At 40.7% G+C, this 138387-nt stretch overlaps 3 long non-coding RNA genes across 5 annotated transcripts, besides 4 other annotated features; 1 reads left to right on the plus strand and 2 right to left on the minus strand.

Annotated features, from left to right (window-relative positions):
• The first annotated feature begins 24217 nt into the window (after positions 1-24217).
• On the plus strand, positions 24218-30669 carry LOC105372560 (uncharacterized). The gene is made up of 3 exons (XR_937331.3): positions 24218-24470; positions 27624-27691; positions 30074-30669. It is a non-coding gene; the product is annotated as an uncharacterized LOC105372560 (long non-coding RNA).
• Positions 45833-46333: an enhancer, noted in NCBI's record as "H3K27ac hESC enhancer chr20:22219376-22219876 (GRCh37/hg19 assembly coordinates)". NCBI's record gives its function as "activates a minimal SCP1, AML or CMV promoter by ChIP-STARR-seq in primed H9 embryonic stem cells {active_cell/tissue: H9 hESC(primed)}" and the evidence as "EXISTENCE:reporter gene assay evidence [ECO:0000049][PMID:30033119]".
• Positions 46334-46834: an enhancer, noted in NCBI's record as "H3K27ac hESC enhancer chr20:22219877-22220377 (GRCh37/hg19 assembly coordinates)". NCBI's record gives its function as "activates a minimal SCP1, AML or CMV promoter by ChIP-STARR-seq in primed H9 embryonic stem cells {active_cell/tissue: H9 hESC(primed)}" and the evidence as "EXISTENCE:reporter gene assay evidence [ECO:0000049][PMID:30033119]".
• Positions 52326-52620: an enhancer, noted in NCBI's record as "tiled region #10919; HepG2 Activating DNase matched - State 8:EnhW". NCBI's record gives its function as "activates a minimal TATA promoter and a strong SV40 promoter by Sharpr-MPRA in HepG2 cells {active_cell/tissue: HepG2}" and the evidence as "EXISTENCE:reporter gene assay evidence [ECO:0000049][PMID:27701403]".
• Positions 67681-81643, minus strand: LOC105372561 (uncharacterized). 3 transcript variants are annotated; one of them, XR_937333.2, is made up of 4 exons: positions 72012-72265; positions 70867-71265; positions 69633-70429; positions 67681-67943 (listed from the first exon to the last, which is right to left on the minus strand). It is a non-coding gene; the product is annotated as an uncharacterized LOC105372561 (long non-coding RNA). The 3 variants fall into 3 exon arrangements; XR_937335.2 differs by lacking the exons at positions 70867-71265; positions 72012-72265 and adding an exon at positions 81503-81643 and having other exon boundaries at positions 69633-70329; XR_001754534.1 differs by lacking the exon at positions 70867-71265 and having other exon boundaries at positions 69633-70329.
• Positions 71537-72736: an enhancer, noted in NCBI's record as "CDK7 strongly-dependent group 2 enhancer chr20:22245080-22246279 (GRCh37/hg19 assembly coordinates)". NCBI's record gives its function as "activates an origin of replication core promoter dependent on BRD2, BRD4, P300/CBP, MED14 and CDK7 cofactors, with strong dependence on CDK7, by STARR-seq in HCT116 cells {active_cell/tissue: HCT116}" and the evidence as "EXISTENCE:reporter gene assay evidence [ECO:0000049][PMID:35650434]".
• Positions 81644-87322: 5679 nt separating the features above from the next.
• Positions 87323-89896, minus strand: LINC01427 (long intergenic non-protein coding RNA 1427). Its single transcript, NR_110615.1, has 4 exons — positions 89889-89896; positions 89639-89767; positions 89449-89510; positions 87323-87635 (listed from the first exon to the last, which is right to left on the minus strand). It is a non-coding gene; the product is annotated as a long intergenic non-protein coding RNA 1427 (long non-coding RNA).
• Positions 89897-138387: the final 48491 nt, after the last annotated feature.

A 138387-nucleotide genomic window follows, 5' to 3' on the forward strand; every position in this document is an offset into this window, starting at 1 on the left:
GACCAGTGACACTGTAAAGCAACCATACAAACAAGTCAGACTAATAACCAGCTGATACCATGATGACAGGATCAAATTCACACATATCAATACTAACCTTGAATGTAAATGAGCTAAATATCCCAATTAAAAGGCACAGAATGGCAAGCTGGGTAAAGAACCAAGACCCATTGGTACACTTACTTCAAGGGACCCATTTCACAAGTGATGACACACATAGTCTCATAATAAAGAAATGGAGAAAAATCTACCGTTCAAATGGAAAACAGAAGAAAGCAGGGGTTGCAATCCTAGTTTCAGACAAAACAGACTTTAAACCAACAATGATCACAAAAGACAAAGAAGGGCATTACATAATGGTGAAGGGTTCAATTCAACAAGAAGACCTAACTATCCTAGATATATATGCACCCAACACAGGAACACCTAGTTCTTAGAGACCTTCAAAGAGACTTAGACTCCCATAAAATAATAGTAGGAGACTTCAACACTCCACTGACAGTATTAGACAGATTATTGAGGCAGAAAATTAACAAAGATGTCTAGGACCTGAACTCAGCATTGCATCAAATAGACCTGATAGACATCTACAGAACTCTTCACCCAAAACCGCAGAATATACATTCTTCTCATTGCCACATGGCACATTCTCTAAAGTCAACCACATAATCTGAGACAAAACACTTCTCAGCAAATTCAAAAGAACTGAAATTATAACAACCACTCTCTTGGACCACAGTGCATTAAAATTAGAGACCAAGACTAAGAAAATCACCCAAAACCATACAATTAGATGGAAATTGAATAACCTACACCTGAATGACTTTTGGGTAATAATGAAATAATGAAATTAAGGCAGAAGTCAAGAAGTTCTTTGAAACTAATGAGAACAAAGATACAACATACCAGAATCTCTGGGACACAGTTAAGGCAGTGTTAAGAGGGAAATTTATAGTACCAAATGCCCACATGAAAAAGCTAGAAAGATCTCAATTTAACAACTTAACATCACAACTAAAAGAACTAGAGAACTAAAAGCAAACCAAACCCAAAGCTAGTAGAAGACAAGAAATAACCAAAATTAGATCTGAACTGAAGGATAATGAGACACGAAAAGCCACTCTAAAGATAAACTAATCTAGAAGTTTGTTTTTTAAGAAAACTAATAAAATAGACTACTAGCTAGACTAATCAAAAAGAAAAGATAGAAAATCCAAATAGGGCGGTCCATTCCAAGATGGCCAACTAGGAACAGCTCCGGTTTGCAGCTCCCAGCGTGATTGACGCAGAAGACAAGTGATTTCTGCATTTCCAACTGAGGTACCTGGTTCATCTCATTGGGACTGGTTGGAAAGTGGGTGCAGCCCATGGAGGGCAAGCCGAAGCAGGGTGGGGCACCATCTCACCCGGGAGGTGCAAGGGGTCAGGGGATTTCCCTTTCCTGGCCAAGGGAAGCCGTGACAGACTATAGAGGGAAAATCAGGACACTGCCACCTAAACACTGCGCTTTTCCAACGGTCTTAGCAAATGACACACCAGGAGATTATATCACGCACCTGGTTCAGTGGGTCCCTACACCCACAGAGCCTTGCTCACTGCTAGTCCGAGATTTAACTGTGAGGCTTCAAGCCTGGCTGGGGGAGGGGCGTCCACCATTGCTGAGGATTGAGTAGGTAAATAAAGCAGCCTGGAAGCTCAAACTGGGTGGAGCCCATTGCAGCTCACGGAGTCCTGCCTGCCTGTGTAGACTCCATCTGTGAGGGCAGGGCATAGCTGAACAAAAGGCAGCAGAAACTTATGCAGACTTAAACCTCCCTGTCTGACAGCACTGAAGAGAGCAGTGGTTCTCCCAGCACAGTGTTTGAGCACTGAGAACGGATGGACTGCCCCCTCAAGTGGGTCCCTGACCCCCATGTAGCCTAAATTGGAGAAACCTCCCAGTGGGGGCCAACTGACACCTCATACAGCCAGGTGCCCCTCTGAGATGAAGCTTCCAGAGGAAGGATCAGGCAGCAATATTTGCTGTTTTGCAGCCTCCACGGGTGAAACCCAGGCAAAAAGGGTCTGGAGTGGACCTCCAGCAAACTCCAACAGACCTGCAGCTGAGGGAACTGACTGTGAGAAGGAAAACTAACAAACAGAAAGGAATAGCATCAACATCAACAAAAAGGACATCCACACCAAAACCCCATCTATAGGTCACCAACATCAAAGACCAAAGGTAGATAAAACCACAAAGATGGGGAGAAACAGGAGTAGAAAAGCTGAAAATACTAAAAACCAGAGTGCCCCTTCTTCTCCAAAGGATTACGGCTCCTCTCCAGCAATGGAACAAAGCAGGAAAGAGAATGACCTTGATGAGTTTACAGAAGTAGGCTTCAGAAAGTAGGTAATAACAAACTTCTCTGAGCTAAAGGAGGATGTTCAAACTCATTGCAAGGAAGCTAAAAACCTTGAAAAAAGATTGGACGAATGGCTAACTAGAATAAACAGTGTAGAGAAGACCTTAAGTGACCTGATGGAGCTGAAAACCATGGCACGAGAACTAAATGATACACGCACAAGCTTCGGTAGCCAATTTGATCAAGTGGAAGAAACGGTATCAGTGATTGAAGATCAAATGAATGAAATGAAGTGAGAAGAGAAGTTTAGAGAAAAAAAGAGTGAAAAGAAATGAACAAAGCCTACAAGAAATATGGGAGTACATGAAAAGACCAAATCTATGTCTGATTGGTGTACCTGAAAGTGACGAGGAAAATGGAACCAAGCTGGAAAACACTCTTCAGGATATTATCCAGGAGAACTTCCCCAACCTAGCAAGGCAGGTCAACATTCAAATTCAGGAAATACAGAGAACACCACAAAGATGCTCCTTGAGAAAAGCAACCCCAAGACATATAATTGTCAGATTCACCAAGGTTGAAATGAAGGAAAAAATGCTAAGGGCAGCCAGAGAGAAAGGTTGGGTTACCCACAAAGGGAACCCCATCGGACTAACAGCAGCTCTCTTGGCAGAAACCCTACAAGTCAGAAGAGAGTGGGGGCCAATATTCAACATTCTTACAGAAAAGAAATTTCAACCGAGAATTTCATATCCAGCCAAACTAAGCTTCATAAGCGAAGGAGAAATAAAATCCTTTACAGACAAGCAAATGCTGAGAGATTTTGTCACCACCAGGCCTGCCTTACAAGAGCTCCTGAAGGAAGCACTAAACATGGAAAGGAAAAACTGGTACCAGCCACTGCAAAAACATGCTAAATTGTAAAGACCATCAATGCTAAGAAGAAGCTGCATCAACTAATGGGCAAAATAACCAGCTAACATCATAATGACAGGATCAAATTCACACATAACAATATTAACCTTAAATGTAAATGGCCTAAATGCCCCAATTAAAAGACATAGACTGGCAAATTAGATAACGAGTCAAGACCCATCAGTGTGCTGTATTCAGGAGACCCATCTCACATGAAGAGACACACATAGGCTCAAAATAAAGGGATGGAGGAAGATCTACCAAGCAAATGGAAAGCAAAAAAAAAGCAGGGTTTGCAATCCTAGTCTCTGATAAAACAGACTTTAAACCAACAAAGATCAAAAGAGACAAAGAAGGCCATTACATAATGGTAAAGGGATCAATTCAACAAGAAGAGCTAACTATCCTAAATATATGTGCACCCAATACAGGAGCACCCAGATTCATAGAGCAAGTCCTGAGAGACCTACAAAGAGACTTAGACTCCCACACAATAATAATGGGAGACTTTAACACCCCACTGTCAACATTAGACAGATCATCGAGACAGAAAGTTAACAAGGATATCCAGGACGTTATCTCAGCTCTGCATGAAGCAGGCCTAATAGACATCTACAGAACTCTCCACCCCAAATCAACAGAATATACATTCTTCTCAGCACCACATCACACTTATTACAAAATTGACCACATAGTTGGAAGTAAAGCACTCCTTAGCAAATGTAAAAGAACAGAAATCACAACAAACTGTCTCTCAGACGACAGAGCAATCAAATTAGAACTCAGGATTAAGAAACTCACTCAAAACTACACAACTACATGGAAACTGAACAACCTGCTCCTAAGTGACTACTGGGTAAACAACGAAATGAAGGCAGAAATAAAGATGTTCTTTGAAACCAATGAGAACAAAGACACAATGTACCAGAATCTCTGGGACACATTCAAAGCAGTGTGTAGAGGGAAATTTATAGCAGTAAATGCCTACAAGAGAAAGCAGGAAAGATCTAAAATCCACACCCTAACATCACAACTAAAAGAACCAGAGAAGCAAGAGCAAACACATTCAAAAGCTAGCAGAAGGCAAGAAATAACTAAGATTAGAGCAGAACTGAAGGAGATAGACACACAAAAAACCCTTCAAAAAATCAGTGTATCCAGGAGCTGGTTTTCTGAAAGGATCAACAAAATTGATAGACTGATAGCAAGACTAATGAAGAAGAAAAGAGAGAAGAATCAAATAGATGCAATAAAAAATGATAAAGGGGATATCACTATTGATCCCACAGAAATGCAAACTACCATCAGAGAATACTATAAAAACCTCTACGCAAATAAACTTGAAAATCTAGAAGAAATGGATAAATTCTTGGACACATATATCCTCCCAAGACTAAACCAGGAAGAAGTTGAATTGCCAAATAGACCAATAACAGGCTCTGAAAATGAGGCAATAATTAATAGCCTACCAACAAAAAAAGTCCAGGACCAGATGAGTTCACAGCCAAATTCTACCAGAGGTACAAAGAGGAGCTGGTACCATTCCTTCTGAAACTATTCCAATCAATAGAAAAAGAGGGAATCCTCCCTAACTCATTTTATGAGGCCAACATCATCCTGATACCAAAGCCTGGCAGAGACATAACAAGAAAAGGGAATTTTAGACCAATATCCCTGATGAACATCGATGGGAAAATCCTCAATAAAATACTAGCAAACCGAATCCAGCAGCACATCAAAAAGCTTATCCACTAAGATCAAGTTGGCTTCATCCCTGGGATGCAAGGCTGTTTGAATATACACAAATCAATAATGTAATCCATCATATAAACAGAACCAAAGACAAAAACCACATGATTATCTCAATAGATGCAGAAAAGGCCTTCAACAAAATTCAACAACCCTTCATGCTAAAAACTCTCAATAAACTAGGTATTGATGGAATGTATCTCAAAATAATAAGAGATATTTATGACAAACCCACAGCCAGTATCATACGGAATGGGCAAAAACTGGAAGCATTCCCATTGAAAACTGGCACAAGACAGAGATGCCCTCTCTCACCACTCCTATGCCACATAGTGTTGGAAGTTCTGGCCAGGGCAATCAGGCAAGAGAAAGAAAGAGAGGACACTCAATTAGGAAAAGAGGAAGTCAAATTGTTACTGTTTGCAGAAGACATGATTGTGTATTTAGAAAACCCCATCGTCTCAGCCCAAAATCTCCTTAAGCTGATAAACAACTTCAGCAAAGTCTCAGGATACAAAATCAATGTGCAAAAATCACAAGCATTCTTACACACCAATAACAGACAAACAGAGAGCCAAATCATGAGTGAATGCCCACTAACAATTGCTTCAAAGAGAATAAAATACCTAGGAATCCAACTTACAAGGGATGTGAAGGACCTCTTCAAGGAGAACTACAAACCACTGCTTAACAAAATAAAAGAGGACACAAAACAAATGGAAGAACATTCCACGCTCATGTTTAGGAAGAAACAATATTGTGAAAATGACCATACTGCCCAAGGTAATTTATAGATTCAATGCCATCCCCATCAAGCTACCATTGACTTTCTTCACAGAATTGGAAAAAAAAACTACTTTAAACTTCATATGGAACCAAGAAAGAGCCCGCATTGCCAAGACAATCCTAAGCAAAAAGAACAAAGCTGGAGGTATCACGCTACCTGACTTCAAACTATACTACAAGGCTACAGTAACCAAAACAGCACGGTACTGGAAACAAAACAGATATATAGACCAATGGAACAGAACAGAGTCCTCAGAAATAATACAATACATCTACAACCATCTGATCTTTGACAAACCTGACAAAAACAAGCAATAGGGAAAGGATTCCCTAATTAATAAATGGTGCTGAGAAAACTGGCTAGCCATATGAAGAAAGCTGAAACTGGATCCCTTCCTTACACCTTATACAAAAAGTGATTCGAGGTGGATTAAAGACTTAAATGTCAGACCTAAAACTATAAAAGCCCTAGAAGAAAACCTAGGAAATACCATTCAGGACATAGGCATGGGCAAGGACTTCATGACTAAAACACCAAAAGCAATGGCAACAAAAACTAAAATAGAAAAATGAGATCTAATTAAATTAAAGAGTTTCTGCAGAGCAAAAGAAACTACCATCAGAGTGAACAGGCAACCTACAGAATGGTAGAAAATTTTTGCAATCTCTTCATCTGACAAAGGGCTAATATCCAGAATCTACAATGAACTCAAACAAATTTACAAGAAAAAATCAAGTAGCCCCATCAAAAAGTGGGGAAAGGATATGAACAGACACTTCTCAAAAGAAGACATTTATGCAGCCAAAAAACACATGAAAAAATGCTCATCAACACTGGCCATCAGAGAAATGCAAATCAAAACCACAATGAGATACCATCTCACACCATTTAGAATGGCAATCATTCAAAAGTCAGGAAACAACAGGTGCTGGAGATGATGTGGAGAAATAGGAACACTTTTACACTGGGTGGGAGTGTAAACTAGTTCAACCATTGTGGAAGACAGTGTGGCGATTCCTCAAGGATCTAGAACTAGAAATACCATTTGACCCAGTGATCCCGTTACTTGGTATATACCCAAAGGATTATAAATCATGCTACGATAAAGACACATGCACACCTATGTTTATTGTGGCACTATTCCCAATAGCAAAGACTTGGAACCAACCCAAATGTCCAACAATGATAGACTGGATTAAGAAAATGTGGCACATATACACCATGGAATACTATGCAGCCATAAAAAAGGATGAGTTCATGTCCTTTGCAGGGACATGGATGAGACTGGAAACCATCATTGTGAGCAAACTATCGCAAGGACAGAAAACCAAACACTGCATGTTCTCACTCATAGGTGGGAATTGAACAATCGGAACACTTGGACACAGGGCAGGGAACATCACACAGCGGGGCCTGTTGTGGGGTGGGGGGATGGGGGAGGGATAGCATTAGGAGAAATACCTAATGTAAATGATGAGTTAATGGGTGCAGCAAACCAACACGGCATATGTAACAAACCTGCACATTGTGCACATGTACCCTAGAACTTAAAGTATAATAGTTAAAAAAAAAAAAGAAAATCCATATAAACGCAAGTAGAAATGACAAAGAGGATGTTACCACTGACCCCACAGATATACATATAGCCATCAGAGAATATTATGAACACCTCTATGCACACAAACTAGAAAATTTAGAAGAAATGAATAAATTTCTGGATATATACACACTCCCAAGACTGAATCAGGAAGAAACTGAATCCCTGAATAGATCAATAACAAGCTTTCAAATTGAATCAGTAATAAATAGCCTATCAACCAAAAAGAAGTCTGTGACCAAATGGATTCACAGCCAAATTCTACTAGGTGTAAAAGAACAGCTGATACCATTCCTACTGAAACTATTCCAAAAAATTGACGAGGGACTCCTACATAACTCTTTCTACAAGGCCAGCATCATCCTGACACAAAAACTTGGCAGAGGAATAACAAAAAAGGAAACTTCAGGCACATATCCTTGATAAACATTGATGCAAAAATCCTCAACAAAATACTGGCAAACCGAATCCAGCAGCACATCATAAAGCTTATCCACCATGATCAAGTAGGCTTTATCCCTGGGATGCAAGGGTGGCTCAACACACACAAATCAATAAGTGTGATTCATCACATAAACCGAACTAAAGACAAAAACCACACCATTATCTCAATAGATTCAGAAAAGGCTTTCGATAAAATTCAACACCCTTTTATGTTAAAAACTCCAAATTAACTAGGCATTAAAGAAACATACCTCAAAATAATAAGAGCCATCTATGACAAACCCACAGACAACATCATACTGAGTGTGCAAAGCTGGAAGTATTTCCCTCAAAAACTGGAACAAGATAAGGATGCCCTCTCTCACCACTCCTATTCGACATACTATTGGAAGTTCTGGCCACAGCGATCAGGCAAGAGAAAAATAATAAAGGGCATCCAAATAGGAAAAGAGAAAGTCAAACTATTCCTGTTTTCAGATGACATGATCTTATATCTAGAAAACCCCATAGTCTAAGCCCAAAAGCTCCTTAAGCTGATAAACAACTACAGCGAAATCTCAGCATACAAAATCAATGTTCAAAAATCACTAGCAGTCCTATACCCCAACAACAGTCAAGCCAAGAGCTAAGCCAGGAACACAATACCATTCACAACTGCCACTAAAAGAATAAAATACTTAGAAATACAGCTAACCAGGGAGATGAAAGGTCTCTACAAGGAGAACTACAAAACACTGCTCAAAGAAATCAGAGATGATGCAAACAAATAGATAAACATTACATGCTCATGAATAGGAAGAATTGATATCATTAAAATGGCCAAAGCAATTTATATATTCAGTGCTGTTCCTATCAATCTACTGAGGACATTCTTCACAGAACTAGACAAAAAATCTATTTTAAAATTCCTATGGAACCAAAAAAGAGCCCACAAAGCCAAGGCAATCCTAAGCAAAAAGAGCAAAGCTGGAGGCATCACACTATCCAACTTCAAACTATACTATAGGGCTGCAGTAGCCAAAACAGCATGACACTGGTGCAAAAACAGACACATAGACCAATGGAACAGAATAGAGAGCTAGAAATAAGGCTGCACACCTACAACTACCTAATCTTTGACAAACCTGACAAAAACAAGCAATGGGGAAGGATTCTCTATTCAATAAATGGTGCTGAGATAACTGGCTAGCCATATGCAGAGGATTGAAACTGGACCCCTTCTTTATACCACATAAAAAATTAAGGCAAAATGGATTAAAGGCTTAAATGTAAAACCCAAAACTATAAAAACCCTGGAAAACAAACTAGGCAGTACCCTTCTAGATGCAGGAACAGACAAAGATTTCATGATGAAGATGCCAAGAGCAATTGCAACAAAAGCAAAAATTGACAAATGAGATCTAATTAAAGAGCTTCTGCACAGAAAAATAAACTATCAACAGAATAAACAGACAACCTACAGAATGGGAGGAAATTTTTGCAAACTATATAGTTGATGAAGGTCTAATATCCAGCATCTATAAGGAACTTAAGCAAATTTACAAGAAGAAACAACCAACCAACCCTATTAAAAAGTGAGAAAAGGACATGAACAAACATTTTTCTAAAGAAGACATACATATGACCAACAATCATATGAGAAAAAGCTCAACATCACTGATTTAGAGAAATACAAATAGAAACCATGATGAGATACCATCTCACACCAGTCAGAATAGTTATTATTAAAAGCCAAAAAATAGAAGGTGCTGGCAATGTTGTGGAGAAAAGGGAATGCTTATACACTGTTAGAGGGAGTGTAAATTAGCTCACTCATTGTGGAAGACAGTGTGACGATTCCTCAAAGACCTAAAAACAGAACTACCATTCAATGCAGCAATCCCATTACTGGGTATATACCCAAGGAATATACCCATGCATGTGTGTATGTTCCTTGCAGCACCATTCACAATAGCAAAGACATGGAATCAAGCTAAATGCTCATCAGTTGTAGACTGGATAAAGAAGTATAGTACATATACACCATGGAGTACTATGCAGCCATAAAAAGGAACAAGATCATGTCCTTTTCAGGAACATGGATGGAGCTGGAGACCATTGTCCTTAGTAAACTAAAGCAGGAACAGAAAGCCAAATACCGCATGTTCTCACTTATAAGTTAGGAAAAATAACTAATGGCTACTAGGCTTAATACCTGGTTGATGAAATAATCTATATAACAAATCCCCAAGACATAAGTTTACTTATATAACAAACCTGCACAGCTACCGCTGAACTTAAAATAAAAGTTTTTAAAAATGTAATACATATACACCATGGAATACCGTGAAGTCATAAAAAGAGTAAAATTATGTCCTTTGCAGCATTATGGATGCAGCTGGAGGCTATTATTTAAAGCAAAGTAATGCAGACACCAAAAATCAAATCAAATATCATTCTCACTTATAAGTGGGAGCTAAACATTGGGTACACATAGTCATAAAGATGGGAATAACAGTCACTGGGGACTACTAGAAAGGGGAAAGAAGGAGGAGAGCAAGTGCTGAAAAACTACCTATTGGGTACTATGCTCACTGCCTGGGTGACAGTTTCAATCATACCCCACACCTCAGTATCATGCAATAGACCCATGCAACAAACTTGCACATGTACACCTGGATTCTAAAATAAAAGTTGAAAAGGAAAAAAAATGATTCTTTATCTTTGATTATGATGTGTCTAAGTGTACTTCTCTTTGAGTTTATTCTGCTTGGAATCTATTGAGGTTCTTGGATTAATCAAATTTGAGATTATTTTAGCCACTATTTCTTCTCACAATCTTTCTGTTCCTTTCTCTCTCTCTTCACCTAATGGGTTCCCATAACACATAGGTTGGTACTCTTAATGGTGCTCAATGTGTCCCTTAGACGGTCTTCACTGTTTTTCCCTCTTTTTTCTTTCTGATCCTCAGGCAATAATAGTTTCAATTTTTCAATATTCAAGTTTGCGTTCTTTCTTCTGCATACTTAAATCTGCTGTTCAGTGCCAGTAGTAAATTTTTCATTTCTATTATTATACTTTTCAGCTCTAGAATTTCTATTTTGTTTCTTCCCATAATTTCTATCTTTTATTAATATTTTCATGTTATTCATACATTGTTTTCCTGGTCTCTTTTAGTTCTTTGGTTATATTATGGTAGCTGATTTTAAAACTTTGCCTTGCAAGTTCAATCATTGGGCTTCCTCAGGGATAGTTTCAGTCAATGAATTTGTCCTGCGAATGGGCCATACTTTTCTTTTGTTTGAATGCCTTGTAATATTATATTGTGGTAACTCCAAAAATCAGATTTTGCCCTTTCCCCAAATTTTGCTGTTGTTTGTTTCTGAGGGGTGCCGTAATTTATTTGTTTAGTTTCTTTTGGAATGTTTTTTTGCTAAGGCTATATTTCTGGTTGTGTGTGCTCTCTGAAGTCTTCATTTCATTGTCTCAGTGGTCAGCCAGTGACCTGACAGAGGTTTCCTTAAATGTCTGTAGCCAAAAAGAGAGAAAAAAAATTTTCTCTCAGTCTTTGAAGTTTGGCTTTAAGCCGGGGCATTCATTCAGTGCTACGCCAGCTTACCTCCATCTCTGCCTTAGCCTTCAGCACCTGATTTTGCAAAGTCTACTGATCCACAGTGTGAGAAGTGTGAATTCTCCAACGTTGAACAGCTTCGTTCTTCTTAATTATTATGTTGGCTAATCTTTCTTTTTCAGAGGTCAAAATATAGTTTTAATGTGTATTTGGGACTCTGAGTTACAGCAGCCTTTTTCCTACTCCACCCTCTACTTATTTGGTCAGTTGTTTCTCACAGGCTTTGTACAGCGAATTCACCCTAGTAAGTACAGCAGGCTGATACTTAATTTTACTCTGAATGCTGGTAGATGAAAACAACAGTGTCATTGCCTAGTAAATGGAACTAATTCTCAGACTTAGTGTCAAGGAGCCAGAAAGGGCAGTGATTTCATGACCTAGTTAAAGGCACAGTCATTACTCAGCTCCCACTAATTTTGGTCATGTAAAAACACAGGCCCAATGATACTAGATATTATACTTTCTGCAGATAACCACGGCAACATTTCCCATTCATATGCTTTTCTAGAACCTTGCCTCTCACCATTAAGAAAGGAAGCGTGTGGCCCATCTCCTTGAAATCTGAGAAGAGGGGTCATAGAACTAGACCGCTGTGGAAGTTATGCCATAATGACGTCCAAGGAGAGCTCCTAAAGACAATACAATTTTTGTTTGGCTCTCCCTTAGGACACTCATCCTTGGATCCCAGTGCCCTGGTGTGTAAGTAAGCCCAGGACAGCAGGGGAGGCCCACATGGAGAGTGACTGAGGCCCCAGGCCCTCAGCCCTGAAAGAATTCCCAGCCCACAGCCAGAACCAACTTGCCAGCCCACAGCCAGAACCAACTTGCCAGCAGTGTGAGAGCCATTTTAGGAGTGGATCTTCCAGCCCCAGTGACACTCCAGCTGATAACCCATGAGCGAGTAAGTCTTCTACACCAAGCTATGCCCAAATTGCACATTTGCAAGCAAAATATGATTGTGTTTTTGAGTCACTTTGTTTTATAGTGGCTTGTTATACAGCAGCAGATAATTCAGCCACCGAGTCTTCCAAATTCTCAAGAAAAGCAAAATATTTAAATTTTCAAGTGAAATCTCTGATTTTTAAATACTAACTAGTTCCAAATTGAAAACTATCTTCTATAAGGTTTTGAATGGTTCCAAACACATAGAACAGATAAATACTCAAAGTGATGGATACCTCAAATACCCTGACTTTATCATTACACATTCTATGTGTATAACAAAATATCACATGTACCCATAAAAATGAATCACATATATGTAAAATGTTATGATTTAATACAAAGTAAAGAAATAAAATACCTGCTATAAGTTGTGTAAAAACATCTTCATGTTATTTTCAGCCTTCTACCCACAGTCTACATGGGGTATCTCAATTAATTGTCACAATAATGCTGCCAGGTAGTTGCTGTGTCTTCGTTTTTTTCAGATAACCCCCAAATCAGTGAATAAACTAGTTCAGAGTCACACGGCCAGTAAGAAATAGGGTCAAGATCTGAGCTCAGCAAAGTCTGTCTGCTTTTTTCTACATCATACCATGCTTTTAAGCTTAATACATAAGACAGATTATTTCCTGCTTCATTTAGTCGTCCTATTTCTGCCTTATTTAGAAATAGTTCCAAGGCGATTTAGTTTCTTGCACTTTTCTACCCTGTTGCTGCTGTTTTATTTTTCTTATACTTCATTTCACTTGAACTCCTCACCTCCAGCTTCATTTATTCTCTTGGGGTCCAAAAAGAAAATGATTATAAACCAAGGAAGGTTGCAATGATCCTTTCCCCCAGGGAATTTTCCCAGGGCTGTAGCCAAGTGCCAGTTTGGTTTAGAAGGGACGTATAACCATCGGAGGCCAAGCTAGATTGGCATGTGTCCCTAGCAAATTCACACAGCATGAAGTTGCTATTCATGCCTTCAGTACTGCCATTTTGTGAGGCGTTTTGATTTTCCCTATACATTCTTTGTAACCAATTATTATTGCCCCTGATCCTCTTTGCTACAAAAGTTCAATAGAGATGGGACCTGCAGAGTCAGTATTTGGATGTCTGTGTTTGTGTATCTATTTGGCTGTAAATGCAAGAGACAAGAAGCAGTGTTTTTCTATCACATTTGGAAAAGGAAAGAGGAAAGATATGTTGAGAGTCACCATTATTTCCTAGGTGATTATAAAACCAGAAAAGAAAAGAAAAGAAAAGAAAAGAAAAGAAAAGAAAAGAAAAGAAAAGAAAAGAAAAGAAAAGCCTACTGTTATTTTTTGGATAACAATCTTATCCTTGGAACAAATCCAGCTGAATCAAGAAAGCACTTTATGCTTCAAATCTCGTATAATAAATAGGTTTTCAGGTGAATGGTCTTAATTTTTATGGTAACAACTGTTTAGATAACTGTGTTTTTTTCCTTAGTGAGTTCTATTCCTGGTTAGTATAGGTCTGAAACATGTTTAAAATACATTCACGTAAAGCCTGATTTGTAACTTTTAAACCTACTAAGTGTAGCTTATATCATTATGCTGCAATTGTATGCACATGACCATGAGGCATGATTTCCTGAACTGGGTGGGAGATAGGGGCACAGAATTTTTGACTCAGTTCCATTGCTTTAACCTGGAAAAAAAATTCCAACATCCTTGGAACTCTGATTTTCTGCTTGTAATACATGGAGTGTAACAGCTGAGCCACAGGCTGTTTTGAGAACAGAACAAAAAGCTATAAATATGTCAGTCAATAAAACTCTACCAAGCAAAGAGCCTTTATAAATTCAAAACACTATTGATGGTTTTAAATTATTTTCTCTGAAAAAAACATAACATCAGAGGTTATTTAACTTTTCTATTATTTATAATACAGTCACCAATTTAGAGATAGGAGACTTAATTTTCTCTTTTGTCCAAAATCAACTCAAATTATGCTCAGAGAACCATAGTATCTTAAGCAGTAAGAGATTTGGGGAAAACAACATTTAAAAAAAAAAAGGGTTATTGTGTGGCCAGGTAAGTTTGTGAAGTGCCTGAGCATACACTATTGTTGTAAAATGTATTAATGCCCAGTAAATGTCCATTCTCTTCCATCTCTATTCTGTAAGAGGAGCTGTTTCCCCACCTATTGTTATGGGGTTTGGTCATGTGACTTGCTTTGACCAATGGGATGTGAGTGGACATAATATATACCAGTCCAAGTAGAGAATTTAACCCAAGTCAAACATGTGTTTGGCTCAGTCTCCTCACTTCTGCCCACTGTCCTAAGAGGAGTTTTCTCCAGGTAAACACTACTGCTTCAACCTGGGTCCCAGAAAGACAAACACATGCTCTAGATCTGTGTCACCTACCATTGCCAGCTGACCCAACACAGAGGACTTATGAAAAATACATAATAGTTGTAAGCTACTGAGATTTGGAGTTTTTTATTATAGAGCATTTTCATAGCCAAAGTTGATTAATTCATACATTAAACATCTTCTTAACCACAAGACTTCCAGGGCATTCAGTTTGCTGATGTCCTCTGTAGATCTCAAAATTAATTGGCCCTAGACTTATGTGTTCTACAGAAACACTGACTTAAAAATAAAATTTTTAGAGCAGCATTTTTTAAGACCACATGATGTCTTTTCAAAGGCAGAGGGTTAAGTTTACAAGCATCCTATCTTCATAGCACTCAATAATAGATATGGCTTTATTGTGTGGTCACATCCATTCATCTAGGCTGGTGATATAAATTAGTGGTCAAAGCATTCGCTTTGGAATCATACAAGCCTTAATTTAAATTATAGCCCCACCACTTAAGAGATAGGAGACCTTGGGAATTCATGTATGTTCTCCGAGACTTAATTTCCTTACCTGCAAAATTAGGATAATAATATTAATAGTTACATTATAAAATTGTGAAGATTAACTGATATATATAATAAGCTTAGCACAATGTCTGACACAGAGCATAAGCTCAAGAAATGATAGCTGATGTTACTACTTTTAGAGGTCCATGTCCATAAAACCCTTTATAGAGAAATTGGAAGTAGGAAAATTAGAGTAAAGTTAACACAGGACACATTGATTTTAATCAAAGAACAGATTACTTAGGAGGAAATGACCTTCTTTTTTTTATTATTATACTTTAAGTTCTGGGGTATGTGTGCTGAACATGCAGGTTGGTTACATAGGTATACATGTGCCATGGTGATTTGCTGCACCCATCAACCTGTCATCTACATTAGGTATTTCTCCTAATGCTATCCCTCCCCCAGCTCCCCACCCCCTGACAGGCTACCAGTGTGTGATGCCCCCAACCCTGCTGTGTCCATGTGTTCTCATTCTTCAACTGCCGCTTATGAATGAGAACATGCGATGTTTGGTTTTCTCTTCCTGTGTTAGTCTGCTGAGAATGATGGTTTCCAGCTTCATCCATGTCCCTGCAAAGGACATGAACTCATCCTTTTTATGGCTTCATAGTATTCCATGGTATGTATGTGCCACATTTTCTTTATTCAGTCTATCATTGATGAGCATTTGGGTTGGTTCCAAGTCTTTGCTATTGTGAACAGTGCCGCAATAAACATACGTGTGCATGTGTCTTTATAGTAGAGTGATTTATAATCTTTTGGGTATATATCCAGTAATGGGATTGCTAGGTCAAATGCTATTTCTAGTTCTAGATCCTTGAGGAATTGCCACACTGTCTTACACAATGGTTGAACTAATTGACACTCCCACCAACAGTGTAAAAACTTTCCTATTTCTCCACATCCTCTGCAACATCTGTTGTTTCCTGACTTTTTAATGATTGCCATTCTAACTGGTATGGATTTTGGTATCTCATTGTGCTTTTGATTTGCATTTCTCTAATGACCAGTGATGATGAGCTTTTTTTCATATGTTTGTTGGCTGCATAAATGTCTTCTTTTGAAAAGTGTCTGTTCATATCCTTCACCCACTTTTTGACGAGGGTGTTTGTTTTTCTCTTGTAAATTTGTTTAAGTTCTTTGTAGATTCTGGATATTAGCCCTTTGTCAGATGAAGAGATTGCAAACATTTTCTCCCATTCTGTAGGTTGCCTGTTCACTCTGATGATCTTGAAAATGGTCATATTGCCCAAAGTAATTTATAGATTCAGTGCTATCCCCATCAAGCTACCATTGACTTTCTTTACATAATTGGAATTTCATATGGAACCAAAAAAAAGTCTGCATAGCCAAGACAATCCTAAGCAAAAAGAACAAACCAGGAGGCATCATGTTACCTGACTTCAAACTATACTACAAGGCTACAGTAACCAAAACAGCATGGTACCGGTACTAAAACAGATATGTAGACCAATGGAACAGAACAGAGGCCTCAGAAATAATACACCTACAACCATCTGATCTTTGTCAAACCTGACAAAAACAAGCAATGGGGAAAGGATTCCCTATTTAATAAATGGTGTTGGGAAAACTGGCTAGCCATACGCAGAAAACTGAAACTGGATCCCTTCCCTACACCTTATAGAAAAATTAACTCAAGATGGATTAAAGGCTTAAACGTTTACACTGTTGGTGGGATTGTAAACTAGTTCAACCATTGTGGAAGTCAGTGTGGTGATTCCTCAGGGATCTAGAACTAGAAATACCATTTGACCCAGCCATCCCTTTACTGGGTATATACCCAAAGGACTATAAATCATGCTGCTATAAAGACACATGCACACGTATGTTTATTGCGGCATTATTCACAATAGCAAAGACTTGGAACCAACCCAAATGTCCAACAATGATAGACTGGATTAAGAAAATGTGGCACATATACACCATGGAATACTATGCAGCCATAAAAAATGATGAGTTCACGTCCTTTGTAGGTACATGGATGAAATTGGAAATCATCATTCTCAGTAAACTATTGCAAGAACAAAAAACCAAACACCGCATGTTCTCACTCATAGGTGGGAATTGAACAATGAGAACACATGGACACAGGAAGGGGAACATCACACTCTGGGGACAGTTGTGGGGTGGGGGAAGGGGGGAGGGATAGCATTGGGAGATATACCTAATGCTAGATGACGAGTTAGTGGGTGCAGTGCACCAGCATGGCACATGTATACATATGTAACTAACCTGCACATTGTGCACATGTACCCTAAAACTTAAAGTATAATAATAATAAATTTAAAAAAAAAAGACTTAAACATTAGACCTAAAACCATAAAAACCCTAGAAGAAAACCTAGGCAATACCATTCAGGACATAGACATGGGCAAAAACTTCATGACTAAAACACAAAAAGCAATGGCAACAAAAGCCAAAATTGACAGACGGGATCTAATTAAACTAAAGAGCTTCTGCAAAGCAAAAGAAAATATCCTTCTGTATCATTTTTTTCTGTTTTGGCTCAATTCATCTATCTATTTTCCAAATAACATTTTTATATTACTGAATTAAAATTTTCCCAATCTCCACCCTTCTACACGAACCTTCTCCACCCCTTCACCCCAAAGTAGAAATGTGGAAAGACAGAAACAGTTGATGTTCTGTCTGCATTTTGTTTACATGGGTAGGGGAAGCCACCCTGTACCTGATGTCTCTGGAGGCTTCCAGAGCTTCACATTTCCACAAAGCACCTGCTCAACTCAAGTTAGCAGTTTCTGTTCCTATTAAAAATCCAAAAATCAGAGTTGGAATTTTGAATCACATGGGAAGTTTCAGTGTTTCAAAGCATGAAGTAGAGCTTCCCTAACCCCTGCTATGACTACTCTGCTTTCAGTGTTGGAAAGGAAATGATCTTTTAAAAGGTGGAATATGCAAAAGGGGAAAACAGTTCTCCTCTGTCTTTTCCTGGGGTCGGGAGGGGGATTGAGGCATTTCCCCAAAGAGCCCTGCTAACTCTGTGACCTTCCAAGATTCGTTAACTGTGCCAGAGAAGGAAATGTACCTGCAATTGCTCATTGGGGTAATATTTAAGTCAAGGCTGGATTTCAAGCTCAATTTAAGTGCTACATTTTGATTTTTTTTAAGAAGAAAGATTTGCCTGTAAAAATGCTACTTTTCTTATACAAGATCTATAAACATGCTTTGACAACCTTTGAAATTGATTAAAAGTGGGCTTATATTTCTAAATGGAGATGCCTTGAGTCAGGATGAGTAAGCTAAGAAAATCTATTCATTTTAGATATATTTTAACTCTCCTTACTGTGCATTGAAATTATCAATAATTTCCAGTTATTCTTTGTTTATATTTTGGCACCATTTTATTCCCCTCCCCTCAAAAAAAAACTCCAAACACTAAGGTGAAATGTAAGCAAATAGTACTGGAAATTTTATAAATTTTATACATAGCAATCAGAAGTTTATAAAGTAGATCATTCTGAAGGCAGATTATGTTAATCAGTCAAACTATTTAAAAGCAGGAGTGCCAATGTGGGGGTAAACTCAACTCTTTCGAAGAGCTCATTTGTTAACACATTTATCGATATCCCCAGTTGCCATCTCCTTAATCTTTTGCTCACTCGGAGGAAAATTCCTAATAGCAAGATACACATGAAGACAGCAGAACATTTACAAGAAAGTCAGCCAGACATGTGGCAGCCAAGGTCTGTCAAAGTGTAGAGAATTTTTTGTATGTGGCAAAATACACATAACATAAAATTGACCATTTTAACCATTCTTAAATGTACAGTTAAGTGGCATTAAGCACATTCACATTGTTCTGCAACCATCCTTACCATCCATCTCCAGAACTTTTTCATCTTTTAAAACTGAAGCTCCATACCCATTAAACAGTATCTCCTTATTCTCCCTTTCCTAGCCTCTGGCAACCACCATTCTACTTTCTGTTTCTACAAATCTGAGTGCTCCAGGTACCTCTTATAAGAGGAATCATACAGTATTTGTCCAGTTTGTGCCTGGCTTATTTCACTTAGCATAATGCTCTCAAGGTTCTTCCATGTTATTGTATGCATCCAATTTTCCTTCTTTTTAATTCTGAATAATATTCCATTGTATAGACATATTGCACTTTATTATTTACTCATCTGTTGATAAACCTTTCAGTGGCTTCTTCCTTTTGGTTATTACGAATAATGCTGCTATGAACATGGGAGTGCAAATGTCTGTTCAAGTTCCCGTTTTTAATTATTTCAGGTATATGCCAAGAAGTGGAGATGCTGGATCATCTGGTAATTTAACATTTAATTTTTGAAGACCCACTATACTGTTTTCCGCAGCGACCGTACCATATTACGTTTCCTACCAGTAATATGAGAAGGTTCTACTTTCTCCACATCCTCACCACTATTTGTCTTTTTATGCTTTTGTTTTAATACTAGACATCCTAATGGGTTTGAGGTGGTATCTTGTGATTTTAATTTGCATTTCCCTAATGATTAGTGACACTGAGCATCTTTTCATGTGCTTATTGGCCATTTGTATATCTGCTTTGGGGATATGTCTAAGTCTTTTACCCATTTTCAAAATTGATACGCAGCAGATGTACATATTTTCGGAATTCACATGACAATTTGATACACTTATATAATCAAATCAGATTAATTGGAATATTCGTTATCTTAAATACTTTTCTTTATACTAGGAACATTCACAAAATTATCTTTTAGCTATTTTGAAATATACAATGAATTAATATCTGCAGTCATACCACCTGAATGCATCTCATCTCATCTGCCCATTTTTTAATTGGGCTACTTATATTTTTGTTGTTGAATTAGGAAAAATTAGATTCATAGCTTAATTATGATGAATGTATTTATCATCTCAAAAATTATAAAAAAAGAGAAATATTATGAGGTCATATTTTACTTCATTGTTGAAATAATTGTTGAATAAATAGAATACATTTTTATTCAGCAAAGGGAGATTTTTTTGTGTGTAGCTTATTCTATATAAATTATATACTTCCATATTTAGTGGAATTCTCTTCTTTCACAGATATTTCTTTTAGACTCCCACTTTTAGCAAATAAAGTCAAGAAAAGTGTTTTCCCAGTATTTCTCCTCTCATCTTCTTCCTGCCTTCTGTTTGCTCATTTCTTCTTGCTGTGAAACGTCCGTGTTCCTGGCAGCAGGCTGTTTTCTGTTTGTTTTGGAGATGTACCCGCTGGCCTAGCGTGGGTAACATGAAAAATCTTACAGGCTCCTCTTAGCCCTGAAATGTCATCACCATGTCCTGTCCCCAAGCCATACAGCATCCAGCAGCCTCACTGGAAGTTGTAAAACAGCACTTACTTGGCACTGACCCTGTGCCAGGCATTAGCCTAAGTATTTTACAGACATTGATGCCTTTAATTCTTGTGATAACCCTATGTATGCTATTATTGTCCCCATTTTACAAATGTGGACACTGAGGCACAGAAAAAATAAGTAATTTTCCTGGTGTCATGCAGACAGTAAATGTGGAAGCTAGGGAGCCCGGCTGCCACTGCTTCTCAGCACAGCACCGGGCTGCCTTTGGGATAATTGTCATATTCCCTTTCTTGGCCTCAAGGGCTTCCATATCCAGTCTTCCCCACGAACCCCCAACAGCTTCAACACATGTCAACCACCCCCAGTTTAAAGCAAGTTGCCCAGAGGAATTTTTTGCGACTTTTGAGTCTTTTCATTTAAGAATATACTTTTATGCTCAAACATAAAATCTGGTAATAAGGTTATTATTATATCTATATCTCAGCTTCATCCAATTTGCTGTCGTCTCTCTTTATTATATACTTGATTGATGGACTGATGCACCATGGAGGCATTGCTGAATTGAAGAGAAGAGACATCGGGGTGGAATTAATCATGCAGCAGATTGCTACATAACTCTTATTTCCCATGAGATGAGAATCACAGTGATAAACCATGAAGACAGCTGTATGTGGCCTAAAACTAAGACCAGAATGCTCAAATAAGTTCCAATTTATCTTGTTTCCAGAGATAAATTAGTAGGAAGGGGTGAAAAGGAGAAATATTTGTGAATCATACAGTAGTCACAGCTATTGGTTGATGTCTAGGATATTAAAATGTGAAAGTATTACGACTAAAAATCCTCTGCTGTCTAATCTCTCACAGCTTATATTTGATGTTCCCTAAAATCACGGTGTCCAAAGACAGACCATGTTTTTCTAGAATTCCTGTAATGAAGATCTTTGCAAGATGCCGCAATTTTGAATGTCCCAAACCACAAAGAGGTTTCAGTTCTTCCTTTCAATCCCCAACCTTGAACTGAAGCCTCTGCAGAAAGCTCCCAGCTCACTAGTGTGGACAGGCAACTACTTGTGCTTCTATGAGAGAGAAAAAGTGAGCAGTTTCCAAGAGACAGAAAACACTGGCCCTGAGAATAAGGACCAAATGAGAAACCAGCAGTGCAAAAGACAGGAAAGAAGTCCAGGTGGAAGAAAAATGTCAATTTGTTAGAAGTGAGAAAGAACGAGAGAAGGTGCAGGCAGACACAATGAAGAGTTACAGGAAGGGTTAATCAGTGACTCAGCAATACGTGCTATTATTATTTGTCTTAAATAGATGAAGAAACTGAGGCACAGGGGAGAGGGAATGCAGGACCACTCAGCATGTGGCAGTGATGGAACGTGAAGAAACTACTACTCCAACACCCCACTATCCAGGATGACTTCCAGCACTACTGTTTTCACTGTTGTTCTAGATATAATAGCTGATTCTGTAAGGGAAGTCACAGTTATTATTATCTGCAGATGATATAACTGAATTTTCAGAAAGCCTGTAAAATCAGTTAAAAATTTAGACCTAATATTAACATAGGGTAATGTTGCCAAATCTCAAACCAATATAGCAAAGTTACATAGCTTTTCAAGTGCAAGCAATAATTTGTTCAAAGGCATAATTCAAAAGCAAGTATGAATCACATGACCAAAAAAGTCCCCCCAAAACAAGGAACAATTTTATGACTCAATGTGAAAAGGCAAAATATAAAATATCAAATTTACCTGAAGATTATAAAATCTTAGCAATTAGAAAGACATATCATGTGGTACCGAGGATAATATGGCACAATGTCAAATCTTCATGAAGAAATATAACAGTTTAATACTTTTAATCAAAATCTGATAAAATTTCTTTTGAAAGTATTAAAGAGCATTTTCTGGAAAAATAACAGGCAAAAATAGCCAAGACTTAAAAAGCTAAAACAAAAACCAAAAACGCTGGCTATGGCCCCTCCTTGCAGATATGAGATGTAACAGGAGTCATAGTAACAGTAGCTACTATTTATAATTGATCTGTGGCAAACACTGTTCTCTGTCTTTGGTGAGTTTTCCCATTTCTCCTCTTCCAACAACCTTATTCAGAAGAAGCTGTAGCTACCTGTTTTTGGCAGAGGCCAGAGAGTTTGAGCACCTTTTCACCAGCTCACCAACTCAATGGTGGACTTTAGCAAAGCATTATCTAATTTTAGTACCCACCTGCTTACCCACTATACTATAAACTACAAAAAGCAGAACAGCGTAGCATTTTTGCATAAATGGTGGATCAACAGACCAGAACTGGGAGCCCTGGAATGAATGTGTGTTAGAGGAACCATTGCCTGTCAAGGAATATGATATTATTCAAAGATGACTTACCTATTTGGAAAAATAAAACAAAGCATTCTCATATTATATGACATATTAAAATATATTCCACCTGGATTAAGGAGTTATCGAAAAAGTGAAACTAAAATTTAAAAAATAAAACCAGAAAAATACCTGAAAGTCTAATTTGTCTTCTGTTGGTGAAGGACTTTCTAAACATAAAAAAAATCACAAGGGAAAAGTAATAGGAAGATTTGACTACCTGGAATGTCAAAAAATTCTTAACTAAATTAAAAGATCATAAATTGGTTACGATTGCAACGAAATGTATATGCTTAATGTAGAAAGTGCTTATATGTGTGAAAGAGCTTATAATATATATCAAGCTTTGTAACATATATCAAAACTCTTGTCCTGTGATTTCTAATTCTTCTTCAAAGACTTTATATCCAGGAAAATCATCAGCAATGAGGCAAACGATAAAAAGGGTCTGCCCAGAAGGAAACTTTGTAACAGAAAAAGATGTGAAATAATCCAACTGCAGGAACCAACTCAATAGGGGGAGGATTGCCTAATTTTCAAGCATTTCTGATTCATTATGTCACCATTAGCATAGTATTCCCAAAACGCACTTCGTGACATGCAAAGATCCCAAGATAAAAATTTCACCTATGTGTACGTCTGCAAAAGAGAAAAACAATTGTCAGAATGAGCACTAAACCTTCATTGATGGTTATAGGAGGGAGTGGAATTATAGGACAGACTTAATTTTATGCTTTCTCTTCTCCAGTGATTTACTTTTGTACAGAAAATAAGCCATATTTATAATTAGAAAAAGAGGAAAACGTAACTGATTCAAAACTACATGTACAATATGAATTTTAGCTTACAAATTTATACATAGAGGTAAACATCAAAAACGGTCATAGTGATTATCTGAAGGGAAGCATTATAGATAATTTTCTACTTCCTTGTAATGAATTTTTATACTTTCTGAAGTCTAACATGTATTATTTCATTTTTCTAATAAGAAAAAATAAACAATGTGCCAATGTAAATACAAATCACAAAATAGTTCACCTTTCTGGCTGCCTGCTAGCAGATTTTTGTTTTATTTTACTGCATGTGTGGACAAGCCATTTCATGTACTTTTATCTCTGGTTTAAGTTATACAGAAGCCATTCTGTTTCCCTTTGTAAGTGTTTCATTTAAATGTCCAGGTGTATGTGGGTGTGGTGGAATTAGGAGGAAGAGCGCTTCGCCCCCATCAATTCTGCAGTTGCCGTGGCAGCTTAGCCGTGAGTGGGTCAGGTGGCCAAAGCAGAGGCCGACCCCCGCCAGCCGTTGCTGTCAGGCCCCCTCTCGCTCTCTGGTTCAGGAGAACGTCTCTAGAAGAGCGTCAGTTTGGGGCTGGATATTGTAAATCTTGATCCAAGGAACAGTCTCCAGATGGAGAATGGATAGAATTTCTCCCCCTTCTCTTGCACTAGGAGTAAGTGAGCGTCACTAGAAGCATCCAGATATGAAGGTAAGGACAGATTTCAATATAAACGTGATTGAAAGCACTTTGCTGAAGAGCTTAATATCAATGTTTGCATTTAAAAACATAATTTGCTGCCATTAATTGCTGCAGTTTCACATGATGTCAGCTGGAGACTGTTAGAGTTAAAGGACTGAGGCTTGTTGAATTCTTTAAACAGCAAGTGCAATAAAAATCAGGGTTGCTGCTTGGTAAAAGATGGGAATTTAAATTTCCCCAGCACTTGTCTCTCAGCATATCAAAAACCCCTTTTCTTGCAGAACATGTTTTCATTTTCATACCTCCTCACACCCGGGCTCTTTTTACTGACTTTTGTTTTCACACCATGCTAATTCATGTCTTACGTGCCTTTTTTTATTCTTCTGTGTGGCTGACAAACCTCAAAGTCAGTAGGTGGTCATGGAATTGTGCCCCAAATACTGTAAGAAAAGTAGGTGTAGAGCTGACATGTCTTAGGACAGGATCTTTCAGCACCAGATACAGGAGCTTCCAGATTGCAGAACACACACAGGTCATACCATCTATGCTGAGCCCTTGCTGGCCCCTGGCTCTGGCCTGAGCAGGTAGTGGCAGCCAGACAGCACCTGTGTTCCATAAGGTGGGCTTCCTCCCCTACCCAGGCTTGACTGAGCCATGTCTGCATGCTTGGCAGCCAAGGCAAGGCAGAATGTTTCCAAACATAACCTTCCATTGAACAAATCAGTTAGATTCTGTCTGCACAGTGGTATAACTGGCAGCTAGTCTCTGCAGGCTTCAACTGATACACCACTATGGCCAGCAGCCAGGCCTGGTTGGGCCAAGTCAGAAGTCTGGCTGAGGCTTCCAGCATCTGTGTGTGTTAATTCTGCATTTCGTGAACACCATCAGGAAAAGCCTGCTCATTTGGGATTGCTCATTAGTTGACAAAACAAATGTTTTGTTTTGTTTGCTGGTATGAGTTGGGTGCTAATTGCAAGCTAGAGATTTATATTTTAAAATCCACATACATGCATCTGCATATTCTTTTATAAATGATTTAAAGAGGGGTAAGAAGAGCTATTCAGAACCTGTTTCGGTTTGGGAAGATAAAGGATTGAATAGCAAATTATTTAGGCAGAATTCCACTCTGCTCCTTGCCAATACACAAAGTATTTTAAGCACTTTTACCCTTCACAAATCCTTACAGTATACCTGCCAAAGTGATAGAAAGTACAAGCCTTCCTGTTTTTTATGGAAAAAATGTAGGAAAAATAAGAGATGGAGGGGAATAAACAGTCATCGACTTTGAATCAGCTGAAAACGGGATGGTATTCTCAAACTTTTCTGTGCATAAGGGTTATGGAGAGCTTTTAAATATCCCCATGGCCTGGACACATCCAAGACCAATAAATCGCAATCTCAGTTATTCAAATTTGCAGGTAATTTCAATGGGTGGTAGCCAAGTTTGAGATTAAAGTAAAGAAGCAAGGTTCTGTAAACTTTTCAGGTGATCCCATCTTGCAAACGAGGAAAACTGCAATCTGCTTTTTCACAGCCATCGTGTGTTTCAGCAATTGCAAAATATTCTCAGACTATCTCTAGGAGTCCCTAGGACTCTGGTCACATCACCTCCTGCAGCAAGTTGACGGAAGGCCACTATACTTGGTGACTTTTCTCTCATGCATTCACTTTCACCTCCTAGAGCTTTCTTTTGGACCCAAGAACTGTGTCTTTTACTTCCAAGTTATTCTATATCTCATATATTAGATATGCGTTAATACCCACTCTTTATTCATAAGAGAGTGGATAGGTGAATTAATAAATCAATAAAAATAGTCACCTGATTTGTTATCAATTTATTTCAATTTAGTAAATCTTTGTTAAGTGCCTCCTGTGGACGTGGCCCCTAGTGTAGGCTCTGGGGATATAATTCTAAGCAAGAGATCCCCTGCAAATCTATGATGCCTCAAAGTTTTACCCAAGGACCACTCCATGCCCCGGCCCCTCATCTCTCCAGTAACAGGCATGTTAATTTCCCATTCTTTCCTCTGTTTTTCTAACATTCACTGGTTTCATCCCTGAATTCCCCCCATTGAAGGCTTTGGATCTGGAGAATAAAAGTGCGTTTAAAATTGAACCGGCTCCGGCGAACACGGTGCTGAAAGGGCTGCTTATTTTTAGCACATATGTTTTACACTAGGGCTACTTTTAGGAGTCTCTCTCCAACTGGGCTGGCTTCTGAGAGGGGAGTACTTATTCAGAGAGGAATAGAACTTAATATAAACATTCCTCCATCCAGAAAAAAAAAGTTAACTGACACTGGGGGCAAAAGCCTGGTCTCCAGCTGTCTATAAAACTGGCTGTTCCAATATCTGAACTCACAGAATCCCTCCCCCAACTGGGAGTTAATTTGGAGTTTGAGTTGAAAACATGTTCAAAGTTTTGCCCTAAATCAGTCAGCCAACAGGTATTTCTGTGCCTGTCCTTCGAGCCCTGTGCTGTACACTTAAATTTTATTTCTTAGGAGCCAAAAAAAAAAAAAAAAAAAGATGAAATCTATAGAACTGATTCATAGGTCGCAACAAAATGCACAGGTTGGTGCTCAGTTTCTTCCTGGCTCCTTATCTTTCTCCAGATCCTCTTTCCTTAAGAGAACTTTGCCGTGATTCTGCAGGTGTTTTATTTGGCAATAGAGAGATGATTATTTGAGATGATACATTAAAGTGGGACGTTAATTTAGTAAAAATGTTTTCAAAAGGTCTTGACACAGATTTGCTATGTGTTGCCCAAGTGAAAGTCAAAGATTTGCCTAATCACGGCTTTGAAGAAAATGCCTCTGTCTGAAATCCAGGCAGATTGTTTATGAGCTGACCTAAGTGCCAGCATAGATTTCCAAGGAGCGAAATGCCACCAGTTCTAAAATGCAGGGTTGAGAATACTGTTAGCAAAGGTTGGTGTTTAATTCTGTCTTATTGTCCATAATGATACCGTGGTAGCATGGGTTATCTATGTTATTATTATACCTCTTCAAGCCTGTCTTAAAACCGCCCCATCCAGGAAGTTCCAGGTTAGGAAAGCGTCTTCTTTTTAAACTAAGCCTTTGGGCTTAAGATATTGTCGAGATCTGCGAACTGTGAGTAATGGCTCATTCTTCTCCATGTGTATCTTGATTTTTTGACACAGGCTTCAAATCCTACCTAAACTGCAGACCAATCTCTGAAAGCAACTTTGTTCAATTGCAGCCTGACTAGGTAAGGCTTTGAGAATTTGTTTCTGTTTTAAATCCTACAGGATAAAAGAGGTGGAGGGTGGTCTATAATAGGATGAAGTGGTATATAATAAGTATTTAACTTAAAAGAAAATCTACCATTTAAAACTGTAACTAGATTATTTCAAAAATAATGATATAACTTGAAGACTAAACGACTAGTGTTGACCTTTGACAATATCTGTATAGAAATATAGCATGTGTACAATGTATAATATGTCATTACGGTTCATAATAGTTTCAATTTCCACAAATTCTTCTTGGAGAACTCCAGAATGTCTGGTGTTAACTTATACACCACAGAGGGCTCTTTGAATGAATATATAAACTGTATAAAGTGCCCAGAAGTGCAGGGGGTTCAAAAATAGTAAGGATGTCTTTAATAATTTTGCTTCATAACAACTGTCTTGGAATAATTTTTATTTACCTAAAAATAATGTAAGAGTATGTCAAAGTTTAGGCATAGTGTTTATTAAATGCATAGTTTGTATCAATGCTTGTAAGCTGTAATTAGGAATGATATGTGGCATTATATTTTACTTTTGTTAATGTTCACTGTTAACTTCCTGAAATGTAAGCTGTGCTCACGTGAAAAAAAAAAATGGATCAGTTTTTCTGAGAAGACACTGTAACACAAAAAGACCTACAGGATAGTATTTGAATAGTTAATTTTAATGCAAACAAAAACTTCTATTTCAGCATTAAGAACACATATTCTTGATATAAGAAATAGAAAATATTCTAGCACATACCTGACACTGGTAAAATATATGTATTCTTTTTCCCTACAACACTACATATATTTCACACTACATATATATTAGCTTTTAACTATTGAGTCAAACATAGTTTAAAGTACTATAATATTTCCAAATTACAAAGAAAATAATTTTTAAAATTTCTCTGACAGAAGCAAACAAAACAATATTTTTCTTAATTTCTTTAAAATTTCTCCAGGAATTTATACTTTTGAAAACTCATTGACTTCTGGATTTTTAAAAAATAATATAAACATTTAAGAAGCTACCAAAATATGCGAAGCCTGAATGTATGTTATATTTATATTTCTTTTTTATAGTTTTGAATGATTATTCACTTCATGGGCAATATAAATTTAGGAGTCTCACACATATTACATGAAAAGTGATTTTTAAATTTATTCTGTTTTTAAAAATTAACTGAATTTTTAAAAATTGACAAATAATTGTGTGTATGCGTGGGGTATATAGTGATGTTTTGAAACATATAATGCATACTGAACAGATCAGAGTAATTAGCATAGACATCATCATTTATCATTTCTTTGTTTTGGGAGTATTCAATTTCCTCCTATTAGCTATTTAAAACTATACAATACTTTACTGTTACCTATAGTCATCCTGTAGTGCTAGAGATCACTAGAACTTATTCCTCCTATCTGGCTGTAATTTTTATCCTTAAAAACAGAAGATATGGAATATCTTCTATATGTATCTAATCTAGAGTTAATGTAAGTTTGTGTAATCGAGCAATTCTGTGGGTTTAACTCCCAAAGCCAGATTTTAAACTCTGCTTTTCCCAAGCCCCTAAATCCTATCTTCAACTCAGCTGCAAATATGTCCCAAGAAAACAAGGCTGTGAGACTGAGTTAAAAAGTCAAAGGAAAGTTCTTTAGAGCCATTTAGCAATCTTAAAGATGAACAATAGAGTGTAAGTACCTGTATTTATTGTTCTCCAGTATAAGAATGTTAGAAAGTAAAAGTGGAGTGGTAATTTTGAATAATAACCAATTTAATTAAAATTTAAATCTTTGGTGTTTGAGAATTTTTTTTCTTTTAAGTCTAAAAAAGTTTCCTGACACAAAGCCTATTCTTGTCAAGGTGACACTTAAGTTATTGTTTTGAAATGGTGAAGAGGGGAGAGAAACTGCTGTAGAAAGGGGTTGATAAAAAATACAGCCATCACTTTCCAACCAAAAGAAAGCAATGATTAAAGCTATAATGTCAGCAATTACAGTGTGTCCAAACAATATTTAAAATTGAGATGGGCCTCTCAGGTTTGAAACTGTGTGTGTGACTGTGGGAGTAAATAGTCTAGTTTCCCACTCTTCATGTGTAAATAGACACAAACAGGTGACTTTTCAGAGCCTGGGACAGAGAAGACGACCCCCCAGTGGAGACGACTGAACAGGCCCCTCATGCATACAGCATGCCACCAGTATTGCCCAGAAATACTGTTTGTAGAAAATCGGAAAGGTAGCCGGGCCCGGCATTAATGCTAGGGTGTCTGAGATGAGTCGAAGGAACAGCTATTCTTTTTCCCTTTGTTATGTTTCTTCCATTTCCAAGTGGATGAAGCTCTAACTCAACCTTTCATTTGTTTCAAGAGGGAGGTATCAGAACCACAACAAATGGAATGAAACCTACCACTACCACCTGCCTGGCACAAAGAAATAATTTACAATTCACGGGGAATTTCCTGTGTTTCATTTTGTCTGAAGAACTGTAACTGGACTTGAATGAACTAAGTGTCTAATTGTTGCATTATTTTTCTTGTAGAGATTTTAGTGTTTTATTACTTTCTCCAGTTTACTTCAATAGTGAATTAGGTTCCCTCTACCATCTGAAATGTTACAGTTCGATAAAATAGGTAAATTAATAAAGTCTAAAGTGCTTCCAAGCTGAGCAGAGACCTTTCTGTGCGCTGTGCTTTTATTGCTCTTCCCAGCTGATATTTATAACTGGGCCATATGTGGTTATAAAGATTTATTATGAGCCTGTGGAATAAGTTCTGTTAATGTGTACAGTAAATGTCCAAGTTTTGACTCTGTAAGCCTTGGAGATTTCTAATAAGATGAAGCCATTTTGATCATGAGCCAAGCAGTGTGCACTTGGAGCCAGGCCTCGTATTGACAAAGGGCTTAGCTATGTGCTGTAGACTCTACCCACTCTCTGTGTGGGTTTGCTAAAAATGTTTGCAAAGCTCAGGTAGGTATTTTTCTTCCTCATCACCATCGTCATCTGAGAGGGGTTGAAGTTGGAGAATCTACTGACTAAAAGTTGAAATGGAAAATTTTAAGACTACAAATAAAGATCAGACTAAAGGCAAGGCAGAGCCGCCCTGGGAGTACAGTGAATGGGGCATCTGTGTCCCACTCGGGCGCCGATCGCCTTGTCCAGCTACTGAACAGTTACTTTGAGTGCATCAGGAGGGAGAAAATTACAGGCACAGCTGGCATGAATCCACTCCCCATCCATGGCCAGTGCAAAGGAGACAAGACACTGTCTCTTCACTTTTATACACTTACTTCATTTTGTGAAACTTCTCTTGCCCTTACTATATGTGCATATTGTTCAAGTGAATACCTGCCAGTTTTAGAAGAGAAAGGGTTAGTCTGTTCTTGGCTGCTACATCAAAATACCATAACCTGGGGGCTTATAAACAATGGAAATTTATTTATCACAGTTCTGGAGGCTGGGAAGTCCAAGATCCAGAGGCCAGCAGGTCCAGTGTCTGGTGTGGGCCTGATTCCTGCTTCATAGATTGCATCTTTTTGCTGTGTCCTCATATAGTAGAAACAACAAATGAGTTCTCTGGGGTCTCTTTCATAAGGGTACTAATCCCATTCATGAGGCTGCACCGTCATGACCGAATCACCTCCCAAAAGCCCACCTCCTAATACCATCACCTTAGGGCTGAAGATTTTAACATATGAATTTTGTAGGAGCATAAAAATTTTGTGAGGACATAAAAATTGTTTTATTTAGAGCCCATAGCAGTCTCTCAATAAAACAATAGAGTAGGACAGTGTCAAAAGCTTTGTAATGTGTTTCTCAACCTCGAGAGCATTACAATCACTTGGGGAACTCTTTAAAAATACTAAAAATACACAGTTTATCCCCCCTTCCCCTTCCTTGAGTTCTACCTGGGTATAGTTTTGTTTTTGTTTTGGAAGTTCTTCAAGAGCTTCTAATCGGCAAAACCACTGGTCTAAGAACCTCTTCTAGTTCTGACCCAAGAGTTAGAGAAGTGACTTTTCATGGATGTCACATGAGGGAAAACCCAGGGCCAGACCTTGTCGTGAGGTTCCTGCACAGCACATTTCCCCTTTTCTGCATCCCCTTCTCAGGTGCTCATAACTCCCTGAAGGTCCAGAGCCTTCTGCCATGAAGGGCAGCTCTACTTGAATAAAAATCTACAGACTGAACTTTTCCCTCCAGTCTTTTTTCCCGCAGATCTGCGAGATGCCATATTAGATTGGTCCTGATTAATTAATCCAAAAGTATTTCTATTTAAAAACAAAAAAATTAAGTTTTTTTTTTTTTTGAAACCGGGTACACAGGCTGGAATCCAGTGGTGTGATCACAACTCACTGCAACCTCAACCTTCCGGGCTCAAGTGACCCTCCCACCTCAGCCTACTGAGTAGCTGAGACTACAGGTATATGCCATCATGCCTGGCTAATTTTTGTATTTTTTGTAGAGATAGGATTTCGCTATGTTGCCCAGGCTGGTCTTGAACTACTGGGCTCAAGCAATCTGCCTGTTTCGGCCTCCTAAAGTCCTGGGATTACAGGCATGAGCCACTGTGCTCAGCCCAAAAACATTCCTATATGATAATTTAATATATGAGTCTAATGTCATTAACATGAAATAATTTTTATATCTATCCAAAGTGAGCAATTGATAAAGAATTTCAGATATTCAATAATCCTAGACTGATTGACACCAGATAAATTCTAATAATCTTTCTGGCTGTACCTTTTCACCAGTTATCAAATGATTATCCATCGTTTGAATAGAACATTCAGGGAGGATCCTAGTCATAGTTGGACAGTCTGATACTTCCTGTGAATTTTCTTTCCAAGACTTGTCTCAGATCCATCCATCCTCCCCATTTCCACTGCCATTGTCCCCTGTCCAGGTCCCTGTCCTCTCTAGAGTAAATTATCAAGGTTCTACTACATCCTCCTGCAGTACCAGGCTCCATGTGAGGTTTGTCACCAGCTTACGTTGGCCTCCACTTAAAGCCTTTCAATGACTTTCCATTGCCCTAAAAATAAAATCCAAACTCCTGGCCATGCCACGGACATTGTCAGATCTTCTCAACCCCATTTGAAACTGCTCCCTGGTCTCAAGCACGTGTCCGTTCTTCTCTCAGCTTCCTGATCAGCCCAAGCTTTCTCCCACTGGAGCTTCTGTCCATGCTGTTACTTCTGCCGAGCATGCTTTCTGCCCATGTTTTAGCCTTCACATCTCTGATTAATTGCAACCTCTTCAATAGTACTCTGTGGTTACTCTGCCTAATGCAATCCACCCCTTTACCATCTCTATCTCAGCCTGTGGTTTGCTCCTTCATAACACTTCCATTTGCAATCATTCTATTCATTTTCTTTATTTGGCCGTTCTCTGCTTGTTTCCTCCACTGGGATGGAAGTCCCTTCACTTCAGGTACCAAGGCCTTCACCATTTTATTCACAGTGCCTAAAACATGCCTGGCATGTAGATGGTACTCAAACACAAATGTTAAATGATGGAAGAAATAAAAAAGAAAAAGATCTTTCTTTTCTCCTGGCCTTTAACTTGGCAGGCTTTATCTGCTCTTCAGAGTCACTGAGATGAGAACCAGGTGGCAAACTCTGCTTTCCTTCTCCTCCAGGCAACGCAGAGGCATTCTTAACTCTTAACCTGCAGACTTTGAAACTAGGCACAGAACTCCAGAGGGGATAATAACACCAGCAAATGTTTAGCTAAAAAATTTAGCCATACATGCCACACATTGTGCTACACATTGAGCTCTTTGGTCCTCACATCAACGCTGAATTAGGAGCTATGATTATCCCCATTCTTTAGATTAGTAAGCTGGGTATCACCAAGGAGAAGTACTTGCCCCAAAGTCACATGGCTCATATGTGTTGGAAGCAAGGTTTGTGACAGATCTTCCATGTTAAACCATTATGTTATCCTCCTTAGGAGAGAGTATGGTTTTATGAATATACTGCTCCAATTGGCTGAGATGACAATACTAGTTTTTAATCGGCGGCTGTGACATATTGAGGGCTTATATTAAGAATGCGAGCTGCTCCAAAATGTCCCTGTCCTGCAGTTGTACAATCACATATTTTTAAACCAAAGTAAATGATTTTACATTTATTTCTTTCTAACCGCACCATGTTTATTTCAGTGTCTCTTTCCTCAAATCCTTTTGCATATCAGTGGATGTTTAGAGTGAAAGGGGCAGGGATTTTAGAGCAAGACAAGCCTAGGTTCATGTCCCAGCATCACAGGTTAGGGATGTGTGATCTGGAACAGGTGACTTAACTCTTCTAAACTTTGGTTTCCTCGTTAGGAAAGGGAGGGTACTGGTGCATGGCTTTGTGGGAGTCTAAGAGGGTGGAAATGTGAAGCCCATTGCCATGTGCCTGCATGCGGGGCCTGCACCAGCTCAGTTCCGCATTCCTCGCCCCACGCATTAACTAGCTCTCTCTGCTGTGTTATCTGAGATTTGTACACTCTTGATTCTTATTCTGTAGTTTTGTTTTGAGTCATCCATCAAGTACTGCTCCCAGAGGTAAAAGGCTTTTCTGAAAACTGTCTCTTCCCTTACAGACTTTCCTTTATCCCAGGAATTGACTCACATATTTGGGATTGTAATTGTCTGGATTTGTAAGGGATATGAGTAACATTACCCTTCTGCAGCTTGGATTTTTTCTTTTGGTGGTGTTAATAGCATCACACTCTGTCTTAAGCCTCTTGGACATCTGAATAAATGTTGGCATGAAACCTGGTAAAATGAAGCATGAAGATGAATGTGTTTGTAGAGGTGAAGAAGACATTCAGAGCTGGGAGAAGTGAAAGTCTATGAATTCTCATTCCATGCCCAAAAGTGACCTCATTCCCAGAACAGTCAGCTGCCCTACTCGTCATGACTTTAAGACTCATGAAAATGTCTCATATGGGAAAGCTCCAAAGACTGCCCAGTATTTCTAAACTTTAACGGGATGTAATTATAACCCATGTATAAGGCCATAAATACTTTAGAAGTCTATCTCATTTGTACCAAATAATTTATCTGATTATAGTTACTCACTGTCACCTAGCTGAAGTCAGGATAGGTAAGCTTTGATGAAAGAAAAAAGTTATCCCAGGAGTAAGGCAATCAGCGAAAAAAAGAAGCATGGAAAAAAGTCCAAACATAGAAAACCAGGACAAGTCTGATTGTAAGATGGCACAGAGGGGCTTATCAGAGCACCCAGTGATGAAGAACCAGGGTAGGAAGAAGTTAGAAAGCACAGAGGGACAGAAGTATAGGCTGTAGGTGTGGGGAGGCTTTAGGCTAAGTACTTGTCTAGAAGGACTCAGGGAAGCATAAATTAATACAGAAAAACTTTGGAAACGTTTCTGGTGTCTACTTATGCTGATAATATGCATACTCTTTGACATAACAACTTCACTCCTGAGAATTGTGTATTTCTAGCAGAAATCTATACAAATGGTCACCAAAAGACATATACAAAAATGCTCCTAGCAGCACCACTTGTAATAGTTCTGTATTAGTTTGCTAGGGCTGCCATAACAAAGTACCATAGACCGGGAGGCTTAAACAACAGGCTAAAAGTCAGAGATCAAGGTGCCAGCAGCTTTGGGTCTGAAGGACACAGGCGCTGAGAGGGAGCGTCTCAGGTAAAGAAGAAGAGGGGAAGGTACGCCACTTGAGGATTCTCTGACCAAGAAGATGAGAAGATGGAGCAACTGGAAAGTATAGTTATTCTTTTGCTAACAAGAAACAAGAATAACAATTAAAAACTCCAGGACAAACAAACACACAAAAACTAAATGAAAATCATTCTCCAAATAGAAAGCAAATTAAAAAGTGGCATGATTTTAATCATAACTATGAACAAAGCAAGAAAATTAATTTTCATGTTAGTACAAAATAAAAGGTAAACACTAATGACTTTGATCATGTAGAATTAGAGCTGATAGAAATCCTTGGCAAAGGAGATGTGGAAAGGTGGAGGGAAGGACAGAAAATAGCCTTTTCTTGTGTGGGAGACATCTGTGTCAAGTTACTGATAAGTAATAAGGCATTAATTGACTAAAATTAAGGATAAAGTCATAGGAATATTTTTAAAGCCTTTCATGGTAAACAGAAGAAAAAGAATACTAAAAGTACTATAATTATTGAGCATTGTGAGGAAGAAGCAAGCAGAAAGAAGGCATTGAGATACCTCTCATAGTGAAAAACCAATGGATTTTTGTCTACCTTTGTTAAAATTCAAGAATTTAATGAGTCATTTGTTAAACTGCTGGAAGCTTGAGATTGGCCATGATGGGAATATTTACATCCCAGAAAGTGAAAAAACAAACAGATTAGAAAGCAACCATGTTAACTAAAAACAGTATTGAAAAGTGAGGCAGGGGCAGGGAGGAGTTAGCAGAAGGAGACTGCCTGTTCTTTTGTTGCTGAGTATGTATTTTTCTATACATACGTAAGTATTTATTACGTACTATTTATTTCTATTATGTATGTCATATTTATTATATTTATCATGCTCACATATATTTAAAACAAACACTTTAAAACGTCACAAATAACACCTAAAAATTGTTAATAAATATTTTTGAGAGCCTGCACCCTGTGTGCCATCATGGTAGCCAAACATGCTGAATACCTTCTCTGTCAGAGCCTACTTGACCAGTGGTGAATAAGACAGGTCATTGGCCAGTCACACCATAGTGTTATGGAGGGATGCGAGCACTAGGGGAGGCATCTATTCAAGGCATTGGAAATGAGGTGGGGCTCCAGGGTAGGGCATCAGAGTTAATGACAAATGGGTACTGGGGAGGCAACAGAAGTCTTTGTGAGTTAAGGGTGGGTGGGAGGAAGGGACACTCTTCTAGCAAAATGAAGCATATGCAAAGGTCTGGAGAAAAGAAAGGGAGTGGGGACCAGATCAGGAAGATAATAGTGTAAAGTGCTAGGGTGAGGTCGAGGCATCAGATCTTCAAGGAAAACAGGAGCTCTGGATATTTTAGAGCACTTGATGGGACAGATTGTCATAGAGAAAGACTCTGCCAAGTTATTTACACTCCTACATGCTGTGTCAGTGCTCATTTTTGAAAGTCATTTACTACCTCTGAAATTGGAATGCATTCTACAATTCTGGTCAACCAGGCAGTAGTAAAGATACAATCGTCATTCCTGAACATGCTCTGCAAAGTTGTAGATTAAATGTCTTTGGTTAGAAGAAAAATTGAAGACAAGAATGAAAGATTCTTTGAAGAACTGCTGTATTCCCAGTGTTCTCAGTGGCACAGGGGATGATACTGTGTGGAAAAACAAACCAACCAACCGCACAAGAACATTCACGTCTCTGTGTCAAAAAGTGATCCCGAAAAGTCAAACTCAGAAGGCAAACAGGTTTTCAAAAAGCATCGACCTATTTACTTAACTTATATTTACACTTGCCCATACATCAAAAAGTGATATATGTTAAAATCTATGCCTAAAAAATCTTTAAAAGCTCACTAATTATAAAAATTCTAAGGAATAAGAAATAATTGTATCAAATGTAATTGCTAACATTTTTCCTTTAGTGGCACATAAAATTATAATTCTTCTAATAATTGATGGCATTTTATAAATGCCCATAAAAATATGGTGCATATCTATATTCTCCTTTATAAAAATGGAATTATATTTCTCATAACCTGAATAAATATATTTGGACTCGAATCACATTAACAGCAGGCGTTGAAACAACAACAAAAATGTATCAGGCTAATCTCATTCGCAAGAACACTCAGTGGGAATACTTCATTCCGTGATTCTCCATGTTCTGTGTTGAGAGTTACTGCAAACGCTTTTCAGATGGTGGGAGTCGGAGGGAACTTGGCAAAGAGGCTGCCCCATGCAATCCACTCCCCATTTGTTCCTGACAGTGTGTATGGGAGAATGAAGGTTCTGTCCCACTTGTATGCTTTTTATTTGTGAAACAATCCTAGGTCTTTGTGTTCCTTTTACCTGATTCCCAAACTGAACAAACCCAAGTACCAACCATTCCCCTTGGATTTTTAGTCAACTGAAGGTTCAGAGAGCTGCTCCCTTGGGGAAGAGGCTGTGGACATGACATTTGCACATGCAGCATATCAACTTGGAATAATTTCCCCCTCATGTGGGGTCTACTCCCAAGGAGTTTATTCTAAACCCAAAGTACATTAGTTGCCTGTGGCACCTTAGAAAAATAAACTATCCTGGGGTCCCTGGTTTTGGAATGTCATTTCCTTTATGATATGTGTCTTTGAAAGGCAAGGAGTGGCAGTAAGCAGAGTGATATAAACATGGGGCCTGGGCTTTAATTCTGTCTGCCCTCATCCTTTATGAGGCGCATGATTTAGAGGGCCCAACTTAACTTCTCAGAGCTTTGATTTCTCCATTTCAAACTAGAGGAAAGAATGCTTCTTTTGCAGGCTAACACTGAGGATTAAATGAGGTCACACACATAAGGCATATTCCACAGTTCTTTATGCAGAAAGTGCCTCTAAAATGGTTCCTGCCATTTGACACTGGAAGCAAGAAAGCAAAGAGGCTGAGCAAAATACATGATCATGCACTCTTAGTGATGGGAAAAGACCTTTAAAAAGTTATCTAGTCCAATCTTCATTCTGCAAACCAGGAAAGTGCAATGCTGGCCTAGGCAAGGACTTTCATAAGGACAAAAGAGAATTCAGTGGCCAAGCTGGGTTGAGCACAGCCCTCATGCCTTTTGGCTTAAAGCTTTCTCCATTTGCTTTGCAGAACTTCCTATAAGTAATAGAACAACCACAGATGGAGTTTGACCAGCTGGATTTTTTTTTTAATATCACAGCCTGAGGAAATGTGGCTCAATCATTGAATGTTTCTGATGTGGACCAATTTCAGTCAAAGACAGTAAAAACAGAAAGCCTCAGCTTTCTTCTTATTTTAAATTAGAATTTTAAATGTAAAGCTTAGGTGAAGGAAGGATGGGAATTTGAATTTAAAAGGCTAAAAGAAAGAATACCAAAGAATTAGAAGATAAACATTTTGTCTTTCAAAGGGAAATAATTCTTCATTCTGTTTTACAGCCAACCATAACTGGTAAGATGAATGACGCTTTCTGTTAGTGTCATGCTTTTCAAGTCACATAAAAACCTGGTTTTGCATGAGAGGCGCTGCTGAAGCAGCCCTTGTCTGTGGCTGTGTCTCATTCTGCAACACATAGTGTCCCAATTTTCACTGGCTTCCTCTGGAACTGAAGCTGGGTGCACAGGTTTATCAACCGTCTGACTCTTACATACTAAACTCCCGCCTTCCCAGAGGGGAACACCTCTCATTCCCACAACTCCCCAACCCAGACCACCCCCAGCACGGGCTGGATCATTTTGACCTTGGACAAGGTGGAAAGAATGTCATTTCCAAGAGTTCCCTCGCTTGTCTTCCATCTCCATAAATGTTGCCATATCTAAATAATGCTTATACTTTTGTTCATTAGTTTTTACCATAACTATTTTTATTAGGTTCCTAAGTGATAAGATCAGGACAAAGACAGGTTCATTATGCTAGTTAGACATTTTCCTAAAGTATGATAAAATAAATGAAAAGGAAAACAATACCTGTTTATCTGAGATAGAAGAAGTGTTTACAAGTTGTTATGCTGCATTCTAGTTGTGCTAGGGGTTACAGGGATCTATACGTGTGTTTATGCTCACGGGATGTACACCAAAAAGAAGTCAATTTTACTGTATGTTAATTACAAAAAGAAAGCTATTAAATCTTCCTCAAATCCTAGAAAAATATAAGTACACATTATTTCCCACACAAACTCTTGTGAAGGGTTAACAAAACTCATCTGGCTTTATTTCATGCAAGACTTAGAAAGGCTAATAGTACGGAACTGCAGATCAAACCATAGCAAGTCGTGGAATGGAGGGCAACATCTTCAAGTCGGCCAGGGCAGTACAGGCAATGAGTGCAGCTGCTGGGGGGCGGTGGGGGGCGGGGGTAATGTGAGTCTGCAGGGCCCCAGGATGCCACAGCCCCGCCGGAGCAGTCCCTGGGGAAGCAGCGTTTCCTGTCCCTCGTGGCCTGTGAGGTCTCCCTCCTGTTCTCTCCCTGTGATCTGCTGGTATTTCTTTTTGAAGACTTAGGTTATGAAGTCTTGCTTTCAGAAACAGAAACAAAACAAAGCAAAAACAACTTGATAGCATTCAGCACAAGGTAAGGCAACTCCCCACTATGATGTTAAATTGGGTTTTTTTTTTTTTTTTTCAGCTACAAAACCAGAGTCATATATCTGATGGACTCAGGAATAAAAAGGAGTCTGGATTAAGAAGAGTAAAGATAGATTACTGATGCTGGCAAGACCCAGGCAGACTCATTCTGTGCACACTATCTGACTGTCCCATTTGCAGGGCCAGATGTTTTCTCTTTGTTACTATTTTTGCATGTGTCTAGGAAACATTTGGGTGGCACTCAACTCACAAGACCTGAACCTTGTAGCAGATGCTGCTTCCCCTGGGTGTACTCACTTCTACATGCTGAAGGGGGATGGCTGCTATGGCTTGAGTCTCTGCCTAGAGGCTTATTTCTAGGCCACAAGGCAATGACAAACAGAAAGTTTATAGAGAAATATCATTTTTTGTTTGTTTGTTTGAGATGGAGTTTCCCTCTTGTTGCCCAGGCTGGAGTGCAGTGGAGTGATCTTGGCTCACTGCAACCTCTGCCTCCCGGGTTCAAATGATTTTCCTGTCTCAGCCTCCCGAGTAGCTGAGATTTACAGGCACCCACCATCATGTCCAGCTAATTTTTGTATTTTTAGTAGAGATGGGGTTTTACAATGTTGGCCAGGCTGGTCTCGAACTCCTGACCTCAGGTGATCTACCTGCCTTGGCCTCCCAAAGTGTTGGGATTACAGCATGAGCCACTGAGCCCGGCCCTAGAAATATCACTCTTTAGTCTACATTGTCTCCCAAAGCTCCCCAGAGGAACTGAGCTTCCACTACCCACAGTGCTTGTTGGCAGACCTTTTGTAGCTTTCTGCCCTATCTCACAGGATCCTCTTTCCCTGATCAGAAATGTCTGGGGTTATCTTCCAACTAAACTTCTTGCTCTTGAATCTGGGCCTCAGGTTGTGTGTCTGGGGCAACCCAGGCCTAAGATAGCTATGCATACTAAGCACTCACCCACAGAAATACACACACATGCATATGCATGCACACATTCACTCACATATGGATACTTGCACACATGCAGACATATACACACAAGCACATATATGCTCTCCTGAACACAATATTCATGCTCTCTAATTCCCACGGGTCATGCTCCTGGCATTTGCTACAGAAAGGGCAGCACAAGTGCTGTGATCCCTCCCTCAAAATACTTGCATCTGGAATTTGGCTCCTTTTCTCCCTGCTTAAATGGTATAGTGCAGGTGATAACTGCGTAGATAAACCTTTATAGTTAGAAAGAGTCTAAATGTTGGTGTCTGTAAGCACAATAAGTAAATGAGTTTGGTTTTTCCTTCCAAAATAACTGAACGTTCACTTTAAATATAATGTTAGCCAGCTTTGAATCCAGAATATTTACATCTTGCAGACTGTGTCTTGCAGCCTCTGAATCAACTGACTGGGAGCATCCGTCTCTGCGTGCAGGGCTGCTGAAAGGTGGGAGCAGAGATAAAAGACAGGAGATGGGAAGAAACAAAGGGAGCCAAGAGATTTCATAGAATGCTGCAAGAGACATTCTTTTGATCTATTTGGACTCCTCCAAGGCGGGATCCAGAGAAAGAAGAGTGGCAGGTTGGAGACCACACCCCTAGATTAGCTCTCCTTTGAACTGGGATGGTGGAACTGCCATTCCTAATCAGAAACATGACCAGGAACGTTGGCTCGTACCTCCCAGATGTATTTGCCTGCTGGCATGATCAACCACATCAGAATTTTAAAAAGCTGTTGTACTTTGCATTGGCTTTTCCCTGTTTTAAACTGCTGAGCATTTATTGAAGGTTTACTATGTGCCAGGCAGTGGGATAAAGTCCTCTTAAGGGAGCCGATTCAAGTTACTCTCCCAAGGAGCTCTCCAGGAGAGCTGCTAAAATAGTTCAATTTATGAATGAGAAAGAAAGCAGATGCTTAAAAGGATTAAGTAATTTGGTCAAAGCCAACAGGAAGTGCCTGGTGGAGACAAGATTTGAACCCAGGTCTTTCTGAGTCTAGAGCTTCAAATTTAAATTACAATTCCAGCTGCCTCTTGAAAAGCAGCCCACTCCTTCTCCCTGTGCACCTTAGCAGCCCTGTGGAATGTACAGTCTCTAAAGAGCATGCCTGTTAAAAATGGCTACAGTGCTAATAGACGTGCTACATATGGGGTATAGACAAGACACATTTTCTGGAGCAGCTGCTATTGCTCAATATTGAAATGTCATTTTCATATTAAAGCAAGTGCACTGTGGCTGCTGCTCCTTGGACTCATATCTTTTGGTTCTAAGTTTGCCCTCTTTCCAGTGCATCATCTTGCTAGTAGGTAGTTCAGCCTCCTCTTCCTCCTTGCCCAGTCCTTCTTCCCTTCATAGTTCTTTCCCTATCCTCAACTCCAGTTTCACAAAGAACCTGTTCATGGTTACACAGCCCACAGGTGTCTTTCTATTATTTAGAAACATGCACCAGGACAAGGGCACAAAGTGAGTCTGCAGCCTCTGCTACCCAGGATAGGCTGCATCCTCCTGCGCAATGCCCACCATATGCTGGATGCTCTGCGGGCCATGGAAAACTCCAGCATTTAACATGGTGGGTGTGATACCCGACACAGAAATCACTATTAAACAACAAATGGCATTTGTGAATATTCAATTGCAATGTTGTAAGAAGGAACATGAAAGGCAAGATTTGGAAACAGGTTTGGTTTGGGCAACCTGGAAGGCTCCTGGAGGAAGTAACATTGAACAAGCCTCTCACGGTTTGGTTGGTGGAGGAGGCACCAACTGAAAACAGGGTTGTGGGTTCTAGTTCCGTGATTCCTAACCCTGGCTGTGCGTTTCAATCACTGGGTGGATTTTTAAAAACTGCCCAGGCCGCACCTGAGACCAATTATATTGAATCACTGGGGCGGGCTTGGATATTCCTACTTTAAAGCTCCCTGTGGACAGACAATGGACAGACACACCAGCAGGAGGCCATTCCAGTCCTCAGGTAGGACAGGTGCAGAAGTGACAGGAAAGCTGCAGGGAGTCCAAAAACATGGGGCAAATAGGAAGTGATAACAAATCAGAGCCTAGGATAGCTTGGATAACGAGTTGAGGGAGGATGGGTCAGGCACGACTCCTCAGCCTGAGTAACAGACATGATTTGGATTCTGTTTGCTAATTGATTTAGTTACATCCATTATGAAAATGGAGAGCTCTCAGCAAGAAGCTCACCTGGAACTACAGTAAACAGCACTGCTTGCTCTGGGCCCTCCTTTCTGCTCGGAGCGGGACTTGCCTGTAATTACCTCCAATGTGGAAAGAAAAAGAACTTTCACATCCTGACTCTAAAATTCTCTCTTCGCCCCGTGTGTCAGTACATAAACTTTAATTCAGACATTGGCAGTACTGTCAGCAGCTCATATGTCATCAGCGGAGGGCTCGGAGGCTCCGCGTGCCAGGGAGCAGGCGGCTTCTATTGCCTTCCTGGAGGTCGGGATCCCCCTGGTTTGCTGAAACCTCAAAGGCAAGTCTTTCTCGAGGGCGAGAACAGAACCTGAAAGACAGGACTTTGCCTCTGGTCTCTGTTCAGTGGCTGAGCAGTCTAGCCCAGGTGTCCCACTCCTAGTGGGACGCAGATGTCTCTTTGCACACCTGGGAAAGTGTGTAACCAAGACCACGTGAGGCCCGGGGCTGGATCTCTCAGGGACCCTGCTGACAGCCCACGAGCCCAGGGGGTCGACTTGGGAGAAACCACAGAATATTACCCTTGCTCTGCATGGATACAGGAGCTAACAACAAATAGAAGTGCAGATAGGAAAACTCCCTTCCCATCCTCCTTGGGCAGTAGCCTCTCCTAGCCTACCTCTCCCCATAAGCTATCTGCTGGTGTCTCCTGGGTTGCCTGAGGTAGCATTTAGAGGGGTTGGCAAATGCCACCATGAAGAGCACAAGCCCGTTCTCCATAGGAGCTGGCCTCTTAGGCCTGTTTTCTCCTATCTCTCGCTTTCGCTTTTTGAAATGTGATTCTCCCTGGTAGGGAAAGGCAAGAAAAACATCCAATGCTCATAAAAGTTAAAGTTCAGCACAAGCTGTTAATGAATTGAATTTGCTTCACACATACATTTATAAACTCAAAACAGACCTGGCATGTCCTTACTTAACTTGTCAATGGGCAATGGGATGGGAAGCCTGAACTCCAGATGGACATGCGTAGGCCATACAGGAGCTGAAGAAAGCATCCAACAAAACCATCTGAAAAGGTTTTTCAACATAAGATGGTATATAGCTAGTGGAAAATGATGCTGAATAAAAAAACAGAATTATTTTTAAGGTTTTGAAAAGTCTCTTAGATATGAAACAGCCTTGGTTTGGTGCTATATAGTTTATGAGCCTGAAAATGAAATTACAGGACATAAAATATAAAAAAAACTAATCAATATCACATAACCAGGAAGCTTGGAAATTTAAAGGACTTCTCTTGTGCTGACATTTGAGGCCACAAATACCAGAATACGGCATATGCAGAGGAAGTCGGTGTTCATATTATGCTCAGGTTACCTTGGCCAATGGGAGCATTTCTTCCATCAGCTCAATTGTGAGGCCTGGCATCCAAGACAAGTATTGATTTCTGCTCCTTTCCCTGCTCCTCCTCCTTCCCCTTCCTCTTTTTAATAGCAGGTAAGCTTACTGTTAAATGATCAATTCCTTCATCATGTGAAACTTGTGGATGCTTCCTAGTCTTAAACATGAACAGTAAATTATTAAGAGACATTATGTTCTCTGAAGACACCGACAGAAAAAAATTCTCCGTTTCCTTCATTACAGGAGATAGCTTGAACCTCTACCTATCTGTCCCTCTCCACACTCCTAGGTCTCAGGATAGCTTTTGTAGGTTGGGACTTTGGTGAAAAGGCTTGGCAGCAAATTTCAACTATCACAGTATGACCTTAGACACGTCGCTCCCTAAACCTCAGTTTTCTCAACTAAAAGTGGAGGTAGTTCTCTACTCAAATATTAAACCCTTAGAGACACCTAGCCTAGCCACTCCATCAGTAATAGCCTATCTCCCCTCTTTAAAAAAAAAAATTCTTTATCTCTTTTATGCTTACCATTGACTTCTTTCTTTCTTTTCTTTCTTTCCTTCTTTCTTTCTTTCTTCCTTTCTTTATTCTTTCTTCTGTCGCTCTTTCCCTTCCTTCCTTCCCTCCCTCTGTCCTTTCTTCCGTCCGTCCTTCCTTTCTTTTTTTCTTTCTTTCTTTCTTTCTTTCTTTCTTTCTTTCTTTCTTTCTTTCTTTCTTTCTTTCTCTCTCTCTCTCTTTCTCTCTCTCTCTCTCTTTCTTTCTTTCTCTCTCTTTCTCACTTTCTTTCTTTTTGAGATGGAGTTTCACTCTTGTTGCCCAGGCTGGAGTGCAATGGCATGATCTCTCAGCTCACTGCTACCTCTGCCTCCCAGGTTCAAGCAATTCTCCTGCCTCAGCATCTCAAGTAGCTGGGATTACAGCCATGCACCAGCACGGCCGGCTAATTTTTCACTTTTAGTAGAGACGGGGTTTCACCATATTGGTCAGGCTGGTCTCAAACTCCTGACCTCAGGTGATCCGCCTGCCTCAGCCTCCCAAAGTGCTGGGATTACAGGCATGAGCCAACGTGCCCAGCCATTATACTGTATTTTTGTTTGTTGATTTGTTAACAATAGAAGTTAAACCCTGTGAGTGTTGTGTTCTCACTCTTGGAACAAGGCCTGGCCCCAAATAGTCCTTAGTAAGAGCCAGCTTAATGAATGAATAGTAACTCAATCAATAACCATGTTTTGATGAAAGGAGGCCAGGATCACTGCAGGGGATGGTGACACATATGGGCAGAGAAGAGGAATCAAAGCTTACAATGGAGAAGTGAAAAGATTGGTCAAAGAGTTAGGAGCTAATCAGCTGAAAGTAGTGTCATGGAGCCGAGTGTCCATGGAGTCATGGACACTACTGAAGAAGGAGTTGTTGAGAGACCCCTGGCTTAAGAGGCATTATTCTGGCCCCTAGGTGTGCATCCAACATTGGTGAGTGTTTTTTTTTTTTTTTCTTCGAGTGCTTGTTAGGTAAAAAAAACGAAGTGCTGCGGAGAATGTAGCAAGAATGAATTCAAGGACTGTAGTCTCTGGGAAAAGTGGGGCAGGCATGGCTGACACCTATATCCTGCCAGCCCCCTCCCAGTCCACCTGCTCTGCCATCCACATTCCCAGTACATCAACAGCTGCCTACTGCAAATGGCTTCTTGTGTTCTCTGCCAGAGGGTTTTCTCTGACTTGCTCCTTCACAGACACAAGCGACTTGGCAGGTCAATGGCACTAACACCCCTGAAAACAACAGGTGGTGGATGGGAGTCACCGGGTCAAGGCCCCAGGCTCCCTGTCCTCTGGTGGGCAACCCTGAGATGAGTCTATGAGACTCCTCAGAGTTTCCTGGGCAGAAAGCAGCCAGCCCTGGTGCCCATGCTGTAATCTGCTCAGTCACACATGTGTCATGGGCCTTTCTCCCTGTTCTCTTTACCCTCCTTCCTCCCTCCCTCCCTCCTCTGCACTTCAATCCACTGCATTCCCCATCTCACCTCCCAGAAGAGGCCACCTACCCATGTTCTTGTCTTGGGCCTGCTTTCAGGAAGACCCGCACTAAACCGAAACTGATAGCCTAGGGTCCATGGCATTAAGTCAGGAGCACAGAATTAATGTTGCCCAAGATAAGGATTTCATATTTCTGGGGAGGATGAGATTACTCTGGCCCATAATGGTTCAATGGAGGAAAGATTTTTATGGCAGGCCCCTGAAGGATGAGTAGGATTTTCACAGTGGTATATGGTGAAGGTATATAGTGGTATATGATGAGACGAAAGGGGAAAATGTCAAAAAGGAGAGAAGATGAGGAAAAGAGGCCTTAGAGAACAGAAACTTGATATTGTGGTGAAGAAGTCAGTTGATATATAAAATTGAAGAAAATCCTGGAAATATTTGTTGGGGGTCTGATTGTAAAGGGTCTCCCAGCTTAGCTAAGATTTAGGAACTTGAACCCTGGGAAACTGGGAGCCATAGAGTTTTTGAACAGTGGTTTCACATGATAACAGAAGAGATTTAGCATTTGTTGGGGAGGGTGGGATCCTGGTAGACAAGAGAGTGAAGAATATATGTTAAGGTTCTGCATAGGGTGATCTCTCTGCAAACGCACAGAGGGTTAAACCTGAGGGTCTGTGGTGGGGACCACAATGCACCACCCAAGTCCCCCGTTACAGAAGGTCTTGTGGTCCTACCTGCTAAGAGGGCTGGGGCAGACACCCTTCAGCTCTCAGGAGTTTCAGGGTAGGGGAAGAGCTCAGAGAAACACCTCGCCCCAAACCATATCCTTTTCCAGTGGCTCATGTGTAATGACTGGTCACTCTGGGAGTATCAAGGGCTGGCCATCTCTGCCCAACTTGAGTCAACTAAGAAAGACCATGCTAGCCCATCACTGATGGCTTTATTGTCCAAGACTGACCCTGTGCAAGCCTCCCAGCTCCCATTCTCCCTCTGCCCACTGCTGCTTCCTTTCCCTCCTTCCATAGGCAATTGATGTGTTTTGTTTCAGATATGTTGAGTTTAGCTCTAAAAGCTCTAAAGAATCTGGGTGATTCAGTGTTCCCTAATGTAAAGACAATTGGTTTTACCCTATTTCTTCTTGCAACAGTTCTGCCTTCATGGCCACAGATCAAGGGACTGCAGCCTTCATCTGAGCCAATCAGAATCCTTCACTGGGATTTCCTAATTTGAGAGGAAGAGTCATTTTCTTTTCTCATACTGAAGTTGCTGATATAAGCTCCAGACTTCCTGGGGGCCATGTAGGTGGAATTCCAAGGTGCACCCTGTATGACCCTCTTTGCTCCCCAGTGTGAGTGAGACCTATGAATATGATGGGATGTTACTCCTGTGGTCAGGTTACATTACACAACACTCCACCTTGGCACACTGCAAAAAGAGAGGGACTCTTCTGTTATACTTAAAGAGACTGCCACATCAGAGAGAAAGCCACTGAGGGTGGCCTCCACTGGCCGAGAGTGGCCTCGGGCTGCAGCCAGCAAGAAAATGTTGGGTAAGTAACAGCTTCTCCATGTTGCTTGTCTTTGCATGCCTCAACCTTCCTTCTTGATTTTCTCAGCTGTGCACACACTTTAGTAGAGAGTCACATCATTAAATTCTCTTTGGTTAAAACTTTTAGAGTACAAGTAAATTTCCTACCAAAACCTGAAATGATCCAAAACTCATCACACATCCATGTGGGGTGAGCATGAATCTTTGTCCAGAAACTTGGGAATGAAAATCAAGTCCTGGAACTTAATTTTCTTTTTTTCAGTTAAATTAAATGTGACTCTGGGATGCCTGAGATTGGCTGGCAAGAAACCCAGTGAAAGCCATTGCTGGGATCTCTTTGCACCCCTCAGGTCTGTACAAAGATTGCAGAAATATCATGCTCAGCAAAATATTTGTAGGTCCCCTCTGTCTTCAGGTTACGGTGGTCACCTTTGTGATTCCTACTACCAGTGCACCTCTTGAAGTCTGGAGGTCCCGCCATGCTGAGAGCTTGGCCAGCTTGAGCCCTAGGGCCCAAGTCCAACCTTATGAGGTGCCCCCACAATCATGCTCTGTCTTCCAAAGGTCCTGTCATTCTCTGGTCCCAGGGGCCAACAAGGGAGTGAACAATAAGTCCTCGCCACTCTTAAAACCCTAGATGTCTTCCTGCTCTCAGTCTCAATTTAGATATCCAATTTTGACGCTGCCTCTGTGAGTTTCTCTTGAGTTAGGAAAGGTTAAGGGTTTGGACTGGTTCCTTGGTGAAGAGAAGAGGAGAAAATCCAGAAAGATCAAAACACAGAGGAGATTGAATATCAGGCTTGCAATGCCTGATGAAACTTAGACAACCCACAGTGTACTCTGTTACTTTTGGTAACTTCTGTGGAACCAGACAGTGTTCTCGCTTTCTTAGAAACAGGTATTGAAAGAGAACAATAGCTGCTGAACCCAGCAAACCCTCCATATGGCAGGGCACTGTGGGAATCCCCCAGCCTGCTTGGCAGAAAGAAACCTGGGAGAGTTCACAGACAAGCCACAAAGATTTTTTTCCCTGTCTTCAAGAAAGGGTCAATTCAAGATTTGATTTAAGGATCATTTAATGGCACCAACTGAAGATATGCTTATTTAACTTAATTCCATTTTTTGGAATACAGTTTATTTAATGTTCTTTCAAGCGGAAAAAATAAGAAACAAATAATATTTGAAAAGTAGACTTCTATTTTGAAAAGTTACATGATGGTTAAAAGTTTCTCCTCTTCATTCTAGGGACAGTAGAGAACAACCCAATTATAATAATAATTTTACTTAAATACCATTATGAAAAGATTTGACAGGAAATCACTATTAGGCTGCCATTACTGATAATTTTAATAATACTTAAAGAAAGCTGTGTGTATAATAAGCATTACACACGTATGCATTCAAAGGCTCTTTTATTCCATGTGGTCTATGCTGACTAGGTCAGCATAATTATGTGACTTGGTCTCCAGAGCTAAAGAAAAAATGCAGTTTAAAAAAGAATGCAGTTTCTCAAGAGAATGGTTAACAAATCCGTAAAAGACACGAAAAGGCAGAGAAGTTCCACACTAAATTTCCCACTCTGATTCTTAGCCTTTTGGAGGGGACAAGTCCTAGTTTCTGCCTTCATAGAAAGCAATGTGGGACCGCAGATGGGTGGCCACTGCACTTCCTTCTGGCCTCTGGCAGTGGGGTGGGGTGGAGGGGTAAAGAGCCAGGGGCATTTTTAATGTAATTTAGTCCACCTTGCCAGGGTATGAAAGAAAACTAACTTTAGCAGATCTAGCCATGTGACTTTGGACAAGTCACTGAACTCTCTGAGACTTCATTTTCCCCATCTTTAGCTCTAATTATCTGTGATTTGCATGATTCCACCTTTCAAAGAACATAGAGCACGGTTCAAAAACTTTGAAGTTAGATAAGCTGATTCAAATCCTAAAGCCAGCCCTTGAGTGCTGTGTGACCTTGGGTAAGTTATAGAACCTTTCTGGGCCTCGGTCTCTTTACCTTTTAAATGAGGCCAAGTGTGTACATGATGCTAATTAAGTGAGACAGTCCATGTGAAGGCTTAGCACAGTCTCTGGCATTCAATAAGAACACAGTGAGTGAGTTGTTTTTCTTCCTGTCATTTTAGGGGTTGTAGCAATAGTGTTTTTGATTGCAGTGGGTTGTTGACTGCCAAGTGAATGATTATACATGGACATGGAAGTTGAGATATGAAAAAAGCCACGTGGGTCAGAGTCTCATGGTCAGCTACCATGGCAATCCTGAAAAGCTCCTCTACCTGAATGGCCTGTCCTGCAATAACTCCCCTGGAGATACTGTTCCCTTTCTCAACCTTGGAACTCCACATATTCAACCAGTTGAGTCAACCCCCAATGGAGTGAGATCAGGCATCTTCAGTGACCTTAAAAAGCCAGCTTGACTCTCTAGCCAAGACTCAGAGGGCTGGAGCCAAATCAGAATGACTAAGATACAGAAAAGAATGCGTGGACGGAAAGCTGCAGTTGCAGCCTCGGAAGACACTGGTAGAAATGCTGTTCTGGAGAACGTGTGTGGATCTGGTGGGCTAGGCACCCCAGGCAGCCCCCTGGCCTGGGTGAAACACTCCTGCTTGCTCTCCCGTTTACCAAGGAAGCTTTGGGTAAGAGCGTACTTTACCTATCCACTAAAAAGGCAGAGGAAGGGAGGGTCTAGTGGTCTGACACGCATCTACTAGGTAGAAATGGGCAATGTCTCCCACATCCAAGCATCTTAGGGCCTTAGTAAGAGGGGGGTGATCTCTGAGGGCCTGGCCATGGGCTGCCCTTAAGACAAGTGGCTGGCCAGTTGGCCAAGTGGCCTTCCACTGGTGACATAACACCCTGGAAGTGTTCCCTCTGCCTTTGTTCCCTTTTAGTCAAGTAGTGGCACCCTTAATAGAGAGAACAACACTGTGGTGTGAACTGATTTGTCATATTTTTGACCAGGCCCTAAGGAAGGGGTCAGCGACACACTTAGGAGGAAAGGATGGGAATATTCACTCCTGGTGACAGTGAGATTTGGGGTCTGATGACGGATAGTTTCCCCCAACTTTTCTGCTCATCTAAAACAATAAAACCTCTGCCTAGGTTTTAATCATTGAAGGAAAGCTAATCTCTGACTTGTCCTGTTTTTTTTGTTTGTTTTTTGTTTTTGTTTTTTTTTTTAGATAGCGGTGTATTTATTGCATGTTTCTTACTGCCTTTGGAGGGATTACCTGTGCAGCTAAGCTCTGACTCCTTAGGAAAACTGAGCATCGAAAATAATAAGAGAAAACTGTAGGATATTGAATAACATGACAGAGGGAAGACTGCAGTGGTCTTTTCTATTAAAGTAAAGCAGGACTAGTATTCTACATTAATGTCCAAATTATGCAAAAACAATAATCAGTGCTCCGTGAATGATCAGCCTAAGGATTAGTTATGGTGCACAGGGGTTTTGATAGGGCATTAGGTTTCATTTCCGGACCAATGGATGAACATTTTAAGAAAGTGCTCTTTACTCTGTGTTAACCGCAAATAATAACAACGCTCCACTTTCATAAGGTGGATTTTAACTCTTGTGGTAATACTGGTGCTCTCGAAGTCAAATCATCACTGCCAAAGAGCTTCTCCAGTGCCCATTCTTTCCGGCACTGCCATGGTCTTCACGAGCTCTTTATGACATCCTGAGCCAAGGCCAAATCCCCTCCTGGGCGTGCACAGACCTGCCCCACCTCCTGCCCATGCCCTGTGCCGTCTCTTAAGCCTCCCACCCATGCCCCTTCCTGAAGTCACCCTGACTGCTCTGAGGTTCCCATGGCTCTTTCTTTGTCAGCTTTGCAGATGAGGGCACATCAGTGCCTTAAGGCCTTAAGATCCTTCAAGCACATGGACTATGACTTCGTGCCTCTCTTGTTCTTTCTGGTAACCAAAGGTACTTTGCCATGAAGAGAAAACACCTTGGTAACCAACGTGGCTCTTAATCACATCCTGCACTTTCTCTCTTTTTCTTTTCTTTCTTTTGTGTGTGTGTGTGTGTGTGTGTGTGTGTGTGTGTGTGTATTTAGTATTTCTCAGCCGCTGGCATTTAATCCACCCAGGGGGCACCTGTGCTTCTGTATCCACACAGGGTGCTGGAGACACCCTTAGGGTCAATCGACATGTCCCCTGTGTCCAGAACTGCCCCCAGACTGCAAGATGCATTTCCCTGGGAAAATCAGAAATGATGTATTTTGTCCCAATTCTTCCCTATATCAAGCATTTAGGGGCCCCAAGAGAGACCCACATAGAAGTACTTCCTTTTCTTTCCCTGTTCAATAAATAACATTCTGAGGCCGAGGACAGGGAGATGTGGAGAGCAGAATCCAATAGCGGAAGCCACCCAGACTAGATAAACAGGAGGGGGCAAATGAAAATAAGCAGGTGAGGAGGAGGCTGGGAATGGCCAGGAGGGCTAGGGGTGTGTGGCAGGGAGCTTGGACTGTGGACAGCTGCTGAGCAGAGCACCAAGGCCAGGCACGTGTGTCACTGAGGTGAACTTCAGCACAGCAGAGGTTCTGTCCTTGTAGGGGGAAGGGCCCAACCTCCAGGACAAGCAGTGGACCTAGCAGTTACCATGTTCCCACTCAGTATCAGAGACGCTGCTGAGAGCTTGGCACCAACGCTTTTCATTCTGACGAGCACCCAGCCCTTCGGATTATCCATAATTACACTTGTGTATATGGAGGTAAAACAGACTCAGAGAGGTTAAGCGCACCTGTGTTCCCATGTTACTCAGACAAAATTGAGGTTGGAATTCATGTTTGTTTTCGGTTTTTGCTCTTTCTATTGTACTGGTGCTTCTCGAATTGCTCCGATGTGAGAGAACCTGGATGGTCCGGGCATTCTTTGTGGTGTGTGAATCATGTGGAAATACTGGATGGGTCAAGCTTACAATAGCTGAATATACAATTCCATGTTAAATCAGATACCACCTTATGTACACTCCATTTAGGAAGTGTTCAATGACTTTTACAATTACAGGAGAGAAACAGAAAAACTTTGAGAAAAATCTATTGATTTGATTTTTCTGTGTCCCAGGAAAAAGGTGATCTCTAAAAGTGAGTAATAGCAGAAGCCCCATGTCCAGCTTGGGGACCACTATGTCTTCAGGAAGTAGAGTCAGAGACCATCCCCCGCTCGGACTCCGGCTCTCCACTGGAGAGCAGTGAGGAGGTGAGAGTCCCCTGCCCTGCCTCCACCTCCCTCAGGTCCCTCTGGCTTGCTACAAATGCCCACCAGAGAAGCAAAACAGTGATTTTTGTTTTAGATTTTATCATTTCATTTTTACATAAGTCACCCAAGCTTCTTGTTAAAAATTACAAAACACAGATAAGCCAAAAAATATATATAAATGAATTAGTTGTAAAGATTCTCCACTAATACTCACCAGCAATAAAAATTTGGACCTGCACTCATTCAGATACTTACTTTCTGTGCATGTCCAGGCTGTAGATTTTTTTTTTCTGGCATGCTTACCGTTCTACATCCATTAGTTCACAGCTGCACTAGTGTTTCCCAAAGATGGGTTCCCACGACGTATACAGTAACATTGTCCAAGATACAATTTTAAAATGAAGATTCCTAGACTCTTTATTCTATAAAATCAGCATCTTGCACCCCAGGCACACTGACAGCCTGCTTTTAACAAACTTCCTGGTGATTCTCACGATTCTCACAGTCCTCATTTTTATTTTGCCCAGGAATACTTCAATGTATTCCAGAGCCTGATTTAGTTACTCAGAGCCCTACTGATAGACACTTAGGCAATTCCTGATGTTTTTCTCAATGGTGTCACCTATATCAGTGTATACATTGTTTTCTTTGAACAAACACCTGTTAGTGGAGTTGTAGGATTATGGACTCACTGGTATACTGATACTTCTTGTATGTGTTGACTGTTGCCCTCTGAAGCAGGAATAGTGATGGGCAGACCCCAGTTGCACCCCCAGCAGGCAACACAGTGTTTTCAGCTCACGTAAAGATCTGAAGTATCAGGAGGACGTGCTGAAAGCTGAGGGCTGCTGAGATAAGGGAGCCAGCCTTTGTAAGTGTGAAGCCCAGAGATGAAAGCCAACTCAAGCCATGCCCCACATGCACTGGACCTGGTCCTGCCCACTAGAGCAGTCACCCCCATGACCCCTGCACCTGCCATGCACCGAGAGGCTCCCAGAGTAATCACTCCCACACTGTCGTCTCCGTGAATGAATCTTCCACGGGGAGACTTCAGAGGGGGGAGGGGGGTTTGTAGGGGAAAGAAGAGCAGCCCCCCTTGGCACCTCCGTGGTTGGCTTACACACCAGACCTGGCAGGGGTGGATGAACTTTCACACATCCCATGTGGCATTCCTTTATTCAGCAGATAAAGGTTAGAACATTCACCTGTCAGCAAGTATGATGGATGCTGGAGCCACAGTAGCAGGTGGGACTCAGTCCCTGACCTTGAGTTCCTTGGACTTCATTTGGGGAGACTAAATTATGGAACAATTAGAATGCCACATGAGTGGAAGTGTAGCAGAGGTAAGGCTTATTATCCAGGGACACAGGGAAGGAGCCCAGACCTCCTGGAGGTCCCAGGAAAGTCATCAGAAAGGTGACACTTTCTCCATCATCTGAAAAGGAAATGTTTTTAATTATGAAAGAAGTACACAATTGCAAAAAGTCTAAAGCATACAGAGGCATAGATAAACTTTAGAAACCCAACACATCCTCATTTCCCTAACATAATTACTGTTAGGTTCTGGACTCTAAAAATCTATATTAAAAAGATATATGTGTAGGTATATACATAATGAGATCATAGTTTACAGGCTTTTCCTTCAACTAGTTTTCTCACTCAACAGTATAGCATGGGCGTCTTCTCATGTCAATACATTTGTGGCCTCCTTTCACAATTATTTCAGTGGCTGTAGAGTCATCTACATCACAGGTGTTCCATGAGGCATTTAAAACGATAGCACTCATCCTTGCTTTGATTAGTGTTGTATTATGGATTTTATGGCCGGGCTTCCCTCAGGCCCTATCAGAGATTGCACTTTGAGCTGCTTTTTTGGACACAGGTTCCCTTATCAGCACCAGCGGGTCTCTTAATGAAAATCTAGCATCTTAATAGATTGTTGAGTCCTGAATATACTGTCTTACAAGTAAGCCTTAAATGTAAAAATCAAGGAAGCTCAAGTTACTGATAGACCTACTAATATTATAGGTGAGAACACTAAAACTAGAGACACATTTTCCTGAGGAATGTTCTAGACTTCAAAATGTTGGCACTGAGGGGGCCGCCTCTCAGCGAGTTGACTACTGGTGACCTCTAATGGCAATCCAAGATACTGCACAAAAACCCCGTGGAAAACTGGGAACTGCTTGTATTATGTGTGGTTAATTCAACTGCAGTTGTGAATTCCCAAGGTCTTTGAAAAGGTGCTAAGTTGTCTCATGATTAGAAGGGGGCTTAACAGAGTATCATGATGTAGATCCAGTGAGTCATGCCTCAAATTGGACCACTTATTTTCTGGCTGGAGCAAACGATCATTTTCATAGATGCGTAATATTGCACATAATGTAAAGATATACACACATTTAAATGTCCACATTAACTCACCCACTAGTTAAATATCAGAAGGCATATTACTCCTATGGCTTGAAATGTCCTGTTATTTAGCACAATATTACCAGGGCAGTCCAGAAATACCTGCAACCATTCATTGCCTGTCTAATGTTTGGTTTTGAAGGGGTGGGTCAGGCAGAGGGTCTTAGGCCACTGCTGGTAAATGCCAAACTAACTCTGAGGTCAGAAGTCCTTGATGCTACATCCCCAGGTTCAAAAGCCTAAGAAGCCCTCATTTGGACTGGGCAGCGTCCCTCCACCTGAGAGAAATTAATAACAGCAAGCTTCTGAATAATTGCTGAAATCCACACCTGAACCCAGATGGACCAGAGCAGCCACAAAGTCCTCAAAGCACCTGACCAGCCCCCTCAGTGGGCTATTTTTGTAGAAAAAGAATGAGTCCTGGAAAACAACCAAATACCCATTGTTTGGCTGCGTTTATTTTCCATCAAGAGTGATGCAGATAGCTTGCCCAGTAGGGACCCACTCAGCGTCTAAAGACTAGGCAAATGGAGGTGGGTGGACTTTGGCAGTGCATGGTACTCAGTGGAAGGAGAGAGCAGAGGAATCAAGCAAAGAGTGAGAAAAAAAGATCCTGACCATCAGGAAAAGTACAGCCAAGAGAAACTCTCAGATGGGGAAAAGGAGAACTGGGGTACATTGTCACATAATGCAATGACACAGTGGTGATGTGAGAACTCATTTAGGTTTTCTCTCCAAAACTTCAGGGTGAGACTACTGGAATTAATTTCTATTTTATCAATACCAGAGGGAAAAAAGGATGAATTTTGTTATTTTTAGCAATACAGTATGTGTCACATTCAGAAACCAGAAAGACCAAGTCTGGTTTTTAACCACTACTTTATGGGGCTGAGTAAGCTGCTGAGACTGACAAAGAGATCTTCTCCGCCAACTTTACAGAGTTCACTTACCCCCAGTCACCTTTCCCACTCCTGGAAGATGAAGGTGTGGCCATAATGCAACAAAATAATTAATGGTGATGTTTGAAAATTAAGAAGACAAATCCTTATAGGCTATTCGTGTTCATTTTTTCTATGTATTTTAAATGACATAATGACATGTGCTGGAATATATATATGTATATATGCTGTTACATATATGTATATTCACTTTAGAAAATTTATGAAATACATAAAAATAGTAAGGAATAATTAAACCACTCAATTCTACTACATGACAATGATAATGTCCAATATTTTTATGTGTATTCCTGTAATTCTTTATTATTTATACCTATTGCCACACCTCTATTTCTTTATCCACTACTACAGAGTTGGAAATAAAATTACTATTGTATTTTGTGAATCTGTTTTATTTTGCTTTAAAGTGATAAAGATGTGTATTACACATTCTTCTAAAATATGACTTAAGAGATGTACAATATTCTGTCATAAATCTATCACAATCTATCATTTAAATCGCTTTCATTGTTTTGTGACTGAAAATAATGCTGTAATGAACATTCAATAACATTTCCTTTGTTTACTTATGTGTTTTACAATTTACTAATAATTCAGATCACTGAATAAAGGTGAAAGGGCCTTCCCAATTTCTTCAGTGAATGGGTGAAGATGTTCAGGTTCAAAGGTGATAAATGGCTTACCTGAGGCTACACAGAACAAGTGATGATACAAGATAATCAGTAGGGAAATGAGAAAGAACCCTCCCCTGGGCCCATTGCCTGGGCCAGGACAAGTGTCCTGTGTCCCTGCCGGTTCCAAGGCTCAGTGGGTCGGCTTCCATGCATGGTTGCTATGGAGGCCTGAGTGGAAGGGAGGTGCCCACATTATGGCTTGAAACCTTTTGCTCTTCACCTCATTTCCTCCTCACAGCACACCAGGAAATTGGTGCGAAGTTTCCATCTGACAGATAAGGAATCGGAGGACCAGGGGCCCAGAAAAGGCTCCAAGGAACAGATCGGAGATGGGGCCTAGTTTCTAGAAAGTTAACTGAAGCCCTTTGGGGTCAAGGCCTTTGGAAGAAGTGGGTGAGGAGGAAAAGAAAAGTAGGGGGAGTGGAGGAGGAGGAGGGAGGAAGAAGCATAGGGGGAGGGCTGGAGCAGGAGGAGGGAGAGGGAGGAGTGGAGGGGTCAGGGAAGAGTGGAGGAAGAGAGGAAGAAGTGGCTCTGCATTTGTAGGCTTCAAGGCATGCTGGATTTTGTTTATGAGTAAAGAGTCCTGGCTCTCAAGGTTAACTTTTATCCTGACACCAGCTATGAAGGTCAAGGGCTGCAGAGGGTCCAGAACTGTGCTGAGGTATGACTAGGCAGATCCATATGAAACTGCCATTCTTCTAGGCCAAAAGGGATGAATGCTGGCAAGTTTATGGGATTTAAATCAATCTTTTCTCCTCTGTCTCACTATTAGGAAGGGGTTACTTGTTTTTACAAATGCAGAAACTGCAGAACAGAGAAGTCAAACAACTTCCAAGGGATTTTACTTGTGAATAAACCAGTTTTTGTACCTGAGCTGTGTGACTCTGGAATCTACCTGTTCAGTGCACATTTAAACAAGTGCCCTTTCTGCAAGTGTCTCTCTGAGCTCTCTTTCTGTGATTTAAAATGTCATGTATATAAGAAAATACTTCCACTGCTTGACCCTACCCACACTCACACCAATCACTTCTGCCCCTCAATGGCCACAGAACATTAGCAAAAGCAATTGCACAGCATGATATGAAGTAAAGAAAAAGGTTGCCACAGTCGCTAAAAGGGAGCAAATGCACAAACCACGCCAACCGCAGCACAAAAATAAGCATAAACGAACAAAACAAGAGAAATTCAAAAAGAAAATTGAACACATCTGGGATTTTAAAACAAAAGTGGAGCTCTGCTCTAGAGAAGGCCTGTGTCCTGCAGGAGACAGAGGAGCTACAAACAGCCCAGCCGACGAAGGCAGCTGGGACACAGGAGCCGCAGAGTTCTCTCGGCACATTCACAGAAGCACTGCACCTTTCACTGGGAAAACCAAATGCACAAAAAAGTTGTCTTTTTTTTTTTGTAAGTGGTTGACAAAGAAGAAAAAGAAAGCAAACAAAAGTTTGTATAAAAATCCCAAAAATGATAAAACTCACATTTCAAATCAGGGCAGGAAAAGATTGAGAGTGAACTTTGTGTTTTTCATTACCATTGATACTGAATCTTTGAGCTGTATTTTTCAGACAAGATAAATTAAAAATATAAAAGTAAATAAACCTGAATATTAAAAAATAAAAGAAAGGTGATGTTTTCTTGATTTATGTGCATTAACCAGCAAGTAATTGCATCAGAGGAAATTTGTTATTGTAATTCTCATGTTCTTTCAGTTATTGGAGGGGGAAAATGAAAGGCAGGAAGCAGCACAAGTATTATGGCTTTTCTACAAATTTGCAGTATAATAACATTGTATTTCCTGATTCTGTAGCAGAATCAGGAAACAGAGACTATGTTCCGGGAAAGGATGAACTGTGATAAACATTGAGATGTAAGGACTGAACCTACGGAGTCCACAGAGGTGCTGGGAGAAGCTTGTGGAGCTGACAGTTTAAATGCATCCCTATAACATGTACCTGGAGATGCTTATCCTTTGGTGCCACCCCCGTGTCCTGGTCTTCCTTCTATTTCTGGCCACTCCCTCTTAGTCTCCTTAGTGAATGACTCTTTCCCTCCCCATTGAGTGGCAGTTTTACTCAAGGATCTGTCCTTGGCACCCTTCCCCCACTTGTTCTTACCATAAACCCCCCAGTCATCATCTCCAGCTGAGCCCTCTCTTCTGTACTTTAGACCAACTGCCCAGATGACACCTTCACTTGCATGTCCCCTGGAATCTCAGCCTTAGCGCTTACGAAAATGATTTTTTGATACTTGCTTCCACTTCTTTGAACTCCACTCATCATCACTACCATCATCAACACAAACTGGTCACTCCCTGGGCATTCCCTGACTTTGTGGGTGGTCTTCTATCCACGTTTACAACGCGGATACCTTAGATTGGGTTCCCTAAAAGAAGATGCTTAGACAAGGATGTGCAAGAAAGTAGTTTATTTGGGAGGCAACTCTAGAATACACCAATAAGGGAGAAAAGAAGTGAGATAGGGAAGAAAAAGTAGCCAATAAAAGGTGCACATCAAGCCAGTTCCTTTTGTAGGTAACTAGGGTTCACCCTATGGAGAAACCTGGGAGACCACACAGAACATGCCTTAGCATTGACCCACCCAGAAAGTGAGGGAAGTGGGGTGTTTATCTGCCAACTCTCCTCTTGAGAGTTCCTCCTTGGGGGTGTTAATTCTCTTAAACTTAAGCCTGGCAGCCCCTCAGGCAAAGACATGCAAATGCTGGCAGTTCAAAGTTGGGCTGGCAAGCACCAAATGACAAGGGCTGAGGGAATATGGGAGGGGTCCAGAAATCTGGGGGCCTCCTCTGACTCCTCCTTCTCCCTCCTTCATGCCTTCCAGTCCCTTTATCAACCACCAAGTCTTGCAGATTCTACATCCTATATAGCAGATATCTGTCAAATTCTCTCCGTATCCAAAGCCAACTCTCTTGTTCAGGACACAATCCCTAACCTGTAGCTTAATACAACAGGCTCTGAACTTGTCCCTCTGCTTCCAGTCTCCAATTATTATCCATATTGAGACCCGGAGCAAGTCTGATCATCTCACTTACTTACATATAGTTTTCTATGGCTCCCTGCTTCCTTTAGAATAAATTCCAGTACCTGTAGCAAAGCTTAAGGCATTTGAATGATCTGCTCCAGGTACCGTTTTCAGTCCCATTTCTCATCCTCAGGCTTTTGTGAACTTTGGTCTCAATAAACTTTCTTCAGTTCAACAAAAGTGCAGTCCTGCATAGATGTGGTTTTTTCTCCCTGAAACACTGTTCATGAGTTCCTATGAATTCTTTGCTAAACTAACTCATTCTTCAGGTCTAGCTTAGGCATCACTCCTCCAGGAATGTCTCCTTGCCTCCCCTAATCAAGGTAAGTGCCTTCTCCTTTGGGGTTTAATAACATCCTGTATTTCCCTACCAAAGCCTCAATCACACTCCATTACAGTCCCCTGTTTGCTTGACTGCATCTCTTTCCAGGCTCAAAGCTCTGAGAGAACAGGGACTCCAGGCTCCTCCCTTTCTACATTACCTCTCCAGCACCTAGCACAGTGTCATTGTGAGCATGTATATTGAATAGATGAATGAATAAATTGTTGAACTAAGTGACTACCAAGAGAGTAATACATTATGAATCATTAAACTCCTAATGAAATTTAATTTGTCTATTCATTACTTTGGATGAAGATACTTTTTTTCATGGCTAAAGGCCTATGCAGTTAATGACAGAGCCTGATTCAGATCTCTTTGAAAAGATAGTGTCAAAATTGTACCACAATCTGGCAGCTCCCAAATTATTGTTGATAAGCCAATTTCAGACTTGTCTACATATCAAAAGTTATTTTTTTCTCAGGGAAAAGAAGAGCGTGCATGTGCAAACGCCTGCCACTCAACAACCGTAAGACTATGAGAGGGCGGGACTCACTGGAAGGCAGAGAGCCTTTTTATTTCTCTTTCTCTGACCTATGATGCTTAGCCATGTGCTTGTTATTAGTGGACAATCAACAAATATTTTCTGAATTAAAACCCAGATTTGAATTTTTGAAACATAAGATTTATTTTATTAAAATAAGAAAATATACCTAGCCATATACCTCCCCAAATTGAAAAAAGGTATTCAGACAAAGACTTATACACAATATTCATAGCATTATTCATAATAGACAAAAAGTTCATCAGCTGATGAGCGGATAAACAAAATGTGTTGTAACCATCACCATACAAGGGAATATTATTCAGCCATAAAATGGATAAAGTACTAACACATGCTGCGACTTGGATGAACTTTGAAAACATGCTTAGTGAAAGAAGCCAGATGCAAAAGGCCAGACATCATATGATTACATGTATATGAAATATCCAGAACAGGCAAATCTATAGAGATAGAAAGTGGATGAGTGGTTTCCAGGGGTTGTGGGGAGGGGGAGTGGGGAGTGCCTGGTAATGAGTATTGAATTTCTTTTGGGGGATGATGAAATGTTCTGGAATTAGATAGTGGTGATGGTGCACAACTTTGCAGTATACCAAAAACCATGAAATTGTACACTTTAAAGGGCAATTTATGGTATATAAATAACATTTTAATTTTCAAGAGATTGTGGCTTAGAAAACTAGAAAATATAGCACAGTGAGAAAAATACAAACTTTACATTTAGATGGATTTATGTTAAATCCTGACTCTACTATTTACTAGTTAGAGATCTTGGAAAATTATTTAACTTCCATGAGATTCAGATTCATATTCTGCAATATAAAAATAACAACACCTGCTTTTAGAGCTGTTGTAAAAGTAATTGGTAAGTGTGTCGACAGAATTTTGCCACACATATGTGTAATTAACATCATTATTAATACTATATGATAATTTGATAGTTAAAATATTATAACTGAAAGGTGACAACTGCATTTTCCCTCATATGAAGCCCAATCCCCCTCTGGGACTCTTTGGCAGAGTTGAGAACATCCACACGGATAATCCAAGTAGAAGCGGTCAGTGCACAGCACTAGTCCACCCCATTAGCTATGGAGCAACAATGGTCATCTCCAGGGTTTCTACACAAGACTCCAGCTCCTGATGAATAAGGGAAAAAATTGTATCATTTCTGCTTGGCCTAGGTCTCTGTACCTCCTGAAAATTTCCATGGTGTTTGAGTTCTCATTTTGTGGACTGTATGGAATTAATCAAGCTCTGGCCACTGGTTTAACCACAGACTTGTCTGTACTCTTCTATGGTTTCCCACAGCAGTGGAGGTGTGCAATGTCCCTGATCCAAGGGCTCCTTTCAGGTTGCCTGAAGTCCTTCAAGATCAAGAAACCGTTTGGAATTAAGGACACCAAACCTCGTGAGATATTTTGTTTTGTTTTTTTAAAACAGAAAATGAAGGTGAGCATACAAATGCATAACATTCCATCAGAAAATGAAACCAAACCCTTGGTCAAAAAAGTGATTCAGCCACATTTTCTTAATCCAGTCTATCATTGTTGGACATTTGGGTTGGTTCCAAGTCTTTGCCATCGTGAATAGTGCCACAATAAAAATATGTGTGCATGTGTCTTTATAGCAGCAGGATTTATAATCCTTTGCGTATATACCCAGTAATGAGATGGCTGGGTCAAATGATATCTCTAGTTCTAGATCCTTGAGGAATCGCCACACTATCTTCCACAATGGTTGAACTAATTTACAGTCCCACCAACAGTGTAAAAGTGTTCCAATTTCTCCACATCCTCTCCAGCACCTGTTGTTTCCTGACTTTTTAATGATTGCCACATATACACCATGGAATACTATGCAGCCATAAAAAAGGATGAGTTCATGTCCTTTGTAGGGACATGGATGAAGCTGGAAACCATCATTCTCAGCAAACCATCATAAGGACAAAAAACCAAACATCGCATGTTCTCACTCATAGGTGGGAATTGAACAATGAGAACACCTGGACACAGGGCAGGGAACATCACACACTGGGGCCTGTCATGGGGTGGGGGGAGGGGGGAGGGATAGCATTAGGAGATATACCTAATGTAAATGAAGAGTTAATGGGTGCAGCACACCAACATGGCACACGTATACATATGTAACAAACCTGCACATTGTGCACATGTACCCTAGAACTTAAAGTATAATACAAAAAAAAAAGTGATTCAGCAACAGTTAAATGAGTGGAGGTGTCTTAAAGGTAATCTCATTATTCTCGAAGTATCTCTAAGATTGAGACCCCAGATTTATGGACTGCCATCTCCTACATGAAACGATAAAGAGAGAATAAATCTATGTTCATATGCACAACTGGGCCAGAGGATCCAGTTTTCATTTGATTTGAACAAGTAGAAAACGTTCATCAGGCTTTAGCCAAAATACTACATATTGATTTAAGTTAGTCAATTAAAAATGGGCAAAATGACAAAACTGCTACATAAGTAGCCATGCTACACACCTGAATACACGCATCATGTCCAACAAGCAATTACTTAATTTTACTCTGTGCTGTCGCTTGTTTGCTTTCAGAACACTGCACATATGATAACGAGCTTAATGTTCTGCTTTGCCTGTAGCATTTTCACTGATGCCCATGAAATTCTGAACCATATGATTTTATATTCTATACTTTCTATTTTTCATTATCCAAAAGTATAATTTTCTACTGTGTTCTAGTAAACAGTCTACTGTATATGTATGAATGAAATAATGTCTTTTTCCACAGTGATGCAAAGAACTTTCACTCTTTTTTACAAAAAAGAACATGCCTATGTTGCAGAATCAAGCTTTTTGTACATATTAAACTGCTTACAGTTTGTACATAGTAAACTGTAAGTAGGTACAATCCTTTTAAACTTGTGAGTTACTTAACAAAAATATCTTCTTAATTAGAAAATCAAACTATTTTCTCCTTTCATTTGACGTAATGACCCCATTGCATGGTTTTGGGACAACAAAGATACTTTAGTATGAGCAAGTTAACTTCAATATTCATGGAAAACTACAAGGTCAAAACTCTCCCTATCTCAGTGGTGAGTGTGGGGCTCTGCTTTGTAAAAAACAAATGGACAGAAGCAAAGGAAGTTATGTTTGTCCTTCCACAACCATAGCATGCATAGACCATCTCGACTACAGGTAGGTAAAGTTTTACAGTCAAACTCCAAATTCCAGATCTTCAACCACGCGGTTACAGTGGGGCAGCCACGTTTATAAAGTGAGACCCTCCTACCCTCTCTGGCCACACTGATTGGACCAGGCAAAAGCATCTGACCCAAGCTGGGCCAATGAGCCTCTTCCATTTGAAACTACCAGAAATGGAGAGTGAAAGAGCTTAGTTTTAACTTGGCTGTATTTGACTGCAGGGTATATAATTTTGGAAAAAGAATGCCAGGATCTTTTTCTTTTCATCAGGTGGTAAATCGAAGGCTCATCTGCAATGATGAAGACTAAAACTCCCCCCTGGAGTGAAGCAAGGCTGAGAGACAGAAGAGAGAATGTCCTGGGTTCCAATCAGAGAGGAGGACTGTGGTTCATTGCAGTGGGGCGGACCAAGGGGCTCCCTGGTCCCCTGCTTCCAAGAGCTCCCATATCCTGGTAACCAAATCTCTCCTTCCTTTTATTTCCAAAATTCCCCCAATGGGTTTTCTATTATTTGTAGTCAAGAGAATCCTGACCACAAATCACAATACTAAATATTTTTGAAATCCAAAAAGATATAAGGAGAGTGTGAGTTTAATAATTATTAACAGCTGGTCTGAGGCTTGAGACTGTGAAAGTAATAAAGTCATGAGAGGATTTCCCTTGAAGTACGTCAGTGCGAGTGGCTCACATTGTCATTCATGCTTTGTCGTCACCCTGTGAGGATGTGTATCATTAGAAGGATGAGGCTACCACGAAAACATTTTTTGAATAAACCATCTGAAATCGCCTTCAGCTTCAACAATGACTTTTCTCCATAATATAAGAAAGGTGATTGTGCAACACTTATCGCAGCTCTCACAGCATTCCTAGGATATGGGGATGTTTTCTCCTATTTTGCAGATAAATAAATACATAAATAAATAAATAAATAAATAAATAAATAAAAAGCTTGACTTGGAGAACTAATTTGCTTCAAATCACACAGCTAGTCAGGGACAAAGAAAAGCCTTGGACTCAATTCTTCTGGGTTTTAAGCAAAGCATTTTTTCTGTGATACCTTGCCCTTGTTCCTGTCTGTTTGCTAGGCAAGGATATTGGTTTCATTGCATTTAAAGGTTTTGAAAGTGCTTAATGAGTTATTTTATCATTTTGGAAAGGAAGTGTTAAGAAAGACATTATTTAACTTACTTTTATTCATATTTTTATATTGTGTAAAAATTGCCAGAAGACATAGAAGCAGAACATTTTGCCTTAATAGTGTCTTAAAGATCCCTAGCTGGTAGCCCCCAAAAGAAGTCTGCATTGAGACATGGTTTTACTGAACATCTGGAAATGTGCACATTCAAATACAGGAATAAGAACTTCATTTTGTAACAAAAACAATAATTATATAACACTTCTTAATATTAGCTATCACTTCCTAATATTTTCACTGTCACACTGAGCTAAATTTTAATATGAATTATCTCACTCAATCCTTAAACCAATCTGTATAAGGCAGGCAACATAACTTTTCCAAAGTTGTACAGGGAACAAGAAACAAAACTAGGACCCAAATCAAGGATTCTCTGATGATCTCCATGCTTGTAATGTTCTCTTTCTTTTTCCCCCACCAATATGTGGACCACGGTCTTCTTAACAAAATAGCTGCAATATGTGGTATTAATCATTATGTACACACACAGACACATACACAAATACAAAGGAGATTTGCTATTAACTTAGATTGTACAATTAAAAACCAAAAGCCAGTCATTACTGTATGACTTAAACCAGAACCTGTGTTCTATTCCAATATCAGGTAAATATGTTATTACCGAACTAACAATGTAAGAAAAAAATATAGCTTCAATGATGAAGCAATACCACATGTTAGAAATATATCAACTTACCAAAGTGAATGCTTGAAATTGATGCAAAAGCAGAGGTCAAGTGCTAACAGTTATACTTCTTGACCTGTGCAGTGTTTTCCTTTCAAGATGTGTGGCACCCAAAGCAATGGAATGACTCAAAAATATTGTAAGTTTCTGGGAGCCACATCTGTGCAAAAATGGGACCAATTCAGTCATACAACTGGATAATATGTTGAGCAAATCCAGTGAAACCCCGTTATGTCACCATGTATAGCATCCCAAAATACAGGCCATTCCTGACTCTCAAGTTTGAATGTTGCGAGTTTGCAGACAAAGACAAAGATAACGTCTCTGGGAACATGTTCTGAACACTGCCCAGGGCCTGTAGAGCAGACAATCTCATTAAGTGAGGCTGCTCATGGTTTGAAGATGAGCATTGGTCTTGCTGCCCTCTAAATGAAGACATAGGACCCTCAGTTGCATCCTTATAAGTGGGCCAGGTACAGTGAGAGGGAGACATGGCTTACGGAATTACAGACATATTACAGAAGAAATAGAAAACTTTATAAGCATGAGGCTGTCATAGAACCTTGGATTTTGGTAACAGAGGCAGAGAGCTTCATTTTTGAAAAAAGTCTCTGAGGCAGTCATCATGAAAAAGCAGCCCTTTGAGTACAAAGATAAATGTTCACTTGGGAGATGTCACCTTCAAGCTTTATTTCTGATACTAGTACAGGGAGTGATCCTGTCACAAAATAGAGCTGCCCCTTGTAGTGCCCGAGGTCTGAATGGCCTTGAAACTGGCCTGCCTTGCAAGAGCAATTGGCCAACTCTCAAGGGAGGCAAACATCTGTACATATTTTTTGATGATCATGTATCTCACTAATAAAAAAATTACTAATCAAAGAGGAAGGTGTTTGCAGACTACTTATATGAAAAAAGACCTGAAGTATATCAATGTTATTATCATGATTAACCTAATAGAGAACTCGTCTCTTACCTAAAAAATGTACTCTATTTCTCACAAAATTCTTAAATTGGTGATGTACATGAGTGCTTCTACAGGGTATTAGATTTAGCTGTTTCAGCTGTTGAGTTGGTTGACATTTGTATTGCTTACTGTTGTCTTGGTCTCTCTGTTTATGTGCAGACAGTCTAACAGTAAAACAAACAAACAGACAAAACCAAAACCAAAATTTCAAGAGTGGAAAGGAGTTTTTCCCCAGATTGACATTCAAATTCATCTGACCACGAGTTTTGGGAGGCATGACATATGATGCAGTGTGAGTATTCTATTCTTGAAACTAGGAAGTAAGGTGCACACCAGCCCAGCCAAGCCTGCATAGATGATAATGTGTTGTCTCTGTTTAATGCCGTTATTAATATGAAATGCTTCCTCATTGCATCACCTTAATTTGAGCTTTCAGCAGGATGGTGACAGTTACACTGCTTTAGTAAAGCACATAGCTAGAACATCATGGGAAAGCACTTATATAAAAACTCTCTCTTTCCTTCTTTCTTTCTGGCTTGCTTTCCCTCCTTTGCTGCTGGTGACCACCCATGCTTGAGCAGTGTTTTGGCTGCTTTCCCACTGATGAGTTTTCCAAACCTTGTCAGGAGCTGGCAGTTAAATGTTCTGCCGCCAGCTTACAGAAAATACAAGTTGGATTGCCTTGTTCCTGCTTTCTTTCAAACTTGCATGTTTATCCATCTTCACCTTGATTCCTAGAAGAGTCAAACATCTGATCCTCAGGTCAAGCCTGAAGGAAATGGTTGTCCCAGCTGAAAATAAGATCGATCCCAATTTGCTTTACAGTACTCTTGTTAAAGATCAGTGTGTAATATTTTCTCTGTGTGATGCAATGCTTCTTAATAAAAACAAAAAGGGATGTTTGACCTTAACTTTAAAAGGTCCAAGCAACAGTGACATTCAGCAGAGAGAATATTATTCCATTTGCATGGGTCTGATGAAAGAAATAATTCTGACATTGGATACCCAAGCATAGCTGAGAAGGGAGGAAAAGAGGAGAAATAAAGACAGAACAAGGCGACGGGCCCCAGCAAAACAACACACCACAAGGCATTCAATTCCAGATTAGATCTTGCTTTTATTCCCTTCTCTCAAAAAAGATGCTTTAAATTATTTAATGGAGAAAGGTAGTACTTTGAACTCCAGGAAAATCAAAATGTTACAGCTCTGAGGGGTTTTTTGGTCTTATGTATCTTGTGAATAAAACCAGCTTTAAAAAAAAAACTAAAACACAAAGTTGTCTCATCTTTTATAAAAGCAAGTTCAAACATTTGGTACAGATGAAGGCTGGTCAAGCATTTAAACACATAATTTCAATGTCTGATGGCTCTAGAATAAAAGGCACTTGATTCAAAACGGAATGTCATGTTGGTCAGCAATATATGCTTCCACTAAATAACCAAATACACAAATTGAAATAAAGTGAAATTCTTTTTCCAGAGTTAATGAAAGGTTCCTGTTTGTGAATTTGGGGCTTTGAAGTCCAAGGCTTCCAAACAGCACCAGGAATTTACTGGTGATTTATTACTATTTGGACAAGTGGCGAACAGAGCATTACTCTACGGAAAGTCCACATTCCCTACCTGTCAAGGGAGCCTTCCTGAAATGGGGACACCAGCTCCCCTTGCTGCAACTCCTCTTAGGGCTGTGCCTCAGGTGGGGTCCACATAGTCTGGTGTGGTCATCTCTCCTGGGCCAGCGCCCTCCCCCTCTCTCTGCTCTAGCCCCTGCCCTATCCTGTGTCGCTCATCTCCCAGTTGCTCTTCCCACTCACCCCAGGTTCCAACAAAGCTCACTTTCTCTGCCCTGATCCTTTCTTTGTGACACTTGGGTTATACCATGAACTGATTCCAGGGACAGTTTTGCCTGCATTACTGCTCCATAATAACTGAATGTGGAGAGACGTTTTCAGACCCTTCTCAGTTTCTCCCAGGTGGCCAATTCCACACATACAAATAGTGGCCACTCTCCCTCCCCATGCCTAGATGCCCACAGTGTGCATCCTGGGAAAGGACCATGCCCTAGAACTGGCTAGACTGAAAGGACCTCTGGGAGACAGGGGCTTCCCTGACATGGGTGGGTTCTGAAATAAGAGCATCTGTGTGCTCAGGTGTTGGGGCACTCACAGTCATTGCTGGATGGGACCCAAGGCAGCGACTCAGGGTGGGGGTGAGTATGTGTTTTGACACCACTCACATGAGAGTGACTGGACAACCCCCCCCATAACTTACTACAGTATGGTCTTACATAAAACTGATCATAACACATTCACAAAGCTTAGGGGTATTACTGGATTATTTTCTTATTGTGTTATTTGCTTGGAAACAACATGATTATAATGACCATTAATATAAACTACCACCAATAAGCCATAGAATGATTACCTTATCTAAATGTTCAGTTTGCTATTTTTTGAGTCTCTGGTTTTACATATCCTCACATGATCCATCTCAATCAGTGCACGTATGATAGACTCCTGCAGGTATTCTTTTGTGAAGTGGCTATCCAGATGTAAAAAAAAGTACAAGACAAAAGCTGTCATCAAGGGATTCATGGTTTAGTTGAAGATAAAAGAATAGGCCTTAAAGGAATCCACGAGTGAGGTTACCGCGGAGAACAGAGAACTGCAGGGAGTTTCCGCGTGGAGCCCCCCGAAGCTGGACAGTGAGGCTGCAGACCCTGGCTGTTCACTAACTGATGTGTATGACCTTGACACATAGACTGGTGACAGGACCTCTGAGCTTCAGCTTTCACATCCAAAAAGTGAAGACGATGTGGCACCCACCTCACAGGTTCCAAGGAGCATGAAATGCCATCACTGTGCTGTACTTGGAGCTCTAAAATGTGTGGGGAAGGGTATCCACAACAATGGCTGATAGAACGTCCTGGAGTCACAAAGAACAAGCACTCTTAGGAAAGGTGCCATTTTAGTTAGATATGACACAATGAATCGGGTTTGGATCAGGAGGGAAGGACTGTCTATTTCAGGAAGTGGAAAAAAGAAGAATGAGCAATAAGTCTTCATCTGCCTTTGTGTCCCCACATTATGTCTTGTCTTCCAGGTCTTATGGAAACACTTCCCTCATGTAAAAGAGAAAAAAATAAACATAGTCGTATTACATTTTGGGTGAAACATTTAAAATCAGAGACATCACGCACAGCTTTGCTGCATACTAAAAGCCTAAAGGAGAAAGAGGAACAGAAAAATGTTGTTTAATTTGAATGGATGTTGGAGGAAAGAATGATCTTCAAATAGTTCAGAGTCCTGTCTTTTGGCTGAAATCCATTTCTAAGTAAAACTCTCCATAGTGCCCTCCCTGCCCTTCTTCCCCACCCTTCCTGTCCTAACCAGCTCTTCCCCAGAACAGCTCTCACCTTCCCAAAGCAGAATAAAGCCCAGGACAATGTTGAAGGAAAACTGCACTTTTACATTTCTAGATGATTTCCTAACAGAAAATATATGAACTCTCGGAACTAAAACTTAGCTGAGGATTCCAAGCTCCAACCTAGGACCTGAAGAAACCAAGTTCATTGGGTGACTTACAAATGTGTTGATTATAACTCTCTTCATAGAATGACATCAGGACATTTGAATATGAAATTAAAGAATTTACTCACCCGCCTTTATACTTCCATCAGGCCAAGCAGCTGGAAAGACAGTTTTTGCTTTTTTCAGAACATTGGGATATTCACTTTCATTAACATTAAACAAGCTGAAAAGTTGTTGAAGTTTCCTTGAGATGTTTGTAAAGAATAGTGGAGCAAACATTTGGAAATTTGGGCGAGGCAGGATGCATCTCCAACACTGTACTAGACTCTTGCTTTTTAGTAAATGTTATGTCTGGCTTCACTTTGAGTGTGAAGGATGAATGTTTTTCAAAACTCTCATTGCTGTACAAATATGATGTGTTAATGCCTCAAAATCACTGTTTACCCAGCTGCTTCCATGTAAGGTACCTGGAACTCTCGCCAGAACTTTTTCTCTTTATGCATCTACTCTCATTTTCATTGCCATTTCTGTAGATTATTTTAAGAGGCAAAAGAAGCATCATGATTTTGAGGAGGTGGCTCCAGATACTCTTAATATTTCCACAGGCACCAAATCCCAGCTTGATGGCAGGATGGAAGTTAACTTGGGTAACATACACATGATTAGAGAATCCATCATCGGGGCATTCCCACCCACAATTTTCCTCCCAAGATTCTGTTATTCTTTTTTAGGACAAAGACTACCCAGGGGACGTCATTGGAAAGTCTCATGTAGCTATGAACCAAAACTTTCCTGCAGAAAACCCTACAGCTATCCTTCTAATGAGATATGTTCAATCTCAGAAGCCTGAAAAAGTGGAAATACTAGGTTGGCACAGTTAGAATAAAATTCAGGAAAGATTCACATAGTTGGTAATTGAAGCTATAACCATGCAAGAGGTCACAAAGCAAGAGAATAGAAAGAGAGAAGGCCCAGAGCCGAGCTGCAGGGTTCTCCAACATTTAAAGATCAAGAGGGTGGTTTATTCAGGTATGTTATACAACAATTCAAAATCTTTAAAATGTAAGGTATTATGTCTGAAGTGGATCAGTGAAATGAGAGATTCAGAAAGACTCCAGTGAGTCTGGCATCAGAATCAGTTACTGCGGCGGTGTGGCATGGGGTGGGGACAGAGTGGAGAGGAAAATGGGAACTAGGAACCCCCAGCACCCCTCCACAGGTGCTGAGGTTGGTAAGGTTCTGCAGCCCAAGGTAATCTCTATGCAGTGCATACCTAGTCACCTCCAAAAGGCAAATGGAGAGTTTCAAGTGATGCTTCACTTCCAGGATCAGCAGACATTTCTAATCATCTTTACAACCTCCCTAGTAAAGATGTTCAGAGGCTTTCCATGTCAACAGCAGGCGGCTTATATTCCAGAAAGTTAAGTCTGTGCCATTCTCTGCCTGAGCCAGTATGTTACGAAGAGCATTACCATGGCGATTTCACATTCTGAAACTGTGCTTGTCTCTTAAATGCCACGTGCCAATGAGTCATAGAGGTGTTTTGTTCTAGAGCCATGTACCCCCCAAAAAGGGAGTTTGTACATATTTACCAAGAAACTATTATTATTGTCTACAGTTCATGCAGTTACAAAACTATCTTTGCCTCCTTTTACTCACAATTTGAACCCAATCTTTTCTAAGGTGCTGGCCTCCCAATATTGCTGTAGATAATTCAGCCTTGGTTTCTTATGATTAAAGATTATGACTCACACCAGCCTACAAGCCTGGAGAATTATACTGAAGTTGATGCCTCACGATGATCCGATCTGGAGATTCCATACATAGCATATTCTGCTACTACCATGAGAGACTTTTATATTGACGCAAATCATGTATTTACCTCTTTATGACAATTAAATTACAAAATAGTCCATGCAGTGATCCATAGTATCATCTCATCTTGATAAGGAAGGGTTAGGTAGAGGAAGAATTGCTGGATGCTTTTAAGTCATCCTCCAACATGAACCAGCTTCTTATAAAAGATGAGACAGTTGCATTTATATATCCAAAGCTAGCTGCTATATTTTCTAAGTCATGTCTCAAGTAGAGCATCTAGAAAAAACCTGTATCAGTAGTGCTTAAGTCTGGCACTGCAGGGAAGCTGGTTTAAAATTACAGAGCCTCTGTAATTTTCAAATGTTCAAAACATCCAACCTAGAGCCTGGGAATCTGTATTTTTAATGAGCATCGCTCATGCATTGCTATGGAACACACATTGCATATATAGCATTTTCTAACATATAGGATCAGGCCAGAGGAAGAATGTCTGTGTATGAGAACTCCCTAAATGATGCACAGTTCCACTGTCTGGTTACAGTTGAAACCGTTTTTGTACTTACTACCATCCCATGCAATGTCACTGGTTACATACGGTTTACCAGATGTGATTATTACTGCACTCATCTTGGTTGATATATGGATAATAAAAGGGCCTTATTAGAGGTTTTTATTATGCCCCACAATCTTCAAATACCTGCTGATTAGAAAAGTTAGAGCAGTTATCTAAGAGACCCTGAAGGATGTCTTCAGTGTATGTCATCAACAAACCCCATGATTACTCCTCTCTTGGCTTGGCACTTTGGTGGGTTAACAATGGAGAGGTGTTGCCGGGCTTGCTCCCACCACCTCCACATACTAGCCCGAGGCTTGGAAGGATGTGTTCCAGGCATTGGCCCGGACTGCATCTATGTATTCCTTTCTTACACAGGATCTCGTTGTCTGTGGGATCTTTGTCTGTCATGGGTGATCCAGGAGAGACCAGCTGATGGCTGATGGGGTCACCTCAGCAGCCCAGGAGATATGTGTCCTTCAGGTTGTTTTTGACAACAGCAAAACCATCAGGAGCATCCCCTCCATGATGGGACTTCTCAGAGTGTGGTCCCTGGATTCCTGCATCAGCTTCCCCTGGGTGGTTGCTAAAAAACACTCAAAGGCCAAGCATGGTGGCTCATGACTGCAATCCCAGCAGTTTGGGAGGACAAAGCAGGAGGATCACTTGAGGCCAGGAGTTCCAGACCAGCCTGGACAATATAGTGAGACCTTGTCTCTAAGAAACTTAAAAAAGAAAATTAGCCAGGCATGGTGGCTCATGCCTGTAGCTACTCGGGAGATTGAGACAAGAGGAAAGGTTGAGCCTGGGAGTTCAATGCTGCATTGAGCTATAATTGTGTCACTGCACTTCAGCCTGGGCAACAGACCAACACCCTGTTTTATATCATAATAATAATATAATAAAAAAAATAAAAAGCACTCAACTTCTGAATACCTCCCCAGGCCTACTGAATGGGAATTTCTGCTGGCCTCTGGAATCTGTTTTTAACAATTTATCCTGGTAAGTCAAATATACAGTAATGTTTTGGAATGAAGGTGCTAATTACAGAGGCTGAAGGGGAAGGAAGCAGTAACTTGCCGCCTTTCACCATGCCCAGCTCTGGAATAACACAAGGAAGCCTTGGAAGGGTGAGCTCCACTCTAGTACCTGGCTGTTAGCATAGGAGTATTATTGCCAGATCCTAAACCCACCACACCTTCGGGATTACTCATCTCAATAAATGACATTTCCACTTTATTTATGTATTTATTTATTTTGAGACAGAGTCTGGCTCTGTTGCTCAGGCTGAAGTGCAGTGGCGCGATCTCTCCCGGGTTTAAGCGATTCTCCTGCCTCCGCCTCCCAAGTAGCTGGGATTACAGGCACCTGCCACCACACCCAGATAACTTTTGTATTTTTAGTAGAGACTGGGTTTTGCAGTGTTGGCCAGGATGGTCTCAAACTCCTGACCTCAGGTGATCCGCCCACTTCAGCCTTCCAAAGTGCTGGGATTACAGGCGTAAGCCACCGTGCCCAGCATTTTCCACTTCTGAGGGTCTCTTTAACTCTTTTCCTCACCCTCCTCATCCAAAATACAGCAGGAAATTCTGCCTGCTTTCACCAAGTGCCATCACTTTTACCACCTTTGCCTGGACCATGGCAGGTGGCTCTGCTTCTCCCTCCAGGCCCCTCACCCACCACTGTTGATGTCCATGCAGCAGCCAAACTGCTCCTCTGAAAACAGGGGTCAGGATATGTGATATCCCAGCCCAAACTTCTCAATGACTTCCAGCTTCACTATAGAATAAAACTGAATGTCCTTACAGTGGCCACCAGGTCCCTAAATATCACATCAACCTCTGAGAAGCCACACTGACTTCTCAGACCTTCCTTGTCTCCCTCCACTTCCCCAGGACCTGCCCCGCTGCCGCTCCTAAAGGACATCAGACTTGCCTCCCCCAGGACTTTGCAGGGCTGCTCCCTCTGCCTGGAATCCTCCACCCACAGAAGCCCCTCCATTCATGCTGGTCTCTGCACAAATGGCATTGCCCTGTGGCATCTCAGGACCTGTCCTGTAGAGCTTCCCACCACTTCTTCTCACTTGCCTTACTTCACTTTCATTCATAGCACATTTTATTTCCTGACATGTATGTTTTATTTGGTCCAGTTCTGTTGAGGGCCCTCTCCCAAGAAACAAACTGCCAGTTTCTCACTGTATCTTCCACGGCACAAAAGGAGTTGGCTAGCTAGCTCTCTGGCCACTGCTGCTGCTGCTTCTTCTAAATAAATTTTATCATGCATATTTGGGGCTTACAACATGATGTTATGGGATAGGCGCAGTAAAATGGTTACAACAGTGAAGCAGTTTAACCTGTCATCTCACTTAGTTACTTTTTTTGTGGCAAGAGCAGCAAAAATCTACTTACTTAACAAAAATCTCTAATGCAATGCAGTGTTATTAACTTTAGTCCCCAGGATGTGCATTGGGTCCCTAGACATGCCATACTACATATCTGCTATTTTATATCCTTTCATTTATATCTTCCCATTTCTTCTACCCCCACCCCGCCCCTACCACCACCTGTGGTAACTACTGTTTCATTCTTTGCGTATTTGAGCTTTTAAAAAACGTTCCATCTATAAGTGAGATCATGCCATATTTTTCTTTCTGTGTCTGGCTTATTTTACTTGGCACAATGTCCTCCGGGTCCATCTATGTTGTGGCAAATGGCAGAATCTCCTTTTTAAAGGCTGAATTATATCCCTGTGTATGTGTATATACCACATTTTCCTCATCCATTCCTCTATTGATGGGCATTGAGGTAGTGCACCTAATGCTGCAATAAACATGGGAATGTTGATACCTTTAGAAGATGGTGATGTCATCAGATATATAGCCAGAAGTGGGCTTGCTGGGTATTACGGCAGCTCTATTTTTAATTTCTTTAGGAACCTCTATGCTGTTTTCCATAATGGCTGTACCAATCTACACTTCCACCAGCCATGTACTAGGGCTTTATCCATACCCTGGCCAACATTTATTATCTCTTGCCTTTCTGATAATAGCCATCCTTACAGCTTGGCTATTTCAGAGAGTCAGAGATATTACATAATATCTCATAGTGATTTTAATTTGCATTTCCCTTATGATTAGTAATCTTGGACACCTTTTCCTATACTTATCGGCTGTTTTTATATCTTTTTTGGAGAAATGTCTGTTCGGGTCCTTGGTCCTTTTTTTTTTTTTTTGAAACGGAGTCTCACTCTGTTGACCAGGCTGGAGTGCAGTGGTGCAATCTCAGCTCACTGCAAGCTCTGCCTCCTGGGTTCACGCCATTCTCCTCTCTCAGCCTCCTGAGTAGCTGGGACTATAGGCGCCCACCACCACGCCTGGCTAATTTTTTTGTATTTTTAGTAGAGACGGGGTTTCACTACTAAAACCAGGATGGTCTCGACCTTGCTCCATTTTTAATCAGGCCATTTTATTTTCTGCAGTTGAGTTATAAGAGTTTCTTACAAATTTTGGGTATTAACCCTTTATCACATACTTGGATAAGATAAGGATCCAATTTCATTCCGGTCTCATAAAGGCATTAATCCCACTCATGGGGGCTCTATTCTCATGACCCGTATTAGTCAGGGTTCTTCAGAGGGACAGAACTAATAGGATATATGTATATATGAAGGGGAGTTTATTAGGGAGAATTGACTCACATGATCACAAGGTGGAGTCTCATGATAGACCGTCTGCAAAGCTGAGGAGTGAGGAAGCCAGTAGTGGCTCAGTCAAGCCCCAAAGCCTCAAAAGTAGGGAAGCCAACAGTGCAAAGCCATCTGTGGCTGAAGCCATCTGTGGCCAAAGCCCCAAGAGCCCCCAGCAAACCACTGGTATAAGTCCAAGAGTCCAAAGGCCAAAGAACCTGGGGTCCGATGTTCAAGGGCATGAAGCATCCAACATGGGAGAAAGACCACAACCACAAGACTCAGCAAGCCAGCGTATTCCACCTTCTTCCACCTGCTTTTTTCTAGCTGTGCTGCCAGTTGATTGGACGGCGCCCACCCAGATTGAGGGTAGGTGTGTGTCTCCCAGTCTGCTGACTCAAATGTTAATCTCCTCTAGCAACACCTTTACAGACACACCCAGAAACAATATTTGCATCCTTCAATCCAATCAAATTGACACTTTGTATTAACCATCACATGACATAATCACCTCCCAAAGGCCTCACCTTTGAATACTAGCACATTGAGAGTTAGGATTTCAACATATGAAATTTGGAAGGACACAAACATTCAGTCCAATACACTGCCCTGCTAATTCAAATGGTGCCTGGCACACAATGGGCCATGAGTAACTGTTTGTTGAGTGAATAAATGAATGAGTGCTCGGACACTGACACTGTGCTTGGAAATTGCTGGAGGAGCTTGTGAGTTAGGTATTGACTTTTGTGTTTTGCTTGGATCATCTTGGTGAATTCTCACCCAGTCCTGTGTTGTGGTTGTTCTTGTCTCAATAGAGACAAGTAATCGTGGCCAATCGTGGCACATGGTGCCTTTCCCTCTTCTTTCACTTCACTGGGGCCACTGTAGTAATGTGGACCTATGATTGACAGCTGGTAGCCCAGGATACATTTCAGCTGGAAGCTCTGCTGCTCCTAGGGCCCACATTTCACCAACACCACAGCTGACATTTTTCAGAAGCCTACTCCACTTCTAGCCTCATTTCCACATCTCCCTTTCCCACGTGATTCACATCTTCTGATTCCTTCTCTGCTTCTTACATTCTCAACATGCTTTGTGAGCTCCAAGGTCAAGGGCACCTCATATTCCCTCTTCCCATTTGCTGGTGTCCTCTGTTACTGCTGCTGCTTCCCCTCCCTTAGAGCCATCCATGGAAGTGGTGCCCAGAAACTTTCAGAACATGTTATTTGCCAGATGGAAGATGGCCAGTGTCAGAGCTGTGTATAGGAGACCTGTTTGCAGAGCATGGATTTTTCCAAAGGTTTGCTTCTGGGAATGCATTTGAAATCCACTCATCTAAAGTAGACTTAGAGTGGAGGCTTAGGACACAATTTCCCATTTCTAACTCAACTCAAGGCCCTTTCCTGCACAAATTTCCCTTTTTCAACCTGCTTTGGAAGCTTTAAATGGAATGAATTTAAAGAGATTTAAAATAAATTTGATTAAGTAATTTGAAAAACAAAGAAAAGGTAGCAGCTGCCTAGATCCCCATCTGCTCTGATTTGTCTGCAAGAAGATAGGATGTTTCTTTCTCTCCTCTGTTCCTAGTATTCATCTCATATCTGACATCCCCAACAGAAAATGCACTCCATTCTGCCTGCAGTAGTCCAGAACCATGCCAAATGAGAAACACAAACACAGGCGTGATTTATGAGGTCCTCTTCTCTTCCCTGTGATCTTCTCTGTAGTGCCATTCTCTCCAAGGTCCTGAGGTAACAGATGTCCCCATTAACTCAGCCAGGAGGGGCTGAAAGGCACATCAGACTAAAGAGAGAGAGAGAGGTAAAAGGTCCTAGCTCCTCAAACTGAGTGCCAGTGGATAGTGTTGCACAGAGTGGGAAGAGGGCTCATGGCAGGAGCCAAACCCAAGTGTCCCACGGGATGTGTGTCTTGAGACAACATGGCCAGCCCCACCCCTCCCCTCATCCCTCAGTGAAAATGACATCCAAGTGGGACAGCCCAGTGCCATGGCAGCAAGACAGCTGGAGCTGGAAGCACAGAGGGGTGGAGAGATCTCTGTGGGCTGGTGGTGGGGCCAGGGCTGGTGGTGGGGCTGCTGGTCTATGTGGTCACCCCCAGGCACCTGTTGTGCCATGGGATGCATGGATGGATCTACAGTAGCGTGACCGTGAATGTGACTGTGATGGTTAGTGGTGGTGGGGATGGAAATGCTTCCATGGTAATTCAGTCTTAATCTTGACTCAGACTAGCAGTGCAACATTAAACTTCTGTTTGAGGCGGTACTGTAAAGGCGCCCAACATCAAGACTCTGCCCTTTGCGGGTGAGGACTGTGCGGTTCTCCTTCTGTCTTCCTTTTTTTTTTCAGAAGAGGAATTTTACTTTTACCCACTTATGGTAATATTTGCAATATCAGAATATAATTAGGTTAAATAAATCAAATAAGGAGTCCAGAAGAAACTGTTCTTGAGTTAAGCCAAGGACACACTGGCAATTTCGAGAACAGAGAATTCTACACATTAACAAAAAGAACACACAAGCTCAAATGCAAGTTTATATGGTGAGTGTTTTCAAAGGATTTAAAAAGCATGCTCCATCAGCATAATAGCTTTTTCTCATTTATGTAACAGATGCATTTCTGTCTGCTTGTGTACAGCAAAGGGTTAGAACCTGAATAAACTTATTTACAATTTCAGAAAGGTGCTATTTTAGAAATGTACTCCATAGAATTTACTTCGCTGCTCCTACCACTGATTCTTCAAATAAACAAAGTACGGAAGGTCTTATCCCTTGAAAATGTTTTTAAACACTAGCACTTTAAATTGAAACATTGGTAGAAATGTAGCAATGTCAGTTACAATGCCTATACTTAGTCTTATTTAAAATAAGAATTGAATGCACAACAGAAAATTTATCATTTTCTTTATCATTGGAGGGGAGGGAGAGAAAGCAAGCAGAGGTGGGGGTATGGTTACACTATTTAAGGAAGAGCTGAATACAAAGATAATGAGTCTTTCATAGTCTCAACAATTCCACAATGAATAACTGTGGATTATCTCATTTATGATTCACATTGGATAAAAAATAACTGGTTCCGCTCTGTGTATATCAATTTAATTCAAACCTTATTATCTTCAGAATACAAAGATGAATACTAGAAGATAAACTAACTGCAATAAGTATTTTCTAAGTAGAAGACCAAACACCAAGGGGAATCCCTCTTTCCAATGTCTTCTGATATGGCAAGATTTTGCCAGAATGGAAGTCTAACACTTAAATAAGCTTTCTCTTGGCCAAGTAAGAAACTACAGTTGTTGTGGGTATTACCCTACAATTACCATATGTATTACATATTAAATTAAACTCAGCATTAAATATGCTTGTATAATTACGCTGTTAATGATGATAGCAGTGATGATGCTGGTGGAAAAAGCCTGTCTTTAGCAAAAGAAAAGTAAGGGAGAAAAATGTAACAAGCAGAAAGCAAACACAGAGTTGGGCAATTTTTGACTAGGAAAGAGAATTTTAAACACTTTTTAAATCTTCAAAATATTTAAAACAAATTTAAAGGGTCTGTTAATTCATATATTTTTCTTTACTAATCATTTTGGATTTTTTTTCTCTGAATTATTGGGCAGGGAAGATACTTAGGTATGGAAGATTATTGCTCTAATTTGAGTGAAATAAAAGATATTAGTGCGAGGCAAACATAACTCATTTGAGGATAAAGTTTCTGTTGGATATGTGGCTCCTGATGCATTTTGACTTGTCTTTTAAAATGCTTTATCTTTTTCTTTAAAGATTTATTTCAATAAAACTAATTGGGACCACCTATATTTCAGTAGGACCTGAGTATGGATTGGAAGTACTTGGCAGGGCAGCAGCAATCTTGCTGTTTTATTTAACATGCATCCTTGGGCAGGTCGCCATTAAATCTTACACTGTGGTGAAGGGATGATTTTTTTTGTAATGCACAGTAGAGTTAGAGTACTTAGTTCTCTTGTTGTCCAGTATATCTAATAAGTGTTTCATATTATTTCCACATAAGGGAAATAAGGGAGTACTTTTCTTTTTCCTTCTGTCTTTCTATCTAGACATCACCATTCATCCATCACTTAGGCAGCCATTGATTCAGCATGTGTACTTGCATGTGCAAGTGTGTATGTGTGTACATGTGTGTGTGCCTGTGTGTGTGTGTACATTATCTACTGTGTACCAGGCCATATTTCCGGTATCAATCTCAGCTCCTCTTCTCCAGTACAAAGATTCCTCTTGTCTATAAATTTCTGTAATAGAGATTACTTTCTGTCACCAGATAGAAATTCTGTCTGGTGCTCAAATTGTTGTTGCTGTTTAATTTATAGTACATTTTTAGCTCTTTATTTCTAATTTTTAAATGTACACCGTGTGTCCCTGCAGGCACAGCTCCAGGAGCTCTGCATTCCCATGCAGGCTCAGCCACCACACACTGGAGCAAGTGTCATGTGGCCTCCTCTGTGATCATGACCACTCATGGCCTGAGCTGGCCACAGGGAAGAGCAGCTGGCCACACTTCAGGTTTATAAGCGGCTTTGAAAGCACCAAACATGATGTCTGACTCTCCCTGTCCTGTGATTCCCAGGGCCCAGACTGGGATCTACAGAGAGGAAGAAGGGACACAGGCTTCCTTATTACTCTCCTTCATTAATTCATTCACTAAACAAGTACTTACTGAGTGCCTACCAGTTGTCAAGTATGATGTTAGTGTTGCGAATCCAGAAGGGAGCAAAGCAGGAAAGTTCTGCTCTCAAGGAGCCACGTGTTCCTGTTCCCAGGAGCGTCAAGGAAGCCCCTGCAAGGTTGCGTCATCACTGCCAGCAACAGTTGAACAAATGGGAAAAGCAATCAGGGAATACTGTTTCACAGTACCAACTATTTACATATTTGGTAACAATTTAGTTGTTTTTTAGTCTTACTTTGATGATTTTTCTTTTCATTTCTTATCCAGTATTTTATTCAACAATTTTCTGCTGATTTAAATAATAAAATTGCTTATTTAAAATCAACAAATTATTACACTAGTGATTAAAAATAAATCAAAGTAAAGGTACATTCTAATGCACATTCTCCTTCTCTGCTGATGAGAATGTAAATTGATACAATCTTTCTATCCTTAAAACTTTAGTGCTCATTAATGAAATAAGTCACCCTTAAGCAATGTATTCTAAAGAAACAATCAGAGATTGTCAAGGATTTATATAAAGGATGTTCATGAATGTGATTTTAAAACCAAGGGAAATTTAAAGCAACCTCAATGCTCAACAATAGGCATTAAATTAGTGATGGCATATTTTTTTCATTATACTTTACGTTCAAGGAATACATGCGCAGAATGTGCAGGTTTGTTACATAGGTATACACGTGCCATGGTGGTTTGCTGCACCCGTGATGGTGTATTTTTGTGAGATAATATTATGCAGTTATTTAAAAGGATGCCTTTATAGTGTGATTTTTTTAAAAAAATAGTGTATCGGTAAAGAAAGTACTTTTGTATAAGACTCAATATGTGTTCATTAACAGCAAGTCTTGCCAAGCTAATTTCTTTTTTGAAGCAGTAACTAGACTAATGTATATGTGGAATTCAACACATCTAAAAGGGCATATAGAGCTTTTCATATACATGAATAGAGCTCCTGGAGCACCTGGTGGGTTGTGGTTGCCAAGTGCTGGAAATATACAGGTAAATAAAATATAGCCCCCATATTCAAGAAGCTCATAATGCAAAGATGGGGAAACAAACAAATGGAAAATTACAAGAATACAACGTTATTCAACAAATGTTGACCACACATTTACTGTACGCTGACTCTACAGCAGTGAACAAGCCATACATATGCCCTCCCTTTTGGAGCTGTTCAAACTCATTTTTAAAAGTTGATATAACAGAAAAGCTAAATTCAAGGAAGCACAAAAGCAAAGTTGCCTATCGAATATCTTCAGTCTAAATTTGGTGACCTGAGCGGGGATGGGAAAGTGGAGGATCATGAGTGAGTGAGACGTAGCACCAGCCCTCGGGAAGGGTGACAGCAAAATGTGTAGGGACAGAAAGACTAGAGAGGGGAAAACAGGGGAAGGAAGTCACAGGGTAGAAGGAATCCTGCTTTATAACAGGAGCCATCATCTTTTGAGGGTCGAGGAGAAGGATCCAAAAGAAAAATGAAGATTGAAGAATGAACACTAATACAAATAGATCATGGTCCTAAAAAGGAAAGACAGCTGAGTTCAAGGGCAAAGAGTTCACTTTGACAAGGAAAGAGGAAGTTAATCCTCAAATATGGCAGGCAAAGAAGGGGTCAGTAATAATAGAATCTGAACTGGAAATAAAGGAAGTTGATAAAGTTCATAATAAAAAATGGTAAATTTCAATCTTCCCAGAAATAATGAGCTCATCCCCTGTGAGAAAGGGCTTAGAAATGATAACTTAAGGGAACAAAAAGATCTATGGCAAACTTGCTAATTGACTGATCTCTTGCAAAACATTGAGCATTTACCATATTCTAAGTTCAAATACCCATGACTCTGGGAGGACATGGAGCTGGCCTTGGAACCAGTTCACATGATCAGGGGACCTGCAAACACACCTGGAACATCTACAGGAGCAATACGCATCACAGAAACATGCATGTCATGGCCAACACCCACACATGGCCTCAGAAAAGATAGGTAAGCTTGGCTGTCCCCTTACTTGCCAAGAATTGTCAGAAACTCAGTGTTGTAGAATAGAAAGACCGTGGGCTTAGGGTCGCATGGACCAGGTTGTAATCCAGCTCAGTGGTTCACCAACTGGATGGCCTTGCAGAGAGCTCAGTACCTGCCCAGCTCCTCCGTGGGCACCGAGGTGCTTGCCAGCCATGCGAAGCTGTGGAGCAGACCGATGAGGAGGTGGAGGTGAAGCATTGAACACACAACAAGAACTCACTACACAACTTATTTGTCTGGTTATGCTTTTTCAGATTTTGCTATAGGACAAAGATTGACTAACAGGAAGTGGCTTTAGGTTCAGATTTTCCATCGTTCCAGGTAGACTTATGAAGATGATACCTCTATTAATATTTAATGCTGTCATATTTTAGGTACAGCCACTGCAAACCACCCTGCCTAGAACCCATATTTATTTAGTAGGATCTATCTATCATCTATCAGTAAATCAAAAATGGCCTTACTGCCCAAGGTAATTTATAGATTCAATGCCATCCCCATCAGGCTACCAATGACTTTCTTCACAGAATTGGAAAAAACTACTTTAAAGTTCATATGGAACCAAAAAAGGGCCCACATTGCCAAGACAATCCTAAGCCAAAAGAACAAAGCTGGAGGCATCATGCTACCTGACTTCAAACTATACTAAAAGGCTATAGTAACCAAAACAGCATGGTACTTGTACCAAAACAGAGATATAGACCAATGGATAAGAACAGAGCCCTCAGAAATAATACCACACATCTACAACCATCTGATCTTTGACAAGTCTGACAAAAACAAGAAATGGGGAAAGGAGTCCCTATTTAATAAATGGTGCTGGGAAAACTGGCTAGCCATATGTAGAAAGCTGAAACTAGATCCCTTCCTTATACCTTATACAAAAATTAATTCACGATGGATTAAAGACTTAAATGTTAGACCTAAAACCATAAAAACCCTAGAAGAAAACCTAGGCAATACCATTCAGGATATAAGCATGGGCAAGGACTTCATGACTAAAACACCAAAGCAATGGCAACAAAAGCCAAAATTGACAAATGGGATCTAATTAAACTAAAGAGTTTCTGCACAGCAAAAAAACTACCATCAGAGTGAATAGGCAACCTACAGAATGGGAGAAAATTTTTGCAAAGGGCTAATATCCAGAATCTACAAAGAACTCAAACAAATTTACAAGAAAAAATAAAACAACCACATCAAAAAATGGGCAAAGGATATGAACAGATGCTTCTCAAAAGAAGACGTTTATGCAGCCAACAGACACATGAAAGAATGCTCATCATCACTGGCCATCAGAGAAATGCAAATCAAAACCACAATGAGATACCATCTCGCTCCAGTTAGAATGGCAATCATTATAAAATCAGGAAACAACAGGTGCTGGAGAGGCTGTGGAGAAATAGAAACACTTTTACACTGTTGGTGGGACTGTAAACTAGTTCAACCATTGTGGTAGATAGTGTGGCGATTCCTCAAGGATCTAGAACTAGAAATACCATTTGACCCAGCCATCCCATTACTGGGTATATACCCAAAGGATTATAAATCATGCTGCTATAAAGACACATGCACACATATGTTTCTTGCAGCACTATTCACAATAGTAAAAACTTAGAACCAACCCAAATGTCTATCAATGATAGACTGGATTAAGAAAATGTGGCACATACACACCATGGAATATTATGCAGCCATAAAAAAGGATGAGTTCATGTCCTTTGTAGGGACATGGATGAAGCTGGAAACCATCATTCTTAGCAAACTATCACAAGGACAAAAAGACAAACACCGCATGTTCTCACTCATAGGTGGGAATTGAACAATGAGAACACTTGGGCACGGGAAGGGGAACATCACACACCGGGGCCTGTCATGGGGTTGGGGGACGGGGGAGGGATAGCATTAGGAGATACACCTAATGTAAATGACCAGTTAATGGGTGCACCACACCAACATGGAGCATGTATACATATGTAACAAACCTGCACATTGTGCACATGTACCCTAGAACTTAAAGTATAATAAAAAAAAAAAGTAAATCAATCTATCTACCAATCTATCTATCTATCTCTGTGTGAAGGGTTTCTTAATGGTTATTTCCTTTCGTTTGGTTACTACTATGCCCTATCTTCTCACTTTCACTTAAAACAATACAGTTTTCCCCAAATTATCAGTACTTGCATAAATAAGTAACTAAAACATAAATAGTAATCCATAATAGTAATTAATACTAATTTTATTATTAATAAGTAATAGCAAGTAATAATAGTGCTTCCTTGACTATTTTATCACTTGCAATTTACTTTAAATACTGCAGCACAGACACTGTGGGATTACATGCCTGTTACTTGGGTTGAGCTAAAACTCAGGCCCTCACAGAATTCAACCAGGCAGGCACACTTGCCTCAGGTGAGAGAGGAAACCCCTCTGCTGGAACAAGTATTGCAGAGCTTCTGTTATCTGTATCTTACTTTGGCTTGTCTGATTAGCATGCAGATTTGGGTTAAACTTGTGGCTTGTTAATAAGCTGATGCATGCTTAAAAGTGTCCTCTTTTGGTGAAATTGAAGGTAATCAAAGTATGTGGATTGGCTAAAATATTATGGAAATACTCCCCTGTATTATAACAGGGTGTAAACAACCAAAGGATCAATGATATTTGGTGATTTTGCCTGAATCTTGATCTTTTTATGGTTCTGTGTCCAGCTAGGAATCCCCAGGGCTCTGCCTGCCTGAAGCTGTCCACACGGTTAGCAGAAGCCCCTCTGTGGAATTGCGGGTGTCTATCTCAAGTGACCTTCCAAGCAAGGTCTGAACACCTAACAGGACAGAAGCCTGAGACTTCAGTGAGCTCACAGAACAAGTTGTATGAGCTGCTTCTGTGCTTGCTTGATAATAACTCCTCAACCGAAAAGAGCTGGATGTGTCAGAATTTTCTTTGAAATTAGCTTTCCTTAGAGTCTACTAGCCAGATTGTAGGGGGAGAAGTGAATGCTCAGCCACCTCTAACCTCTTTAAAAGCTGCCATTTTCTACCAAAACAAAAACAAAAACAAAACAAAACAAAAAAGAGTTTTGCATGACCAAATTGCCTGAGGTCAGCTGGTATGCTAATACATTAAGCAATAATCATAAAAGTATTTCTACTAATATTTAAGTAAAAGTTCTCCTTGAATTCCAGATAGAAGGAGTTTCTACAGTAGAATTAACAATTTATTTAGTATGCTCAAATCCTCACATTTTGGTGTTCATGTCCATTAGATGGCTTTGAATTGTTACATTTGTGGCTTATGTATATGCTAGCTGAATTGTGCTTTGGCCTTTCTTTTCTGATCAGCCATTAATCTGGGTAAAAACTGCTGACTAAATGAGCCCCCTGGCATGTTTTCATATTTGACACTCTCTATCCAAATCCCTAGAGCAGAGATACTGGTGTAAGTCCTATAAGGGAAAGACAACGACTGTCTTGTTCGCTTCATATCCTCAATGCCCAACATGGTCTGGACCATAGTAAGTGCTCAGTAAATATTGGTGAAATGAATAAAAGAAACAAGGAATGAACGAGCATTTCTCCCTTTCTATTCATATTTGTGAGTGGCTTGCTGTCTTCCTATCTGTCTGCCCCATAGGCATCTGTATGGGAAGGACTGGCAGTTGGTGCTACTAAATAAACCCCATCTTGGGTAAATCACTGTCAATGTGTCTTCTCATCCCAGTTTGGTCTCCACTGGTTCTTGGGCAGAATTTCCCTGAGATGTATCCAAGTCACAGATTTAAAAACTGAAAAGAAAGTTTGAATTCTCTGGAAATTATAATGTACTCTTCTCAATGGGGCAAAAGGAAATTATACATATGAAGAGCTGCTTAAAATAAAAACAAATAAAAGCAAATGTCTCATTTCACCCAGTTTTGGAGGTCAAAGCTCTTGTCCATGTAAAGCAAAGAACTGAGGGTATAACTTATCTTGTGGAATCCTTGAAGAAGCCATTTCCTTGAGCACAAGACCCAAAATGTTCCTCAGAATGGCTTGTAAAATCCCTCGGAGGGTCCTATGTCCTAATTCAGAGGTGGTAAATCCGGGCTCTTGGTCAAACTCAGCCTGATGCTTGGTTTTGTAAATAAAGCTATATTAGTAAACAGCCACACCCATTCATTTACATATTATCTATGGCCACTTTCCCACAACAACAGCAGCATCAAGTTGCGCAGAGACCTTCCTGCTGGTAAAGCCTAAAATATTTACCATGTTTAGATAAAAGATTTGCTGACTGTATCCTAAGTGTCTGGAAAGATTTATCCATTAGCCAGGAGGGACAATGATCCTTTCTACATCATTAAAACAACAAAAATGATGGTAGAAGTTATATAACACACTTCAAAAGCACTAGGATTAATGTCAGACTTGTTTCAATTATGCCGATATAAAAAGAGTTGGATGTCTTGTTTGTTCATTTATATTGTGCCTCATTCTACAAAGGATGTGAGCTGGTATATAAAAACACATACAATATAATAAAAGGTTAAAAAATTAATAAAATTCTAGCCAGAGAAGATACAAATTAAAATAGGAGGTGGAAACAAAATGAAAGTGTTTTTCCATTTAGGATTTAACCTTTTAATTCTATATTATTTTATATTAATATTGCAACCACTGCCTTTTTCTATTTACTGTTCTATCAAATCTGTTTAGTTCTTTTACAGTTTTTTTACAATTATCAAATATTTCAAAAATTTTAAATAGTTTTTTGATTAATATTACAAACACTCATAACAACACTTAGATTTTTCAAACTAATATTCAAAATAAAGGTGCCATATTTGTTTGAACATTAAAAAAAGTACAATATTAGCTGGCACAGTAACTTTCCCTCATCCCACTGGCTTCTCTCACCCAAAAAGACCTCTGACCTCTGTCTTGAAGGTGGTTCGCATCTTTTCAAATCATATTTTAAAATTTATAACATGTGTAAGTAACTATTGTATATGGTGTTGCTTTCTGTTTTTTAAAGTTTACATGAATAAGGAATTATTTTATGCATAATATTTTCAACTTGCTTTTATTTCCCAACACTAGATGTTAGAAATTCATCTATGCTAAAATAAGTAGATTTAGTGTATTTATTTTAACAACTGTGTAGTAGTTAAAACATATCCCCAATTTGTTTATCCATTACCAATGAATAAACATTTGGATTGTATTTTAAAGTATTTTTTAAAAGCTTCAGTGGTCATTCTCATACCTTCCTCCTTGTGCAAGGCAGAGGTTTCTCTACGGCTTATTTTTGGAAGAGAGATGGGTAGGTCTCAGAGTATCTCATGAAGATGAACTTTACTAGATGATAGCCAAATTGCCCTCTGAAGTGCTTATACTACTTCCTATTTCCACCATTAGCAGAGAATTTTCCTATTTTGCTGTATTCTAAAGAGTAAACCCTCAAAAGGAGGTAGGGGCAGAACAGGAAACAGATAAAATTTAACAAGATACAGCTGGGGATTCTAAGAAGCAGTACCATGAAAGGCCTCTCAGGTCCTCCTGAAATGTCCTGACTTTACTCTGTAAACAGTGGAAAGCCTTCAAAATCTTTAATATGAATTTTCATTAATAGGGAAATATTCACTTTGCTTCTTTCTTGAACTTTAAACAAGTTGCTTAAGCAAAAGTTCTAAAAAACGGCCATAACCTCAAATATTTATTGATTCAGATCTCAGGAATCTAGGAGATTAAGGGCTAAGAATCAGGTGTGGGTGGCTCACTTCTGTCCTTAGTTTCTTGGCTATAATTTGCTGAATGTTCTCTTCCCCTCCATATCTGCCAGTTGGAAATCTTATGAGAAATGTTCCCTGTTCAAGGACATGAATGACAAGATCCGCATCCAGCACCCTCTGGGCCTATGGGGAAGCCACCAAAGTAGACTCACATTTTGTTTAAAATGATGGGTGATTGTTCCATCAAGCTCTGACGTTAATGGTTTCGGTTAATCTGATACAATTGAGACAATATTTTCTCTTGTCATTATTTCTTCATTTTTATCAAACGTCACTCACTGTTCTGGGTAAAGGCAGATCTAGCCTTCTTCTGAAGCTGCACCTCCAACTTTATGTGCTGACTTGGAAGGATGGCTGTTTACAGGACTCCTGGGCTGGTTCACCTTCCTTGGATACTCGAGTACTGGAGTGCTCAAATGCATACGTTCTAGAGACGGTTTGTTTCATTATAAGATGTGACTAAATATGAACCTGAAAGAGCCAATTCATAAAGATGGATCCCAAATGTAAATAGAGTTATATTAGTAAACTGGGCCCAAATTTAAAATAAAGCCAAGTAGCTATTTGCTGACTAGATGTCTCACACACACACTTTGAGTTCCCTGAAAACCGACACTTGTGTTCAGCTTTGGGACTCGGTTGAAGCTGAGCCCTTTCTCAACCAATCATTGTTCAGCTGCCTCAACCAATCAGGACTCAGCTGCCTTGACCAATCAGGGTTTATTTGCATAGGTGAACCTGATTGGGAACTTGGGCAGGAACTTTCAGTAGAAAACCAGAGCTCTCCCTTCGCTTTCTGGTACACAACTTAGTTTTTACACTGAAGGCTGCATGTCCCCAGTTTGCAGACTGTACACCAGAATAAAATCTCTTTTCTCCAAACTCCTTTTCAAAAAAATTTTCATTCACAGAAACATGTTCAACATTCTTTTTTCCCTGAGCAAACCCACTTAACTTTTCTCCTCCAGCCTTCCTAGGTCAGAGTCACAAGTTGTGCCAGAGGCAGAACAAACTAGACACTTAGGAACACAATAAATAGCAAGCATCTGCTCCAGCACCTCTGAGGAAGGTGTGTACATACATACAGAGTAGGACTTCTTTCATTTATGAATACTCTACATGTGATCTGGAGCCTTTTTCATTTGCAATTAAAAGAAAAAGACTTTAAAAATAGGAGAGATGAAAACAGAAGCCAAAACCCTAAGCAGTGTGGGTGGGGACGTGGAGCTGGGTGGGGACGTGGAGCCAGCCCTAAGGATGGCTGGGGACCGGTCCTCTGCTTCCTGCATCCGCTTCTCTCTGGTGCTTGCCTCGTTTTCCCTGGCCGACTGTCAGAGTGAAGCCGGGGTAATGGCTCCTTCTGGAACCGTGGGGCTTGCCTCTTCACATTACAGGGACCAGTGAGGAAACAGGACCCTCCACATTGATTCCAGCTACAGTCCTCATAGAGAACTCTGACTGGGTCAGCCTGGGTCAGGTGCCCACCAGGGTCCAGGGTATCAGAGAATGATGATTGATAGTTCCAACCTCAACAAACAAGTAAACAGGAGGAGTAAACATTTTACCTGAAAAACAAGAAGGGCTGTTCTGGACAGACAAAACCATAGATGTGATATACTCTGATTTTGCCACAAGGGCTTTATGCCACAACATACCAGAATTTTCCAGCCTCAGATAGCTTTGCCTTGACAAATGTTGCACGGTAAAGAATTTTCTTCGGTTACAGAATCCTTTTTTGGTTTTCCAATTCTAATGATTATTTTACTTGTTATTTCAAATACCTGAGCATCCTCTGAACTTTCCTCTGGCCTATGTATCTCTTGAAGGCAAATACTTGCTCCAAACATTACCCAAAACATGAAGGTTCAGGGGCTTTGTTGAGATCATAGTGCCATGTCCTCTCCTGTGGTCAGTGATGCCAGTTTTCAAGTGGATCCTTGCCTTGTAGTAATTTTGGCTGGATGGGGATCATGCTGAATGACTCACATCCAAATAAAATGAGGACAGCACAGAAGGAGCACTCTTAGGCCGACTGCAAAAGTGGGAGAGCTGCTCACGGCCAGTCCAACTGTGCTCCCTCCCAGTCTGCCTTCAATGGTGGCTGCCTTCACAGGACAGATTTGGATTTAATGTGTGTTTCATAGAGAGTAAAGGGAAGACTTCATCTCTGGAAAGTCATTTTACAGCTGAGAAAACCGAGCCCCAGAGATGTCACATGACATGAACAGAGCCATGCAGCCCATGAGATCCCCTAAGGAACTTCACAACAGAAAACATCAATTAGGTGCCTGCTGTGTGCATCCATCGCTGGGCCCTTTGAGTAGGATAGAGAGTAGAGGAGGCTTAAAGCATGGTTCCTGCCCCCTGTGAGCCTCCAGTCCCAGCTCTGCAGCCACACACGTCAAACTCTAAAAACACAGGGGCACATTTGACATTTTTCCAAATAGAAGACCTTACAAAATAGTCAAATGAATTTCAAAATTCAGGTTGTCACCAACCATCTATCCCGTATGTAGGGCTTACTTCACCAAGTGAACAAATTTATTACAGCACGGAGATACTTCATGCTAATTCTAACACGTTGCCTGTTGTACCCTGGCCATAGCTCTGCAGGTAGCAACACTGAATAAATACTATGACCACCAGCGCCTCTTGACTAAGGATGATCTCAGGATTGGCCCCTGTGGTCTTCTAAGGGTTAACTGGGGAAAAGAGTGTGGGATTCCAGGGTCTGCAGTTGATTTCCAAGAGTCACTCCTTGAGGGGCCACTGCCAGCACAACATCTGGCATGCACCTGAATAAATCCCAGAAGTTTCCTTTTCAATATTGTATAAATTCTGCACCTTGGCTCATGGCTATTAAACCCACCGTGGCAAGATCTCCGCAAGCATGGCAGTATTTCCTTCATGAGGGAGGACCACTCCAAGGACAGCAGTATGAAGCCATCTTTGCCCACCGCATACCCCAGAGCCTCCAGATACAGCTGTCGTCTATGCTCCTGCTAATAATTCCATTTAACTCACTCATTTTTTGGAAACAAGCTTTTCATTTGGAAATGGGCATTCTCATACACTTTCCTACCACCAGATTCCTTCTCCTCCTCTTCCAGACTCAATTTCATCCTGGAAAGCATAGCCATGGGTACCCTGCCAACCCCTCCCTGTGCATTCTGGTCAGCCAAGCCCTGTCACTCAATGTGGCTTCAATTAAAAGCAGACCCCTTGGAGAGGGCCGCCACCTGCCTGCCCTCCTTCTTTCTCCTTTGCTCCAAGCTCATGTTGCTGAACAGAATTCTTTAAGGGACTCTTGGCAAGGTTGATCATCCTCAGTCCTGGCCTCCAGTTGCTTCCCCTGAATGAGAGTTAGAACTGGAATTACAGTGTATTGGAGACAAACAGGTTCTATAAGGTTATTTGGCCCCATAGCCCCATTGTGCAGATGAAAGAAATGGTCTCCAAAAGGATCCTGCTGCTGTCAGGCCAAGCAAGGGTCCTTAGGCCTCATAGCCTCATGTGTGCTCTGCCCTCTGCTTTGTGTATGCTTCTCATCACTGCACCCTTCTGGCCAACTCCAGCTCACCATTCTTTGCTGAGCAATACGGGCACTTCTGGGAAATTATCTTTGCTCCCTCCCCCCATCTCTTGCCCCTCCCATGGAATTTGTTATTTTCTCTTTGGACTTCTAGTTTTTCACAGCACTTCTGTTACAGCTTCTCACAGTGTATCAGACAGACAGATTCTGTCCTAGTTTGCCCCCCTTCCCAAAAGCAAATCCTAAGACAAGGATTCCTAATGACAGCAGTGGATGTGGGAGTCAACCCTGGGAACCACGAGTGGGATATGTGGAGGGATGAAAATCTATAAAGGATGAGGTATTGAGCAGGTTCTGCCTATGCACAATGGAGGCTCAATCCCACTGGGACCCCATGCATAGCCTGAGAAAGACACGCCTCAGGGCAGTAAAGAGCAGGAAAGCTGGTGCATTTATTTACCAACTGTGGGGCCTCATTTTGGGGGGCCTGCTCCTGGAACATAAACTGTCTGGCACTTCCAGCCCCTTCAAACTCTGAGCAAAGCACTGTCCTCAGCCAGAGGATGCTTCCAGGCAGAGATATCCTGAAACAGTCTGCAGGGACCCCCAGTGTTGTCCAAGGACTGACAGTGGCTTCTACAGAGGCTAACTTGCCTGTGTCCCCCAGAGAAGCACAGCCTGGATTGTATTCATCTCAGCAGACCCAAGATGTGGTGTCTAACGGGCACATTCATTATTTTCATTTAACTTAAAAAGGAATTAAGCCAATTAATAACCTCACATAACTAAGGGACAGGCACAGAACTTGTAGCATCCAACTTCTGATTGGATGTTTCTCCAAGGTATTGCATTTCTCAGAATTTTCAACCAGATCATCCCTCTTCTAATATCAGAAGTACATTCCCTCAAGTCCTGGGGACCTAGTCCAAAGTAGCCTTCCAGTAGCAAGATTTTAAAGTGTATTTCTGAAATCTTTATGAATTACATACTTTTCTACAATTCATGCACATTTCATTTAGTATTTTTAAACATTAAAATTACCAGTTAAAATTATCAACAATTTTTTGTACATATTTTGTGAGAAATTGATGTTCCAGCATAAATTTTCTGTGGCTATCTCCGGGCTTCATGTGTCTCCTAGCTCAGGCTATTCCCCAGGTTGAGAGTCACAATCCTCCTTTCCATGTGGAAACTACATGTGATAGAGATTTAGTTCTGGGAACTCTGCCATCCAGCATGTTAGGGGTCTCCTGCTTTAGCCTTGGGATCCATGTCGATAAGGGGAGTTGCTGAACCATTGGGCTAGGGCCCCATGAATACAGAATTGCTGCTGAAGCAAGTGAGAATCCAGGAAGCAGCATAGTGGGAAGAGGGAGGAACAGGCGCATGAAGAGTTAGACTTGAAATGTGTCTTCTGAAGGGGCTGGTTCATGCTTGGTGTTTTTCCCATGCCTCCTTCGTATGTGTGGATTGTTCCTGACTATCTGCCCTGCCCCACCTCACCATATATGCTTCCAAGAAGAATGCTCTTACACCACAACTGTGGCCAGTGATAGAGAGTCTCCTGAAGATTTTGTTAGGGGTGAAGGCACTATAGTTAGTGGAGGTCTCCATAAAGCAACTTTTCCTAGGTCTTCCTTCTTGGCCATGCAGAAGATAAATCACTTTTTAAATCTTTCTCTTTCCTTAATGCATTGCCAAGCCTTTCGGCTTTTGGCTTCTCTGCTCCTGGACTCCCCTCTGACCCTTCTCCTGGCTTTATAGGGGTGGTTTTCCCCACAGCCTTGGCCACATATCAGTACTCACTGCCATGCATACCCCATCCCTTCTCACCATTAAACCATAAAGGACCCTCCAATTACAAGTATTCTACATCTTTAGCAAGAATCTCCAGAATTATAAATATATATGATTCTTTTTCCTCTTGTATTCCTTATAACCATGAGCAGAAATAGAAGTAAACTCCAAATCCATTTCACTTGGATGAAATAGATCAAACATCCAGTATTTCATCTTTACTTTGAATGTTTAATAGAAGACATTAATAGATGGAGTTAGTTTGAATATCATCAGATACACACAGATACACACAAATTTATATGTATGTGTATGTATACAGAAAAAATAATATTTGAAAAGAGGAAGCTCGTGGATATTGCCTCTCTGCTTCACGTTCCTGCCTTTCTCACCTCCACAGTTCCCCAGTAAACATTCTTCCCTCAGCTCTGATGCCCCCATGGCTGGGAAGTTTACCTTGGAATCCCAACTAGAGACAGGATTGATTGTCACCTGTTTGTTCTTTCAGGCTTTGCTTGTGCTTGCATTATGGTGAATTAGAGAGAGGGGCTGTCTCAGATTGTGCACCCTCAAGACAGATCATGAGATGAGGATTCTATTGAGAGCTGATCTCAGGCAAGTTTACTCAACATTTTATAAATGTTACCCCATCGTAAGCATAACCCCTTCATCTCAGTCCCTCTGAGAAGCGGAGCCTAGCACAGAAGTTCTACCCTTCAGTGATTCACTGCCCACGGTCCCCTTGGCCCAGTCCCACTGCCTCTGACCTTGTTGTTACCCTGGGGTGCTCCAGGGAAACACTTTGTTTGGAAGTACACTGTGTTCCTTGGGCGGGGCTTCAGGTCCCTTGGTTCTGAAGCATTTTTCTCAATGCATTCCCATCTACTCATCATCTTTCAGAACTTTCCCCCATGTCTGGCCTGCCTGAAGCCCCACTCCCTGCTTTCCAGAACAACGATGGGTTTTGCTGACTGGCACTTACTAATGGGCCAGGTGGGGAATCCATTGCATTGTGGGGGAAAGGTGTCAAGGTTCGCTGGCAGAAAAAAATGTGGTAAGTTAGTTATTGAGGGAAGAGTGTTCAGGTCAAGCAGACAGTGGGAGTGGCCTCCAGTACTAGGGGAGAAGCCAGTGGACTCATGGGCTGTTTTGTCTTCCTGCAATGGTTAGCATCAAGAGAGCTGAGAACCAAGTATTTTACTGAGTATAATCAAGGCCTTGTCAAAGATAAAACCTGACTGGCTACACCCCTGGTTACTGGGATATGCTGTACCTCCATTATAATTAGAAAAAACACACCTGCGTGGAGTGAAGGCTCAATGTAGGGATATGCTGTTCCTACATTACAATTAGAAAAAACACATGTGGATGGAGTGAAGGATAAATGGGGGCAGATCAAACTTTCTTCCTGCCTTGGAGGGAAGTGTAGAGGTCTGCTCAGGAAAGAGCATCAGAAGGAAGATGAGATAATGAAGCACCACCATTTGGATTTTGTATAGAAGGAATGTGGCTTGCAGGCTGCTGAGCTTCAGGGTAGTTTTCATCTCTGATTTCTCCCCATGGGAGGTGGCTGCCAAAAGCAATGAATCAGGCAGTAGAATGTCCACACCCTCTCATCTGTTCTAATCCATCTTTACCCAGAACTGCCTAAGGATAAATCAGCATGAAGCTGCGCGATGGAGGGGCGTGTTGTGATCTGCTGCTGCCCGGTCATGATCAGCTATTTCCACACGTCAGCACGTTTATCTCTTTGCTTAAAGCTATTTGGGTTGGGATTCCTATACAGTGCTGTTGAAAGTCCGTATCTAATATATTCTCAATTTGGATGAAAGTTTTCGAGGGAGAATGATGGTTCTCAGCAAGTCAAGAGATTTCAGAAGAATGGTGTGAGAAAAGTATGGAATTTGAAGAAAAGTGCACAGCTGTTTAATATCATGAAGTCCTGGTTTTTTGCAAAGTGAAAAGTTTAGATCATAGGGTTAGCTGAAAATTAAATAAGATGATACGCATACATATATATTTGTATATGTATACACATATGTATCCCGTATATGTGTGCATGTGTACATGTATGTATATGTGTGTACCTAAATCCACATGGCAATAATCCACGTTCCACGTGATCCACTCTCCACATGAAGTGAACACAAAGACCCTCAGGCCAGTCACTGCAGAATAACTAAAAAGGCATTCCATTTGTAGTTTCTGTCTACCGTTTTACTATTTAAGGAACTAAATTTATTACCCACATCCACACTTGTAAAATCTTTTGAAATTTCCTTAAAGCACCCTGGAGCCTCTCCTGCCACACTTCAGCCCCAACCTTTGCCTGTGCTTCCCCCTTCCTTCCCCTTCTAGCCTTTCTGCTTTTTCGTCCAGAGATACACTGAAGACATAGTTCATGTGTATTTGTTAAGTGAATGGAGCCTCAAAAGATCAGCCTTCCTGGGCCATCTTAACAAGAACAGAAACTCACGATGCCCTCTTTCTACACAGATGTCAGAGCTTATCATTATTACGCCAATACAGTAAGAGGCAAACTGCATAATTAGTAAGAATTTCATCAAGAACAGCATTTTCCCAGGGGGAAACAGAGACTGCAATCAGAAGGCAATGTGTTTGGTGGGGCAGGGGATGCTGAAAGCCCCCTGAAGGAGTGGGGAAGAAATCAGCTATGACACTCAGTGCTATGACTGCAAGACAGCTGCAGACACCCTGCTAATTTCAAACCTAGCTGTTATTCAATATGGATCTGGGCTTTATCGTCTCTAGATAATTAGTAATATTTGTCCTTAGGAGGTGTGCTTTCTTTAATGGGGGTCAAAGACATTTGAAGTTCTCTTTAGTGGTAATAGGGCGCTGAACAGTGCTGAAGTTCTCTTCAGTGGTAATAGAGAGAGAGAAAAAAAACTCAAATGGAGCAAGTGTGTCCAATGTCACCCATGTGAATAAAACTCCTCATCCACAATGATGTAAGGGTGTAGGACAATGGCCAGGTTGCTCACACTGGGCTGGGCCACCCTTCAAGACTCAGACTTTGGGGAGATTGAAGGAGGTCACTTTCTGGGAAAGAGCTCATGTTTCCTTGGGCAGAGAGCAGACTTTCATAGAGAGATTTCAATGCAACCTCCCACTCCTGCCCCCATCTGCATGCTGAAGGACCAGAGAGAGATAGGGAAGTGTGCACAGAGCACCCTGGAGCAGATGCTGTGGGAGGCTGGACCAGACCTCCAGGTGCCTTTTTCTGGGTGCTCTGGGGGCTGCTATGAAGACTCTCAGTGGTGACTTCTCCAGAGGACTTCTGAGCTACACCTCTCCACCCTGGAGCACCTGGAGACCCTGATGGACTGAGGCAGTGTATGAAAGCCCAGCTCCCTTGCCTTAAACAACTTAGACTCTCTCCTGCAGCTGTGCTCCAGAACAGCTCCCCTTGGAATTTGATTCAGTCCCATTTCACCAGAAGCCACACCTTTGCTCTGTTTCCCTTTTTCCATCCTCTCCCCTCTCCCTTCCAGGTGTCTCCTGTGGAAATCTCTCAATCAATCACCTACACCAGAATCTCTACCTCAAATTTTCCTTTCAGGGACCTCAACTTAAGACAGCTCCCAGCTTCATCCATGTCACTGCAAAGGACATGAACTCATTCTCTTTTATGGCTGCATAGTATTCCATGGTGTATATGTGCCACATTTTCTTTATCCAGTCTATCATTGATGGGCATTTGGGTTGGTTCCAAGTCTTTGCAACTGTAAATAGTGCTGCAATAAACATACGTGTGCATGTGTCCTCAGCAAACTAACACAGGAACAGAAAGCCAAATACTGCATGTTCTCATTCATAAGTGGGAGTTGAACAATGAGAACACATGGACACAAGGAGGGGAACATCACACACTGGGGTCTGTCAGGGACTGGGGGGAAAGAGGAGGGAGAGCATTAGGACAAGTACCTAATACATGTGAAGCTTAAAACCTAGATGATGGGTTGATAGGTGCAGCAAACCACCATGGCACATGTATACCTATGTAACAAACCTGCACGTTCAGCACATGTAGCCCAGAACTTAAAGTAAAATAAAATAAAAAAAAGACAGTTCCCTTGTGACAAAGGGCTGGCTTTCTTTTGGGGTTGCAAAGATGGGCCATGCCATCTCTCTGTCATAATAATTGCATTCTGAATTATTCTAAATCTGTTGAAGATCCTCGGATCTAGATGTGCTAATTTTAATGACTCTGAAGAGAAGAGTAAGCATACTCTTCTGGCTACAGGCTAAAGTAGTTCTGCTGGCTAAAATGAGATGCGCATCTCTCAGACAGCCAATGGGGCTGCAAAGTTAAGAAAATAGTCTTTTATTCTTGGTGACAGCACCATTCCAGTAATGTTAGTGGTGCTACCTGCTTTCGCAGGCATCTGATATCAGAACACATGCTCTGTTGGCGCTAGCCACAGAACACTTGCTGATGTGATCCTTTCTTCCACTCCCAATGGAGGTGATGGTTTTGCTTCCACTCCAATGTTTTCAAGATGAGGAGATGACCCCAACTGGCTTTGTTTTCTTTACATGATTCTAAAAATAACAACTATCTTCTTTTATGTGTTATTCAAAACTGGTCCATGAATTCCCCAAGATGCATCTCCTTTTAATGTGTGTTAATTTAGGAACCCCAAAAGCAACAGCAGAGAAGATAAAGTATCTCAACATATGTTATTTTTAAATTCTTAACATCTGAGAAGCAAAAAGCAAAATATGCTAAAAAAAAAAAAAAAAAAAGGAAAACATGTGAAGCCAAAATGTGCCTTCTGGCCTCTGATTTTCTGTGTAGGTAAATCCTGCTTCTTTGAAGCCTGTCTACCCGCTCACCAAAGCATTCCCCAGGCTAGGACTCCCAAGAAACACCATCTGGTCATTCCAACCCTGAACATTCCCTCCTTGTCTGATCACCTATTAATTATATGGCATATTTCTATTTAATAATATCACATAGCCATTGGGGCTGAGATCACTGGGATGGTTTCATAGAATTTGATTCAAACCCTGGCCCCAGGACATACTGTGATCCTGAAGGACTTACCTGAATTACTTGAGCCACAGTTTCTTCTTCAGGTGCATGAGCCTGATATTTTGACAAGGCTGTGTATAAAGATTAACTGAAGTATTGGATCTCAGAAGCCCAACTGAACAGACTCTCAATACATATTCCCCTGTTCCTTGCTTTCCTCATGTTATTCATTATTTTTTATATGGGGAATCTGTGTGTCATGTTGTTTGACTACACTGCAAGCTACTTATGAGGAGAGAATCAAAGTGCAAGTCATTTATTTGAGAGGTGCTCCCCGGGAGTCCCAGGAGGAGAATGTGGAAATGAGACTGAGAAGGTGATATGATTTGGATGTATCCCCACCCAAATCTCATCTTGAATTGTAACTCCCAAAATTCACAGGTGTTATAGGAGGAACCTGGTGGGAGGTAATTGAATCATGGGAGCAGGTCTTTCCCATGCTGTTCTTGTGATAGTGAATAGGTCTCACAAGATCTGATGGTTTTAAAAACGGGAGTTTCCCTTCACAAGCTATCTTCTCTTCCCTGCCGTCTTCCATGTAAGATGTGACTTGCTCCTCCTTGTCTTTCACCATGATTGTGAGGCCTCCCCAGCCATGTGGAAGGAACTGTTACTTCTCATTTAACCTCTTTCTTTTGTAAATTGCACAGTCTTGGGTATGTCTTTATCAGCAGCGTGAAAATGGAATAATACAGAAGGGAAGGAGCTACCAGAGTTAGCAAGCAAGTCCTTACCATGGGTAATCAGAGCTTAATGTTGTGAAGAAAGTCAGAAAATGGCAGAAAGCATGTGCTCCGAAGTTATCCAGCCTGAGGGCCTGGGACCACCAACCCCCATCAGTCATGGGCTAAGAGCTGTCCCAGGGCACTTCCAGTCTGCTCTGTTCTCAGACAGAGTCATCTTTCAAGGCTCCAGAGAAAGACCCAAGTAAAAAGATGCAGCCATTGGATGCTTGAAATTCTGCCCTAAAGTAGGCATAATCAGGCCAAAGGAAATAAAAAGGATAGACACTGAGAGCGCTTGCTACAGGAGCCTTTAGCTGAGAAAAAATTCTATGATGATGACTGGGTTGAAAACAAAGTTTGAGTATAAATACTAACCTTTACGCAATGCATGGAGTTAGTTGTAGACTCTTTTGCTGGCAAGAAGCAGAAAAATGTCAGTCCTGCATCAAGGATCTTATTTACATCTAGCTGGAACACTTCTTTAAAAGCCCAGGCAGCTTGACTACATAAAGTATGGAAGGATGAAAGGGCATACGTATATGTGTTTATATGTGTACATATGTATTCACATAAAAAACTGATCACAAAAACTCCCTCCCATAGGTTAGCCAAAAAACCATTTGGATTGCTCAGAGTTAACACAAGGCAAAGGAGGAGTACATACTGGGAAGATCACAAAGGGTGAGATAGTGTCCAGACTCTGGTCAGGGGGCATGGTCCAAGAAAGTGGCACTGGCCTGAGAGCTGACAGATGTGTAGCAGTTAACCAAGTGAAGGGTCGAGAGTGGGGCCGGGGAGGGCCAGGAAAGGACGTGGTGCTAGAGGCCCTGTGGCAGGATAAAGTGTGGAATGAAGCCAGCAGAGAACTCCTAACTCCAGGGGTTTTGCAAAGTGACCTTAGTTGAGTCGTTTAGCTTCTCTGCCTCTCACCTTTTGCATCTGAAGAGTGAAAACAATAAACCCTACTTTACAGCAGCCTGTCCAATAGAAGTTCCTGGGATGATGATGGAAATAGCATATCTGGGCTGCCCAGTACAGTAGTTTCTGTCCACCTCTGACTGTTGAGCACATGGAATGTGTCTACTGAGGCTGAGAAACTAAGGTGCGTCTTCTGAGGTGATATGGTTTGGCTGTGTCCCCCCACAAATCTCATCTTGAATTGTAACTCCCATGATTCCCAGGTATCATGGGAGGAACCTGGTGGGAGGTAATTGAATAATGAGAGTGGGTCTTTCCCATGCTGTTCTTGCAATAGTAAATAAGTCTCATCAGATCTGATGGTTTTAAAAAACGGGAGTTACCCTGCACAAGCTCTCTTCTCTTGCCTGCCATCATCTATGTAAGATGTGACTCCTCCTTGCCTTCTGCCATGATTGTGAGGCCTCCCCATCCATGTGGAATGGTTAGGTCTCATTAAACCTCTTTCTTTTGTAAATTGCCAAGTCTTGGATATGTCCTTATCAGTAGCATGAAAATGGACTAATACAGAAGGGAAGGAGCTACCAGAGCTCCTTCAATGAAAGGAAAGCTTTCATTGAAAGATTTTCGTTGAAACCTCCTTCAACGAAAGCTCCTTCATTCACTAAAAATGAATTTCAATTAACCTAAATTTAAATGGCCACAGGTGACTAGTGGCTATCCTATTGGAGAATGCTTCTTGAAAGTATGATTTTAGGGATTAAAGGGAATTCATCTTTGTATCTAAAGTGTCCGGCACAGAACAGTCCTCCATCCATCTTGGTTCCCCAGCCCTGAAGTGAGATCCTGGTGACATAAGCCAGGTCTCTATATCCAATGCTCATTTAAGATTGCCTCTTCAACAGGAGCGTGTTTGGCTCTAGTGTAGCTTGCCACCAGCAGTCCCCATTGGTAGTGATGGCATTCTTGGCATCCTTCCAGTGCCATGATTGACTTAGCCAGTAAAAGACAAAATTCAGATGGTAGCCACTAAACAGTATGAAATATCTCAGTTTTAACCTAAAGTGGAAGCAATAACAGTCTCCAAGGCTGCAGAAGCAGGGCTTAGCAGACGAACCAAAAGACAAGAAGAAAAGTCCTGTTAAAAGAATAACAATCAATAGCTGAAAGCTATTAAGTTCACTCTTCTAGTTCAAAGGGATTTGAAATGGCAATTTGTCAGGCAACTGTTGTCACTTTAGATGCCCCCATTGCTTTCTTTGAAGCCCTTGATTGACTACAGGAGGTTACACCAGATTGTTCTAAGGACAGGATTTCCACAGTTGAGCATACTTATATCCAAGTAATTATGACTCTTCTGAATTTAATCAACACAAGGCAAAAGAGAGCTAGTTTGAGAAAATATGCATGTGCTCTGCAAAGTCCAGGCGATGGCTTCGGTGGCTATGCCCAAAGCCAGACAACCAGCTGGATGGTTTCAGTCACTTAATTGTGCCGATCAGATTCTCCAGCAAGTTTCCCTGCTGGCCAGGGAAAGAGGGAGAATCATAGAGTGAGGACTTTCTCCATTCTGCTTGTTCTGTTCAACAATGAAACAGACTTCCGCTTGAGATGGGTTGTTTCTAGGAAAGAACAGCCAATGAGAAATAAGCAACCTAACACATTCACACAGTGTTGCCTCTTCAGCTAGCAGAGGTGGAGCTGGGAGGACATTTTCGCCAATTGTTTTGGAAAACAGATGCAGAGGCAAGTGTACCCCTGTGAAGCAATGGCTGAATGTCTTTAGGGGAGATGGGTGCAAAGGGGAATTAGCAAGTGAGAAAGAGGACTGAGAACTGTGGCAGCTACTGGGCCTTAAGTCAGACTTTCTTCTAGAAATGTGCAGAATGGACACAGAATGTGAGAAGCCCTCTGAAGCATGTTTGCCTTAGGAACAACTAATTGCAAGTTAATTTGCTACTTTTTTGTGGAGTTTTCAGGAACCTGTTCAGCAAGAATGGGAAGTGTGTTCCTGGGTGTTTGCAGAGTGGGGCATGCATGGTGACATCAGCCAGAGCTGTGGCCCCGTCCTAGGCATCCAAGAGGAAGGTCAAAACAGAAGGTGTAAAGGGATAGAAGCTGTTGTCAGAGTCCAACCTCTTCCTAAACTTCTAAGCCCTCTATGACTCAGGAAAGAATGTGTCCTAGAGAGAAGGGGGCAGAGTGACACAGATGGTAAAGATGGGAGCTAACGGGCTCTCAGGAGAGAAAAAGCAAGGTGGACTCCTGCCCAGCAGATATGTGCCAGATGTCCCTGCTATGCAGCCTTGGGGACACATCCATGCCAAATAACTAAAGAGAAGCTATGACAGGAAAAACAAAAACACACAACATGCTATCTACATACAACATGTGGGGCTGGGGCCAGGAGTGAGGTCAGGAAGAGCACCCCACCAAGGCAGGATGAACAGATGGAAGGAAGGTCAAGCCAGGAGAGATCTGAAAAGAAAGGATGGGAGGAATCCACTTCTATTTTTTTTTTCTTTTGAGACAGAGTATCGCTCTGTCGCTCAGGCTCGAGTGCAGTGGAGTGATCTCTGCTCACTGCAAGCTCTACCTCCCGGGTTCATGCCATTCTCGTGCTTCAGCCTCCCGAGTAGCTGGGACTACAGGGGCCCGCCACCACGCTTGGCTAATTTTTTTTTTTTTTTTTGTATTTTTAGTAGAGACGGGGTTTCACCGTGTTAGCCAGGATGGTCTGGATCTCCTGACCTTGTGATCCGCCCGCCTCGGCCTCCTAAAGTGCTGGGATTACAGACGTGAGCCGCCCCGCCCGGCGGAATCCACTTCTAGCTGTTTGGCAGGGACTGTCCCGGGCACAGGACGCCAGGAGACAACGTGTGTGGGCAAAAGTACATACACTCACAGTAGGGGTCCAAGGCCAAAACCCACCAGGGCATTTGCTGTTCAGTCTGTGATGTGTGATTGTTGACCACACAGCAGGGAGCATGTTCTGACAGCGCCACCCCACCCAGGCCATGTGAGCAATGTTAGCCCTGCATTTATGCTGATGGATCTTTCTTATGGGACTCAAACGGCATTCATTCTCTCTGAACAAATTAAGAAGAAACTAATCCCAACCTAAGATTCTTTATAAATTACTCAGACAAAAGAAAATGAATCACTATATGCATAAGCAGCAGATGTTATGTGACCTCAAAATTAATGCCTATTAGCAGGCCAAAAAGGTATGCAGAAGAAGAGAGGTAAGATTTCCATGCTGACAGGTTTGTTGGTCTAAATTCATTCTGGAAAAATTGTGTCTTTCAAGTAAGAAAGCACGGTAGGCAACATCTTTCCTAGAGTCTTCATCATCACTCTTGTGGCAAGAAAGTTGCCAAGGAAAGAAAGTTGCCAAGAACTTGAGTTGGTAAGGCCATGACCAAAGTTCTGCAGAATTTTGAAGGAGGCAAATGTTAGATACTGATTGCATAACAGATGGGTCTGTCTCACAAGACATTTACTCATGATGCTCCGTCAAAGGAAAAAGTGGTGATTTCAACCAAATTAAAAATATAAAGCTTTCACTGGCTCATGAGGAAGATATCCTTTTAAGTAATTACAGGTTGAATATCCCTTATTTGAAGTGCTAGGGACCTGCAGTATTTTAGATTTCAATTTTTTTGGATTTTGGAATATTTGCATTAATACCTATCTACGGAGCATCCCAAATCTAAAAATCTGAAACTTGAAATGCTCCGGTGAACATTTCCTTTGAGAGTCACGTAAGTGCTCAAAAAGTTTTGGATTGTGGGCCAGTTTGGATTTCAGATTTGGGATGTTCAATTTGTATTACTAGTTTTTTTTTTTGTTTTTTTTTTTTTTTGTGTGTGTTTATTTATTTTATTTTTTATTATTATTATACCTTAAGTTTTAGGGTACATGTGCACAATGTGCAGGTTGGTTACATATGTATACATGTGCCATGCTGGTGTGTTGCACCCATCAACTCGTCATTTAGCATTAGGTATATCTCCTAAAGCTATCCCTCCCCACAACAGTCCCGAGTGTGATGTTCCCCTTCCTGCGTCCATGTGTTCTCATTGTTCAATTCCCACCTATGAGTGAGAACATGCAGTGTTTGGTTTTTTGTTCTTGCGATAGTTTACTGAGAATGATGATTCCCAATTTCATCCATGTCCCTACAAAGGACGTGAACTCATCATTTTTTATGGCTGCATAGTATTCCATGGTGTATATGTGCCACATTTTCTTAATCCAGTCTATTATTGTTGGACATTTGGGTTGGTTCCAAGTCTTTGCTATTGTGAATAGAGCCGCAATAAACATACATGTGCATGTGTCTTTATAGCAGCATGAGTTATAGTCCTTTGGGTATATACCCAGTAATGGGATGGCCGGGTCAAATGGTATTTCTAGTTCTAGATCCCTGAGGAATCGCCACACTGACTTCCACAGTGGTTGAACTAGTTTACAGTCCCCCCAACAGTGTAAAAGTGTTCCTATTTCTCCACATCCTCTCCAGCACTTGTTGTTTCCTGACTTTTGAATGATTGCCATTCTAACTGGTGTGAGATGGTATCTCATTGTGGTTTTGATTTGCATTTCTCTGATGGCCAGTGATGATGAGCATTTTTTCATGTGTTTTTTGGCTGCATAAATGTCTTCTTTTGAGAAGTGTCTGTTCATGTCCTTCGCCCACTTTTTGATGGGGTTGTTTGTTTTTTTCTTGTAAATTAAGGCTACAGTAACCAAAACAGCATGGTACTGGTACCAAAAGAGAGATATAGATCAATGGAACAGAACAGAGTCCTCAGAAATAACGCCGCATATCTACAACTATCTGATCTTTGACAAATCTGACAAAAACAAGCAATGGGGAAAGGATTCCCTATTTAATAAATGGTGCTGGGAAAACTGGCCAGCCATATGTAGAAAGCTGAAACTGGATCCCTTCCTTACACCTTATACAAAAATTAATTCAAGATGGATTAAAGACTTAAACGTTAGACCTAAAACCATAAAAACCCTAGAAGAAAACCTAGGCATTACCATTCAGGACATAGGCATGGGCAAGGACTTCATGTCTAAAACACCAAAAGCAATGGCAACAAAAGCCAAAACTGACAAATGGGATCTAATTAAACTAAAGAGCTTCTGCACAGCAAAAGAAACTATCATCAGAGTGAACAGGCAACCTACAAAGTGGGAGAAAATTTTCGCAACTTACTCATCTGACAAAGGGCTAATATCCAGTATTATTAGATTTTAATTGTGGTAAAATATACATTATTTTAAGGTGGCAAAACTTGACACCTTAACCATTTTTAGGTTTACTGTTCAGTGACATTAAGTAAATTCACATTCATGTGCAAACATCACCACTATTCATCTCCAGAACTCTTTATCCTGCAAAACTGAAAGTTTGTACCCATTAAACAACTCCCCATTCTTCCCTTCCCTCAGGCCTTGGAACCCACCATTCTACTTTCTGTCTCAATGAATTTGACTACTTTAAGTACCTTATAGGAGTGTAATCATACGGTATTTGTCCTTTTGTGTCTAACTTATTTAGCTTAACATAAAGTGTGCAAGATTCATCCATATTGTTACATGTGTCAGAATTTCTTTCCTTTTCAAGGCTAAAAATATTCCACTGTATGTACATACCACATATTGTGTATTCGCTCTTCTGTCCATGGACACTTGGGTTGCTTCCACTCCTTGGCTATTATGATTATGCTACTTTAAACACAGTGTACAAATATCTCAAGAGTCACTGCTTTCAATTCTTTTGTGTATAAGCCCAGAAGTTGGATTGCTGAATTATATAGTAATTCTGTTTATAAAATTTTGAGGAACCATCGTACTGCTTTCCATTATAACTGCACCTACATTCTTACCAACAGCACACAGGAGTTCTAGTTTCTCCACATCCTTGCCAACACTTGTTATTTTCTCTTTTCTTTCTACTCTTTTTTTGACAGTAGTGAAGGAGATATTTTTAATTATATGGAACTTTCAGAGCTCACTGATTCGTTGACTCATTGATTTATTCATATACTCAACTAAATATTTAACCGATGTTTACATAAACATCGGTTAAATATGTAGTAAGTGGTTGAAAGAAGGTAACCAAAGGGTACTGAGTAACTGTAGTCACATCTGATAATCAGTACCCTTTGGTTACAGTCTTTCAATCAGTTACTAATTGAAATAATGTCTAGATTTCATACATTCAGATGTAGTCTAAATAGAGAGGTAGAAAATAAAAAGTAAATAAATAAGATGAAACAAGATGATGATAAGAAGCATTAAATAATAGATCAGGATAACATCACTGAGGAACGAATGGTCAGGAAAGGCCTCCCTAGTGAGGAGCCTGTCTCCAGAGGAGCACAAGGAAAAGTGCTCCAGGAGGGGGAAAAGCAAAAGCAAAACCCTTAAGAAGACAAAAGTAGCAGGTGCCTGCCCTCTGTTTAGCATGCATTTCCAGACTAAATAATGACTTATACCAAGACTTTCTTGTTTAGGGCAAGGATTGTGCATCACACTTAAGGAAGGGTCTCATGCTTACAAATACGTATATGTTTATATATCTGTATATGTATAGCACATATCTTACCCATGATGGGATTTGACCTGTTTGACCTTTGTACATTTGAGGACCAGCCAGAGCTCATCCCTGTGATGAAGAGCAGGGTGGCATGGTGTGGTCTCAGGGCCAAATTGCCTGGGTTGAATTCCAGCTCAACCATGTGCTAGCTGTATAATGTTGGGCAAGTTATTCACACTCTTTGTGCTTTGCTTTCCTCATCTGTAGAGACAATAATAGTACATCCCTCATAGGATCATCGTGATAATTAGTGAGTGATTATATAAAGTGCCTAGAACAGTGCCTGGCACAGTAAGCGCTGGGCAAGGTTTAGATATTTTTCTGATGTCCTCTCCATCGTGCTAGCAGGACACTTGTTGATATGTAGACATTCATGGGGGATTAAATAGACGTTAAGTATAGCTTATTTTTACCCTGCTTGAATCCCCACAATCTCATCCCCCAAACGCTCTTCCAAATTTTCAACACTTGAACAACAGAGTTTCCTACAACCTGAGGAAACCTTTATGTTTCTAGGAAAAATCTTGTATATGTTGAATGGAAGCCTATGTCTTCACAGTTTTCCTTGTTCAGGTTCTACCTGTGGTGGCTGCACCAAACAAATCTGGTCCTACAGTAGTGTGTTTCAAGAACTTCAAGATGATTAGCAAGGTCCGCTGAATCTTCTCTTCTCCAGGCCACCCACCTCCTAAGACATGGCTTTGAGCATCTTCCATTCCTTGGCCTGGTGCCTCTGAATGAGATCTCATTGATTTCTATATCACTTAAAATACAGTGCCCAGCACTGAGTGTAATTCTTCAAGTGTGATGTGTCAGGACAGAGTGGAGCAGACCAACAACTTTCTTCATTCAAGATCCAATTGTTCTCTTATGGCAACCAAATATTGAAGTCAAAATTGTGGTTGCCACGTATTATGATTCCTCCTAAAGATCTTATGTAAATAAGCACCACCACAAGTTCTGTAGAAATTTAGCTTCTGGGACACTTCTTGCTTTACCACTTTTATGCAGTGTTATTGGTGTTTGAGTCCCAAATGTTAAAATATATATATATATATATATATCATTTATTCCTGCCAATTGTTTGAAGCAATTTATCACTATTTGACCCCTAAATTTGTTAGACAATGTCATCAATAACCTATTGCCTCAGTAGATAATCTGAGAGATGCACCATTGGAATTTTTATTTAAGTAACTACTAACACATGTAAATCAAAAGGAGAGAGTTCAGAACCATGAGCCACTGTTGGAGTCCTTTTTTAGATTGACACTGCTCCATCAATAGAATATTAGAGGTTCCATCTTTCAACTAGTTACTGACCCAAAAAATTGTGATTGAATTCTTTCCTAATTTCCCTTCATTTTGTAAAAGACATTGCGACACACCCTGTCAAATAACTAACACTAGTCTAGCAAGCCACTGCTGTCCAGAGCCTCCTGGCCATTAGGTAGGGGAAATGCCTTCTTCACCAGTGGATGAAGGAGAATTATTGAACTATTGCCCAAGAGCAGAGTATGGCAGTACCGGGCATGCCACTGCCCAGGGTAAGTTACACAGGCATCACACAGTGTCCCTGGAAATTTACTAATAGAGTTCTCTAGCTGGACGAGCTGAACTCAGAATCCCTGGGAAAGCTTATGAGCACACAGCCTTTGGGGCTCCATTTCCAGAGTTTCAGATTCAGGATGTCTGGGTGGTGCCTGAGAATTTGCATTTTTAACAAACTCCAAAGTGAGGCTGCTGCTCTTCATCTGGGGGCCACAATTTGAGAACCACTCTTTTACACAAACTTTTTTCATGTACCACTACTAATATAGAAGGAGGTAACAATAGAGGGTGAGGTTGATCTCTAGTTCTGCTTACACCTTTGAGACTATTGAAACAGAAAATCTCTCTACCAGAGGGCTGAGTAATTCTTAATGCTGTCTTTAGGTTTTATTAAAAAGGTCTTTGTCATCTTTTCTTATTAGAATTGTGATTTTTTTTCACTCACTACCTTATAAATAAGCCTATTGATTTATTTATGTCAAGAAGAGCAAGGTCTTCTCTGATCTTTGGCCAAAAATTTCCCTATAACATAATACCTACTACATGGTTTAATCCAGCATTTCTTGAGAAAAAGAAATAGGGTTTAGTGTGAAATTGCTATTTCTCAGTGAATTCATGCTAGCTTCTTGTGATCACAGATTCCTTTTAAAAGTGAAGCAGAATGAGTAATGTATTCCAGAGTCTTGCCTGTAACAGGCATTTGAGGTGTCTGCTCCCCTCGTCAATGTTTGCTCGGAAGCAAATGGAATTTGAGGGATTCCCTTTTCTGCAAGTTGTTCATCAGCTTTCCACTGTGGTTTCCCAGCAGTGAGCTGCTCCCTGTGGCCATCCTCTGCCTTCCTTATGTGATCAAGGACCCCTGTTTGTCTAACATGCATCGCAGTCCCCTGCCCACTCAGAACTTGCAGGCCACCTCACCTCCACAAGAACCTTCTCTTCCTAGTCCGTGTCCCTAGGCAGGAAGCATCCCACTGTCAAATGAATCTTGTGGGCTCGGTTCCTTTCTCCACATCCTCAGGAACTGCACACTTTTGAGAGTGAGCAGCTACAAAGGCGTCAGTGACCTCCAACTGATGTCCATGGCCACTTGTGTCCTGGGTTTGTGTTGGGAGAAGGTGAAAAAAGAGGCCAATGAACACAGACCCAAAGAAGGGTTGGTGTTGCCAGACACTCTCCTGATTCCAGTCCTTCTGGAAAGGGCAATCAAGAGTGGAGTACCCAATTTGTGCCATTGGACAAGATCTCACCATAAAAAAAAAAAGCTCTATGAGACTGGACGCTGCTTCCCTGCAAGTCCTTCACCTCCTCTAGGTGGCTCTCTCTCTTCTCGGAACACATGGTCCTTTTCCCTCTTCCTGGGATGTTCTTACTCCTGAAAACTGCGTCATTTGGGCCTTTACCAAGACCCCTTCCCAGTGAGATTTTTCCTGAATGTTTTATCTAAATTTGTAACTGCTCCCACCTCCACTCTTCCAATCCCTTTTTCTTATGTTTCTCATTAGCATGTGCTGATACTGAAAATCCAATTGATTTCATTGTTTATTGTCTGTCCGCTCATGTACACAGAAATTTTTATCTACTCATTCCACTATTGTATCCTGAGCGTTGGGAATGGTGTTTGGTGCATAGATGATGCTCCTCAATAAATACCGAATGAGTGAATGAATGAAGTGGAAGAGGGAAACCGCAAAAGGGAAGGTAGGCATGGAAACCCAGCATGCTATCTTGCCAGCAGACATGGTCTCAATTGCATCAACTTTTTGCTAGGAGGTCACGTGCAAGTCAGGTATTTGGCTATCTTAAAGCTCTCCAGGCCCATGTACACCGTCAAAAAACAGGGCTCCCCATGGCAGTGACTACTACTCCAGTTTAAGGTATCTAGTCTAGGTAGTTCACAAGGCCTCCCCACTACTACATTTTGTGACTCTATGAGCCCTTGGATAGGGGCACTATAAAAAGAGCCTGTCTTCAGACAGGCAGGAGTCATTATTTTCCCCCTCCGTTACCAAATCGTGTAAGGTAGAATCAGACCTTTTCAACGTCATGCAAAGAGATGCCCTCAAATTCTGGATGAGGTTGGAAAACCTCCACACTGAACACTTGGTCAGTTTCTACAATGTCAGACTGTCATTCAGTAAGAACGTAATCTACTAGCACTCCTTTTTGTCAGATAATTACTAATTATGATGTGATAGGCTCTTGCTAAGTGTTTGCAGATATCATCTCATTTAATTATCACATTCAATCATTCAATTGGTTGGCTGGGGTAACACTCATTTCAAAGATTCAGAAACTGAAGTTCAGAGATGTTACACAGCTTTCCCAAGGATGTGCTGTTAGACTGGGTAGCAGGATGGAAGCCAGGTAAGTCTAATCTCAAAGTCCATGCTGTCTGCAACTTCTGGGTCTAAATTTCAGCTCATCAGTCCTAGCAGGCAAGTAACTTTAAAAAGAGGACACTATGCAAATTGTGTGCTATAGTTCTGCTGTAATTCTGAGCCTTTCCATGGGGGCTAGTTTCAGAAAGATCACTCAGGTCCACGTGATCAAGGCCTAGGCATCTGGACCTCTCAGGAGCTCATCAATGGCCTGTGGCTACAACCCACTGGGATCCCAAGAGAGAGCCTTCCTCTTTCTTCTTTTCCATCCAGATTTGGGGCCTACATTTTTCACAGTAAGCATGGCCAATGAGCCCAAAGGCACATCTGTGTTTCTATAGAGCCCCTCTTCATGTGCATAAATAAAATAAGAAATAGCCAAGTAGACACCTGTGTATACAGTCACCTGCTTTTGCCAGACAGATATTTATTCATTGTTGTATAAATGAGGAAAATTTGCACTCAGCCCTGAAAATTTGGCCACACTGGATCATCCTTCCTCCTCCCCAGCGATTTCTTCACTGAGAATGGCCACAGTTGGTTGACACTTCATTGTACTCTGTTTAAAGATCAGCGCACAGGCCTGGGAAGATCTGTTTTGCACCTGTATGTGGGTCTCATAAGGTGCTCAAGCTGTCAGGACAATCCTGTGCACCAGTGCTAAATCATGTCGTACATGACAGGGAGGAAGTGCTTTTAAAGGCAGGTGTCTAATCCTGTCACACATTATTTTATGAGATGGCCCTTTAAAATAGATTGTGTGTAATGGGGCTTGCTTTAAGGAGGTCGGCCTGTCTCACTGGACTGAGAGCAGAAAAGATATAAAAACAAGGCAAGAACATAAACAAGGAATGTCAAGTTCTACCCACATCTTTACCCCACACACAGAAAGAAACACCCACAGAGGAATGTTAAGATCCTGCCTCAGCAAACTGCAAATGTTTGATTTGTGGGCTACCATTAAGCTGATGGAAGAATATCTTATTCAGGGCATTCTTGTAACAGGTGGATGACGGCAAACAGCATTTCAGAATGGCTAGGGAATTAATTATATTTCTTAGCTAGTTATCCTTTTAAATTAATTGAAATAGTTTAGTCAATTCTCATTTAATTGCAGAATTTCTAGAACTCGTAAAAGCAATGGCATTTTAAAATGCCTTTTGAAAAATCTTTCTGTGTTTGGAACCAGCATTCAAATGCCATGTCACTTCTTAGGGAATGGCTGAGGGGCTGGAGCGGGAAAGGCTGCACTGCAGGTGAGCTCTTGAATACTTGAAGCAAAATAAGAGAAAACAGTAAAGCGAACACATGGCATCAGAACTGGGCCTAAGTCCTATCCCCTCTGGGGACGTCGTCCAGCACTGGCTGCCTGCTCACACAGAGGCCCTCATGGCATTAGTAAGTGGCCTGACTTCTGGGGATGCCTCATGCCATTTCCAGAGCTCTGCTAGGGAATTAAATTCTGATTTCTTGGGCTTATCTGTGTTGCATTCTATGCGCTTAAAAGACTATTTGCTGCTTCTTAGCACAAGAATCCCTATTTGGGAAACACAGCACATGAACCCCTTCTTAGCTTTCCAACCTCCTTCTTGCAAATCTGTCCCCCTTGTCTCCAACTTGGGTTCTAGCCCCTGTGCTCCTGTCCCCTCACTAACTTGCTTCGTCCACTATAGGCTCACACATGCTCAAGGTATTTCTACCAACATCCTCTTCATTACCCTCCAAGCTGTGCCTCGCCCGTTCAGTGCTGGATTTTTTTTGTGCCTTAAGGAGTCTGCCAGTGCTTGCCAATGGAAGTGCCCTCCAGCAAAGCTGGTATTGAGGGGAGATAGGTAAACAATGCATGCCTCAGCAGGAATGGAATGCCCTGTGCCTCACTCAGGACCCGCATCTTCAAAGGTGCATTTGTACCCTGAGCTGGAACAGAGGGGAGCAGAGACCACATAGTGGGAGAAATGGGAGCAGAGGTCCTTATCATTGGACAGCCACTGTAGATTCTAAAGTAAGAACACCGGTGTTTGAAGTCAATATTGGACTGATGTGGATAATGCACTAGGACGGGCAGAGACTAGCATCAAAGAAGTCACTGGGGGACTGCATTCCAGGGCACTTGTCTATGGGGATGGGAACAAACCTTGGGTGGTGGACACAGAAAGGCAGAGTAAGTTATAAGTTGAAAAGGCATTTAAAAATATTTTAAATTTCTGTTTTATTCATACCCTGTTTTTATTAAGTAAATGTAAAAGAAGTTTATAAAATACGTGTAAGAAAAATAAGTAAAATAGATAAAAGGCATAATGGCAATAATACAGCAAGCACTCCCGACCCATCAACCAGATGAAGAAAAGGAACAGCAGCAGCAGCTTGGAGGGATCCTGTGGACACCTCAGGCATCTCATTTCATTCTTCACATTCCAAAGTTTTCTCAATAGTTTTACTGCATATGAAAGTGTTTCTAAAATATAGCATCTAGTTTTTGTATATTACTGAGTTTACATCATCTTTGCAGTCACTTGCTTTTCTCACAATATTATGTTCCTGAAATCTGTTCACAATTTCCATGAAGCTGTCATTTATCCAATGACACAAATGAAAAATTTTGCTTTTTCCAGATATGCCGCAGTTTACTTTGCCATTTTCTTTTTGTAGGCATTTTGGTCCTTCTGGTTTGGGTGTGTGTGCACATGTGTGCACACTCAGCATCAAAATCAAAGCTGCTATGAGTGCTTTTGCACAAGTATAAAAGCTTGCATTTCTCTATGGAATCTATGCAGAGAGTAGAAATCCTGGGCCCTGAGTTATTGGTCTTGTTTGCATTGCCAACATTCCTGGATAAAATCCAATTGTCTGCATGGAAGCTGTAGTAGTTGACAGGTTCCCAGCACTATATAATTGCTCCCATTTATTCACACTCTTGCTAACCGTCTATACTAACCAAAGTTTTTAACCTGTTTTAGCTGCATGAATGTGAAATAGTATTTCATTTGGTTTTATGATTTGCAGTTCCCCTTTTCCTAATCAGGTTGAACTTCTTTCATATGCTTATTAGCCATCCAAATTTTCTCTTCTATAAAGTTCCTCTTCAAATGTTCTTTTTATTCATCTGTTGGGTTGTTTTCTTTTTTTTTATTTTTGTGGACATTCTTGGCATAATTTAAATATCCAATATACTAACCCTTTGTCAGTTACATGCACTACAAGGATCTCTTCCTAGTCTGTCTAGTCTGTCTTTTTATTTTGATTTTTTTCACATTAGTTATTAATTAAAATCTAATTAAATTAATTTATCTCTTTTCTTACAGTTTGTGTTTCTTATGAATTGTTTAAAAACTCCTTCCTATTGCAACGTTATAATGATCTCATATTATCTGCTGAAAGTATTCATTTTACATTTTCATATATAAGTGTGCATCACCATTTGTTGTTGTTATGGTGTGAAGTACAGTGTTAACCTCATGCTCTTTCTACATAGATGATGCTATGGTCTGAATGTGTCTCCCCAAATTTATATATTGACACTTAATTACCAATGCACTAGTAATAAGAGGTGGGGCCTTTGGGAAATGATTGAGTGATGGGGAGAGCCCTCTAATGGGACTAGTGATGTGATAAGATGGCTGGAGAGAAATAACTTGGCCCCTGTCCCTTCCCCCTCATGCCATTTAAGGATATGCAGCAAAAAGATGCCATCTGTTATGCAGAGAGCAGCCCTTACCAGACACTGAATCTGCTCACACCTTGACTTTAGACTTCCCAGCCTCCAGAACCATGAGAAATACATTTCTTTTGTTTATAAATTACCCAGCCTAAAGCATTTCATTATAGCAGCAGGAATAGACTATGATGGATGCCCAATCACCTTTACATCATTGGTTGAAGTGCTTTCTCTCCACTAATCTGCAGTACAAGCTCTGCCTCAAGTCAGGGTTGCTTATATAATCATAGATATGTTTCTAGAACCGCTATTCAGTTCTGGGATTTTTTAGGGGGAGTCTATCCCTACATTAATACAACATTATCTTAGTTACTTTAGCTTTAGACAATTTGTCTTATTTTCTGATTTGGTCATTTTTCCTACAAGTGTGTGTATAGATATTTTTTAAGTAAATCTTCATGCTTTTTAAGTTCTGTGATAATTTTGAATGGAACTGCATTGACTGTAGTTTCCTAGATAGCATCAGCATTTCTTCCCAATCTGTAAAATGAAGATTCTAGTGGAGGTATTTTTTTTTTTTTCCCAGGCATTGAAGAAAAAGGGAACAGTGGGCCAAATACCTATGGGTGATTGGCCAGCAAGCTTAAGCCTTGCTTGTATAAACCTGGAGCCTCCATAGTGTCAGTGTGACCTTTGGGCAGAAATGGAGAAATATATTAAGACAAAGCCAGCATTCAAAAGGGAGCCAATGTCAAGGAATGTGAGATAACAGTACATTCTAGCAATAATGTTCACTTGTTAAGTAGACGCTATTTGTTTAATAAACCATTAATATACAATAATATTACATTAAATCAAACTCAATTCAACATTTATTATGTATTTTGTTGAAAATATTTTCACAAGATACATCATATAAAAAATATTTTTTCAATAAATTATATAATACCGTAAAGTTTTTAATGTTTGAATGATATTGTGTCTGTGGTGGAGAGAATGTTGGATTTTTATTTTCTGGCAGTAGAATTTATTTAATCTTTATAAAATGTAGTGTCTTCATTTGGAACATTGGGTTAATAATACTCAATTTTTGAAAGTTTGATAAAAATTAAATTATATAATATATGTCGGTGTCTTCAAATGTGAGCTTCAGTTTAAGTTATTGAGGCTTTTGTCCAAAGGCCCCCTCTGTGGAAGCTCAGTGTGTACATTTGTGAATGGTGGGTTCCTCTACGGTTACTCATGCCTCCATCCCCTCCCTCATCTGCTATGGAGTCTGTATCCTCCCAGTGTCTCTTGGAATTTGTTGTGTAAAAGAATCAAGGTAATGAATAAGTTAAGAGTACAATAGAGGAGAGGAAATTGCAGAAGTCTATGGGACTAAATTTTCTTTTGTTTTGTTTGTTTGTTTTTTGAGACAGGGTCTTGCTCTGTCACCCAGACTGGAGTGCAGTGGCATGATCACAGCTCACTGCAGCCTTGACCTCCAGGGCTCAAGTGATCCTCTTTCCTAAGCCTTCCAAGTACCTGGGACTACAGGTGCATGCCACCATATCCAGCTAATTTTTGTGTTGTTTGTAGAGACGGGATTTTGCTATGTTGTCCAGGCTGGTCTCTAACTTCTGGGTGGTCTCTAACTCAAGTGGTCCTTCCGCCTTGGCCTCCCAAAGTGCTGGGATTACAGGTGTGAGCCACCACAGCTGACCAATGGAACTAAGTATTTTAATAGGAAAAGTAAAATTGCTAGTTAAAAATGAAAGGATATATCAAGAAAGTAAATGAAGCAGAGAAAAACAGATAAGAATCTACTCTGTATTCAAGAGAGAAACTTTTTTATTATTCAGACAAGAAAACGGGCTCTGGTGCAACTGCTGCCAATTGTGAGCAGAATTAAAAATAGGTTTTAAATAATCTATATATTTATATATAAAACACCCTTAGGGCATTGTTTGAGAAAATGAAGTAAAGATTTAAAATGTCTTCTCTTTGGATTGTGTTTCTTTGGTTGCTATTCTTTGCCAGAACTGGACCTCAGGGTGGCTGACTGTTGCTATTTTTCAGGTTATACAAGGGTCTTTTGGTATCCATCATAGGCGGCTGGTTCCAGGACCCCCATGGATACTAAAGTCTGAGGATGCTCAAGTCCTACAGTCTACCCTGCGGAGCCAGTGGATACAGAAGGTGAATTCCATGTGAGACTCACGAAGGCAGTTGCTCTTATTCAATAGTGCTTGAGGATTTGAGGGCAGGTCTTCTCAGGAGTTGCTGGAAACATTAAGGCACAAAGCAGGCACAGTTAAAACCTGCGGTCTACTTGAAAACACCGTAAACTTGAAAGTGACATGCACATGAAGTATGATCAATCATGAAAATTGGCTGTTGCATGCAAAGCGCTCTTATTAAAGCGTGCTCTACATCTCTTCGAATGCTTGTTAAAATGCAGTTTCCTGGACCTGAATCAACTCTACCAGGCTTGCTTTTTCAGCAGGTTCCTTGGATCATTCTTATGTGTCCCCAGATTTTAGAACCACAGTGTCAGTGGAACAGGGAATTTGGAAGCCGACAGAAAGGCTTGCGCAGGTCTATACCCCATCACAAACAGTAAGTTTTGTGGCTTGCATATCTTGAAATAATACATGTGAACTTCACTTAGCTCAAGTGAAAACCATTTTTCCCCTGTCCTCAATATTCCTGAAAAAGCAAAGAGTTATTGCCGGGATCTGCAAGTCCATTTGTGCCTGGAGTTTGAATCAATACTTTGGTTTGCACATATGCGTACTATAATTTGTCAAATGTAAGAGGATTTTGTTGCTATTTGTAAAATTAAAAAATTAAAATTATTGTATTTAAAGAAGTAGAACCACAAATTATAATTATGTGAGGATTGACAAAAAATTTTAAAAGGATTTCTGAGGTCTTTTTTTTCCTCCTAATTAGGGAGCCACCCAGTGTCCCTGGTAAGTGTAAGCTATCAGCCAGGGCAGAATTCCAAAAGAGACACAGCCCCAGATATTGCCCTTTAATGACTGAACAGGCAAATTAAGTGGAGCTGACTGATCCATGGATCTGTGTGGAACTGCCTGGCCACGTGTTCTTGGCAGAGGGGTTACTCGGTGGCTACTTCATTGCTTCCAGTCTCTTCCCTATGCCATTCCAGAGGTGCAGTGACACACACACTGCAGAAATTTTTGTGACCCATTTATTCATTTAGGAGACTCGAATGACACCATTAACAAAAATTAGGGGTACAAGCAACATGCAGCAACCATTCAGTTTGGTCTATTCCTTGATTTGGAGAAATCTGGAGATGAACTTTTGGAATTTTCTAGTACTTTAAAACTTTGGCCAAGCATTAAATGGAGTTTAAAAGTCAATCTCTTCAGTAGTAGAGTGAAATCACATGAATAGATTTATACTTGATTTTTAAAATGTCAGTCTACAAAAAGCCAAAAAACAGAGGGAAAAAAACAAGGTTGCAGCAGGTGAAAGAGTTTCCTGCAGTCCATATCAGATGTGAGAAAGAAGCTGTCTGCCTCTTCAATGTGTTAAAATTTGGTTAGAGATCCTCCCACGCTGTATTAGCCTGTTCTCATGCTGCTAATAAAGACATACCCAAGACTGGGTAATTTATAAAGGAATGAGATTTCATTGACTCACAGTTCCACATGGCTGGGGAGGCCTCACAATCATAGTGGAAGGTGAATGAGGAGCAAAGTCACGCCTTACATAGTGCAGGAGAACTCCCTTTTATAAAACTGTCGGATCTCGTGAGACGTATTCATTACCATGAGAACAGTATGGGGGAAACCGCCCCTATGACTCAATTATTTCCACCTGGCCCCATCCTTGAAACATGGGGATTATTACAATTCAAGGTGAGCTTTGGGTGGGGACACAGCCAAATCATGTCACATACCTACAACTGAAACTATTAGAGGTTAAAAGTTTTAAAATTACATAAAACTTCAGTGAGAATGGGAAGGGATTTTATAAAACTGTTTGTTGTTCTTCCCTTCCTCCCCATATATTCTCTAGCGCACACACTCATATCCCCCCCCCCCCACATACACACACACACACACACACACACACCACAGACACATGTTGCCACCCATGAAGTAAGAGTCAGGATTTTTTTTTCTTTGAATATTTCTTTTCCTCCAGGAAATGGTAGAGGCAAAACATCTCTAAAAGAGTTAAGGATTTTTAAGACTTAAAGGTGTAAAGGATAGTAGTTAGTTCTGATTTTCTTTTTCCTCTTTTTTTACTCATGCGCCTAAATGTTTTCCTAAACTTGGAGCCAGAAAATGAGGAAAAGGGAAACATTCTCATGAAAACAAATCCAACCTCCGCTCAAAATATATGTATGAAAGTTTTCCTCAAACCGATTTTTCTTTTTAGATTCCAAAAAGCTCATTGAGTTGGCTTTTTGAGCAATCAGCGTTTTCCAGTAGCAAGCAAATTTCCTTCCCAGTGGGAAATTTGCTGATAAAACGACTGGAACCAGTGCGCCACCTGATGGTCTTTCCACACATTTCAGTTTACTAGAAAAAGGCAAAAAAAAAAACAACCATGGAAATTCCCTTTAGCAAATGTACTGTATTCTAACTTGAGTCAGGGCAGAGTCTCATAGATTAACAGTTGCTGCTTAAACTAAATATTCACTCACTTTATATAAAACAAAAACTATTTTATCCATGACCTTCAATCTGAATCCTTTATTAGACTAATTTGTTAGGAAATACTAAGTTGATCTAGTTTGCTGATAATTTTCATTTTCATTTTTCAGTTACAGGCAAATATTTTAAAAGTACATATTAGAGGCCAAAGGACGTTATCCAACATCATTCCCAACCCCCAAAGTAAAATAAGCCCTCAGGTAATCTAGAATCAGCCTTCCAAATGTGGGAGTTGCCCAAGGTCATTTCATTCAATGTGAATCAAAAATTAATTGAGCTCAAAGTTAACACCATCAACAGACATCATGAGGATCCTAGAAAGATGCACTGAGAAGGGCCCAACATCACTTCTGTGGGTTTCGTGCCAAAAATGAAAGACACTGGAGAAATCCAGGGAGTAACAACCTAGAAAATAACTGGCCTCTGCTCTTCAAAGACATCAAGGTGAAGAAACACAAAGAGATCCTGAGGAAATGTTCCAAAACAAAAAAGCCTAAAGAGACATTAACCCAAGTATGATTGGATCCTGGACTGGGGTAAATAGGAAAAAGGACATTGTTTGGACAAGTGATGATATTTGAAAATGGACTTGGGACTAAACAATAGCATTCTATCCATGCTAAATTTTCTTATTTTCATAATAATATGATGGCATGTAAGAAAATGTCTTTGGTCATTGGAAATATATGCCTTAAGAAAATCTGCAAGAGTTGAATCAACATATGGATACAGAGCATTGAGGTCACTTTGCTTGTAGGTGGCACAAAAAGAAAATAGGTACAGGTGGGAAGTCCCAAGTATCATGTTTTCTGCTCCCTGTCCTTGTCTAGGGCTGTCTGGCTAGGGGCTGGGATTCTTGGTAAGATCTGTCTTAGAGTTAGATCTTGGTAGATGAGATCTATCTTATAGATATGGAAGATCAGCTTCTATATCTCCCGTATCTATAAGAGGAAATGGATATTCTCCCACCTGCTGTCTTTAGCCTCCCTTCCTAGGATGCTCTGAGGATCAAAGTAGACAATAGTCTAAAGGTTAAGAATGTGTTAAACCCCTGTATGGTAGAAAGCAGGGAAAGAGGGAGACAGGGTACCCTCTACTGATGAAGGTTCCAGTAGCTGGGAGAGAGAAACTATCTGTATGTTTCAGGAAGTAAAGTCAGATATAAAAATGCAACCAGTAATTAGGGATTTGTATCATGTATGCCAACTATAATTCTCAGTTTCACCATATTTCTCTCAACATTATCTCATCAGATTTGTACAATGACTTTGCATATGATGTGGAGGAAGTACTATAAGCTACATTTTATTGATGATGACAATAGAGCTCACATATAAATAACAGCACCTCTATTTTGTTTTGTAGATATTAGTCCTGGACAGAGCTGGTGTAAGTTAATAGGCCAACTGTCTCATGGACATTCACAGCTCCTTGGTTTGATCCAAGATGATCCCTTAGTAGAGGCATCATAGTTTTGCAGAAAGAGCTGTATCTTTGAAATATTCCAGGCCTGGATTGGCATGTCATGTGTACCACTTCCTGAGCATACAGACTTCAGCTGGGGTTGCTCTACCTCTCTGAATCTCAGTTTCCCCAAGATCTTGTGCTTTTAACTACACTGCATGTCCATAAATGTTACAAGCATTGTTTTGCATGTGTATTCATTATAATTTGTTGTAACTTTATTGAAGTATAATACAAATATGGAAAAGGGCCATGTCCACAGTGTACAGCTCTGTGCACTTCCACAAAGAACAAACTTGCGACACCATCACCCAAATCATGGAAGCAAATGCCACCCAGAAGCCCTTTCTCTGGTAGTATTGTCTGGTAGTATTGACACCATAAGTGGGATGTTACTGTACACATCATTTTGCAATTTGCTGTTTTCAATCAAAGTCATGTTTTTGAGCTCTAAACTGCTGTATTGAATGTAGTTCAAATTGAGAAAAATCATTTATCTGGAGCATTTTCAACAGCTTATCACTTAATAAAATAAGATAATGCATAGAGCGGAGAAGGCAGGAGAGAGAAAAAAAGGAGGGGGAGGCAGAGAGGGAGAGAGACAGGGAGTGAGAGAATGAATATGCTGAGCCATTTCCCCCACTGCCAAGCACAGTAAGTCCTTCTGACCAAACTAGGGGCAGCCTTGTCTGTGGCTGCCTGCATCTGCATCTTCACACATTATGCATGTGAAGGATAATGTTCTGGAATGTCCACTCACATGGGTGTTCTCTGGCAGGTCATTTTTAATCCCTGTGACCTCCTAGGGGAAACATCCTTCCCCCGTTTCTTCATTGTAACTCATTTTCAGATCCCAGTGGATCTTTGCCAAGCATTTTATTATATTTATTTTTCTTCCTTGATAACCTTGGCCTTTGCTGATTTCATAGCCAAAGTGGTAGAGATGAAAATCCTGTCGGTGGTCCTGGCTGAGGACACTGGAGGGCAGTGGGGATCACTCGATTGTACCTGTGGTGGAGAGGTGATCCCCAGTCTACTTTACAGAAGATCTAAGGAGCCTCCTTAGGAAATGCCATCTAAAGCCCCATCTCACCAAGCAGCTCTTGACCACAACTTGAAGTTACAGTCATTGAAAGCTCAGCCAAGATGGCTCCCAGCTCCATTCATGCTTCCTTCTGTAGCTGGAGGTCCTGGGTGGAGTGGGGGCCACAGTTAGAACCCACAGGAAGTGTTTGAGCTGGTGGTCACCATGACAGGTGCAGACATCTGCCTGCCTGTTCCCAGGGCTCATCCTCCTCCCTGCAAGGCATGGCACGAACAGCAGGGAGACTGAGGGGCCTCTGGGGCCGGAACACCTGAGTTCCAAATCCTGCAGCCACCTGAGAGCTGTGTGACCACAGAAATGGTGCTGAGCCATCCAAGAAGCAACTTGTTCCCATTTTGCATGAGAATTCAATGAAATCGAGAGTATAAACCACGGATCACAAAGCCCAGCCATGGTAGACAGAGATGTCATTTCCTTTTCTTTGTTCCTTCCTTTCCGTTTTTAACTCTTCTACCTGCTCTTTCCTCTTTCTCTTTTCCTCCCTCCCTCTCTTCCTTACTTTTTTTCTTCTTTCTTCCCTTGTTCCCTTTCCTAAAACAAAGTACCACATTGCTAAATCTAGGTGCTAGATTCATGGATATGTGCTACATGTATTATCTGTGTATTTCTAAGTGTTTAGAATATTTCATAATTTAAAAGTAAAACATTTAAACAATACCCCTCCAAAAAAAGTCTAAAGGCCCACAGTAGACAATTTGAAGTAGAATTTGAAGGTAGAGCTATCTGCAATATTTCCAAGCTCTCAGATGATTGCATTATGCAGCACAAGTTGAGAATCACTGGGCAGTCCCTCTATTCCAATTGCTAACTTTTGGGGAGAGTGATTCTGTTTTCTCCAAATGGGATGAGTGACCCCTGCCTGGCTCAGCTTGTCCCCGTCAACATGGGCATGCCCTGGAGGCATTGCTGGGGCAGACATTTGAAGACTTTGGAAATAGCAGAGGGAAAAGGTGTCCACCAGGCCTGACCATTTGTTAGGGTCAGAGAAAAGTGGTTAATTCACCCTGCAGAACACTAACCAAATACGAGCGCGATTTATGCCCCCACCTAAAGCCCATATGGAAGCATGGGAACCCCAGGCCTGGGAGAGACCTCTGCAAAGCTCCATCCTGAGTTTCCCTCAAGAGAATCAACCTTAAGAGATCAGAGTTTCAGAGATGAAGTCTCCTTCATTCTGTGCCAGAGTTAACCTAAATTCCTTCCACTCCCCAGACCCCATCATGGGCCTTGACCATGTACCAGAGGCCTGTGCTGAAGATAAAACCTGATTGCATTTCTGCCTCCTAGAGTCTGAAGAAACGGGAGGCATGGGGAAGTGACTCAGATGAAAGAGGCTGCATATTATTTTCTGTACAGTGGATTCCAAAGAAAAACAAATAACAGAATCCTATGTAATCAAGAAAAATATTACAGCTAAATGTTAGACTCAACTTTAGCTAATCTGTCAATGAGAGAAAAAAGCAAAATCACATAGGAGTGTTCTATTGTGTGCAGCCCCAATACCATCACAAAATGGGTTTTATAAAAATGTGTTGATGGCCAGGCGTGGTGGCTCATGCCTGTCATCCCAGCACTTTGGGAGGACGAGGCGGGTGGATCACCTGAGGTCAGGATTTCGAGACCAGCCTGGTCAACATGGTGAAACCTTGTCTCTACTAAAAATTGAAAAAGATTAGCCGAGTGTGGTGGCCTGGGCCTGTAATCCTACAATCCCAGCTACTAGGAAGCCTGAGGCAGGAGAATTGCTTGAACCTGGGAGGTGAAGTTTGCAGTGAGCCAAAATCAAGCCATTGCACTCCAGCCTGGGCGACAGGAGCGACACTCCATCTCAAAAACAAACAAAAAACAAAACAAACAACAACAACAAAAAAGTGTTGATGTAAAGTGTTGATGTAAACTTGGACTATGTTCAGGAATTAGAGGTGTGCAAATGACATGGGATTGGGAGTTATAAAGCACAATCTAAGTCGGGGGCGGGGAGTAATGACTGGAATGTACTAGTTGTCTTGATTTAAGCTAGCAAATGGTTTTAGAACATTGTTAACAAAAGAAAGGATCTTTTTTCATTTTTGTTTTTGTTTTTGAGACAGAGTCTTGCTCTGTTGCCCAGGCTGGAGTGCAGGGGCATGACCAGGGCTCCCTGCAGCCTCCACCTCCCAGGCTCAAGTGATCTTCCCATCTCAGCCCCCCAGTAGCTGGGATTGCAGGCACGCACCACCACATCCAGCCAATTTTGTATTTTTTGTAGAGATGAGTTGTCACCATGTTTCCCAGGCTGGTCTCGAACTCCTGGGCTCAGGCTATCCTCCTGCCTCCCAAAGTGCTGGGATTACAGGCATGAGCTGCTGCTCCCAGCCATCACAAGTATCAGTTAAATAGAGGAAATATTCATAATGGTTTCTTGTTTTTAGTCAAGATTTTCTTTGATTCAGATATTATAGAATCAATTTTTGTGCTTTTGCACGATATTGGTGAGAGCAGTGACCACGTTCAAGTGTTGTAAAAAGAAAAGATGTGTGTGTGCCTGTGTGTGCTTTTGTAAAAATGGCTTTGAGGAGAGGGGCACATTCTGCCAAATATCCTTCCTTTCTTTTTAACAAAAGAGGATAAGTCATAATCTTTTGCTTCCAAGGTTATCAATTTCCAGGTAATGTTCCCAGTATTGGTCATGTTACTCTCGGCTGGAAGGCACTGGGGGACATCAGGTGTGTTCCAACTGAAGATGGGTGACTCCAGTAGCTCCTGGGTGGTCTTCTCTGTAGGTTAAAGCTCTTCCTCCAGATGGAGCTGAACACTGCCAGTCATCGCTCTCTAAGTCAAGTCCTCCAGTGCGGAGAGCTGGAGCATTTGAGCATTCCTTTTCTTCTCCATGCCAAGATCTGAGTTTCCTGTGTTCCTGTTCTCACACCATTCTTCTCTGTTTTTCCACCTATTTCAACAAAACTTAAATCTGTCAACACTTGGCCATGCCCTCTGCCAGTGTGCGGTATTTGGGTTTTAAATGTAGAGGGGATGTTCAACTAAAAAATCAATAAATAAATTCCCTACTGCCTCTCCAACTGGATTTGTGTAATTGTGTCAGACAAAATCAAGTGTGTAGATGAGTGCACATTGTTTGTGTTGAAAGACGGTTTCCACACACACTGAAAATAAAGTTTGAACTCTTTATGGTCTGAAAAATGAGAAATTAGAGGAGACCACTGTTTGAGGAATTAGCACCTCATACTTTACTGCAAGAAGCTAAAATCAGGAGGATTTTGGTGTGTGAAGAGGTCTTCCTTTGAAAGTGGTGGAGCTTTGTCCCAGCTCTGTCCACTTAGACGGGCTTGAGGAAAGGAATCCCAAATAATAATAACTACACTAGCTTATAGATCTCAGTTACTAAATTCCATTCTCCTTTAAAAGGAATCAGAGATCTTTAGAGAAGTGGTTGGGGAAGGAGAGATCAAAATGAGCCTGGAACTTCACTTTGAGCCATAAAGTAAAGAAGTAAGGAAAGATTGATGGGGCAGGCAGTATGAGTCTACTCAGGCTGCCATAACAAAATAACACGGGCTTGGTGGCTTAAACAACAGACATTTATTTCTCACAGTTCTGATGGTTGGAAGTCTCGATGTGCAGGCAGCATTGGTTTCTGGTGAGGGCTCTCTCACTGGATTTGCACAATTTTATTAGGCCCAGAATTGGGATGGGCCTAAACAAGTAAATGTGTTCTCGGGGTGTACAGTAGACCACTCATGAAGTGGTCTACTGAGGATGTGTGCTTTTTACTCTTCATGAATTTTACCTCAAAGAAGAAAAAGAAGAATGAAGAGAAAGAGGAAAAGGAGGAGGGAGAGCAGGAGGAGAACAAAAGAGGAGGAGAGAAAGGAAAAGTGTAAACAAATGAGCTCTGGTTAATGATATGATTGCTGAAGTGTTTAGGAGTGAAGGGCATTAACATCTACAACTTAACTTTAAGTGCATCCAAAAAATAAGATGGACTGATGGATAAACAGAGGGATGGATGTGTGCTAAAGCAAGTAAGTATATTCAAATGTTAATATGGCATAGGTGGTGGGTAGACCTGTGCTCACTGCAATATTTTTTAAATGTTTTAAATTTCCATCTTGAGAAAATAGAGGTGTTCTACTAAGATAAAATACCAAAAGTTCATAAATCTGGGCTGTTACAGCATCAAGCAACATATGGCATTTGTCCAAAAGCAATCTCAGTCCATAGAGTTCTTCTTCTCCTTCCCTAACATAAAATCTTTCTTGCTCTGTTTAGTTGCATAATCAAATTCTAAAGTCAAACCCAGATATTTTATGGTATTTTGACCTCCAGTTAGAATCACACAAAGCCTTGTATCTTTCTCCAATAAACTTTATTTTTAATGATGTTATACTATTAATAACACTCCATTAAAATATACTTAACACTGGGCAGGGCAGTGTCTGCTTTCTTCCCTGCTCTTGCCCTGATGCCAGAACAGAGCCTGGAGCCCAGTCGGTGGTAAGAATTCTTTGGAACTAAAAAATTAAATGAAAGCATGAAAAATGGGATTTCTGACAAGACCTGGATGGCATCTGCTAACAAGCGTACAGCAACAATCACAATTTCTGTCTAGTTGAGTGTCAAGACTAATGAGGATTAGAACTAAGAGTGGAGTCTCCAAAAATTTATTATTAAATCATTCAAAAATATGTATCAGCTTACATCCTACTTTGCACAAGACATGCCATCAGGCATGTCTGGATTTGAGCTCACAGCCGCTCACTGTGTCATCTGGAATAAGTTGACTAACCTCTCTATGCAGCAGTTTCCTCATCTGCATAAAGGAAACAGCAAGAATTGTCCCAAGGTGTTGTTCTGAAGATCCATTAATTATTTCTGTGAATAACTTGGCAGAACCAGGCACAGAGTAAGAGTTCAAAAACTGGAAGATCTTTTAAGGTAACAATTCTATAATAATATTAGAGTTCAGATGTGGAGGTGATCACAAAGCCCCAAAGATGAGAAAAGGTGAGTCATTCAATTGACATTTATAATCAGAATGCTTTGGGAAAGGCCCTTGGCTATGTGTTTAGCCAGCCCTGGTAGCAGAATTGCAAGATGTGACCAGATCTGCAGATAGTGGCCATATGTCAAGGACAACTCACCTGCCATCGAGCATCCTTGTCCTGAGCCTTCATAATGCAGTGTGTGTGCCAGGGGGTGTGGAGCTGCTGGTTATCATTGTGCATTTGCATAGCTCAACGGTATTTGTAGAAATGACTGTTTCAAATGTCAGATTCACAAATGAGCAAGCATAGGTACGGCAGTCAAAATTTGTCTTTGGCCTTTCCCATCTTAGCTTTTGCTCCTCTCTTTTCTCTCTTTCTATATTCCTTGTCCTGAGTCCCCAGTATAGAAATAAGAGACACTGCTTTTTTTGAAGCACAAACCATGGAAAAATGAGGCCATGTATTCTAGATCAGTGATTTTCAAACTGGGGTACTCAGGCCCCTAGATGAATGTAAACATTTTCCCACAGATTCTCCTTCAAGGGAAGTATAAGAAAATCAACTTCCATACCTGTACTCCCATTACAAAGTTTCCTAATATCAACCATAATGCTCATTGCAATTGCCCAGATCCCACTCCATTCTGAATCAGACTATGCTGCCCTACTCCTGAGTAGAAAGCCCTCCAGGGCATCAAGCAGAGGGAACTTCCATTAGGGCATATCAGCCATTGTAAAACTCATGTGGGATTACTATCTTTCCCTGGCTTCTCTTAGGAATGAAGATTGCATTTTACAAATATTGCACGTTGCTAAAAGCACATATCTGGAGACTTCCTGGGATATTCTGAATTACATGTGATGGATGAACAGGGTATGCTGAGGGAGGATACCTGATGGTGCAGATATTCAAGGTCAGATGGGCTGTATCATTTGTATTGCTGATCTTGAAAATTAAAAATGAAAAAACTTTTCCCACAGAGATCGGTTGTAACATTTGCTTAATTTCTTTCAATTAGAGTATCAAACAATTGCTCACAAAGACTGACACCCCAAGGAAGGCCTCCTTCCCCTGCTTTTTACCACCGATGTTAGTAAGCATGCTGCACAGTCATCATCACATACTGATTTGTCACTTGAACTTGATTGACAAGAGACATAGACCAGTTGTGTGTGCACGCCTAATTTTATGGGTGAGTTGCATGGCTTGTGATGATTAGACATTAAACAAAATAAACTCTAAGTCCCTTGAGAGGAAGATCTAGTTTTATTTCACTTGGTTTCTTGCAGTTATTCATTCTCAATAAACAGTTTTTAAGTAAACAAATTAATGAATAAATATATTACCAATATAGGAATGTGCCTGAGTCTCCATCATACAACCTAACTCTGCAGAGAATAACTGAAAAACAAAAAGTTTTCTATTCTTCTAGTTCAGTTTCATTTGTCTTAAAACAAGATCCCCCGCTTTTAGCTAGTTGTGTAGTGCTCCCTGCTCATTTTCATTGCAGCTAAGATATTCTATTTCTGCCAAAAGGCATTATTGACCTATTTTTTCATTCTCAATGACCAGAAAGTTGCTAAGTACAAGCTCTTCATTTCTTGATGACACTCTTCATCTCTTAGTTGAAACTTCTTAGAGGTCAGCTGGGATTCATTGCTAGTAGAGACCACTGCCAACTTAGGCACAAACCACAATTTAAACAAAAACTAAGAGATATGAGGGTAAAGGATGGAAGTGATGCTGGGTGGGGGAGTAAGATATTAATTTCCCAAGATATGCTTGGCCATAGCACTGAGCAGAATTGACCTTGTTTTTTTTTTTTTGTTTTTGTTTTTGTTTTTTAATAATCAGGAGTGTTTTTTTGGTTTTGTAATTTCCTAAATAAGACACCACAGACTAGTTGAAAGAAATGGATTTTGCAACCCAAAGAATTTTGGTTTGAAGATCACTACCAACCTCACGGTGAACTGCTGGAATAGTGAGAAGTTGGTGAGACACCTGGGTTTAGAATTCTGACTCAGCTAAATTATTTTGGGAAATTGGGTATGTTTTAAACCTTTCCAACCCTGTGTTTCCTTATCTGTAAAGTGAGAATACGTGGTATAACTTCTCAGAAGGTTTGGTAGCTCAGTATCTGACACATAGCATGTACTCATAAAGGCTGAGTGTCCATTTTAACCATGCAAAGGGTTATTTAGCTTCTCTGACCTTCACTTACCTTCTCAACTCCTCCTTCTACTTGCCTGTACAATACTGTGGGGGCAATCAAAATGCATTCAAAGGTGTATGGCACATGGCGACTCTAACAGAAAGTAATTAGTAATTATTAGTAATCTTAGTAACATTAATAATACTAGTACTTTTAAATTTAATGCTAATTAATACAAGTGTTAGTGCTGGAAGTTCTAATAATCATGACAGTTTGTAGGTAAGAGAAAAGATGCAGCCAAGACCCACATCTGGTCCTGAAAAATGAATATCAGAAGTTTGTTTTATTATTTTGCATTTTTCAAATCAAATGAAAATTTCCTTTGACTCTCACCGCTTCTATTTTCCTTCCTGCCCTTTGGAAGCCATTAATCTCCTATTTTCAGATTGATTTTAAAAAGCCAGCCACAATGCCAGTGCCTGCCCTCATTCCTCTGCTGAAGTGATTTCAGTTTCCTCTAAAATATTAGATTTTTCCCTTGCTCTTATTTACTATGCACAGATGCAGAAGGAGAATTACTCAAGTTTTGCAATAAAAATAAGCTTGGCTTTGTGAGCACCTGCTTTCCGCTGTTTAATAATGCCGAGCTCCCTTTTTCTCTGTGGTTCTGTTTACTCTTCTACAAATTATTTTTGTTCTCAGTTGACAAAGATAAATGATGGGATTAATATATATTGAAGAAGTCTCTGTGAGCAGTATGCCAGCCCAGAGGAAGGGTGGGTATTATTTCCCTCAGGTAAGGAAACACAGCAAACTGGATTAAGAGTAATTTGCTGTGGGGCTTATAGATGATCATGATCCATTAGTGGTACACCATTTATGAAAATTGCTTTTTCTTAAATAAAAATTAGAATGACTTTCACTATCTTGTCAGAACTGAGCCAATCCAACTGCATTTTCCCCCAAGGGAAAACAAAATATCAATGGCAAAGCTTAGATTCTTTTTATTTAAACTCAAAGCAATTTTCAAACTCTTCAAAGTAACAGTGAAAATAAACTGTATGGCAAAGAACTCTATTCTCTAACGTCCAGGAATACTGCTATACAGTTAAGAGTTGAAAACTCTAAAAAAAGATGAAAAGAAAAGAAACTATACAAAAATACTTGAAAGAAAAATGAGTAAAGTGAATCCAGTGTTGTACTTTTTGATCATCGTTATTAAAATTTTGCAAATGTATGTAATTTAGGTAGCGATTTTGCAAAATGTGGTGTGAGTGAAGACATTCAATATAATGGTATTTTTGTTTTCATCTTACGGAATTTCTTTGAGTAATATTTTCAAACAACAAATTCAAAATGTACCTAAGCATCTCCTCTATCTTGGCATCCCATTTACCAAGCGCAGTGACTCCCACAGCTGAGATGAAGCACAATCAACACAATCTTACATTACCAGGCTGCCCTAGGACAGAACATTTTCATCTTGTTAGGAATGTATTCGTTTATTGTTGTGCCTATAATAATTGTTAAAACTTTTTAACATTTGATTAGTTTTTTAAAAAATGCATTAAAGATGAGTCTAAAAAGTGTCAAAATGCTCATTATTTAGAACAATGAAAAAAAGTTTTGCCTTTCCTGTTTTAATTTGAAATTTCTTTTGCCTTCTTTGTTTTGGTGTGTGGATGAAGTAGCCTTATTTCTTATATTTCCAATTTGCATCTTGGGGTGGGAGTTGCTATCAGGCCAACATCTTCAAAGTGAAACAAAAAGAACGCAGGGAGCAGTTATGTCTTACATCGTACTCAAACAGGCCTTAGTTTTGCCAAGAACAAAAGCAGCTGTGGATTTGGAACAAGATTATGTTATGGGTGGCTGCACAGTCATGGATCTCTCATATGAGAATTGAGGGTGTGGAGCACATTTATGATTCAGAAAGGAGAAAGAAGGACTTGTGTGTTCAGGACCTTGGGGTAAGGTTAGAATAACACACTTTTCTATCTCAAGTTAACCAACTGGAAATTGGACTTCTCTTGAAGCTAGAGAATCCATCAGTCACCTGAATTAAAAAGAGGTGATTCTAAAGCTTTCATCAAGACCTGAAACCTTGATGCCCCAGAAATTGGTGCATTGGTCGGGTATGGCCTTAGTGGTGCTGTGGAGTGGATGGTGTTCGTTTGTGAGAGCACCCACTCCTAAGTAATAGTGATGGGGGCCCCTGTGTTCAACACCTTGCTCCTGCCTTTTCCCACATTTATTCAGCTCACAGACACATAAATCTCAAAGTCACCCACATCCACACTGGCACTTGTGCCCAGGCGAACATTGATAAAGTAGACTCTGCTTCATGGACTCTACCCACAGGGGGGAACTGGATGGAAGCATTAGGCAGATTATAATAAGCCTCACAAAATTTGGATTCATTGATTTTGTAACTTTGATGGCACCCAAATTTACCAAGTCTTGTCTGGATCCTTAGGATATCACACCAAGAAAGATTATTCCAAATAGGTCTACAGGTAATCAGTTATTCTCAAAGCCAGTTGTCTACAACTGAATTTCCCAAATCTGTCCTAGGAGGTTTGGTCAATGCCCAAGTTAATCAGATACCTTCATGTTCATCGGAGGCTAAGAGTTGCCTGTTAATATAATGCCTGAGTAAACAGGTGGTGTTAACTATCATAGTGATACTTTCCCCCTCCTTCATAAAACTTTAAAAGTCAGGCCATTTAGTATTACATTTATACAACATGTAAGGACAGACTGGAACAAATGGAATCTTGTCTAGTTGAGAAATATTAAGTTGTTCTCTATACCACCTTTCCACAAGCAAGTAAATCAATTCAAAGCATTCCATCCAAGAAACTGGAAGTCTCTTGATGTGCGTAGCTGTGATAGCAAGATTATAAATGGGAAAAATGAGGTATATATTTGAGAACAGTTCCCTTCTAACCCCTAGAATTCCTAAGATTATCACTCAGTGGTCAAGATGGTCATAGAAATATGGTTCTCATGGGGAAACCAGATGGCGGGAGCAGGGTTCCTGAAGAGACCATCATCACCGTTCCTAAGGAGTGCTCTTACAAACCAACAGCACCCACTCTACTCTCCACCCAGTTAATTCTGTCCATCTTTCAGTTTATTGCAAATCCCTCACCTCCATGCAGTTTCCCCTGATCCCTGCAGTGGGCCAGGCCTCCTGGTTACCTGCTCCCATGGCACCCTGCACTGCTCCTGGTAATACTTAGCAGAGGTGTGGTAAATCATTACTAGTGTAAGTTTATAAGCAAGGTGGGGATGGGGGTCTTGCCTGTATTATTTTCACACAATGTTTCTACATCATAGATTCTCAAAAAAAAATTGTTTAATAAAACTAATGGTGGATAAGTGAGTGAATGTGTGTGTGAACAAAAGTCACTTATATGTAAATGTCTGACAAGGAAGAGCTGAGTAAATGTATATTTTCATCTTTCCTCATATATCACAGTGTGGGGGACAACTAACCCCTCTACATGGATATTAGAAGCCAGGCTTGGTTGGCTGCTATGGAACATGCAAAGCCATGTGGCCCAGTGGAGTCTACAGAGAGGTTCATGCAACAACTTGCCCTTCAGTCAATTAACTTTTCTTTCAGAAAAAGTCCCAAATAAATTGGAAACACTTTGGAAATTTGCACTTGCTTCATATGAATAAAACAGAATGTGCAGTATTTTTCTATAAGAAACCCTTACCTGAGGTCAAAGGAATCTTAAATTATTTTTAAAAAATGAATTCTTTCTTGCAACAGGACTACATTTAAATCATGATAAATAAACTGAAAACATAAATAACTCCATTTCAAGGGAAGCCCTGTTCTACCCATTCTACCACCAGGCTGATTCTACTTATGCATGGACCAGATCCTTTCTTCTGCACATAATTACATCTCCACCCTGGCTTATCAAAGATGGAGACTGGCTGGTTGATGATTATGCCTACCTTGAAGATGTTCCTGGGCTTTATCTTTTTTTGTGGTTGTTCCATTCTGTTCTTAGAATTCTTTGATCTTATTGTATATTATATTATCTCCAGTATTAGGTCATATTGGGCCATAACATTGTCATTATTATTTTGAATTCTACTGAGATCTTGCAAAATTCATGAGTGCCTTAAATGTTCTATGCCTCTGTAAGCTTTTGATATAGTTCTATTGGTATTGTGATGGCAGTAACTGACTTGGCATTGATATTGGTATGTCAGGCGAGGTAGAAAGGGCACTAAATTGTGGACTAGGCTCCTGCTCTCAATTCCTACCTCCACCGTTATTGCCATGGAACCCTCAGCTCTCTGAGCTTCTATCTCTTCATACCTAAAATGAGGACACGGACTAGTCCTGAGGTTTCTAACCCTGGCAGCTCATTGAAATCACCTGTGTATGAATTACCCTGCAGGCTCCAGAGCCTACCCCGGGAGACTGGGTTCAGTTGGTCTGGGTGGGAACCAGATGGACTGGATGTGATTTGAGGGTACCTGCAGCTAAGAGCTCAAGAAATTTAGAAAGATGAGGATCTGGGTCAACTTTGTGGGTGAAGTTCACTTAAACTGGACTTTAAAATGCAGACAAGATTTCAATAAGTAGAAATGGGTGATGGTCTTTGGGAGAAATTAAAAAAATAGAACATGTAGAACATGTGCATGGATGTGAAAGAGTGAAGTTTTGTCAATGAAGGCTGGGTGTGGTGGCTCATGCCTGTAATCCCAGCACTTTGGGAGGCCGAGACGGGTGGACCACCTGAGGGCAGGAGTTCGAGGAGCCCGGCCAACACAGGAAAACCGTGTCTCTACTAAAAATACAAAAATTAGCCAGGCTTCGTGGTGGGTGTCCGTAGTCCCAGCTACTTGGGAGCCTGAGGCAGGTGAATCGCTTGAACCTGGGAGGCAGAGGTTGCAGTGAGTCGAGATTCATGCCACTGCACTCCAGCCTGGGAGACAGACCAAGACTCAAAAAAAAAAAATATATATATATATATACACATATATATATATATATATACATATATATATATATATATATATATATATATACATATATATATATATATATATATATATATATATATATATATATGAAGTTTGAGGTGGATTGACCAACAGGTTCCTTGCTTTTCTGGACAGAGTGTTTCTTGGGAGTAAGGGACACACTAGAAAGGCTACATTGATCCAGCAACTCATCTTAGTGGATTTAATAATTCGGGAGCATGAGGTGTCTCACCTCACATGGTTCCACCTTGGACTGACCTCCCCAGTCTCTTTCCATCTTTCTTTCTTTGCCCAGGTTTCTTCCTCTTTATTTTTACCTTATTATAGTGGGACTGTTTTATAAGCCACCTCAAATAAACTTTATTTTTGGCAGAGGATCACGAGGGTAAACTAATCATTTTTTTAAATCTGTAGGCTACAAAGAATTTGGGTTTATGAGGTCTGCCTGGGATCCAACTGTACTGCATGTGATTGCAGGGCACATTCAGCTGAGAGCTCAAGAAATTTACAAAGAGGATGAGGAATCAGAGTCAACTTTGTGGGTGAAGCTGACTTAAACTGAGCCTTGAAAAGTCAGCAAAATTGAATAGGTGGATTAATTTTAATTCGCTTGCATGACCATTGCGCTGACCGTGAGCCCCCAGAAGGCAAAGCGAACTGAATTTGCCTGAGTCTCCACAATCAGAATAGTGCTGGGCACCTGACCAAACCCCACAAATGATGGAAGTATAAATCTGAGAGCAGGAAATGGACACGGGTGGAGCATTGTCATCATGCAATTCCCCCTCCAGATGAACTATATCTCTCATCTCCTTAAACCTTGCCATAGCCCTTCATACAGTTTGGCTGTGTCCCCACCCAAATCTCACCTTGAATTGTAACAATCCCCATGTGTCAAAGGCGGGGCCAGGTCAAGATAATTGAATCACAGGGGAGGTTTCCCCACACTATTCTCATGGTAGTGAATAAGTCTCACAAGATCTGATGGTTTTTTAAGTGGGAGTTCCCCTGCACAAACTCTCTTGTCTCTCACCATGTAAGACATCCCTTTGCTCTTCCTTTGTCTATTCACCATGATTATGAAGCCTCTCCAGCCATGTGAAACTGTGAGTCCATTAAACCTCTTTCCTTTGTAAATTACCCAGTCTCGGGTATGTCTTTATTAGCAGTATGAGAACAGATGAATACAGCCCTGCAGCAATTGGTCTGATTAACCTGAATCTCACCATTTACTCTCAGACCTCTTCTCTTCTCACTTTACTGTGGTTTGACTCTAGGTGACAAAAACCAATCTGTGGTATTTGTCTCTGTGCCTGGCTTATTTCACTTAGTGTAATGTTCCCTAGGTTTATGCATGTTGTCACAAATGACAGAATTTCTGCTTTTTTTTTAGGCTGAATAGTATTCCATTGTGTATAGACGCCCTTTTGTTAAGTTTATTCCTCACTGATGTGCGAACTTCGGCTGTTTCCGTATCTTGCTATTGTGAATAGTGGTGCAATGAACATGGGAATGCAGACATCTCTTGGAGAAACTGATTTCATTTCCTTTGGATAGAACCCAGAAGTGGGATTGCTGGGTCTTATGGTAATTCCGTTTTCAGCTTTTTGAGGGACTTCCATACTGGTGTCTGTAGTGGCTGTACTAATTTACAATCCCACCAGCAACATGCAAGAATTCCACTTTCTCCATATCCTCACCAATATGTGTTATCGTTCCCCCTTTTTTTTTTTTTTTTTTTTTTTTTTTTGCGATGGAGTCTTGCTCTGTCATTCAGGCTGGAGTGCAGTGGCATGATCTTATCTCACTGCAACCTCTGCCTCCTGGGATCAAGTGATTCTCCTGCCTCAGCCTTTCGAGTAGCTGGGACTACAGGTGTGCACCACCATGCCCAGCTATTTTTTAAAAATTATTTTTAGTAGATACAGGGTTTCGCCATGTTGGTCAGTCTGGTCTCAAATTCCTGACCTTAAGTGATCCACCTGCCTCGGCCTCCCAAAGTGCTGGGATTACAGGCGTGAGTGACCACGCCTGGCCTCTTTCTTCTTTTTGATAATAGCCAACCTTACAGTTGTGAGGGGGCATCTCACTGTGGTTTTAATTTGCATTTCTCTGATGATTAGAGGTATTGAGCATTTTTCACATATGTGTTGGCTATTTGCAAGTCTTCTTTTGAGAACTGTGTCTATTCAGGCTCTTTGCCTACTTTTAAATAAGTTTATTTGTTTTCTTGTTATTGAGTAGAATGAGTTCCTTGTATATTTGGGGCATTAGCCTCTTACCTCATGTATGATTTGCAAATATTTTCTTCCAATCTGTGGGTTTTGTCTTCAGTCTCCTGATTGTTTCCTTTGTTGTATAGAAGCTTCTTGGTTTGATGCAATCCCATTTGTCCATTTTTGCTTTTGTTGCTTTTGCTTTTGGGGTTATATACAAGAAATATCATATAATTTCAGGTATATATGGAATCTTAAAAAGTCAAACTCAAAATAGAGAGTAGACTGGTGCTTACTAGGGGCTGGGGAAGAGGGTAGACAGGAGAAGGGGAGATGTTGGTCAAAGAGTACAAATCTCAGTTAGACAGGAGTACAATCCCATCTTCCAGGATTTTAAATGTTCTCACCACAAAGAAAGGATAAAATATTTGGGATGATAGATATGTTAATTAGCCTGATTTCATCATCCCCAAATGTATACACATATTAAAACATTATATTGTACCCCATAAATATATGCAGTTATTATTTATCAACCCAAAATATAAAAGAACAAAACCAAAAAAGCTCATCCGGATTATCTACTAGTTCTAGCATGTAACAGCCTCCTATGTGCCAGCCTAAAGGAACAGCTGTTGACATTCTGGAAGCTGAGATGGGGTCTCCTGTTCTGCTCGGGTCCTGCGTTGTGCGCAGCCTCTCTGGGCTTGGTGTGGTTGTCCTCTGCTTGCTTGTGCAGTCTGGCTGGATACTACCACCAGCCCCAGGCTGCTTTGACTTGCCCCCATCCCTGAAGCCATTCCCCTTGCCTGCAGTAATTCTGCTTCCCTGCTAATTCCTATTTGCACTGAGTGTTTCAGAAGGCAACCCAGAAGGAAAAAAATCACCCCAGCTAAGGTTGAACTGGTTAGGGATGGAACTCAAATCAAATAAGATGTCACATGTCATGAAACAAAGATGAATAGGTAGGGATCTTCTACTGTCCTGTGTGGCCTCAGGCCCGGCCAGCACTCTCTCTTCAGTGGAGCTAAAGTGGTTTTTCTTGAGCCTCCTCCTTTTGGTCCTTCCTTGGTGGTAAACCAGGCTCCTAAACTCACGTAAGAGGAGAAGTGAGACACAGAGAACCAGCAAAGCACAGGCAGTCAGGAATGAGAGCAAGGCACGGAGGGAAGTGACGGCATTGCTGGAGCAGGAAGAAACTGTTCCCACTTGCCCCTCAAAATGCCCGAATCTCCCACCTTCC

The sequence above is a fragment of the Homo sapiens genome, chromosome 20 (assembly GCF_000001405.40).
Source record: "Homo sapiens chromosome 20, GRCh38.p14 Primary Assembly".
Taxonomy (NCBI): domain Eukaryota; kingdom Metazoa; phylum Chordata; class Mammalia; order Primates; family Hominidae; genus Homo; species Homo sapiens.